The following is a 144,179-nucleotide window of genomic DNA, read 5'->3' as shown; positions in this document are numbered from 1 at the left end:
CCTATACAACCCAATAAGCAGACCAAAGATTCCATTTCATGTGCTGTAGACTGTGAGAGGGTCACTCTTGTTGGGTAGGCAGGTAGGCATACATTAAGGTATTACAGTGCTGGAAACTCTAACTGCTGTTTTAAGGTCATTTCTATTTTAAAACTGCAAGTTGCATTTTACATTAGCATCTTAGACTGACCAGCATGACCACAATAGCTGTGCGATAGCTTACACAGGACTTTGAAAGAAGGCCTTAAAGTTCACAGTTTTGTCATATTGACGTTGATAAAATTATGAGACCTTTGCCTAGGAAAAGTTCATGTTTAACCATATTTTTTTTTTCTTGCTTTATTTCCTTATTTAGCAGTCTATTGGGTTTTAAAAAAAAATTAAGTTGAAATATATATATATATATTACACACTTGTCTCTAACTAGTGTAATTGGGTTTTTGATCTTTTTTCACTTTTACTTTCAAGGTGATAAGAATTCCACTCCATTGCCATTTTTCGGGGCTATATTTTGCTACTTTGCGTTGTTTTTGGGTTATAGTATGAAGTGTGTTCCTGCCCTACTGCAATAAGCTAGTGAAATAGTTGAGCACATACATGTAGCCAGGAGTTGGCTATTAAGCCTGCAATTTAGAGATTTTTTTCTGCTGTGTTATTAATGTGGGGTCGGCTCCCTCTAGTGTTTGCTGGACTCTATTAGCCAGATTCACAGAGAGCGGTGTATCTCTGTGCCGGCATAGCGCATCTCATATGCGCTACGCCGACGTAACATAGAGAGGCAAGTACAGTATTCACAAAGCACTTGCTCCCTAAGTTATGTTGGCGTAGCGTAAATGGGCCGGCGTAAGCCCGCCTAATTCAAATTATGAAGGTAGTGGGCGTGTTGTATTTAAATTAGCCGTGACCCCTTGTAAATGAATTCCCGTTCGAACGGCGCATGCTCAGAATCACGTTGAATTTACGCCCTAAGATACATCGGCTCAATGCTTTCGACGTGAACGTAACCTACGCACAGCCCCATTCACGTACGACTTACGCAAACAATGTAAAAAACGACGGCTGTTCCGACGTCCATACCTTTGCATGGGCTGCGCCTCCTTTTTGGTGGAATAATTATACGCCGGACGTACGCCTTACGTAAACGGCGTAGCTTACTGCGACGGGCGTACGTAGGTTCGTGAATCGGCGTATCTTGCTCATTTACATATATTCGATGCGTAAATCAACGTAAGCGCCCCTAGCGGCCAGCGTAAATATGCACCCAAGATACGACGGCGTAGGAGACTTACGTCGGTCGTATCTTGGCAAAATTCAGGCGTATCTGATTTTAAGAATCAGGGTATAGATACGACGGCACACATTCAGACTTACGACGGCGTATCAGTAGATACGTCAGCGTAAGTCTCTGTTAGGTAGATTCACAAAGAGTTAGGCCGGCTTATCTACAGATAAGCCGACGTAACTCTGAATCTAAACCGACCTATGTTTAAGTGTATTCTCTAACAGAGATACACTTCAACTCCCGAACGCAAACATACGTCAGGCCTATGCCGTCGAATTACGTTGTTTCCGTAAGGGATAGGCCGCCTAAAGTTAGAGCTATGCTCTAGTGGCCTAGCCAATGTTAAGTATGGCCACCGTTCCCGCCGCAAATTTCGAAATGTTAATGTCGTTTGCGTAAGTCGTCCGCAAATCGGGAGTTACGTCGTTTACGTCCACGTCAAAATCAATAGGCCCGTATGGCCTACTTAGCCGCAATGCGCACTGGGAAATGTAGTCGCCCGGCACATGCGCAGTGTCAAAAAACGTGAGGTCAAGCCTCATTTGCATACAACACGCCCCCCTCAAAGTCATTTAAATTAGGCGCCCTTACGCCCGCTCGTTTTAGGCTACGCCGCCGAAAATAAGCAGGTAAGTGGTTTGAGAATCACTTAGGGCCAGATTCACGTAGAAGTGCGGCGGCGTAACGTATCGTAGATACGTTACACCGCCGCAAGTTTTCATCGCAAGTGCCTGATTCACAGAGCACTTGCAATGAAAACCTACGCTGGCAGCCTCCGACGTAAGGCGGGGTCATTTAAATGGGAGTGTGCCATTTAAATTAGGCGCGCTCCCGCGCCGGACCTGCTGCGCATGCTCCGTTTCAAAATTCCCGCCGTGCTTTGCGCGCCGTGACGTCATTTTTTCGAACGGCGACGTGCGTAGCGCACTTCCGTATTCCCGGACGTGTTACGCAAACGACGTTAAATTTTAAACAGCAATACGTTTGCTGAGTAAAGTTAGGGCAGGTCAAACGACGACTAACTTTGCGACGGGAAACTAGACTAGCGGCGACGTAGCGAACACGAAAATCCATCGGGAATCGCCGTAACTGCTAATTTGCATACCCGACGCTGGTTTACGACGCAAACTCCCCCCCAGCGGCGGCCGCGGTACTGCATCCTAAGATCCGACAGTGTAAAACAATTACACCTGTCGGATCTTATGGATATCTATGCGTAACTGATTCTATGAATCAGTCGCATAGATAGAAACAGAGATACGACGGCGTATCAGCAGATACGCCGTCGTATCTCTTTGGTGAATCTGGCCCCAATAGCCTAACTAATTTACGGCGGTGTAGCCTAAAAAGGCTAGGCTAGGCCGTCCTAAAGTTAGGCGCCCCTACGTGAATCTACCTATGTGAATCTGGCTATATGTGTCATTTATTTTTCTTGTGAAAAAAATTCGGAGCAAAGCATCGTGGGATGTGTAGTTCAGAATGCTAAAGTTTCAATGTCAGCAGGACTGATCTGAACTACAATTAACAGAATGCTGAGTGGACAGAACAAACTGCTGGCAAAGGATATAAAAGGGCTTGCGCGGCCTAGATCTTTCTCTTGGGATGCCGTTTGACTCTGCCAGCAGAAGGTCTGTGTGACAAAGAGCTGCTGTTGATTTGCGGCCTACACAGCGGGGAGCCGTTCAGCTATACCCAGAGGGACCTCTGTGGACGGCATCGCTTCTTTCCTGTAGCAGACCGGAGGGTGTTCCAGGTCATCCAGAGATGCCTGCACTTCAGATTTACCTTTTGTTATCCTTTTCCTCATCTGCTTTAATTTCATCAGAATTCAATTAAAGGGAGCCAGACAATTTTCTAGTCTGCATATTGGTTTCTTTATGTTGTGCAATTTTTAATGGCCTATGGATTGAGGAGACAGAAGGGAGGAGCCTGACACAAAAGATACAGTGCCAGCTCTCTACCCTCCTTTTGACCTGTCCACATAGGTTTCTGTGATTGGGTTAATATCTGTGTTTATTTACAGTTGGAGGAACTTCAGATGACTATGTTGTCTTTTTCATAAGTATAGAAAAAGTATTTGTAAGTGTGCCTTTTTATTATCTTACAGTATTGAGATATACTTATTTCTGTGTCCTCACTAATACAGTAAACAAACTTGAACTATTTCATTGATATTCAGGGTTTTATTGTAACCTGGCCTTATCCTACTTCTCAAACTGGTCTAAGAGGTTAAATCCATCCTTTGGATAAACTGCCTCATTCGGCCAGGTGGGGCTTTCAATCCTTTTTTTAGGGCTCTCTGTATTCCGCTTGTGTTTCACCCTGCGACACGTCCCCTGCTAACCAGCCTAACCTCCATGGATCCACCAACCTCTGCCCAGTCTGAGGCCCTGTACACATGATCAGTCCATCCGATGAAAACAGACTGAAGGCTGAAGTCTGATGGTCTGATGTGCCTACACACCATCAGTTCAAAATCCGATCGAGTCCAACGTGGTGACGTGAAACACAACGACGTGCTGAAAAAAACGAAGTTCAATGCTTCCAAGCATGCGTCGACTTGATTCTGAGCATGCGCGGGTTTTAAACCGATGCTTTTGCGTACTAACCATCGGTTTCGACCGATCGGTCATCAGTCCACCAGTCCGATTTTAAAGCAAGTTCTAAAACTCTGGACTGATCGACAAAAGTCTGATGGGCCATACACACGGTAGGTTTGGACTGATGAAACTGAACTTCAGTCCATTTTCATCAGTTTGGACTGATCGTGTGTACAAGGCCTGATGGTTCTGTGCCGGATATCCAACTGGTCTTTGAGGGTCTGGGGGCCCCTCCTCAGAGGGGGGGGTAATGTCATGACAAGGAGGGAGTGGTCTGACATTTGGTCTGCACTCATAGATCTTCATCTAAATAGAGTGGGCCGGATTCAGATACCTGAGCGTATCTTTCTTCCGGCGTAACGTATCTCCGATACGTTACGCCGCTGTAACTTTGGGCACAAGTTTTGTATTCAGAAAGAACTTGCGCCCTTATTTACGGCGGCATAACGTATGTGCTGCGGCGTAAGGCCGCGTAATTCAAATGGGGATGTTGGGGGTGTGTTGTATTTAAATTTGACTTGACCCCGCGTTTTTCATGTTTTTTTTTTAACGGCGCATTCGCCTGTAAAATATCCCAGTGTGCATTGCGCCAAAGTACACCGCAAGGACGTATTGGAATCGACGTGAACGTAAATTACGTACAGCCCTATTCGCGAACGACTTACGCAAACAACGTAAAATTTTCAAAATTCAACGCGGGAACGACGGCCATACTTAACATAGGATACGCCGCACATACCCCTCATATAGCAGGGGTAACTTTACGCCGGAAAAAGCCTGAAAATGCAGCCTAAGATACGACGGTGTAAGACACTTACACCTGACGGATCTTAGGGATATCTATGCGTAACTGATTCTCTGAATCAGGCGCATAGATACGACCTCCCGCACTCAGAGATACAACGGCGTATCAGGAGATACGCTGCCGTATCTTGTTTCTGAATCTTGCCCGTCTGTTTATCTTTTGTTCTGTTTATGTTGTGGATAAAACAATATATTTATGTGATGTCTCCTCATATATTTATTAGATTCACAAGCGCCTGAAGAAGCACATCTATGTGCGCAATAATTAGAGCAAACCCTTTATGTGACCTCGTATCCTGACTCAACTACTCCACGTCAATTATTCCTATTTGGATGCTACTACTGGTTACCTTTATCATTGCGCCAATTTGGTTTATGCTATATCCATTTCGAGGTGTTATTAGAGTCTCTGGGGTCATTGTACATTACAATATGTTTTAAAATGTGTGTTTGTACACAATGTTTTTAACTTTATCTGTGTGCCTACAAAGTCCATTCTTTAGTTCTAATTTCTTCCTTCGTATCTTTTGTGAGTGTTTAAAATATATATATATATATATATATATATATATATATATATATATATATATATATATATATATATATTGCAATCAGTTATATTTTTTTTTTACTGTTTTTCTGCCATCAGGATGTTTTGTCATAGAGAACCTTCTGCAAGTGGCCTGTTTATGTTCCTAAATTTTAATGCTCTTAAAAATTCAGTAAATTAGATTCAACTGTTTCATTTGACTGTGTTTGTCTCTAAGTCTCTTTAGTCGCAATAAGAATGCCTGAACCCAAGGTGTCAGGTGTCAGAGGACTGTTAAGCGGCCCTCAGTGGGGCAGCGCTACACTAGCCACACCCTTGGTTATTGATGTCTGTCTTTCATGCTTACTGCATGTTGTCTGAACCCCTTAACAGAAAAGATTTGTTGTAAAAATGCAACAATTAAACCCACTATGCACAAGAGACTTTTCAAGAGGGCAACCCCACTTTTGTGAAAAAATATAGAAAATAAAAAATAATCTAGCTTACAAATTTGCGGCACAAGCCATATTGTAATTTAAAGTTTTTAAAATAGACCTTTGATTTTCAGTTCACTGCCAATGTAATTTTAGGCACTGTTTGGCAGGTTTGGGTAGTATAGTGGTAGGTTTGGGTATTATAGTGGCAGGTTTGGGAAGTATAGGGTGGTATTGTCAGGGATCTGTTGCCCGACAACGGCGCATGCACACTGATGCTGCTGCACAAATTAGGCAGTAGCAGCTATCCTTGTCTGCGCGCCGGCGCGCGCATGCGCCAATGACGCGCGTGCACACTAATACGGGTTTGTCGCCAATTCCCCTTTAAAAACCCACGAGCAGCACTGATGCAGTGCTGTCTGATCTGCAGCTGTATACCTGTATCCTGCATTCCTGTTTACCTGTTCACCTAATACCGGCCCGGCTCTGCCTGACTACCCGAACCTCTCCAACCCTTGACCTTTGGCGTGTTTGACCTTGCTCACCTGATTTGCCTATCTGCTTCCGGACCCCTTGCCTGAACCTGTGACTATGCATCAGCCTTTCGTATCCACTACCTGATAGCCTGTTGTGACCCGGCCTGTCTGACTCCGCTACTGCCTGTTGTTCTTAACCCGGCTTGCCTCACCAGCTCCTGTTGCCGCTGTACCAGCATCGTCAGCTTCTGGTTGCTGATCCGCTGCTCCTGCTCCGACCCACCCCGGTTCCAGCCATTCCTGAAGGATCACCATCCAGCGCCTGACTTCCACCATCACTCCGGCACTCCTACCTCGCTGCGCTCCTGAGCTTGCTGTCCCCACTTCAGTAACTCACTAGCCAGGGCTGTAAGAGAGGCCTTCTCCTGCAAATAGGCTCCGATTACCAGGTACGTTCGTACATAATAGGTATAGTGGTAGGTTTGGGTAATATAGGGTGGTAAAGGCTGGTATAGTGGCAGGTTTGGGTAGTATTGTGGCAGGTTTTGGGTAGTATAGAGCAGTATATGGGCAGGTTTGGGTAGAATACTGGACTAGGAGAGGGGGGATATTTATCAATTGTCACAACTAAAGCCAAACAGGAGCAGAGAGACTGGTCATGTGATAGATTTATTAAAGGAGAAGTACAGCCAAAGCCTGTTTGGTTGTACTTCTCCTGTTGATCACAGCAGTGCAGGTTGTTTTGCACTCCTGTGACCCATTTTTAGATGACAAGGGGCTTAAATCTGCTCTTGGCTCATGTCACAGAGTTGGTCCAGGTGAGGGAAAGATCGCAACCATATGGTCCGCTCCAGCCCTCTGCACAGCCCAGAGTTTCAGTGAGCACTGGGGAGGGGGGGGGGGTTTCTACATAGGTAGGTTTTTTTTTTATAAAAACAATTCCCATACTTCTCCTTTAATTACTCAACATCTCCTCTTTCCTTCTATCTGACCCACATGACAATTAGGCCTCATTCACATGGAGCATATGCGTCCATGTCCTGTGCGATGGCCGTGTACCACGCGGGGATACTTGGTGTTCTGTGCATCCCTGTGCAGGCAGTCCAGTCAAAGTCAATTGGGATGCAGCAGCTGCATGGACATAGTTGAATGTCAAAATCTGACCTGCAGACAGGAAGGGATGCATGTATCCAAATGCACAGTGTCTACTTTCGGATCTGTGCACACACTTCTTTAGGTGAAGCTCTCTGGTGGACGCAGATGCAACAAAAAGTGGCTCAGCATACAGGACCTGTCTCAGTGCCTGTTTGAATGAACCCTTAGGCTGCGTACACACGGTCGAACATGTCTGCTGAAACTGGTCCGCGGACCAGTTTCCGCGGACATGTCCGACCGTGTGTACGGCCTAGCGGACAGGTTTCCAGCGGACAAAAGTTTCTTAGCAAGCTAAGAAACTTGTCCGCTGGAAACATGTCCGTCGGACATGTCCGATAGTTTGTACACCTAATCGGACATGTCCACTGGTTATGACGTGTAACCAGCGTCCCGAAATCCCGCGCATGCGTCGAATTGATTAGACTCATGCATGAAAGCATTGCACTTCCGTGTTTGAGAACGTCGGTGTCTTCTACGTCACCGCGTTCTCTGTCCGCGGGGATTTTGGTCTGATGGTGTGTACACACATCAGACCAAAAGCTCCCAGGAGACATGTCCGATGAAAACGGTCCGCGGACCGTTTTCATCGGACATGTCTCCTCGTGTGTATGGGGCCTTAGAGGAATTTATCAAAACTAGAGCAGACAGAAATGTGAGCAGCTGTGCATGGCAACCAATAAGCTCAAAGCTTTCATTTTTAAAGCTAAACAAGCTGAAGATAGAAACTGATTGTTTTCTATGCTTATCTGTTGCAGATTCTGATTGCACCAGTTTTGATGAATTCCCCTCACTGTGTTTTACATTTCTTACTCTTGATTACAGCATTCTAAGTACAGCACATTTGTTGTTAAAGTGGTTGTAAAGGCACAAGGGCCCAGATTCTCGTAGATGGGCGTAAAACTGCGGCGGCGTAACGTATGTCATTTACGTTACGCCCCTGCAAGTTCTACAGGCAAGTGCTTTATTCACAAAGAACTTGCCTGTAAAGTTGCGGCGGCGTAGCGTAAATCCCCCGGCGCAAGCCCGCCTAATTCAAATGAGCCGGGTAGGGGGCGTAGAGCATTTAAATTAGGCGCGTTCCCGCGCCGAACGTACTGCGCATGCGCCATCCCTAAAATTTACCGACGTGCATTGCGCTAAATTACGTCGCAAGGACGTCATTGGTTTCGACGTGAACGTAAATGGCGTCCAGCCCCATTCACGGACGACTTACGCAAACAACGAAAATTTTTAAATTTCGATGCGGGAACGACAGCCATACTTAACATTGGTTGCCCCTCATATAGCAGGGGCAACTTTACGCATCGCAAATCTAACGTAAACGTTGTAACTTCACTGCGTCGACCGCGCGTACGTTCGGGAATTCGCCTTTTGGCAGCAGCCATTGGCTCACACTGCTGTCAAAGCCAGTAAGCCAATCAGAAGATGGAGGGGTGGAGTTGAGCCATGGCTCTGTGTGTGTGAATGGACACACAGAGCCGCAGCTCGGGAGCATGCCTGCTCGAGTGCCCCCATGGCAAGCTGCTTGCTGTGGGGGCACCCAGAAAGAGGGAGGGGCCAGGGGTGCCGGAGAGGGAACAGAGTAGAGAAGGATCCAAGCTGCTCTGTGCAAAACCACTGCAGACAGCAAGTAAGTATAACAGGTTTATTATTTATAAAATAAAATAAAAAACAGGACTTTAATATCACTTAAAGGTTAGCTGTATGTAGTAAAGGATATGCAATAGAATAGTTTAATTAAAAAACTAGTATACTGAGGTTTGTACTGTCTGTTATATACTTGCTTGTGGCACAGTCATTAAAGCATATGGTCCTTTAAGCCCCTCCCACTGTTGATGCAATCTGACCACACCCACAGTTTTGGTATAGCGCCGCTATATTGCCACTTACCATTTTTGTTGGGGGGGGTTAGTTGAAAAAAAATTACCAGCCCCCGGTGCCAGATGTGCTAGCTACGCCACTGACTGTTCTTTTTGCAACACACACAAGAGGTCTCGGGTTACTGCCTGTAATGGGCCAATGCTAAAAATCTGACAGAGAGTTCTCCAAGTGAGTTCTGGAGGAAGAACTGTAGCTGTATATAGAGACTGTATATAGCAAGAGTTCAGGGCCGCCATCAGGGGGGTACAGGCAGTACACCTGTAAGGGGCCCGGAGGTCCCCAGGGGCCCGGATGGCAACCCTTTTTAAAAATATATATATATATATTTTAAGTTTTTTTTTTGGAAGGGGTCCAGAGGTCCCCAGGGGCCCGGGTGACAACCCCCCTTTTTTTTATTTATTTTTTATAAAAAAATATATATTTTTTTTAATATATATATATTTTTTTTTATTAAAGGGCTCAGAGGTCCCCAGGTCCCCAGATGACAACCCCCCCTTTTTTTATAAAAATAAATAAAACATTTGTATATATATATATATATATATATATATATCATTTATTTATTTATTTATTAAAGGGCCCAGAGGTGCCCAGGGGCCCGGAAGTCCCCAGGAACCAGATGGCAACCCCCCTTTTTTTATAAAAAAATTACATTTTTTTATATATTTTATTATTTTTTTTATTTTCTATTTTTATTTTTTTTTCTATTTTATATATATATATATATATATATATTAATATATATTTTATTAAATGGCCCAGAGGTCCCCAGGGCCCCATGTGGCAACCCCCCCTTTTTTTTTTATAAATGTTTATTTATTTTTTTATAAATATTTTTTTATTATTATAAAGGGCCCAGAGGTCCCCAGGTCCCCGGATGGCAACCCCCCTTTTTTTATAAAAAAAAATTACTTTTTTTTTCTTTTATTTTCTTTTTTTTTATATATGTATTTTTTTTATTAAAGGGCCCAGGATAGCAACCCCCCCCCCCCCTTTTTTTTATGGAAAGAAAAATAATTTTTTTTATATATATTTTTTCTTTCTTTTTTTTCTTTTTATTAAAGGGCCCAGAGGTCCCCAGGGCCCCGGATGGCTACCCCCCTTTTTTTAATTTATTTTTTATATATATATTTTTTTAATATATATATTTTGTTATATTTTTCCTTATTTATTTTTTATTGTAAAGGCCCCCCCCCCCGCTTCTCAATTAGCGGTGGAACCCCACCGCTTCTCAATTTGCGGCAGCCCCCCTGATTCTCAATTTCAGGCGGCAGCACCCCCCGCCCCATAATTCCTGATGGAGGCTCTGCAAGAGTTGTCCCTGAAGTCACATACTGTTCTCTGACTCTGGAGCAGTGTTGCCAACCGTCAGTATTTTTACTGGCAGGCAGTAAAAAATGGTCACTTTTCTCCTGCCAGTAAATGCTAGTAAGAGGAAAAGGTTGGCAGTAAAAAAATATGGCTGTGACGCTTGGCTCGGTACTGCAGATGCGGAGCTCGGGTTCGGAGGCGGCCAAAACCATCCAAGTGCCTGCTCCAGAGTGTTTGTGGGGGGGGGCGGGTCTGGCGGAGTGGTGCCTGAATGTGTCGTGTCATGTCATGGTGCAAGGGAGCCGAACGGAGCGGCCAGAGCCTCATGTGCAGGTCTGCGGTTACAGGAGCAAGGCAAGCCGGGAGAGGGACTGTCAGTGCTGTTTGGACTGGAGGGGACTGAAGAGACCACCTGGCATGGAGAGAGATTTTCACTGACTCAGGAGGGGGTGTGTTGGTGATCTGTGCTGCTGATCATGAGTGTGTGCCTGTCCATTCTAATTTCCTGCCCTTCCCACTTACTTACTATATTAAAAATAAAATAAGTAATATGCTTTTTGCTTTAATACCTACCTTAAATCACATTGCTAATTACATATTGTACTTATTTGTAGCCTATATACTGAAATTGCACTTAAAACTGTAATTTTGTAACTTTTGGAAATGCCAGTAAAAACTTGGCTGTACCAGTAAATTTTGGGTGTTGTGTCAGTAAATTTCAGTCTGGTAGGTTGGCGACACTGCTATGGAGTGCCTGTTTAAATTTGGTGTTGGCTGTGCAGGGTAGGGGATCCCATTTAATCTGTGGCCCTTAGGGGGGTACGTTACATTCAGAAGAGGGTTTGGTATGAATTTTGGGGAAAGACACTTTTTTGTTTTTGCCTAGGGTACCCCCTTAAGATCTATACCAGACCTGAATGGTTGGAGAGATGGGTACCCCTCACCATTACTTTTTTGTTTGTTTGTTTATTGTTGCTTGTTTTTTGCATGGGGTTCCCCTTAAAATCCATAACAGACCTTTTTATAACAGGATCTAGCATGAATTTTAGGGTGGACTTTGCTAGTACAGCCATGTAGAACACAGCTGATGTGGGTGCCAATATGTCCAAATGACTTTTATATACTTATTATTTTCCACATTATTGCCGCTTTTCTTTTTATTAATCATTAGCAGAGTTTATTTCCATTGTTTGTAAATTGGAACTTGTATCTTGTTGCTTGATGCCAAGTAGCAGGAGCTACCTGAGTGTGGGAGGACTTTCAACATTTGCAAGACCTAGGTATTTCCCAATGGCTTTCAAGATGAAAATCGAATAAAATCTGTAATTGTTTTTGTAAATGTGTGTATATATATAACGTCACATTTATTCGCATGAAAGCAGGAAACTGTGGTTTGCTTCAGATCACTTTACTACAAGCATTTTTAAATTTAGACTCAATCTCAGGCACAAAAACAGGAAGTGTTTGCAAAGGGATAAACCTGAAATGCACAATTGCATTTGAAAAAGAAAGTAGACTATAAAAGTGTATATTAGTACACCAATTTCTCTGCATTCATTTGCTCCAGTAAACATTAAAGGTGTATTTTATACCATATATTTTTTATGTTTTAAATGTTTTATGAACTTTTCAGGTTTACGTCAATCTAGATACACAGTAACTGCTGACCTCAACCAGTAATGGTTTATTTTTGTCTGTCCAATTCTTACCACAGCTCAGACTCTTGTAGCACACACACACACATTGATTTGTGTATTTGTTCATGTTTACCATATATAGTAATATGCTATATATAATAAAAAATCTATTTAAATAGTGTGAGCTTCATTTATGAGCCTCTAAAGCAGCGATATGGCCTTACAGCTGGTTGGAAAAAAAGAAAATGAGTGCACAATCATAATGCACACTTATTTGCTTTATAAATATGCTTAGCGCTTCGCTGTCTTTAAAACTCTGAAGATCAATTGAACTTTCAATCAGCTAAACAAATTCTAGATCCCTCAAAACAAAATGTGTTCAAAATCTTACAGAAATTCTTTAGAAAGCTATTACCTGTGCTTCTATGAATGAAACAGGATCTATGAATGAAGGGCAGGTGGATGATTGATAGGTGGGCCCAATGATTCCAAGCTGTCCTGTGTTAGGGCCTGGAGAATTAGAAAGGTAATAAGGCGAGGTTAAGGTGTTTAGGACATAATCAGAGTGCATGCAGCCAGTGATGTCACCGGCACATGTGCTCTGAAGGTCTGGCATAATGTGCCAAACCTTCAGAGCCCATGCCATAAACGCTATAAACGTCATTGTACCCCCAGCCTCTCATGTAGCCAAAGGCCGCAAACTGGAAAGGAAGACGGGGTGAAGCTGAACGCCCCCTCATCGGTGACAGCTTGATGCTGGAGGGCTTTGTTTTAAGTTAAGTCTTTCATAAAGTGCTAATATGACATTGCCACGCAGAGGATTTTTTTCCCTTTAACTGCAGTTTACCACCGCTTTTAAATGAGACCTTTAATCCACAAGCCTTTTGAAAACAGATAACCAATTACTGTATAAAATCTTTTGGCAACATGACAAAGTGAAGGCAACATCTAATGTTCAATACGGCACAGTTTCAAACGTCATATTTAACGTTTTTGTAAACGATCACCTTGTAAAACAACCCATTCAGTTTAAAAAGAAACGATAGGTAAAACATTTGTGCATAGATAGAAAAAAAAAAAAAAAACATTATAAATACTTTTTTATTTTATTTATTTTTTATAAGTGACCACATTCCCTCTGTTCTCAGCTGCATAAAAGCTTGGGGAGGATAATCAACAGCACACTGAGCTTCCCAGTGAATGGCTGTGCAGGGGGAGAGGGGGTGTGTCAGGACAAGTCTGATCATTGGAAGAGAGCAGGCTGAGTTCCTAGCATACTGTAGCTAGAGAATTGACCATGCTGAGTTCTTAGTGTGGTCAGTTGTTAATAGGAAAGCAGAGGGGCTGACAGGAATATCAGGAATTTCACACAAAGGAAGCAATACAAAGAGAACAGGACACCTTATCAGGAATATGAAATGTTGGGGTTACATACTCTTTAAAGTTGGGGATCAGATTCTCTGCAGAAAAAACAATACAAGATTCCACCTGACTCTCTCCAATATGTATGCCTCTTTTGGGTGGGGGGGGGTTGACAAGTGGCCCTCCTCAAACAGGATATTGCACTAACCATGTAGATAAATAAGAGAACTGCAACCTTCGCTATGTGGACTAGTGGGTTTGACAATAAAAGTTGGCAGTGACTCCACCCTGGACAGGGCCTCTGTGAATTTACCAGTCATTTAATAAAAGTAATTGGGAGCAGAGGAACTACTGCGCCGGCATATAACAGTACCCAATGGTATATAGATGCACAGCAGTATGCAAATAATACAAGCTTTACATAAAGACAATTTAATAACAGTGCACACAGTGCCTTGAAAAAGTATTTATACCCCTTGCAATTTTCCACATTTTGTCATGTTCCAACCAAAAACTTAAATGTATTTCATTGGGATCTTATGTGACAGGCCAACACAAAGTGGCACATAATTGTGAAGTGGAAGAAAAACGATAAATGTTTTTCAAATAAAAAAATATGTGAAAAGTATGGTATGCATTTGTATTCAGCCCCCCTGAGTCAATACTTTGTAGAATCACCTTTCACTGCAATTACAGCTGCAAGTCTTTTTGGGTATGTCTCTTCCAGCTTTGCACATCTAGAGAGTGACATGTTTGCCCATTCTTCTTTGCAAAATAGCGCAAGCTCTGTCAAATTGGATGGAGAGCAATTTTCAAGTCTTGTCACAGATTTTCAATTGCATTTAGGTTTGGACTTAGACTGGGCCGTTCTAACACATGAATATGCTTTGATCTAAAGTACCATTCCATTGTAGCTCTAGCTGTATGTTTGTTGTATGTTGAGGGTCATTGTCCTGCTGAAAGTCTCAAGTCTTTTGCAGACTCTAACAGGTTTTTTTCTAAGATTGCCCTATATTTGTCTCCATCCATCTTCCCATCAACTCTGACCAGCTTCCCTGTCCCTGCTGAAGAAAAGCATTCCCACAACATAATGCTGCTACCACCATGTTTCACGGTGGGGATGCTGTGTTCAGGGTGATGTGCAGTGTTAGTTTTCCACCACACATAGCATTTTGCTTGCAGACCAAAAAGTTAAATTGTGGTCTCATCTGACCAGACCACCTTCTTCCACATGTTTGTGAGAATCCATGTGGGGGACACAGCAAACTGCAAACGGGACTTCTTATGGCTTTCTTTCAACAATAGCTTTCTTCTTGCCACTCTTCCATAAAGGTCAGATTTGTGGAGTGCACGAGTAATAGTTGTCCTGAGGACAGATTCTCCCACCTGAGCTGTGGATCTCTGCAGATCCTCCAGAGTTAACATTGGCCTTATGGCTGCTTCTCTGATTAATACTCTCTTTGCCCGGCTTGTCTGTTTAGGTGGACAGACATGTCTTGGTAGGTTTGCAGTTGTGCCATACTCTTTCCATTTTCGAATGATGGATTGAACAGTGCTCTGTGAGATGTTCAAAGCTTTCAATATTGTTTTATAAGCTAACCCTGCTTTAAACTTCTCCATAACTTTATGCCTGACCTGTCTGATGTGTTCCTTGGCCTTTATGATGCTGTTTCTTCAGGAAGGTTCTCTAACATGGTTCTCTGAGGGCTACACAGAACAGCTGTATATATACTGAGATTTAATAACACACAGGTGGACTGTATTTACTAATTAGGTGACTTCTGAGGGCAATTGGTTCCGCTGGATTGTAGCTAGGGGTAGAAGAGTAAAGGGGGCTGTAAACAAATGCATGCCACACTTTTCAGTTATTTATTTGTAAAAAAAATTGAAAACCAACCAATTATAATTTTCCATCCACTTCACAATTATGAGAATACAGTTTTCCCCTCAGGGTGGAACTTTAAAGGCACAGATTGTTAAAAATAATATTTAAAATTTTAATTTTTAATAGTATTAAAGAGTAATAGTCACATACAAAAATATTATAAAAACATTAAATGTTGGACCAGCAGGAATTATACAACATCAAATGTGATTTGAAAGTAATGAACACACATGATGTAAGCGTGAAATACTCATTGCATTCTTTTTTTTTTTTAATTAAACCTTTTTATTTCCAACAAAAGTGTACAATTTTCAATGCACAAACATTTTCTTTGTTCAGTACAATCATTCGATTTATGACATGTATGGGTAATGCAGCATGTTCTTGACCAATTACAGTGACTGTTGTTATGCAGTAACATTTTAATTTTTGAAATATCAACATACATTTTGCACCTATATATACTTGACAAAAGAGGCATATATGATCCGAGTCTAGCCGGACGAGGCCTGTACAAGGGAGACATGTTTTACAGTGCTATACACGTGTATCAGATGCATTAAGCCAGCAGTCCTCTATTAATGTAGATTACTTTTTTATAAGGTAATGTGATGTTTACGTCAATCTTCCAGCCAGATAGTCTGGGGGGTGTCTGCCTCATCCAAAGTTTAGCGATTGTTTTTCAGGTAGAGAATAGAGTCTCATACATAAAGGTTTTGGTGTATTTGTCAGTGTCAGCATCTGGAAAAATACCCAATAGGCACGGTTTGGGGTCTAGAGTCAGCGGAGACTCCATGTTGTCGTGAAGGAACTCTACCACCTGTTTCTAGAGCTCTTGGATGTAAGTAGTATAGACTGAAGTCTGGTAGGGCCGTACCGGCCAGATCAGCGGGATTTTTGAGTAGTCATCATGCTAATTTGTGTCTATTCTTCCCCCAAACAAAGGGTTTGAGAATGGTCTTGAAATATTTCAGCGGGAGATATACAGGAGTGTGCCACAATATATATAGAATTTTATGGAGGAGTATCATTTTAATGAAGTTGATACGACCTAGTACCCCGAGAGGGAGACATGTCCATATTTGTGTTTTAGACTTAATCAGGGCGAACAGTGGTTCCACATTGAGAGATACATAGTCGATCAGTGACCTAGTTACGCTCACTCCTAGGTATTTAACACTGTTAACTCGCTGTACGTTTAATTGGGTCTGTAGTTCAGTCTGGAGAGCAAGATCAGGCGGAAGAATTTGTTATTCCTCCCAGTTGATCTTGAGTCTGGAGAATGAGCCAAAATGTTCAATTGTTCGCAAAGCCTCAGCCAGAGAGGGGCCTGATTCTGCCAGATATAACAATGTGTCAACTGCATACATGCTTATTTTTTCTTCTACTCCGCCCACGCTTCAGACCTGTATTGGTGGGTTGCATCTGATGGATATTGCTAGGGGTTCAGTGGCCAAGTAGGGGGGGATAGAGGGAAGCCCTGTCTAGTGCTTCTGGAGAGCTCAAAAGTATCTGACTGCCATCCGTTAGCTGTCACTCTGCCTACTGGGGCCTGGTATAGCAAGCAATTCCACTTAAGAAATTTAGGGCCGAAACTGTATTGAGCCAGGCATTTCCACAAGTAATTCCACACTACCAAGTCGAACGTCTGGCTGCGTCAAACGTTACCACTACTCTCTCTCCAAAATTGTCGTGATGGGCTTGTATGTTCATGAATAATTTCCTATGGTTAAATGAGGTGTAAAAGGGTGAGCTTCATTGAAGAAGCAGTTCTCCGGTCCATAAAGTTGCCAGCAGCCCCGGAATCCATATATGCAAGGGTCGATTGGGGAGAAGTGCTTACATGAAGGGACACCGGAAGAAGAAGACGGGAAGGTGATGTCTCTGGGTCCAATACTCCACCTTCTAAATGTTTTAGACCTGAGCGTTTCCCGGACGAAGCGAGCAGGAGTCACGAAAGTGGCCCTTGCCTCCACAATAGAGGCACAAGCCCAGAGTTCTGCGTCTAGCATGTTCTTCAGGGGTTAGTCTGGTCCGGCCCAACTGCTTAGGTTCCTCAGCAGGCAGTGGATGCTCCACGGGACGAAGTGAAGGGAGCTCAGACTGCCTAAGGCCTAGGGAGTGTTGGCGTTTTCTTTCTATGGACCTCTCCTGAAACGAATATCGATCTGGTTGCATAAGGAGATGACATCGTCCAGACCGACGGGGATGGTTTTTCCCGCTAATTCGTCTTTTACTCAGTCAGAGAGGCCATGTAAAAAGGTAACGACCAGGGCCTCATTGTTCCAGCTCAATTCAGCTGAGAGGATACGGAACTGGAGAGCATATTGTCCCACTGAACGGGATTCTTGGCGGAGACGTAAAAGAGCACTAGCCGCTGAAGAAACCCGAGCCGGCTCCTCGAAGATGTTACGAAGGAGCTTCAAGAAATCGGACAGGCTGGATCTACCGGATCATTCTTCCCCAAAAGGGGAGCAGCCCAGGCTAGAGCTTTACCGGAAAGGAGGGAAATAATATAGGCTTCCTTTGCCCGATCAGACCAGAAATTTTGAGGCTGAAGCTCAAGATGGATGGTGCATTGGCTAAGAAACCCCCTGCAACCCTTGGAGTCTCCAGAAAAATGGATTGGAAGTGGTTTCAGCAAATGCGACTCTGCGACTGGTGCGACAGGCGCAGCCACTGGTTGTACTTGAGGTTTGCGGATTCGGGGTTCCCAATGAGGTCTGAAGCTGTTCAAAGCGGGAAGCCAGATCCTGTAGGAATCGCATTACCTGAGTCTGATTAACTTCTTGAGTCTCGAGTCTGCGAACTATGCCCTGTAATGGATCTTCTGCGGGGAGCGTCACGTCGGCCAGGTTCAAGGCTGTTCAAACTGTCAGGCCACCTGTGGCCAGGTGACAAATGCACCCTGATGGAGACAGGGGTGCACCGCAAGGTAGTGAACCCAATAGCAGACTGCTGCGGATGGACAGGAAACGTGAACCCAAGATTCCCCAGGGTGCGGGGTCTAAGGTCCAGCAGGTGTTCACCAGAGCCTCTAGTGGTAAGGATGGCCTTCGCTGCAACTGAACCCAGGTCGCGGCCCCTGGGGTCCCCCAGGTCACGCTCCGTAGGGAGAGAGGGGAAGCAGTCACTGAGGACACAAGGGATGGTGATGGGCCCGAGGTCGGGGCAACAGGCAGACAAGGGTAACCAAGGGACAGGCCAAAAGGTCAGGGTCACAGGAAAACAGGAGTAGTCAGAGACGAGCCAAAATCGGTACAGAGAAAGATAAACGTAGCACACGGCAGACAGGAACACAAGCTAACAAACAAAGTTGAGCAGCAAAGCAGACCTGCAGTGCAACAGTTAATATAGGCTTCCTGAAATGGCCTGGGGTGGGGCCATACAGGGAGGAGAGATGATAAAAAGGCAGCCAGAATAGAGTCAGGCCTCTAATGGACATATGAGGAGAAGGTAAGCTGCCAGACATTATTGTATGTCCATGACAGAAGATCTGGGGACATGCCTATTGCAATCAGTATGTGATCTATTCGGGATAACGACTTGTGGATGGGAATAAATAGTGAATTGCCGTTTTGTGGAATTATTTTCGCGCCAAGAGTCTAATAAAGAGTACTGTTGGAGTAATTGTTGGAATGTATGTTTTCACGAATTAGAAACGACAGGTATTGGAGATTTGTCTAAGAACGGATATAGGACTTGATTCGAATCACCACAGATTAACAGCGTGCCCATTTTGTGGTTATCGATCACATGTAGCAAATGGGAAAGAAACAATGTTGGAGTTTTGTTCGGGGCATAATAACATACCACTGTGTTTGGGGAATTGGAAATAAACCCTGTTAGAATCAGGTATCTCCCTTTAGGGTCCTTGATCTCTTTTTGGAGAGAGAAAGGTGTTGTGCGATGGAATGTCAGCAACGTACACACGGTCGGACCAAACCGATGAGAATGGACCGAGGTTCAGTTTCATCGGTCCAAACCGATCGTGTGTATAGCCCATCGGTCTGTTTTCCTTCGGTCCAAAATGTTAAAACATACTTCAAAACCTGAACTGATCGGTCCAAACCGATGGTTAGTACAGAAAAGCATTGGTTCAAAACCCGCGCATGCTCAGAATCAAGTCGACGCATGCTTGGAGGCATTGAACTTCATTTTAAAACGTCGTTTTAATTGTCGTTTTAGCCTACACACGATCATTTTTTATGACACAAAAAACGACGTTTTGAAAAACGACATACAAAATTTAAGCATGTTCGAATTTTTTTTGGGCGTTTTTCAGAAGACATAAAACAACGTTTTCCCCACACACTGCCATTTTAAATGACGTTTTAAAAAATTTCGTTTTTTTTCATCACAAAAAACAACTGTGTGTACGCGGCATGACAGGTTGTCTTCTAAAATTGCCCTGTATTTGTCTCCAACCATCTTGCCATCAACGATGACCAGCTTCCCTGTCCCTGCTAAAGAAAAGCATCCCCACAACATGATGCTGCCACCATCATGTTTTATGGTGGTGTGTTCAGGGTGATGTGCAGTGTTATTTTTCTGTCACACATATCATTTTGCTTTTAAGCCAAAAAGTTAAATTCTGGTCTCATCTGACCAGAGCACCTTCTCCCACATGTTTTCTGTGTCCCCCACTGTGGCTTCTCACAAACTGCAAACAAGACATCTTATGGCTTTTTTCAGCAATGGCTTTCTTCTTGCCACTCTTCCATAAAGGCCAGATTTGTGCACGACTAATAGTTGTCCTGTAGACAGATTCTCCCACCTGAGCTGTGGCTCTCTGCAGCACCTCCAGAGTTACCATGGGCCTCTTGGCTGCTTCTCTGATTAATGCTCTCCTTGCCCGGCCTTTCAGTTTAGGTGGATGGCCCTGTCTTGGTAGGTTTGCAGTTGTGCCATAGTTGTTTCCATTTGTGGATGATGGATTAAACAGTGCTCTGCGAGATGTTCAAAACTTGGGATATTTTTTTTATAACCTAACCCTGATTTAAACTTCTCCACAATTTTATCCCTGACCTCTCTTGTGTGTTCCTTGGCCTTAATGATGCTGTTGTATCACTATGGTTCTCTAGCAAACCCCAGAGGGCTTCACAGAACAGCTGTATTTTTACTGAGATTAAATTAGGTGGACTTATTTACTAATTAGGTGACTTCTGAAGGCAATCGGTTCCACTAGATTTTAGTTAGGGGTATCAGAGTAAAGGGGACTGAATACAAATACGAGCCACACTTTTCAGATATTTCTTTGTAAAAAATGTTAAAAACCATTTGTCATTTTCCTTCCACTTCACAATTATGTGCCACTTTGTGTTGGTCTATCACATAAAGTCCCAATTAAAAAACATTTATGTTTTTGGTTGTAACATGACAAAATTTGGAAAATTTCAAGGGGTATGAATACTTTTTCAAAACACAATACCATAGTTTAAATGAGAACCTAATTAAGGGTTCTCCTTTTCACTGGATGTACTGATGATTTAGTACAACTAAATAAGGGGCAATTTAAACAGTGGTGTCGGCTCTTAGTAACAGGACTTGTTTCCCTATGTCACAACTTTATGGTGAATCAAATTTAGAGATTCAAGGGAAACTTCTAGGGGTATTTGAGAAAAAAAAATCTTTAGGAAGGTCTATCGCAGTTTTTCTCAACCTCAGTCCTCAAGTACCCCCAACAGCCCATGTTTGCAGGTTTCCCTTTATCTTGCACGGGTGCTTTAAATCCGAGTTAATGGCTTGGTATTTTGGACAGCTATTTTATCTAAGGACCAGTACACTCCAGATACAGTTCCGTACAGTTCCGTGCGCATTTTTTCTGCACTGAAAATGCATGCACAGTGTTTTCCATGTATTCCAATGGCTCTAGTTCACACCATGCAGTCAGTTTCTGGTCAGTTTCCGGTGCAGAAACTGACCTGAAACTGACTGCATGGTGTGAACTAGAGCCATTGGAATACATGGAAAACGCTGTGCATGCATTTTGTGCAGAAAAAAAGCACACGGAACTGAACGGAACTGCGTCTGGTGTGAACTGGCCCTAAGCGAATTTCCCAAACATTGCCTGTTGGGGGTACTTGAGGACTGAGGTTGAGAACCACTGATCTATTGGACCATATGTGCCTAAGGTACAAAACAACTGCCTAAATATTAGTGGGTATCCTTGTAGTGGAGGGTGCTGTTTATAAGAGACAGAATTATTTTAATTTGAAAACTGTGAGCTTGTTAATAGTTGATTGGTAAACTGTATGTAAACCCTAACAATGAACTACATGTTTGATCTTGTATAATTGTTAAATCTGCAAAGTAGAGAGTGTCCTGACACTCCTGCTTGCCCCCTCCCCCTCAAGAGGCTTTCTCCACACCAGGGAGAAAGCCTTGCATTACGGTGTGTAGTTACAGACAGAAGAGCAGAAAGTGAGGATTTCTCAGAAGAAATAAGGACATTTAAAAGCAATCGAAGAATGAGGTAAGTGAAGGTTGGACCGCACTAAGGTAAAGGAAGCTATTTAGGAAAAACATTTTTTACCTTTACAACCCCTTTAAACTACATGTGCTAAAAATCAACACCTAAAAAACATATGTTTTATAATCGCCCTAAATTCAAAAACCTGTGGGCATTAATAAGTGAAAAATAAATAAATGTATCCTGTGTATCAGACCCGAATCGGGGGAATGATGTATATCCCCAAGGAATACAAGGAATATCCACGAATAGGAAAAAAAAAAAATCACACAAAGAAAGTTGATATTGGGTAGATATAAGTTCAGCTGCAGTATCCAATATTCATATGGTAAGTAAAATGGAGAAATATAGTTTCATTAGATCTTCCAAAAAAGTAACATTTGTGATTGTCCTCGGTGTCCAGTGAAGATTTTATCCTCAAGTGTACAGGTCATGGTGACTTTTGTGCTCCCCCTTGATACCCCACTCACCAGATCCAGGTACCCCTGCAGGGGTGATAGGCGAAAGTGAGTGTGTTGGTTCCCTCTGGGTGTGGCTGCTGATCCTCCGCTTAGACTTCTGGGTTCCCGGTCCACTAGTCAGATCTTGTAGCAGTACTTCGTAGCTGCTTTCTCAGCTTGTCAGCTCCTGGTATCCTCATAAAACCAGAAAAAGACGAACTTGCATGGTGTAATTTTAATTATTTATTTGAAAGTTTAATATAGTTTAAAAGTGATCCAAGTCGCATCAGTAGTATAAATGCAGATAGAAAAACAAATAAAAAAGCGAAAAACACACTCTAACGGCTGTGAGTCTACAGCTCCATACTCAACACCGGAAGTGACTAGATTGCGTGTGAGATAGCTGCGCCTTACGTACGTTTCGTCTAGTCATCTCATCACGTTACAAGTCTTTTATAGCAAGTGGTCTACAGGTTACTCCATCACTGGGTGTGGTTGTGCTAATTACGAGGGCTGAGGCCGCGTACACACTATCGGTCAAAACCGATGGAAACGGACGGAAGGTCCATTTTCATCGGTCCAAACCGATCGTGTGTGGGCCCCATCGGTCAGTTATCCTTCGGTCAAAAAAATTAGAACTTGCTTTAAAATTGAACCGATGGACGCCTAACCGATAGGTCAAAACCGATCGTTAGTATGCAAAAGCATCGGTTAAAAACCCGCTCATGCTCAGAATCAAGTTGACACATGCTTGGAAGCATTGAACTTCGTTTTTTTCAGCACGTCGTTGTGTTTTACGTCACCGCATTCTGACAAGATCGGTTCATTAACCGATGGTGTGTAGGCACATCAGACCATCAGTCAGCTTCATCGGATGGACTGATCGTCTGTACGCGGCCTTAGTCTGACAAAGACTTTCCTTATTGTGCCATACGTATGGCCTCTAGTGGTATCTTAGTATATCGCACTCACCCACTGTCTTACTGCGTCCCTAGTGGCAAATTATGGTAATTGCTCCCTGCGAGACCGCTTACCAATACAATCCATATACTACACATTAACAGTACATATAATAAATGACATTACAATTCATAAAATATTAAACGCAGGGATAAATGGAAAGAGAAAAAACTACTCGGGCCAGGCTTGGGCCCTATTTACTAAAGATTTTATACTACATACCCTAATGCCACAAACAAATAAAAAAAATATGAAAAAAGTAAAGAATTAGGAAAGAAAGTGGGGGGTGTTATTTGAACTTTACCCTTTAAGCCTATATAAAAAAAGATGATAACTGTATACTGCTATTTCTTACCCAGTGTTATTATTCCAGTAGGTAAGTGCCTTAGTGGACTGAGTAGTGGTACCTGAGTCCCAAACTGCTATTGTAGCAATCCCCAGTATCTAATCTCCTATGAGGGAATGATCTCTCCTTTCTACTGGGTGTGCTCCTTTTTTGGTTAATATTTGCCCTAACAGGGGGAATTTTTCTTATCTCATCTATATTTCTGAATCAGTAACCTTGGAGTTGTGTATTCTGGTGTCTCCTATTAAGCTGAGCCTGTACATTCAGAACCTTTTCAGTCTACTGTTACATTATGGATTTGTTGGATTCAAAAGTTGCATATGAAACAATTAAGATCGATATCCAGGTTGAGGCCCCCAGGCGCTAGGGACCCAAACCTGTGTATCCACCTAGTTTCATTTTGAGAGACCAGGATTTGTTTGTTTCCACCTCTACAATGATCTTTTATTATGTTAATTCCATAGAAGATTAACCCTGAGGTGTCCCTCTGATGCGTTTCATCAAAATGCCTGGAGAGGCTATGTTTTGGGAAGCCCTTACATATGTTATTGATGTGTTCCCTGATCCTGACACATAAGGGTCGTGTAGTCCTGCCTACATATTGGAGCCGGCACGGGCACTCTACCACATAATTAACGTGGGTGCTATTACAGGTAATCAGCTCTTTTACCTGGTATTCTTTGTTGTTAAATCTGGACTTGAAAGTTGTTTTCTTTCAGGGTTGCTTCTTGCTTGCTCTGCATGGGAGGCATCTCTGACACTTGAAAAAAACTTTCAATTCAGGGAAGATTTTTACAAGTCTTGGGGGGGTCTTTGACATTATGAACCAAATGGTTCCTCAGTGTGGGGGCTCTTCTGTAGATGAACCTCGGTTTTTTTGGCAGGATTTTTGATAAGGTTCTATCTTCTTTCAGGATGGGCCAGTATTTTTTATTTTTTGATGATATGTTTTAATTGTTGGTATTGGTTACTGAACCCTGTAATAAATGCTATGTCCGTATAGTTGTTGTTTTTTTTTTTTTTTGTAACCATATCTCTACCCATATTACTGTCTAATTGGAGGGCAGCGCCACTTACACCAATACCACACATCCTTTATACACGTTAGATCTGTTTGATAAGTGCAACAAAAAAAACAAAAAAGAAACAAAGTAGGAAGGGCTGACACCAAATGCAATGAGAGAAATGCAGAGGCAGCCAATTGCAGAAATAATTTGATGTCTGGCTGTTAATTCTAATGCACTGACATTAACACTTCAAATGCCTGACCTGGAAGTAAGTTTGTGTTATTATTATTTATTTAATTATTTAATTGCCTAGTAATTATTTATGGGCATATTTGTTCCAAGTAAGTGAATCAAAGAAGCCTTAAAGAGCCCTAAATGATAACCATATTCTCCAAAAATAATCCATACACATCCAATACTTAATGGCCCTGCAATCTAGTTTTTATAAACTGTGCTTTTCTACCTCCTTCTAACATTCTCCATGAGCTCCTGAACCACTCCTTTCCTCCTTACTTCTGTTTATTTGGAACAAACAGTGCACACTATTTGAGAGCATGTGAACTGCTCTATGCACATTACAAATCCCATAGTCCATTTTGTGAGCGAGCAAGAGAGTATGGCTACATTCCTACATACAGTGGGACCATGGAGAACAGATGTAGCCTCCCCCTAAGGTAATTTAAAGAAATTAAGAATACATACTTGGATAGAATTTTCTTTGGTCTGTACTAAGTTAATACACAGCATAGGGTATAGAGTGCAGGGGTCAGGTCTTTATTATACACAACACAGAGAAAAGTGTGCAGTGGTTAGATCTATGGGGGATCAGATAATAGTGGTCAGATAATACACAACTATAGGACATAGCATATAGCAAGCACTGGTTATCGGTCATGGGGGGGAATGCCCTAAATTAGTTGTCCCTGGGAAAAAAAAAATGCCTTGGAATCAGTGGGAGAAAATAGATGACCAGTGTTGATGGTAAGGGGAGGAAAAAACTCCTGGGTTGATGGGATTAAAAAATGCTCTGTGTAAGGCCCCGTACACACGGTCGGACAAAACCGATGAGAATGGTCAGACGGACCGTTTTCATCGGTTCACCTCTGAAGTGGCTTGATGGTCTGATGTGTGTACACACCATCAGTTCAAAATCCGATCGGGTCAGAACGCGGTGACGTAAAACACATGACGTGCTGAATAAAACGAAGTTCAAAGCTTCCAAGCATGCGTCGACTTGATTCTGAGCATGCGCGGGTTTTGAACCGATGCTTTTCTGTACTAACCATCGGTTTGGTCCGATGGGGCAGCGGTCCATCGGTTCGGTTTTGAAGCATGTTTTAACATTTTTGACCGAAGGAAAACAGACCGATAGCCTATACACACGGTTGGTTTTGTCCGATGAAAATGAACCTCGGTTCATTCTCATCGGACCAAACCGACCGTGTGTACGGGGCCTCACTGGGAGCAAACAATTAGTGCATGCAGCACCTTAATGAGAGAGATCTCAATTGTTAAGCATAATGAAGAAGCTTGTAAAACAGCTTTTGATGGCAAACACTAACCAACCATCTAACTGTCCGACAGATGCAACAGCCGGATGAAGCCCACCTGGCCTCCTTGAAGGGACAACAGCATATGAACCTGTTTTTAGAATAGCAGATACAGGCTCTGTTAGAGAGGCAAATGGTGGCACAGGGGTGATTTCTAAATCTTAACAACTGGTAGAGAGCCCTTTTTGTAAATTGTCTGTTGAAGATGGTGTTGAAGCCTACCTTTGCATCTTTGAGAGAGTCATGGAACCTAAGAAAGAGGAGCAGTGGGTTGTGGTACTAGTGTCCTTTTTAATTGAGAAGGAGGAGCAGTGGGTTGTGGTACTATTACCCCCTAACAGGGCCTGTAAGCTTCGAAAGACTTACTTTGACTTACCTCTGGGTGCCACTGCCAAGTAGTATCCTAAACTTATGTCTCGTACACACGGCCGATTTTCCTACCAGTAAAACTGCCAAGAGAGCTTTTGGCCGTGAAAACCGGCCATGTGTATGCTTCCTCACAGTTTTCCCGACAGGAAAACTGCCGGGAATCTCGGCAGGAAAATAGAGAACTTGCTCATTATTTTCCATCCGGGATTCCCGGCGGTTTTAAACCCGGCAGTTTTCCTATGGATTTCCGGCCAAAGCTCTCCCACGCAGTTTTCCCGGCGGGAAAACCTCTCGTGTTTACACAGGGAAAGTTACCAAACAGGTTCTCGGTTTTCCCATTGGGATTCCTGGCTGACTTTATACTGCCGCAAATCCCAGTCGTGTGTACAGGGCTTTAGAGGTAAACTCCTAGCCAGGCTCAAGGTTATGAAAGAAAAATCCAGGCTCAAGGTTACCATGGCTGTCTGAGTGCAGGGTATATGACTTGGGAATATGACCCTGGAAAGCCTACAAGGTCCCAGACCTATTTTGAGTGGGATGTTGACAACTCTACATCAGTGTCATGCACTGTATTCAGCTAGACAGCAAACAAACATTGTTTTAATGCAGGTGGGGGGCTTTATACATAACATTAATGGCATAAAACTAGGTTCACACTGCTGCGACATGGGATCCAACTTGTGAGACCCCAAGTCAGATGACATGTCAAATTCAATGTTTCACTATGAGAGCTGTCTTAACTGATACTACACAGCCAGGCACATGTATTTTCCACTAACTCTGAGACAAGAAGCAGTCCTTGGATGGGGTAAGGATTCTTATGGGATGCCTATTTGATCAGCAAAGAAACTCTTCAGGGACTCAACTATATACATCCAGTATTTACACTTCTCCTCTTCCACTGTACCTCCAGCACAGATTTGCTTGTAGAACAAACATCTCCCAGGACCAGCTAGCACTGACCGTTTGATCCGAAGCAATCTCAGTTAGATTCAAGCAAATGCCCCTTTGGTTGTGTAGCAAGAATAGAGGTCTTTGGTACTAGCTGTCCTAATCCTATGGCTACTGTTCCCAGTGCCACTGCTTCAGGCACTGCCAGCCTGCCCCTCTCACTAGCCCTCCTGGCTACTTCTTCGCAGTCCTCCCAGACTGACTCTGCATTCATCCCAAACTGCTTGCACCTCAGTCATTTGACTGTCACACTCACCAGCACTTTTGGCTGTCTTCCTCATTGGAGATTTGCCGGCAGTGTCCTCCTGCTGTCCTCTCTTTGCCCCTGTGCCTCCTGGTCAGCATCCCTCCGTGTGTCATGAGAAGGGGTCCCTTCGGCACCCGAGCCCAGACCTGAGTTCCCCCCCCCCCCCCCCCACCAGATTAGTCGATTACTCTCAAAGGCCTTCGACAGCCTAACACTCCTTCCACCCGAACTTCACTGCCCCAGTTGAAATGACCCTGAGTATTTGAGAAGCCCTGCCCCCTGCCAACCCATCTGTTGGGGAATATTCCAGCCAGCTCCTCCTAGACCCCTTCCAACTGCTTCTGGAACCTTCTCCAACTTTCAAGAAAGCAGGGAGGAGTCACCAGAGATGCTGCTACTGAGTCATCCAGCCTACATGAGTCACTCAAACCCTGACTCAGAAAAACACACAGGCTCGGCTTCCAACCAACAGCAATGATGATCCAAGAAAATTAAATTCTGTGCATCCAGCATCCACTTAGAAACTTTAAACACACGTAAATGTGGCCAAACCCACTTTAAATAGGAATGTCACTGCAGAAAAAAGGGATCTGGGAGGTTATTAAAAGTGGATGTAAAGGCAGAAGTTTTTTTATCTTCAATGATTTTATGCATGAACATAAAAAAAAAACTCCTGTGTGCAGCAGCCCCCCTCAAACCCTCTAATACTTACCTGAGGTCCATCTAGATCCAGAGATGTTGCAGGAGTGTCTCGGCTGCCAGAGACTCACCTACTCATTGGCTGAGATAGCAGTGCGGTGCCATTGGCTCCTGCTGTTGTAAATCAAAGTCAGTCAGCCAATGAGGAGAGAAAGGGGCAGGGCCGCGGCTTTGTGTCTGAATGGACACAGGGAGCTCTGTCTTGGCTCAGGTGCCCCATAGCAAGCTGCTTGCTGTGGGGGCACTTAACAGGAGGGAGGGGCCAGAAGTGCCAAAGAGGGACCCGAGAAGAGGAGGATCTGTGCAAAACCATATCACAGGGCAGGTAAGTGTAACATATTTGTTATTTTCTAACAAAGACAAACCAAAAATTTAGTATCACTTTAAAACAATCCAGATCACTTCTGTGTTTACAAAAGCTAAACACAGGAGTGCCCATGGAAATATAGTCTTACCTGTTCTGGGATTGGAACACTTTGCTAATTATTTCTAAATGGGTTGATCGTATTTTCCCCACAGAATAGTAAATATCTTCTATGTAATAAAGTAGATTTTACAGTACAAGGCAAAGCCGGACTATAAGATCAAAAGGGGCATTTTTTGTACAGTAAAGAGAAAACTGGAAGCCTGTGACCTGGTGATTTAGTATTTCCTGTCTGTGGTATATACTTGTAGCATATCCAAACAGAGTACTAATAAAGCTGCGAGTGATGAGCACACAGATTACAATTCACGTTATTTTTTGCTTTGTCGTGTAAATAATTCTCTGACTTACTACATGGATCTTCCATATTATCACGGAGGCATAAGTAAGCAAACTGGGGAAAACCTTCTGCTGCATAAAGGAAATAATGGAAGTTACCTGCTGAGGGACAGTGAATCGGTCTCTGGAGCCCTATGTCTCTGCATCTTGTAAGTTTATAGTTCCATGATGGGTCAATTAAATGGGAGGTAGCATACAATAATGAAATCAGTATGATAAAACATAAACAAAATATAACTGTTACTCTTATTTAACTATGCTAGAATTAACATCTTTGCACACTGTAATATATTATAAATTGCCCATCTGTAACCTAAACAGTAAAGTGGTGTACTGCTCCAGCCATAGGAAAGTGTAAATATAGGTAATACTATGTACTGGCTTTCTAGGATAATCAGTTCTCTTCATCAGGTATAATGTCTTTACATAAAACACATAAAAAAAAAAAAATAGATGGGGCTACACAGATCAGTGAGACAAAGAAGCTATTTACAAATGCATAATCGGATTCTCAGTAATGTGGCCAGTGAGGCATATATAAAATGATGCCAGTTTATTCTCAGAAAAAAATGTTTGTGGTGTCTCAACCATATAAAGTCTTGAAAGATAAAGATGTGCATGTATGCAATTAGATCCACTACACCAAAAAGCCTGCAATAAAATGTGCACCTTACTCTCTGTACCTAATCAGAGCGTGGTGCGGGCACATAGGTAGTGGTGTACAAGTGTCTGCAGGTTTCAGGCCACCTTTGCAGGCTTAGATATATGCCATTCAGATATGTGTTTGCCTGAAAGACAGGAGGGTTGTGTTGTGAGTATATAGGTTGTTATCTTTGCATTGTACTGCACACTTCTGTATGATTATGCTTACAAAACATAAAAGGGTGGTAAATGACCACCAAAGAGACATGGTTTTCTCATTTGGGTGGCTAATATTCTGTTTAAGGGAATGGAGGCTGTTTTTTTAATCTGACACTGCGCTGCAATTACATTGTAGCCACGTTGGATACACTCCTGAGATTTAGTAGGAATTTATACCCATATCCACTTTGCATAATGTGGCACAAGCTGTTGCTGTCCCCATTTGCTTCATACAAAACAGTTGTACATTAGGATGTATTGTATGTAAAGCATGACTATTTCTGCAAAAATGTTTTGTTCCTCCAAATACATTTGGCATTTCGCTATTGCAATTTTCGTGAGAAAAGGTGGGAGCATGTAGAAGCAACCCTCCTTGGGATCCTTACGGTACTCAATACATTTGTGTTATTATTATTATAATTATACAGGATTTAGACCCCTTTCACACTGAGGCAGTTTTCAGGTGTTTTTAGCCCTAGAAATAGCACCTTTAAAGCGCCTGAAAACTGCCTCCCATTCTCTGCAATGGGTAATTTGACACTGGAGCGGTGCGCTTGCGGGATGTTAAAAAAAGTCCCGCAAGCAGCATCTCTGGGGCAGTTTGGGAGCGCTGTATAAAGCACTCTTAAAACGCCCCTGCCAATTGCAATGAATAGGCAGCGCTTTTGAAGCGCCTGAAAAGTGCTTTGAATGCGCCGCAAAATGGGAGTTTTTAACCCCTTCTTTGGGGTTAAAAGTGCCCCGCTAGCGGTGGGAAAACAGAGCAAAAATACAGTGTAAAAGCAACCTTGTATAGCGCCAATAGTTTGTACAGCATTTATTCATAGACAAAACAATAGACACTTGGTATGTGAATACAACATGGGGGAAGAAAAGCCAAACTGGTCTAGCAAAGTTTTGCTGGCCCTACACACTTACATTTTCTGCCAATTTTAACCACTTCTAGCTTTTTGGGATCGCAAACACAATCAGATAGACTCAGCCCAACACCATTTCCATATAGATTTACATTTGAATAAATATCTAACATTTAGAAGATGGACAGGCTTTGGGTGGTAAGATTCATGCTAAGTGTATTATTTAATCAGTTTTCTTCTCATGTACTGTAAGTCATCAGAAACCAATATGTTCCACTTTAACTCTGCACCTGTATAAACTGGACCATAGCAATTTTTACATTGAGCCTTTTGATTTAGAAATAACTTTGTTGTTTTTTATAATAGCAAAGTATTTTATATTCCTTTTTAGGAGATGGGGGTGAGCAGAAAATGTTTACTTTTGGCTTTATTGTCTCACAAGAACTATCCAATTTTTCAATGCAATCTACAGGGAAGAATTTTATTTTTCTAGTTTGACCAGTAATAGTTTAAAAATAACTAGTGTAAGAGCCGGTTCACACTGGGGCGACTCGTCAGGCAACTCAGCCGCCTGACAAGTCGCGTCCCATTCTATTCAATAGAACCGTTCTAATAGGAACGACGCAAGTCGCTCCAACTTAGAAAAAGGTTCTTGTACGACTTTGGGGGCGACATGGGGCGACCTGCATTGACTTCTATACAGAAGTCATTTTGCAAGTCGCCTCTGAAGTCATCTTCAGGACGCTTAGCCGAGTCGCCCCCAAAGTCGTGCCGCCCCAGTGTGAACCGGCTCTTACTGTCCCATTTATAATTATATTAAAGCACAACAAACTTATTAAAAAATATATAAAAGCATTTTTCTTAAATGTTGCACATTTTTATTTTACAAAAACTGAAGATGAAATAAAAAACAAAAATACTAATGGTTAAAAAAAAGTTTATAAAAACATCACCGAACAATGGAATGTGCAGCTGGCATCTGCTGTTAAAAGAAGACCTATTTTTTTCCTTTTTAGTCTAATGAGCAGACAGACAAATATTTTCTTTGGCAATATCTTCAATAATACTAATTTGTTATTGCAAAATAGTATTTTTTTTTTTCCCAGGCAGGCATCTATGAGTTGGAAATTAAGAAATCATTCATGTTCTCACCTTACAGTAAGATAGCAACCAAACAAATTAAATAATAAAAACATAATACTCCATGCATCTAATCACACATGATTATTAGCCTGTATGGTACAATTTTTTATTGAGAGCAAAGACTTGTGTTGGGACTGTCTGGCCAGAGAAATATGAGATAATATATGTTGTACAAGAGGCTGACAAATTAGTTAGAGCTGCTCCATACAAAACACTGTAATGAAGCGCACACACGATCGGAAAATCCGACAAGAAATCCGTGGATTTTTTTCAAACAGAATTTTGGCTCAAACTTATCTTGCATACACACATTCACCCCAATTTCCGAACGTCAAGAACGCGGTAACGTACAACACTAAGACGAGCCCAGAAAAATGAACTTCGATGCTTCCGAGCATGCGTTGACTTGATTCCGAGCATGCATGGTTTTTGGTGCGTCGTAATTGCATACAGACAATCAGAGCCTATACACGGTCAGAATTTCCGACCAAAAGCTCACATCGGACTTTTCTTGTCGGAATTTCTGATCGTGTGTGGAAAAAAGAAAAAAAGAGTTGTATAGTAAAAGAGACCATCATGTTAGAACTACATGGTATAAGGATGCTGAGTTAAGCAAGCCATACATTATACAATATTCTGTGGTTGAAGGAAAGAAAATTGCTTGATTCTCCCATCAACACATTCAGTCTTGATGGGGGAAACTCTCTGCTATTATATTCTGAAACGGAAGGTTTCTCAGCCTCAGAATACAATGATCACTGTTGGCAGCTATAGCCGTCGGCAGTGATTGCACAAGAAAAACCTGGCTGTACTGCCTATAGATGCATTGAAATCTGTCCAGTTCTTGCTAAACCAGCTGAATTTTGATCCGTCCATAATTTCAATCTATCTATGGGGCTGGCTGGTTACACTGAGGTCGATCTATCTTCAGTACAAGCCTGTTTTTCTTATGCAATCACTGGCAGCGGCTATAGTAGCCAACAGTGATCATTGTATACTGATGGTGGGGAAACCTTCTGCTGTCAATATACAATAGCGCAGGGAGAGGGATTTTCTGAGCTAATGGCCAAGGGATTATTAAAAATGTGTGCTGTGCATTGCCCCAAGGGACATGTGCTAAAGCAAAAAAAAAGCAATTTTTAAATATCATTTTGGCGAGAAGCAGCGATTGTATTAGTGCTTAAAATGGTACTTTAACCACTTAAGACCCGGACCAATATGCAGGTTAAGGACCTTGCCCCTTTTTGCGATACAGCACTGCATTGCTTTAACTGACAATTGCGCGGTCGTGCGACGTGGCTCCCAAACAAAATTGGCGCCCTTTTTTTTCCCACAAATAGAGCTTTCTTTTGGTGGTATTTGATCACCTCTGCGGTTTTTATTTTTTGCGCTATAAACAAAAATAGAGCGACAATTTTGAAAAAAATTCAATATTTTTAACTTTTTGCTATAATAAATATCCCCAAAAAAGATATAAAAACATTTTTTTATTAATATTTTTTTTTTACTACTAATGGCGGCGATCAGCGTTTTTTTTCATGACTGCGACATTATGGCGGACATATTGGACAATTTTGACACACTTTTGGGACCATTGTCATTTTCACAGCAAAAAGTGCTATAAAAATGCATTCATTACTGTGAAAATGACAATTGCAGTTTAGGCGTTAACCACTAGGGGGCACTGTAGGGGTTAAGTGTGACCTCATGTGTTTCTAACTGTAGGGGGTGGGGCCTGACGTGTGACGTCATTGATCGTCTTTCCCTATATCAGGGAACAGACGATCAATGACAGTGCCACTGTGAAGAACGGGGAAGGTGTGTTTACACACACCTCTCCCCGTTCTTCAGCTCCTGTGACTGATCGTGGGACACCGGCGGCGATCGGGGCCGTGGTCACGGAGCTTCGGACCGGGTCGCGTGCGCGCGACCCACGGCTGGGCTCCTAAAGGCGACGTGCCTGTGCCCAGCCGTGCCATTCTGCCGACGTATATGTGCAGGAGGCGGTCTTTAAGTGGTTAAAATGGCAAAATAATTGCAAAATAACGTTCCTTGGGTGTGCCCCTAGCCTTCCTGTGAAGTGGCTTGAAGTATACAACCTACTATGTAGAGCAACACTGACATTTACAAACAAGAAAGTTTGTTTAAATCGCCTGTTAATTACAACTCCCAGTGGAGTCTCTTCCTCACAAACCTGGCCCGATGATTGTGGGGGTCTGAGGGCGGGGGATTTATCAAAATCCAGAACCCGCTTTAACAATAATGCCATACACATTCACAAAAGTGTAAATAAACACATATGAACAGCTTTTGGCATGTCCTTTAATTTAAAAATATAGAATAGTTTAGAAATAGATTTATTTGGGAGAGTTACTTTATACTTGTAAGGCCTTTTTTCTCGCTCCTTTGAGATCACTTAGTTATATCTTATTTAACAATATAGAGGTCTCACTGTAAGGTTGTCCCTACCTTGTTGGCCAGTATTTCAAAGTCTGCCCTGGATGGTAATGTTTTAATCAAAGGCAATAATGCTTGCTCACCAGGTGAGGCAGGTACATCGTCTAGGCTAGGTGATGCAAGAAATGCTGTCTCACGTACTTGTCGGTGGAGCTCAAAATGTTGAGGGTGGCCTCTAGCACAATTTCCATCCAATCACCCTTGGTGGTGGAGACAGATACAGCTAGAGAAGTGTCAGGGGGCAGGTACCGAGAAGTTGGTGCAACAAGCTTGGACTTGAAGATGCTGAGGTGGAATGAGCAAAAGCGAGGAGTCAGGTCACAAGCCAGGTAACAGCTAGGCAAGATAGGCACATAGTGATATTCAGAGTCTAGGTCAGAGATAGGCAGGAGTCAGCAACATGTTGGCAGCTAGGTACAAAATCAGCAGAATGTTAGTCAGAAGTCCATGCCTGGGTTGGCAACATGAATCAGTAACAGACTTAAGCAGGCAAAGGTAATCCAAAGAAGAGTTTGACGGAGCCAGGTCAGTAGGTGGATCAAGCAGGCTTTTTTAGGAAAACAAGTCACAAGAGAAAGCTGAAGACCATCCAGCAAAGATAATAGGCAAGCCCATGGTTTAAATAGACCAACGAGCACCAGAATCTATGGCTGCATCCATGAATCCTTGTTTGCGCCATTTATACATCTATGCTCACGAGTAGGAGCACGAGAACAACAATGGTCTTGAGTTTGAGCACAGCCAGCCTTATGCCGCGTACACACGATCATTTTTCGGCATGAAAAAAACAACGTTTTTAAAAAATGTCCTTTAAAATTATGGTGTGTGGGCTTCACATAATTTTTCGGGTTCTGAAAAACGACAACATTTTTTTTCGAACATGCTGCATTTTTTAACAACGTTTTAAATGTCGTTTTTCGGGTTGTAAAAAATGATCGTGTGTGGGCTAAAACGTAGTTAAAAACCTGCGCATGCTCAGAAGCAAGTTATGAGACGGGAGCGCTCGTTCTGGTAAAACTACCATTCGTAATGGAGTAAGCACATTCATCACGCTGTAACAGACAGAAAATCAGGAATCGTCTTTTACTAACAGGAAATCAGCTAAAGCAGCCCCAAGGGTGGCGTCATCCGCATGGAACTTCCCCTTTATAGTGCCATCATATGCGTTGTACGTCACCGTTTTGCTAGAGAATTTTTTTTAAACGATGGTGTGTGGGCAACGTCGTTTTAATGATGAAGTTGGAAAAAACAAAGTTTTTTTCTAAATGCCCGAAAAACGTCTTTTTTTCATGCCGAAAAATGATCGTGTGTACGCGGCATTAGGTTCCTGACAAGCTTATCCTAGTGCCTGTGTCTGCCATCACAAAGAGAGGGGGAATCCACTGCAGGGGATCCAAACCACTGTTCTCTGTGCTGCACACTAGTGACAGAGTAGGTGGTCACTCCGCAGAGATACTGTATAGGAGGCAATTTGTTGCTTTTAGGCTCCATAGTCTGGCAGTGGAGGGAGTTCTCTGTTCTTGCTGGGGAAGGCTGCATGCACCATCTTAGCCATTACTGGTATTGAGATGCATGGTTGGAACTTCAGGAAAGGGGTCTGTAGCTGTGGGAATGCATGCTGTAAGATGCCCTTTGGTCTTATGCTTATATGTGATGTGTGTCACCGACGCAAAAAACGTAATGTGTGTCAAATCTTATGCTTATGTGGCATTCTACAATGGGAGACTGTGTGTGCCATTAAAGGGGTTGTAAAGGTAAAAAAAAAAAAAACCTAAATAGCTTCCTTTACCTTAGGTGCAGTCCTCCTTCACTTACCTCATCCTTCCATTTTTCTTTTAAATGTCCTTATTTCTTCTGAGAAAAATCCTTACTTCATGTTCTTCTCTCTGTAACTACACACAGTAATGTGAGGCTTTCTCCCTGGTGTGGAGAAAGACTCTTAAGGGGGGAGGGGGCGAGCAGGCAAGTCAGGACACTCTCTACTTTGCAGATAGAGAAAGGAGCTGTGTGTTAGTGGGCGTCCTGACACTCCTGCTCGCCCCCTCCCCCCTCAAGAGGCTTTCTCCACACCAGGGAGAAAGCCTTGCATTACTGTGACAGAAGAACAGGAAGAACAGGAAGTGAGGATTTCTCAGAAGAAATAAGGACATTTAAAAGCAAAATCGAAGGATGAGGTAAGTGAAGGAGGACTGCACTAAGGTAAAGGAAGCTATTTTTTTTTTACCTTTACAACCCCTTTAAGGCTATTATGACTGTGTTCACCCTTCCATGTCAAAACAAGAAATTGCTACAGACCTCAGATATACTTCTCTTTCCAGCATCAGAGTTTATACTACACTGCTCAGCCCACATGCAGATACAGGTGGTTTCCCTATAATTTGTCTGTTTTCCCAAAGTATACTTTGGGGAAGATGACCTCTATCAGTGTCCAGCCAAGCACTGGTTAAAGCTTGTAGGAGGAGTTTTCTGACTATCCTATAAGGCTCCATTCACACCTAGGCAGACAAATTCGCGGCGTTTTGTCGCCGCAAATCGCGGTACAAATAGCGGCGTTTTGTACCGCGATTTGCGGCGACAAAACGCCGGTATTGTCCGCCTAGATGTGCCCCAGATTGACCCCCTCTATGGAGATGGTTCCCATCTTCTAGCCGAACGCCGAAAGCCGCCTGAAAAAAAGGTCCGGGACCTTTTTTCAGGCGGCAGGCGTCCGGCGTTCAGCGTGGAGATGCGAACCATCTCCATAGAGGGACATGTGTTTTCATCCCTCTGGCGGCAGCGGCGTAGCACTACAGGCGTTAAAACGCCTATATGTGAATGGGGGCTAAGACTGCAAGACCCTGGAACCTCTGTCTGGACAATGCTGATTAGCCCTGCGCTGATCACATACACTCTCCGAAGAAAAAAGCAATACACACCAAACTGAGCATGTGCAGCCTGACACCATAGACTGTGTTATCAGGGGACAGTGGAAGGAGGGGAGGATCTGAGAAGACAGGATTGAACAGCCTCTTTACACAATGTGGAAGGTTAACCCCTTAAGTTCCACAGTGTGTATAACAAGCATGCTTTACTGCATATAGAGACTGATTTCTCTGTTGTGGATTTAGTAACACTTTAACTACTATTTCATACTGTCTGCCAGAAGGCATTGCAAGTAATGCTGGGCTATTTAGAAACACATGTTTTTTATAGCATTTGCTAAAATTATTTGTTATTTGTAAAATAACGATTCTATACAAATTCTTAGCATTGATAAAACCTTTGCCTTAGTCACTTAGAAGTCAATCAGTTCCAACATAATGAATAGAGGCAATGTGAAGCTGGGGGCCACCTGGCTTATTCAGAAATGGGCATAGTTTTCATTGAGTCCTATACATCAATTTGATATGATGCATAACCTAATAGACATGTGCGTTCCCGTTCGTAACGAATGGATTTTCGTACAAATTAGTATTCCTACATTCAGATCAATTCGAACATCTGAAAAGCTGAAAGAACCAAAATACGAAAATTACGGAATTACGAATAAGCAAAATAACAAACAAGTGAAAATACAAACGTATATACGATTGGACAACCTTACTAAAATACGAAACACCGAAAAAGAACGTAAATGACATCTATAATGAACAATTTGCATTCCGTATTTTAAATCCTTTGTCTGTTCGTATTTTTATTCGTATGTTCGTATTTTCATTTGTGTGTATTGTAAATCCGTTTCTTTGTCTTTTGTGTACTTGTATCGTTCTTTCCAATGGGCACTGGGCAGTGTAGTTAGTGAGTGATGTATCTTACTTAATATCTTAGCCAATCAGCTTATCTCTTTTGTGCTGAGTCACATTGTACAGTGTAAAGCCTTGTACACACGAATGGACTTCAAACAAACTTTTCCGTGGATTTTTGTCTGAAGGGAGTTGGCCAGACTTTTGAAACCAAAAAAGTTTGTCTGATAGAGCGTACACACGGTCGGATTTTTTGGAAAACGCTCATTTTGACGTTTGTTGGCAAAAAGTCTATAAGTATATCTTAATATTTACGAATTTACGGAACGAGACGAAACGGAACAAAAAAATACGAAAATTTTTGTTGTGCACATGTCTATAACCTAATACTAATAAATACAGAATTTCTCAAGAACATCGCCATAATGCAGAAGATTTTCAGTGCAAGAACTAACATTCTCTTCCCTATCTATTTAATACATTACGTTTTTCTCTTATTGATAGATTTGGAAGAATAATCTACACATACAGAATATTTCAAAACAGTCAAGGTCATTACATGATTGAGGTAAGGTATTCAAATAAATGTTATATTTATAGCCATAATATTAATAATATAAATATAATATGCTAATACAGTGGCAAAGCTAGACATTCTTTCACTCAGGGCAAAGACTCAGTTACACATCCCCCACCCCCATCAATACCTGAGAGAGAGGGCCTACACAATCACCACGTAGGTGAGGTTTGAATGAGGCGATTTCAAGCCTAACTTCCATCTTTGTGCTCGTCTTCCTTACCAGCAGCGCCCCTCCTAATCTGCTGTGGAGGGAGGCTTGAAACTAAAGGATTCTTCTCCACAGTGTCAGTACGGCAGTGGGTGGTGTCAGTAGGGCAGAGGTAGGTGACAGCATAGCAGTGGATGACTTCAATAGAGCAGTGGATGGTGTCAGTAGGGCAGTGGATGGCTTCAATAGAGCAGTGGATGGTGTCAGTAGGGCAGTGGATGGCTTCAATAGAGCAGTGGATGGTGTCAGTAGGGCAGTTGATGGCTTCAATAGAGCAGTGGATGGTGTCAGTAGGGCAGTGGATGGCTTCAATAGAGCAGTGGATGGTGTCAGTAGGGCAGTGGATGGCTTCAATAGAGCAGTGGATGGTGTCAGTAGGGCAGTGGATGGTATCAGCAGAACAGTGGACAATGTCAGAAGGGCAGTGGAAGGTTTCAGAAGGTTTTTATTTTTACAATTTAATTTTTTCATTATTTTTTTACAATTTTTAGGAACCCCATTGGGGGCTTTGGTGAGAGATCAGGGATCTAAACAGACTGCTGATGTCTCACTTTTAAAACAGAGAAAGGGAATAAGGACAGATTCCTCAGTCCCTTTCTCTGCAGCATCAGCTGCACTGGACAGTGAGTGAATGGGAAGTCCTCTGTGCTGGGGGCTTCCTATCCATTCACAAACTGAAGCATAGTTGTTTCCATTTTCAGTCTTGGTTCACACTATCGACTACATATGAATCGCATAGGACCCGCCCCCCATTCCTGTACAATTCACATGTGATTCAGTGATGTGCAATTTGAGCCCAATCAGTTTTTGAACTGCACTGCAACAGGGATCTGGTGCAGGTAAATGCACTGAGTTTGCTACCTGTGTTTGGGGTGTTAAGATTGCACTGACAACCGCTGCATATTGCACAGGCAGTAAGATTTAAATTTGGTGAGAAAAAACGTGCATGGATTGCAGATTTCCTGCACAGCATTCTAGTGTGAACCTAGGCTTAATGAACATGTGAGTGATCAGTACCCCCTAGCACACCTCTGTACCCCAGTCAGCACACTTCGGTAACCCCCCAGCACACCTCTTTGCCCTATACAGCACAGCTCTGTAACCCCTCTCACCCCCAGCAAACTTTTGTGGTCCCCAGAGCTCATCTGTACCCCACAACACATCTCTGTTCCCTCGGCGCACACTTCTGCACATTTCTGTACCCCCGGTACACTTCTGACCTCCAAGTATACTTTAGTACTCCCCAGGACCCTTAAACACCCAAAACACATTTTTAGCCCTCAGCACACTTCTTTATCTCCTAGTACACCTCAGTACCCACCAAGAACATTTCCATACCACTTCCTTCACCAAATGTTGCCCAATTGCCAACCACCTCTGCAGTCACTGTGCCACTTCCTACTGTATGTTGCTGCGGCTCCTTTGGTGCCAGTGGGCTAGGCAGGAATACACACTTAGGCCTCGTACACACGACGAACATGTCCGCTGAAACTGGTCCACGGACCAGTTTCCGCTGACATGTCCGACCGTGTGTACGGCCTAGCGGACAGGTTTCCAGCGGACAAAAGTTTCTTAGCATGCTAAGAAACTTGTCCGCTCGAAAGCTGTCTGTCGGACATGTCCGCTGGTTAGTACGTCTAACCAGCGGACCGAAATCCCACGCATGCGTCAAATTGATTCGACGCATGCGTGGAAGCATTGAATTCCCGTGTCAGAGAACGTCGGTGTCTTCTACGTCACCGCGTTCTCTGTCCGTGGGGATTTTAGTCTGATGGTGTGTACACACACCAAACCAAAACCTCCCAGCAGACTGTTTTCATCGGACATGTCTGGTCGTGTGTACAAGGCCTAAGAGTGGCCTGATTATAGCGGATTCCACACGGAACGTTATTTGCCCAGGAAAGATGCCCCGCCCCACCTCAATCCTGAGTCTGTGACGCGATACCTCCAAAAGTTAATTAAGAGAGAGGTTTAGGGAAACACAGCTGAAAGTGCACTGTCAATATGTCAACATCCCAGCAGTGCTGCCTCTAATGCCAGGTGCTGCAGAGGATGTTACCATAGAAGAATACCAGGCAGCAAAAGGAAGGGGAACATGAAGCAGAGGGGTGGCATTTGCTAGAACCGATGGGCTGTATTTTCTTCCAGCAACCGCTGAAAGCTGGTGGTAGGGAGAGGAGGAGAAGCTGGCTTTCAGTAAGAGCAGGAGGATTCAATACTGTTGATTGGTTCTAGCAAATGCCACCCTTCTCAATGCGGTGCCTAGGGCACAGGCCCCCCCAGTGTTGTCCCTGTGCTAATATTTAAATTGCCCCAATAGAATAGACTCAAAACATTTGCTTAAAAGGGTTTTATAAAGTAACATTGCTAGAAGAGTTCTATGGTCACAGCATACACTTTCATTTTATGACATCCGCATTGCGATAGCAATCAATACAAACAATGTTTATATTTGACAATTCAATATAAGCTTACTTGAAACATTTTCTTTTAAAGAGATGTATGGGATTAGAAGAACAAACAATCATACTCACCTAGATGGCTGTAGCACTGATGCCAGCTGCAGCACCAATGCCAGAGACGGTGACTGCCTGTGACTGAGATTTACATCTCATATAGAGTCCTCATGCCAGGATCCAAAATGGCTATGGCGAGTCCGCGCATTCACAGTAGTGTGTGTTCTGGCTCCTTCCTACGTGTTTCGCCATCAGTGTGCCCCTGATGACATCACTTATGATGAAACACATAGGGCAGGACTGAAACACATGCTACTGTGCATTTTTAGATCCTGGCATGAGGACTCTGTATAAGATGTGAAGCATTTTTGGTCACTCATTTACTGTAAGTGCATATACCATAATAAATAATTTTTGCATTGATATGAGTAGATGCGGGTTTGGCCAGTCACATAGCTGGAGTCCACGGCCCCCGGAAAGGAAGAGGGGCAAACATGGATGCAGACTGCAGCGGGGACGGTGCAGGCTTCGTTTGCAGGTAAGTGTCACATAATGTGCTAGCATGTGATGCATACTAGCACATTATGCCTTTACTTTGCAGGGAAGGGGAAAACTTTTTTTTTTTTCCTTGCAGGGTTTACTTCCTCTTTCAAGCTGAATTCCAGGTATGTTTTGCATCGTCATAATGGCCCAGCTTGGACCATTGTAAGTATACATAATTCATACTTGGTCGATCTCGGTGGAAGGGGAGAATCGCTGTGGTAGTTGCCAATATTACAGTGATCCTTGTTGTTTTCTGGGTCCTGTGCCAAGCTGCTGCCTTGCTGCAGAGTTGCTTCAGGGGTCATTAGCTCAACATGGGCACCATTAAGAGAATGCTTTGCATTTTTCTCAATGAACGGAAAACATCCTCTGACTGAACGGGATGGAAAAGTGAGTTTAATCAGAAATGTGTTGCATTTATTGAGAAAAATGCAAGGCATTTTCTGAATGAGTGTCAAGACGGTGATTCCCTGTGGTTTTTATGCAGCAGGGCAAGTGTGGATACTACACTGATTCTTCAATTTCACAGGGATTGAGCAGGTATAGAATATGTGCACTTGTTGTCCAAGCTGCATCAGTGTAACTATGCAAAATCCTTCCGCTTTAAAAAATAAATATTGCCTTTTCTATACACTATATTGTCAAAAGTATTTGGACGTCTACCTTTAGATGCACATGAAATTTAATGAAGGAGAACATTTAATGAAGGAGAAAAGTCTAGCTGTGAAAAAGAAAGGGCCCATGAGCCAGGCCACCCTGTACACCTTGAAGTCACCCAGCCTCCAGCCCTTGTTAAAGCTACGCGACAGTGACGCAATGCGTTGGGAGGAGCCGGGTGACATCACTTACGGTCATGGCAGAGACCAGAAGTTCGGATTATTTCAGAGTCCTGTTCGTGTGTGACCCCTTGGTCTCGGTTTTGTGCTGGATGTCCAAATTTTAAACTGTAAGTTGCTATATGGTTTTATAATAAATTCATCTTTGATACTACACCATAAGGAGTTTCATTGCCTTTTAATATGTGCAAACTGATCAGTGGTGTACCCATATCATTGCCTGATATTCTCCTTATTGAGGTGAGCGGCCATTGCACATATTGGTGGATTTCACTCACTTCCCTGGATTAAAACATTGGACTGCATGACCAATACAGCATCACTGGACTTGTTTTTTTTCAGAACTGTCACTTTCAATTGTGCTTTTCTTGACACCATTTTTGCACTGAACTTTTACTTATTTTGCATATTGTTAAAGTCACCTTATAATATTTGGCATTTGAATAGATGTTGAAGGTGAAACTCGAAAAATTTGAGTATCGTGCAAAGTAAATTTATTTCACTGAGGCCGCGTACACATGATCGGTCCATCCGATGAGAATGGTCCGGTCCGATTAGCCCATTGAGAACGTCTGTTAATGACGAAACGTCGTCTGGGAAGGCGCACACTGACGTCACCGCGTTCCATTTGAAGGAGGAAGGGCTCCTATTGCCGGCCGGTATACATACACGCTTTTAATCATGAGATGTTTGTAAGTACATGTCTTATGCATTTTTATTAAATATTTCGTACGGTATCACGCTATGGTCCATTTTTATTTATATACCGAGGATATGTTCAATCATCGATGTGGTGCAATTTGAGATCTGCACCCTGGATCCCTCCCCAGTCTGATGCTAACCTGATGTGGAGCCCATTGAATAGAATCTGTCTACATGCCTAATGTTTGGGTGGTTCTGGTAAGTGGCTTTCAGTTTGGTGGTGGTGTGTTCACACTGAAGTTTTGCTGACACATGGTGGTGCTGCTACAAACTTTTTATTGGACTGAATGTGCTTTTATTCATATTATCTATTATCATTGTTTTTTACCAGCCTGATATCTGGTTTCCTACTTGGCGCAGTTTACTTTTATATTGGACTTTATATGCTTATCACATTTCTTCTGCTGCCTTGACGCATATATATTTAGAACGTTTTTGACAAGCGCAGTTTTTTCTCCCTATAGTGGGGTAACAGAGCTGACGCGTTTCACATCGATAACCGATGCTTACTCAGCTATGAGTAAGCATCGGTTATCGATGTGAAACGCGTCAGCTCTGTTACTCCACTGTTTGCAGTTTTTTTGCTATTGTAGTTTTCGTTTTACTGGAATAAAAGGCACCATTTTTTACACTTTATTGGAGTGCAGCTGTCCATCATCTCCTCCCTCTTATTTATGCTTTGTGCATTGCCTGCACCCATTGGGTTTTGAACCATACTCACCGCTGAAGTGCATTTGTCTGGAGCGGTTTTCTTTCTCTAGTACATAGAACAATATTGGACCTCTGAAAAGTATAAGCATGCATATGTACTCAGTAATTGGGCCCCTTTTGCAGAAATTACTGCCTCAATACGGTATGGCATGGAAGCTATCAGCCTGTGGCACTGCTAAGGTGTTATGGAAGACCAGGATGCTTCAATAGCGGCCTTCTGCTCTTCTGCATTGTTCCGTCTCATGTCTCTCATCTTTCTCTTCGCAATGCCCCATAGATTCTCTATGGGGTTCAGGTCAGGCAAGTTTGCTGGCACAGCACAGTAATCCCATGGTCATTGAACCAGGTTTTGGTAGTGTGGGCAGCTGCCAAGTCCTGCTGGAAAATGAAGTCCGCATCCCCATAGAGCTCGTTTGCGGAAGGAAGCACAAAGTGCTCCAAAATCTCCTGGTAGACGGCTTCGTTGACCCTGGACTTAATGAAGCACAGTGGACCAACACCAGCAGATGACACGGTTCCCCAAATCAACACAGACTGTGGAAACTTCACACTTGCCTTCAAACATCTTGCAGTGTGTGCTTCTCTATTCTTCCTCCATACTCTGAATCCTTGGTTTCCAAATGAGAGGCAAAATTTGCTCTCATCAGAAAAGAGGACTTTGGACCACTGAGCAACAGACCAGGTCTGTTTTTTTAGCCCAGGTAAGACGCTTCTGACATTGTTTGTTGTTCAGGAGTGGCTTGACAAGAGGAATACGACATTTGAAGTCCATGTCCAGGATCCATCTGTGTGTGGTGAATCTTGATGCCTGAACTCTCGCCTCAGTCCACTCCTTGTGAAAGTCCCCAACACTTTTGAATGGCCTTTTCCTGACAATCCTCTCCAGGCTGCGGTCATCCCTTTTTCTTCCACACTTTTCCCTTCCACATAACTTTTTATTAATGTGCTTTGATACAGCACTTTGGGAACATCCAACTTCTTTTGCAATTACCTTTTGAGGCTTTCCTTCCTTATGGAGGGTGTCAATGATGGTTTTCTGCATAGCTGTCAGGTCAGCAGTCTTTCCGTTGATTGTGATTCCTACTGAACCAGACTGAGAGACCATTTAAAAGCTCAGGATTAGGAACCCTTTGCAGGTGTTATGGCTTAATTAGCTGATTAGAGTGGGACACTTTGAGCCTAGAATATCGCACCTTTTCACAATATTCAAATTTTCTGATTTGTGGATTTGGGGTTTTCATGAGTTGTAAGCCATAATCATCACAATTATGACAAATAACGGCTTGAACTATCTTGCTTTGCATGTAATGAGTCTATCTCATATACGGTATTAGTTTCACCTTTTAAGTTGCATTAGTGAAATAAATGAACTTTTGCACAATATTCAAATTTTTCGAGTTTCACCTGTATATACTTTTCACTGGATTGGTTTATATTTTTATGATGACTACTTATAGATGTGAATCTTTTTCACAGTTGTAATATTGGTTTCCAGTATATTATTGTCATGGATATGCAGTTATGTTTGTCTGTCAGCTTACCTCCTCCATGTGTTCACCTTAGGCCCCGTACACACGGTCGGTTTGGTCCGATGAGAATGAACCAAAGTTAATTTTCATCGGACCAAACCGACCGTGTGTATAGGCTATCGGTCTGGTTTCCTTCGGTCCAAAATTTCTAAACATGCTTCAAAACCAAACCGATGGACCGCTGCCCCATCGGACCAAACCGATGGTTAGTACAGAAAAGCATCTGTTCAAAACCTGCGCATGCTCAGAATCAAGTCGACGCTGGATCTTAGACTCTGCACCCTGGGGAATCTTAGGCTCTAGCTCCCTGTGGGATCCCTGTTAGTGCTCCAGTGGACCTGTCTTCCTTAGCCACCCAGTGTTCCGTCGGCAACAGTCAGCCGTAGGGTCCACTACCTTAGCGGTGCACTTCTGACCCCAACGGTGTGCATCTGTCACCTGACCGTAGGTGAACTGACAGTTTGATCAGCCATGGACCCAGCTGATGTGCCGCTGCCCGCTGATGATCCATTGCAGGGCATAGTCCGCAGACTTGAGATCCAGGAATCTAGTAAGATCAAGGTGATGCGATTCCTTCAGGATTTGGCCTCCCGTTTTGAACAGGTTCAGGCCTCCTTAGGACCCCCGGTTCAACAATCTCAACCGCAATCAGCGGTTGCACCTATTCCAGTTGCAGTTGCAGCCACACATTCACTACAACTGCCAGCTCCATCCCGTTTCTCTGAGGACTCCAAGGCCTGCAGGGAGTTCCTTAGCTAATGCACTATTCATTTTGAGCTCCAGCCCCAAAACTTTCTGTATGATCGGGCAAAGGTAGCCTATATCATTTCCCTCCTCTCCGGTGAAGCTTTAGCCTGGGCAGCCCCTCTGTGGGAACTGAATGATCCAGTGGTTTCTAGCCTGTCTGACTTCTTGAAACTTTTTTGGAATATCTTTGTAGAACCGGGTCGTGTCTCTCCAGAGGCCAGCGCCCTTTTACGTCTCCGCCAAGTCTCTGCTTCTGAGGGACAGTATGCTCTTCATTTCCACATACTGACGGCTGAGTTGAGCTGGAACAATGAGATTTTAGTCGTAACTTTTTTGCATGGCCTTTGTGATAGAGTGAAGGATGAATTAGCAGGATCCTTCCCCACTGATCTGGACAAAGTTATCTCCTTGTCTAACCAGATCGATATTCGATTTCAGGAAAGGACCCTAGAAAAGCGACGCCAGAATTCCTTGGTCCTTAGTCAGCCTGAGCTCCCCTTTCTTTGACCCGTGGAGCATCTCCTGCCAGCTGAGGAACCCATGCAGCTGGGTCGGACCAGGCTATCTCCCGAGGAACATGCTGGGCGCAGAACTCTAGGCCAGTGTCTCTACTGTGGGGGCAAAGGTCATTTTCGTGACACTTGCTCTCTTTGTCCGGAAAAACGTTCAGGTCCAATACATCTGGAAAGTGGAGTATTGGACCCAGAAATATCATCTTCACCATCTCATCTTCTTCTTTCTGTGTTCGTTCATGTTGGTGCTTCTTCTCATTCGATCTCGGCATATCTGGATTCCGGAGCCGTTGGCAATTTCATGGACTGGGAAATCGCATCGTTCATGAGACTTACCCTTTTGCCCCTCACCACGCCATTGGTGGTCTTGGCGATTGATGGCACTGTTCTCCCCAGGAGGTCCTATCTGCTTCCAGACACTCCCGGTTAAGATGTCGGTAGGGACACTTCACCAGGAGTGGATATTGTTCCTTATCTTACCTAAAGCCTCAACTCCTATCGTTCTGGGATTTCCTTGGTTACGGTTCTATTCTCCACACGTTGACTGGACTGCTGGACCGATCCTGGCTTGGGGTTCCTCCTGTTACTCGTCCTACCCAAGGTTGCCCCAAAAGAGAAACTTCCTGCTGCCACTATCTCCTGACCCCAAATGGTGTGCATCTGTCACCTGACCGCAGGTGACCTGACAATTATCCTTCCCGTGTATTTATATATGTGAGCATCTGATTATTTATATGGGTTTAGTGCCTTTTCGACACATTGTGATTTTTACTCATTATGTATGTGGGGAATCTACAAGGATTAGCAGCTTTATCAACATCCAATTTGTTTGCCCAACCAATCTCTGTAATGTGCATATTTACATGTTCCCAGTACTTGATTACTACCATTTATTTAACACTATGCTAAGATATACTACTGTAAAGTCACTATGCAGTAGGCCAGAAAGGGATGCGGCCTTACTTGTGAGCAAGCAAAATAGTTTACTAAGAATTCAGCTGCTCAATGTGTGCAGAGAGAGTTTTGGTCTAATCATTTCTGCAAATAACTACCAACAAGAAATTTCCTACATTTTAAGTGATTTGTTGAGGGTTGCTGTGAATGCTGACTATTTACTGGAAGGTCCAATGTTATCATAATCAAGATTCATTTATGTGATCTACAAATTTTAATTGTGGCTGATATTTTTTTCTTACTTAGGCAGCTAAAGGTGTAGAAGAAAAATACTTCCCCAACCTTAAGGACCTCATCGCCTATTATGAAAACTCTAACAAAGGGTTGATGCATTCCCTGAGCTGCCCGGTAAACAAGAATGAAGCAGAGAAAACTCAAATCCAGGTTAAAGGATCAATCAAGCGCATACTTTTATTAGGAGACACATATGCAGGTATGTCATTATGAGAGTACAAAACTGGTGCCCAGTCCAGGTTTTTGTTGCAGGCTTTTGCTGCCTTTGAGGCCTCGTACACACGGACGGACTGTCCGATGAAAACGGTCCGCCGGACCGTTTTCATCGGACATGTCCGCTGCCGCATTTTGGTCTGATGGTTGTACACACCATCAAACCAAAATCCCCGCGTACAGGATATGCGGTGACGTGGCCGCAGCGATGTGCGCGACCCTGGAAGGTCAATGCTTCCACGCATGCGTCGAATCACTTCGATGCATGCGAGGGCTTTCGGCCGAGCGGACATGTCCGGTAAGTTGTACAGACGACCGAACATGTCCGACGGACAGGCTTCCAGCGGACATGTTTCTTAGCTCGCTAAGAAACATTTGTCCGCTGGAAACCTGTCCGATCCGCCGGAAAATTGTCCGGTCGGACGTACAGACGACCGAACATGTCCGCTGAAACTGGTCTGCGGACCAGTTTCAGCAGACATGTTCGCTCGTGTGTACGAGGCCTGAGGATGCTTATAACAAACATTTGTTCACTGAAGGACTGAATGCACTGCATTATGAGTTACCCTGGGCCCTAAATAATACTCACCAACACATTTTAATGCTTTTTTTTTTAACAAACCTGTATTTTTTTATGGAGGCTTTACCTGGATGTGCTGGACATCACCTCATGGGCCTTTTGGGTAATTATTGTTATCAGGCCTAGCAATTGTATTGCACATATGCCGCGTACACACGATCATTTTTCGGGTTGTAAAAAACACAGTTTTTCAGGCTCTAGAAAAAACAACGTTTTTTTCAACTTGATCATTAAAACAGCCTTGCCTACACACGATCGTGAAAAAAAATGCTCTAGCAAAGCGCGGTGACGTACAACACGTACAACGGCACTATAAAGGGGAAGTTCCTTTCGGATGACGCCACCCTTTGGGCTGCTTTAGCCGATTTTGTGTAAAAGGCGATTTGCGCTTTTCTGTCTGTTACAGCGTGATGAATGTGCTTACTCCATTACGAACGCTAGTTTTACCAGAACGAGCGATCCCGTCTCACTTGCTTCTGAGCATGCACGGGTTTTTCATGTCGTTAAAGCCCACACACGACCGATTTTTACAAATCGAAAAACGACAACGTTAAAAACGTAGTGAAAAAATAGAGCATGTCCAAAAAAAAATTTGTCTGTTTTTCAGAACCCGAAAAATGCTCTGAAGCCCACACACGATCGTTTTTAATGACATAAAAAAAAATTTACAACCCGAAAAACGCTTGTGTGTACGCGGCATTTGTCCACTGGTTTGGTTCGCACCAGAACAGCCAAACATTGCAAAATGTTTGGACCTTAACACCGAACCCCATTGAACTTGAAAAATCTAAATCCCGATTTTGAAGGCTTACATGAAAGATATTGGCCATAAAAAGGGTATGGGGGCCAGGGTACTGCCCTGGAGGACATGTATGAATGCAAAAATGTATCGTTTTTAAAGGAGCAGTGGTTTTGATGATGCTTAAAGTGAAACAATAAAAATGAAAAATTCCTTTAAATATAGTGCCTGGGGGGTACCCTTAGTCTGCCTGTAAAATGTGCATCTGTAGCATGTATAGAGCATGCTGCACCAAAAACTAAATTTCTAAAGAGAAAAAATGGCAACGGCTCATGGCAATACAAAAAATGTTTTTAAAAATTGTGTAAGGTCTCCCCTAAAATCCATACCGGACCCTTATCTGAGCATGCAGCCTGGCAGGTCAGGAAGAGGGAGGGACAAGAGAGCAGCCCCCTCCTCCTGAACCATACCAGGCCACATGCCCTCAACATGGTGGGGGCTCTGCATTATGGGGACATGGGCATCTTCCTGACAACCCTGGGCTGTGGTTGTGGGGGCCCTCAGAACCCACCACTATGTTAATAGGTATGGCTCTGCCCTCATTGTGACATCACTGACCATTGCATGCTGGGTTGGTAACAAGGGGCGGTGCTACCAGTTGACGTCGCTAGGTAGCTCCGCCCCTTACCCATATAAGAACTGTCAAATGATGGAGCCTGCAGTAGGCAGTTAGCCTTCATTGATGGTGGAGTTATTTTGGGTCCCGATCTGATGGCTTCCAGGTTCCGATAAGCACCCTGCCCGCAGACCCCCACAACCACAGCCCAGGGTTGTCGGGAAGAGGCCCTTGTCCCCATCACCACAGGGATAAGGTGCTTTTGGGTAGGGGGTACAGAGCCCTCCTACCCCAAAGCACCAAGCCCCCCATGTTGAGGGCATGTGGCCTGGTATGGTTCAGGAGGTGGGAGCTTGTGCCCCCCTTTCCTGGCCTGTCAGGCTGCATGCTCAGATTTGCATGCTCAGATTTGCTTTATAATTGCTCAGCAATTGTTTTATAATTCAGCTGTCAGTGGGAAAGCCCGCTGACAGCTAATAACGCATTCATTTTGAAGGACGCGGCGGGCGGCCGGCCCCACTCCAGTCCTAACAACATATTTACTGTGGGCGAACATCCTGCTGAACGTACAGAAATTAGTTTACTGAGCTTTTGCTGAACTTTATTATAAGCTTACCTGTAGGTAAAAACCAAATTCAGTTTACTACCGCTTTAAGGTTCAAGATTAAATAAAGAACAATGCCAGTGGTGAGTCTTTGCAACTGCTCCTTCTTTAGTAAATTCTTAAATCAGAAGCTTTTTCTCTAACTAGGTTGCTGACTCACTAGTGCTCGAAAATGAGTCTGGGCATGGCTTTAAATGCCTACTGTATTGTTTGGGTCCACTCAGTCTATAACAAGTTTGTGGCTGATAGAATTTCCTGTGTGCTTTCTCAGCCAGCTTTTGAATAGTTAATTCTAGCCAGAAGTACACAGTTTGAATCATGTCAAGTCAAAAGATGAATGCACTCACTCATTAAGAAGGGCAATAGAAGAGATGTGATATGGGGGAGCAGGCAGAGGCTGATCTGCCAAGGGTAGCATCCACACCCAGGAAAAAAGCTTACATTTCCTTATCGGTGATCCTCCACTAATGATAATATATGCATGAACTTGATTGTTTAGTAGCACCATTTACACTGTGCACTGATGTCATTTCTTTGTTGCAGAGGTTGATGAAAGAGACTATGTGGAAGTCCTGCCTTCTTGAACTAGCGGTAGGAATAATATTTAATAGGACTTAAAAGGACCATTGAAAACCATTTATTTAAGCAAAAATCTTCCCATTAAATCATATGTACTGTACATTTTATGTAATTTAGGAATGTTATTTATTTGTACAAGCCTCCCTTGTATAGACATCCAAAATCCCTAACGCCCTGTACTCACGACCAGTTTTCCTGACATGCCAAAACCCGACGTTTTTCCTGATGTGATTCCTCTCAAGCCTGCCTTGCATACGCATGTTCAGTCAAAAAAACGCTAGACCAAAGCGCGGTGAAGTCCAACACGTACAACGACACTATAAAGGGGAAGTTCAATTCAAATGGCGCCACCCTTTGGGCTGCTTTTGCTGATCCTCCTGTTAGTAAAAGTTTGGTGAGAGACGATTTGCGCTTTTCAGCCTTCGTGCTTTTCAGTCCGTTACAGCGTGACGAATGTGCCATCTCCATTACGAACGCTAGTTTTACTAGAACGAGCGCTCTCGTCTCATACTTGATTCTGAGCATGCACGTTTTTTCCCCTCGGAAAAGCATACACACAAGCGGTTTTGGCGACGAGAAAAAGACTGACGGGAAACATGACTGGAAAAAATAGAGCAAGTTCTAATTTTTTTTTGTGGGCAGTTTTGTTTTGTGGGCAGGGAAAAGTGTATAAATGAGCATACACACGATCGGTTTTAAAAAAAACATTAAAAAAATGGCAGTTTTCTCGTCTGGAAAACCGGTCGTGTGTTCGAGGCATAAGACTGCTGCTGGGCTCCACCATCTTAAGTGTAATGCCAGGATCTCCAGTTAGTGCAGCCCTGCAGGGCCGTCTTTCTGAGCGGGCACGCCTGGGCACAGCCCAGGGGCCCCACGTCCACCTAAGGCCCTATCCAGGGCCTGCGCACCGCTACCTACAGGAGTGAGGGGAGGGAATGTATGCTGCCAGCTGGAGATCGCGCAGGGGCGGATCTATCGCAAGATGCCCAGTTCACTGACAGATCCCCCCCAGCTGCAGAGCTGTTCGGCGGCTCAGAACTCTGATTGTTGCCGAGGAGCTGGCCCGCCTCTTTCACTGTTAATGGTTGGGACTCGTGAGGGGGTGTGGCCAGGCAAGGGATGACCCCGCCTGTCACTGGGGGGGGGCGGAGCGTCCTGCCTCATTGATGATCGCATGGTCTTTCTGGGCAGAGCAGGTAAAACAAAAATACCTCTAAAAATTCTATTTTCTATTCTTTGCAGCCACTGGACTGAGAGAAATTGGGTTGAAAACTGCTCTGCTCGATTTCTTACACTCAGGACAGTGCTACATGAAAAACCAGATACCATCTTGAGCTTTGTCAACTTTATTACTTCTATTTTTAGACTTTTACATAGAAGTAAAAAAGTTCTGTTAGCTGACAAAGAGGGTATCTGGTTTTCCTATAGCACTGTCCTGAGTGTAAGTTTTCAACCCAATTTCTCCCAGTGCTCTGCCTGCTGTCACGCAGCCCCCTGCTGTCACACAGCCCTCTGCTGTCACCCAGCCCCCTGCTGTCACCCAGTCCCCTGCTGTCACCCAGCCCTCTGCCACCCAGTCCCCTGCTGTCACCCAGCCCCCTGCTGTCACCCAGCCCTCTGTCACCCATTCCCCCTGCTGTCACTCAGTCCTTTGCTGTCACCCAGGCCTCTGTCACCCAGTCCTCTGCTGTCACCCAGCCCCCTGTTGTCACCCAGTCCCCTGCTGTCACCCAGTCCCCTGCTGTCACCCAGCCCCCCGCTGTCACCCAGTCCCCTGCTGTCACCCAGCCCTCTGTCACCCAGTCCCCTGCTGTCACTTTTTAAATGTTGGCAACTATGCTCGCTGTGTATGGCAGTTCAATGAGGGGGCAACAAACATCACAGGTGGGTATAGACATGGCCTGTGCTAGACCATTTTGCGCCCTTTCTATACCGTATAGATATTATATTTTAGAGGTACAGAAGTTTTGTTTTTTGGGGGGAGCAAGTAGCTGGTCTTGCCTATGGCGCAAAATAGTCTTGCATGGGCCCTGGCCCCATCAGAGCAAGACAAATAGTACTAGCAGTGGGACAAGGGAGTCAGGCTGAGTGGGCACAGACAGTTCAGCGTGCAGCGGCATCTTTAGTTCCGCCTGCAAGCTGGGCTGTCACCACTTCTCCTGAGCCTCCCTGAGTGACTGAGCGAGCCAAGGCAGAGGGGGGCGCCGAAGCTCAAGTGCCAAAGACGAGCGGGTCTGAAGAGAAGAAACTGTGCTGCCCCTTCCCCCTCAAGCCGCCGCTGTCACAAGATGGCTCTATTTCTTGCCCATCCCCTCCTCCTGTCAGCAGTGGGGAGAGCGGCTGTGTCTCTGGATAGGAATGAGTGGCAAGGAACTGGTGGTAAGTGACACACTGAATCTGGTGACGGGATGGGTGGCACGTGACATGCTGAATCTGGTGATGGGATGGGTGGCAAGTTACACGCTGAATCTGGTGACAGGGGACAGGTGGCAAGTGACACACTGAATCTGGTGGCAGGTGACAGGTGGCAAGTAACACGCTGAATCTAGTGACAGGTGACAGTGGCAAGTGACACGCTGAATCTGGTGACAAGGAACCGGTGGCAAGTGACTCGCTGAATCTGGTGACAAGGGACCGTGGCAAGTAACACGCTGAATCTGGTGACAGGCGACAGGTGGCAAGTAACATGCTGAATCAGGTGACAGGTGGCAGTGGCAAGTGACATGCTGAATCTGGTGACAAGGGACCGGTGGCAAGTGACACGCTGAATCTGGTGGCAGGGAACAGTAGCAAGTGACACGCTGTAAAGTAGAAATATTATACTTTCATTCTTGAGAGTAGGTGTGCAAATTGGTGCAAGCTTGTAGGCGCCCCATAACATTACTTTGCCCAGGGGCCCATGTTGCTATTAAGATGGCCCTGCAGCCCTGCATTAGGGAAGGGCTTCATCCCAGCCCACTTGCTAATTTACCACTTTCTTCCTGTCTAAATAATTACACAGAAAATAGAGGGAATCTCCCTAAGGAGGGCACAGACAGAAATAAAAACCTAAGGGGGTTTCTAACCCATTCCCACTCTCACAAATAAATGCTTTATTGCTGTATAAATGCTTTCTGTGACCCTGATGGTCACAGAAAACAGGACAAATTCATATTCTAATCAAAAAATACTTTTTTGGGCTGATGTTGCATATTAAAAAAGAACCTGACAGGCTGTGAATATGGGAGCTGACTTGTTTTTAAGAGGTTAAAAGTGGAGGGACTGTGGAAAAACTATAAAATGGGGCAAGTTAGGATGTTTAGCTTGGGGGAAAGTTTTTTTGTGCATCTTCTTCATATACAAATAATGAATTATCTCTTGCTTAGGGTTGGTAGGGTACATTGAAAATGCTTTGGTGGGAAAAAAAAATTCAGTAGTCAACCACTTTGTGCAGGGCTGTCTTAATAGCATCATGGGCCCCTGGGCAAAGTATTGCTCTGGGGCCCCTACAATGGAGACCGTGCAGGTAAACAGAAATCAAGTAGGTAGGAGGTAGGGAATATCTAGGGTGTAGAGGGGTCAGAGTGCTGCGGGGATATCTGGGATGTAGAGGGGCAGTCCGGGCTTCCCCAACTTCAAGGACCAGCTGCTTTGGGGAAAGGGCAGAGTTCCCCCATGCAACTGGGGCCCCTGGGCAGTGCCCAGGTGTGCCCTCTCATTAAGACAGCCCTGACTTTGTGCAAATACTATAGATTTTACTTTGGTAGACATACAGTAAAAATGTGTGGATACGTTGCCTAAGCATCTTAATAAAAAGCAAAATATCAAATATAATCTTTCTCAACACGTCTGGTATAAGTTGGTAATGTATATAGAAGTGTATTTTGTTGCAATCAAATCTGTACTCCACGTGTTACCTACATCATATATTTATTTAATAAGTGTCAGAGCATACATTGTCCAATGGAATAATTAAGCCTGCACAATGTTAAATATGATAGGAGGAGAGACATGTACCATGACCTGTTGAAGTCATATTAAAGGTTTCTTTTCCCTCCAGAAAAACTTTGTTTTCCCCCCTTTGTAGATTAAAGTGGGGCTTTGCCTTTTTTCAAATAGGCAGCAAAGTGGAGAGCACATTTATAAATAACATCTCATTGGATGGAGGTTTTTTTTTTTTGTGTAAAGCAGTGGTCTCCAAACTGCCACCCAGGGGCCAGATGTGGCCCTTTGCTTGCTTTTATCCCACCCTTGGGACACTATTTGATCCACCGATACCAACAATAGGGCACAATACCTCCCAATGACACCAGCGATGGGGTTTAATCCCTCTTAATGACACCAACAATGGGGCACCATTTATCACAATGACAACAGTAATGGGGCACAATTACTACCAATGACACCAACAACGGGCACATTTACTCCCACTGAAACAAACGATGGGGCATTATTTTTTCTCACTGATGTTGGGACTTTTTCTACTCCCAATAGCCACAGTCCAGCCCCCCTAAAGTCTGAAGAACACTATACTGGCCCTTTGTTTATAAAGTTTGGAGACCTCTGGTGTAAAGCATTGGCCATACAGCTTCTTCATTAATCGGATTGTTGGGATACACGATCACTCACAATTATATTTATTTTTATTGCAGGAACTGTGGTAAAGAGAATATTGGAAAAAAATATAACAGAACAGTCTCAGTATAGTGGACTTATTTTAATCACCTTCCAAAAAATAGGCAGGACATTTGACAAGATACTTCCAATACAACTAATAACTATTTGCACACTGGTGGGGGCTATGGACAACAGAGTTGCAAATTGCTCTGGCTTAAAAGAGAAGTATGTTTTTTTTGCAGTTTCATACTTACCTAGATGGATGCAGCATCAGTCTGATGCTGCATCTGTCCCCGGCCGCCTCTGCACTGAGAACCGAGCGATCGAACATCACCGATGACTTGGTTCTCACGGCTCCCCGAGCATAGAGCTGCTTCCTGTCAATCAGCTCTCTGAGCGCTGAGCTGTGGAGGGGCGGGGAGGGGCCATCTCAGGCTCTCAGTGGCCCGCTGAGAGGCTGAGGTGGGTATTAGTCCAGGCACTTGGCGGATCCAGACTTTATTGTTGCAATGACACAGTGCCTGGACTGATATCCGTGATGTCGGCTAAGAAAACGGGTCACAGGAGTGCAAAACAAATTTCACTCCTGTGACCCATAGGAGAAACCCAGCCAACCGAGCTCAGGCTGGACTTCTCCTTTAAGCTAGCCATACATTATACAATTTTCTTCAATTTTTTCTTATTCAATTTAGATTTACCTTCAACTATGTAGTGCGAGGGCCTGTCTGCATACACATTAAAAGTGTTTAGGTTTGACCTCATATTACCGTATTTATCGGGGTATTGCGCGCTCCGGCGTATAGCGTGCACCCCTAATGTTGACCCGACAACCTGTAAAAAAAAAAACATTTTATTACTTACAGTTTTGGTGTCTTGCCCGGCCTCCTTGTCTGGTCCGGTGTCCATCCGCAGCCTCGGTGGTGTCCTCCCGGCTTCTCCTGCGCTGTCTCCGAGTCGAATCCCTGTTTCCCGCTCTCAGTTTGAAGCCTCCGCCGACATATACCGAGCGCAGTACACTCGGGCACGTTCGGCCACGCTCGGCTTCTCACGCATAAACATCACAGAGCGTGACCACGAGCGATGCCAAGCCTGGCCGAATGTAACCGAGTGAACTGCACTCGGTATATGTCGGCGGAGGCTTCAAACTGAGCGCGGGAAGCGGGTATCGGCGTATATCGCGCACCCACAATTTTGCCCTGATTTTCAGGTCAAAAAAGTGCGCGGTATACGCCGATAAATACGGTATATGGTTCTGGTAAATCTAAAGGAAAATTGTATAATGTATGTAATGCCTTACTTATTCAGCTGTTTATTGTCTTCTACCATTATGGTTCTATGATCTGTATGCCAACCTGTATCTATGATTTGAACATATGCTTTTTAAAGCCCTACATGTCTTTTTTGCGCACTTTCAATAAAACATGATTTGTTAAACATAAAAAAAAAAAACATATTCATGCAAATGTATAGTTAAAAATCACAATTTATTTATAAATGACTGAAAAAATGTTTTTGTGTGTGAATTGAATTTAATTGTTACATACACCGATCTTGTTGATTATGTTATGTTTGTGAATAAAATACATCTAAAATCTCTGGTAAAAAAAAAAAAAACATTTAAACTTGTGTTAAAAGTGGAAAAGTGTTTTTGTTGTTTTTAATACAGATGGTAATGGAGATGAGAAGGGTTAAAACATTGTGAAAGAGTTTGACCCTTTTATTGTGCCTGTGTGAAGCCTCGTACACACGATGAGAATATCGGACAAATTAAGCCCTGTACACACGATCAGTCCATCCGATGAGAACGGTCCGAAGGATCATCAGTCACCATCATCAGTCAGCAACGGTTCATAATCAGTCACGGACCATCAGTCAGCAACGGTTAACCGATGAAGCTGACTGATGGTCTGATGTGCCTACACACCATAGGTTAACTAACCGATCGGGTCAGAACGCGGTGACGTAAAACACAACGACGTGCAGAAAAAAATTAAGTTCAATGCTTCCAAGCATGTGTCGACTTGATTCTGAGCATGCGTGGATTTTTAACCAATGCTTTTGCGTACTAACCATCGGTTTTGACCTATCGGTTAGGCGTCCATCGGTTCAATTTTAAAGCAAGTTCTCTTTTTTTTGACCGAAGGATAACTGACCGATGGGGCCCACACACCATCGGTTTGGACCGATGAAACGGTCCTTCAGTCCGTTTCCATCGGTTTTGACCGACCGTGTGTATGCTGCCTTATTGTCTTTTTATTTTTTTTGCATGCTAGTCTCATATAGAAAATGAAGAGGTAACTCAATTTATGAAAATTCTCATATGACAGAATACAACTTCGTAAGTGATGTAATGTATTGCATTGTATTTGTATTGTATTTTTGGACGCAAACTGTACAGATTAAACAAAAATCTTACAAGAAATTTTTGTGTTTGTCCCTTCGGATAATTTCGGATGAACGGTTGTGATCGGCTCTCAAAAGCTGTGTACAATCGATCAGATTATCTATAAAATTATTGTCCGATTCAAAAGCAGTAGGTTTCGTATGATTTTCTGATCGTGTCTTCTAGCCTTTAGGGAGTTTCTTAGCACTGCCTTTCCTGAAGATTGTTGTCTACAAAGACCCACACATAAAACTAAAAAGACATCATTTTTTCCTGTGGAACTGATTTGAGGATGGCTTGTTTGTTGTAAAACACTAAATAAAAATATTATGAAACTAAAATGGTATAATTTTGGCTGGTGTTGCACCCTAAATCAACTGTTGCTTAAAGCGGAGGTCCGGCGTTTAAAAAAAATAAAAATAAAGTCAGCAGCTACAAACACTGTAGCTGCTGACTTTTAATAAGGACACTTATGTCGACAGCTGAAGCCAAGCAATCGCTTGGGTCTCGGCAGCCCCGACACCAGGAATTTAAGCATTGCGGCTTAATTTCCCAGTTCCCTACTGCGCATTCGCGAGTCGCGTGGCTCTATGTGAATGGGCGGATTTCTCCTGGGACGCACATAAGGTCCCAGAAGACACTGCTCCCCATTTTCCAGGAGGCAGAGCGAGGAGGAGAAGAAAGAAGACCACCGCGGACAAGGAAGTGGCAGATTAGGACGATCTGCCTAGTAAAAGCCACTTCTGGTAAGTATTAACCACTTAAGCCCCCAGACCATTTTGCTGGTCAAAGACCGGAGCACTTTTTGCGATTCGGCACTGCGTCGATTTAACTGACAATTGCGCGGTCGTGCGACAGGGCTCCCAAACAAAATTGATGTCCTTTTTTTTTTGCACAAATAGAGATTTCCTTTGGTGGTATTTGATCACCTCTGCGGTTTTTATTTTTTGCGCTATAAACAAAAATAGAGCGTCAATTTTGAAAAAAAATCTATACTTTTTGCTATAATAAAAATCCCCCAAAAATATATACCGTATTTATCGGCATATACCGCGTGCCGGCGTATATCGCGCACCCCAATCTGAGAAGGGAAGTTAAGGGAAAAAATTACATTTTGGATGTCTTGCCTGGCATCCATCGGCGGCCTTGTCCGGCGTCCGTCTGCGGCCTTGCACGGGGTCCGTCCAGCCTTGTCGGTGTCCGTCTGCTGTCTTGCCCGGCGGCCTTGTCCGACGTCCATCTGCGGCGTTGCGCGGGGTCCGTCGAGCCTTGTGGGTGTCCATCTGCGACTTTGGAGGTGACGTTGTGTGTTTGAATTTGGTTGCTTTCCGTTGTGTGTTTGAATTTGGCGCGCTGTGCAGAGCCGGATTTCCTGCGCACTCGGCTCCTCTCGTGTGGCTGCGGGCGGAGCCGAGCCTAGCCGAGTGTGCAGTACACTTGGCTCGGCCAATGTCGGAGACAGCAGGGATCGGCGGGGATCGGCGTATATCGTGCGCCCACGATTTTCCCCTGATTTTAAGGGGGAAAAAGTGCGCGTATATGCCGATAAATACGGTATATAAAAAAAACTTTTCCCTCAGTTTAGGCCGATACGTATTCTTCTACATATTTTTAGTAAAAAAAATAAAAAATCGCAATAAGCGTTTATTGATCGTTTTGCGCAAAAGTTATAGAGTCTACAAAATAGGGGATAGTTTTAAGGCATTTTTATTAATAATTTTTTTTTACTAGTAATGGCGGTGATCAGCGATTTTTATCGTGACTGCGACATTATGGCGGACACATCGGACACTTTTGACACATTTTTGGGACCGTTGTCATTTTTACAGCGATCAGTTCTATAAAAATGCACTAATTACTGTGAAAATTACACTTGCAGTGAAGGGGTTAACCACTAGGTGCCGCTGTAGGGGTTAAGTGTGCCCTAGTGAGTGATTCTTACTGTAGATGGGCAGTGTGTGACAAGACAGTGATCACCACTTCCGGTGATCACTGTCATTGTCACTAGGCAGAGCGGGGAGATGCTTGTTTACATCAGCATCTCCCCGTTCTTCCTCACCGTGAGACGATCGCGGGTATCCCCGCCGCGATCGAGTCCGCGGGACCCACGGAGCTTGCGGTGCACGCGCGTACACAATGCAGCGGTCTTAAAGGGGACGTATATATATATATATATATACGTCCTTTTACCTGTCCGTGCCATGCTGGTCGGCAAGCAGTTAAAAATAAAAAATAAACATTTTTTTTTTCAAAATGTTTGTAGCCTTTTTGGCTATTTATTTTTTTTGGGGTGGACCCCCACTTTAAAAATAATCCAATAAAATTATTTTTGACTACTTATCTCGCTGCTAAAAAAACCTCCATTAAATACTACAAATTGGGTTGTGCAGCATCCACAACTCACGCATATGTGTTATCCATTCTATGTTGTCTGTAATAATTCCTAAAGCAACTTTGTCACCTTAAAATAATCCACTAAAAGGTGCCTGCAAAACATTTATGTGTCTTGCAAAAAGCAAGTCAGAACTTTGCAGTCTCCTGGCACTAAAATCCTCTGCAGAATCAACAGCATTTGACAGTTCTGGGAGTCCCTTGCCATGCCCATCAATTGTCGCCACCGTGCCCATAAATAAGTGCCACTGTGCTCATAAATAAGCGCCACTGTTCCCATAAATTAGCGCCACTGTGCCCTATTAAATGCTGCCACTGTGCCCTGTAAAATGCCCCCTCCCCCCGCCCAGGACTGGGGTCAGCCATTCTGCTTCCACCGTCCCTCGATGTCTTCTCCCGCCCTCGATGACGCTTCAGCTGATCAGGTTACCGGTAACCAGAACTGATTGGCTGAAACGCCTGTCAGTGTTGGCAAGGGAACGCACCCCCCGTGCGTCCCCTGGTTAACTATTAGGAAGCCTATTAGGAAGCCAATTACAGCCCTCAGGCTGTAATCGGAAAGCCGTTGGCTCTGATAGGCACTTCCTAAGCCAACCAGCTGCCGTTATTTAGATGGCCGGCGCTCACCAGGGGAGTGGCCATCTGAATAGTGGGCGGCAGCGACAATACATGGATTCATGCAATGCATGAATCCATGTATTGTATTCAGTGGCGGTGCAGGAGCGTGAAGGGGCGGCGCTCCTGCGCCCTCTATGGACGCACCACCACTGGTTGCCAGTGGTTTAGACATTAATGGCTGTGTGTTGAGTTATTTTGAGGGGACAGCAAATTTACACTGTTATACAAGCTGTACACTCACTACTTTACATTGTAACAAAGTGTAATTTCTTCAGTGTTGTCACGTGAAAAGATATAATAAAAAATTTACAAAGATGTGAGAGGTGTACTCACTTTTGTGAGATACTGTGTATATATATATATACAGTATATACACACACACGGTATATATAAGGTCCATAAAGACATGGATGAGCGAGTTTGGAGTGGAGGAACTTGACTGACCTGCACAGAGTCCTGACCTCAACCTGATAGAATACCTTTGGGGTGAATTAGAGCGGACACGGCAAGCCAGGCCTTCTTGCCCACATCAGTGCCTGACCTCACAAATGTGCTTCTGGAAGAATGGTCAAACATTCCCATAGACACACTCCTAAAACTTGTGGACAGCCTTCAAAGAAGAGTTAAAGCTGTTATAGCTGTAAAGTTCATGTGCTTGTAAAGGCAGTCATCCCAATACTTTTGGTAATATACTGAGTGTGTTTTTATATATATATATATATAATGTGCACCCTAATTACAGTGAATATAGTGTATAAGTGCATAAAACACAAATAAATATTTCACTAAGGTCCAATCAAAATTTCAATGTTCTGAATTTCATACCAAAAACGGTGCTCTAAAATTATTGCCACTCAAGTATGTATCCACAAGCTCCACCACCTCTACATATGCAAACTCCTTACCAAAGATGGCAGACCTCTAGGTTATAGGACAGGGGTCTTCAAACTATGGCCAGGGCCGTCTTTAATATGGTTTGGGCAAACATTTTTTTTGGGCCCCCCTCCAGCTTATTTTGGGCCTGGCTGGTTCACATATATGTTTTGGCGGTCCTCATTTGTGCAGGTACAGCAGCCCATTGATTTGAATGGGCCGCCATGCCTTTGTTTCCTGCAGAAAAAAGGTGCATTCAGCATTTTAAAAATACAGTTGCCTTGAAATCCATTCTGCTTTTGCACCATGCTACTTACCTGCAGTTCTTGCACACACAAACGCACTGTGTTTTTAAAAGCGTGACCTAAACGTCTAAAAATGCAGCAAGTTTGACAGTGCGGGAACTGCAGATAAGTCACAGCAGACAGCAGAATGGACAGACAGTGCTGTATTTCAGTGCTTGATGGGCATAGGCGTGCCGTGTGCGCAGCCTATTACATGAGGCATGCGCTTTTCTTTGCAGGAAACGCAGGCATGGCGGCCCATTCAAATGAATGGGCTGCTGTGCCTGCGCAAATGTGGGCCGCCAAAACACATACATGTGAACCAGCCAGGCCCAAAATAAGCCCATCAAGCAGTTAAATACAGACAGTAATGTCATGTGCTCTGAGGCTTTACTCAGCCTGGACTGCAGGTCTGGTCTGTGATTTAAAGAGTTCCTCTATTTTACACATGGCATGGCATGGGGTCCCATGGTGCTAAAGCAGAATGGACAGACGGTGCTGTGACCCCCATGCCATGCCATGTGTAAAATAGAGGAACTTTTTAAAACACTGACCAGACCTGCAGTGAATCATCAAATATTATAAAGACTTTGGGCACACTCTACAGAAAACTTCAATTTACAATATAGATTAGCAAACAGTGACATACCTTGAGGAGCAGGACATGAAGAAGTCAGCCTCAGGAAGAGCAAACTGGGGATGTTATAAAATCACATTCTAATTCACTTTTATATGCAAGCAGCACCCAGTGGCAGGAAGGGAGAAGTGCCTGTCTAAAGGGAAGCCAGGGGTGCTGTACATTTTAAAACACTGGGAAGGGAAGCAGTACTGTCACTGGCTGCGTGCCGCTGATGATTTTCAGCCTGATTTGTGGGCAGCACAGGGGCTTAACGGAAGGCAGGGCCGCCATCAGGAATTATGGGGCCACTTACACAGCTTCAGGCATGGCCCCCTGGAGCAGAGAACCGGGATGGGGGGTGCTGCCGCCTGAAATTGAGAAGCAGGGGGGGGGGCTGCCGCAAATTTAGAAGCGGGGGGCCTTTACAAAAAAAGAAATAAAGAAAGAAAGAAAGAAAAATATATATAAAAAAGGGGTGTAGCCATCCGGGGCCCTGGGGACCTCTGGGCCCTTTAATAAAAAGAAAAAAAGAAATAAAAAATATATATATAAAAAATATATTTTAAAAAGGGGGTTGCCATCTGGGGCCCTGGGGACCTCTGGGCCCTTTAATATTTTTTTTTTAATAAAAATAAATTACAAAAAAAGGGGGGTTGCCATCCAGGACCTCTGGGCCCTTTAATAAAAAATATATATAAAGAAACATTTATTAAAAAAAAGGGGGGGTTGCCATCCAGGGCCCTGGGGACCTCTGGGCCCTTAAATAATAAAAAAAAATATATATATATAAACAAAAATAAAAAAATAAACATTTATAAAAAAGATAAAGGGTGTTTGCCACATGGGGACCTCTGAGCCCTTTAATAAGAAAAAAAAAAAATTATATATATATATATATATATATATATATATATATATATATATATATATATATGAAATAAAATATATAAAAAAATTTTTTTTTATAAAAAAAAAGGGGGGTTGCCATCCGGGGCCCTGGGGACCTCTGGGTCCTATAATAATATTTTTCATTTATATTTATATATTTTTATTTATATATATATATATATATATATATGAAATAAAATATATATAAAAAATTTTTTTTTATAAAAAAGGGGGGGTTGTCATCCGGGGCCCTGGGGAACTATGGGCCCCTGGGGACCCCCAGACCTCTAAAAAAAAAATGGCCCTTTAATAAAAAATAAAATAAAAATATATTAAAAAATTGTCCATTTAATAAAAATATATAATTTTTTTTTTTATTTAAAGATAAATAAAAAAAAGGGGGGGTTGCCATCCCTGTTATAGGAGGTCAACAAAAGGTGAATGTAATAAGCCCACAATCTCAGCAGCAACATTTTCAATAGGGTATGTATCTCACACCTCACACCACTAGATGGCTCCAAACACATCTCCAATGTTCCACTGTTTCACAAGCTTGGTCGATTAATACCGCTCTCAGAAGAAAAAACATAAAACAAGCTCAATGGCATGATATCATCCAAACAAGGAGTTTATTGTGATAAAAAGAAACTCACAAGAGCTACAGAAGAACCATGCCTGCGTTGAACCATTGTGTGCAATTCATTTAGAGACAGCACATCTATTTCCTCACAATTGGTTTTGCATATCCTGTATTTACAGATTAAGCCCCTGAGAAAATCGGGCAAGCCATCTGACGGTTTTCCTAGTTGCAGAGCAAGTCGGAACCGAGGAAGGAAATAATGGATGGAAATTCATTTTTTTTTTTTATTATTATTATTATTATTTGTTATTTATTGTTTCTGATCACGCAGAGTCTTTCGAATCTGATTTTTATCGTACGAAAATCAAACGACAACGTTACACATTAAACAAAAATCATTTGTTTTCTTCCTGTACTAGAAACATTTTGGAGCATGTCCCTTTGGAAATTTTTGGTTCGGAAGGTCGTAATTGGCTGTCAAAAGTAAAGTATGCACTATCAGAAGAACGTACAATCGCTCCTCGGACATAAATGTTTCACCCAATTTTCTTAGTGTGTACAGAGCATTAGATTATTGCTGCAGTTCTTGTTTTCATTTTACTTTTTGACACAGAGTACAGGTGGTTGGGTTATATATCTGTGTTATATACTGTAACTACAGGCCTTGAAAAAGTATTCATACCCCTTGACATTTTCCACATTTAGTCATGTTGCAACCAAAAACATAAATGTATTTTAGTGGGATTTTATGTGATAGACCAACATAAAGTGGCACATAATTGCGAAGTAGAAGTAAAGTTATAAATGGTTTTCAAAATGTTTTACAAATAAATATCTAAAAAGTGTGGCGTGCATTTGTATTTACCTCCCTTTACTCTAAGGCCTCGTACAGACGACCGGATCTATCCGCTGGGATTGATCCGCGGATCAGTTCCAGCAGATAGATACGGTCGTCTGTACGTCCGAGCGGACATTTCCCGGCAGATAAAAATCCAGCCGACGGATTCCCAGCGGATAAAAATTTTGTAGCATGCTAAGAAATCTATCCGCTGGAATCCAGTCCAGCGGACTGATCCGGTCGTCTGTACAGACTCACCGGATCAGTCCGTCCGCTCCCTCGCATGCGTCGTAATGATTCGACGCATGCGTGGAAGTATTTACCTTCCAGCGTCGCGCACGTTGCCGCGTCATCTTCGCGGCGACGGCGCGACACGTCACCGCGGATGTATTCCGCGCGGATTTCGATCTGATGGTGTGTAAAGCCATCAGATCCAAATCCGCCAGAGGATTTATCTGCTGGAAACGGTCCGGTGGACCGTTTCCAGCGGATATCCTCTCGTGTGTACGAGGCCTAATACTCCGGGCCCTAATTAAAATCTAGTGGAACCAATTGCCTTCAAAAGTCACCTAATTAGTAAATAGAGTCCACCTGTGTATAATTTAATCTCAGTATAAATACAGCGGTTCTGTGTAGCCCTCATAGGTTTGTTAGAGAAAACGTAGTGACCAAACAATATTATGAAGGCCAAGGAACACACCAGACAGGTCAAGGATAAAGCTGTGCAGAAGTTTAATGCAGGGTTAGGTTATAAAAATATCCCATGTTTTGAACATCTCACAGAGCACTGTTAAATCCATCAACCGAAAATGGAAAGAGAAAATGGCACAACTACAAACCTACCAAGACTTGGCGGTCCACCTAAACTGACAGGCCCGGCAAGGAGAGCGTTAATCAGGGAAGCAGCCAAGAAGCCCATGGTAGCTCTGGAGGTGCTCCACAGCTCAGGTGGGAGAATATGTCCACAGAACAACTATTATGCCGCGTACACACCATCACTTTATGTGATGAAAAAAACACGACATTTTCTGTGAAGTAAAAAATGACATTTTTGAAACTTCAATTTTCAAAGACGAAGTTGCCTACACACCATCGTTTTTCTCACAATGTTTTAGCAAAGCGAGGTTACGTTCCACCACTTTTTCCATTGAAGCTTGCTTCATAAGTAGCTTCTGGGCATGCGCGGGTGAAAAAACGTCGTTTTAAACGACGTTTTTTGCTACACACGGTCAATTTCTGTGAAGTAAAAAATGACGTTTTGAAAAACGACACATAAAATTGAAGCATGCTTCAATTTTTTTTGGTCGTTTTTTACAAGACATAAAATGACGTTTTTCCCCACACACGGTCAATTAAAGTGACGTTTTTAAAAACGTCGTTTTTTTTCATCACATAAAGTGATGGTGTGTACGCGGCATGAGTCATGCACTCCGCAAATCTGGCCTTTATGGAAAAGTGGCAAGAAGAAAGCCATAAGAAGCCCCATTTTGCAGTTTGCGCAAAGCCATGTGGGGGACACAGCAGACATGTGGAAGAAGGTGCTCTGGTCAGATGAGACCAAAATTGAACTTTTATGCCTAAAAGCAAAACGCTATGTGTGGTGGAAAACTAATACTGCACATCACCCTGAACACACCATCCCCACCGTGAAACATGGTGGTAGCAGCATCATGTTGTGGGAATGCTTTTCTTCAGCAGGGACAGGGAAGCTGGTTAGAGTTGATGGGAAGATGGATGGAGTCAAATACAGGGCAATCTTAGAAGAAAACCTGTTAGGCCTCATACACACGATAGGATAGCCAGAGGACAACGGTCTGAAGGACCGTTTTTATCGGTCAAATCCGATCGTGTGTGGGCCCCATAGGTTATTTTTTTTTTTCCAAAGGTTTTTATTGAAGTTTCCAAAAGTAACAAGTGCTCTTAGAGCTGACGTTTGCGGGCGCAGCCGCTGCATATTACACAGGCGAAGGAAAAATAATAATAACATAATTTACAGTACAGTAGTGCATAACGGTCAAGGGCATTATCAATGATAATAAACAGCAATAAACAACATTGAACAACAATAGCCATTAGACCATCTGAGCCAGGGGTCCGGCATAGGGCGACGATGTACGTTGCCCATGCCTACCACAGTATTCCTATATGCGAGGGGAGCTTATCCACGGGGATTGGTACGTGCTCCGGTCGTTCCCTGGGCATTCTGACCCTAAAGGTAAATAACTATAACCAGGAGGTGGCCTAACCTATTGTCTGGGGGGAAGTATAAGGGGGAAGGGTAAGGGTAATCCGCCACAGCCCTGCGGGGGGATGGGAAGCGAGGTTACAAGGGCAGGGTCGTCATGGGCACACCCTTGAACCTTGCAGGGTTGTCATTCGCTTGGTGTATTAGGTCCTCCATCTCCATTATCTTTTGGAGTCGGTGGAACCAGTCCGCGAGGGTAGGGGGGTGTGGGGAGAGCCATTTGAGCGGGATGCACATCCGGGCAGCATTTACCATGTGCATGGCCAGGGACCGGTTATACCCCCTCGGGAGCGTTTGGGCGTGATGCAGGAGAAATTGCGCGGGTGTGAATTCTAGATTGTCCGTCGTTACCTGTGCAATGTGTTTGTGAACCTCCGTCCAATAGGGTTGGAGAGAGGGACACGTCCACCAAATGTGGAGAAAGGAGCCCGTCTCCAGGTGGCATCTCCAGCAGACCTTCTGTAGTGTGGGGTCAATCCTGTGTAGTTTGAGCGGGGTCTTGTACCACCTGGAGAGGAGCTTGTACGCGTTTTCCTGCGTCTGGACGTTAACCGAGCCCTTGTGGGCGAGCCTGTAGATAGCTTCCCACTCCTCCCCCGTAAGATCGAGTGCTAGGTCACTCTCCCACTGTTGGTTGGCCCAGTGAGTTTTGGAGGAGTGCGAGTGGAACAATAGGCCGTATATTGTGGATATAAGGTGTCTCTGTGGTCCCCTACTGGAGCAGAGGTTCTCGAAGGGGGAGCAGGGCCTAGACCATTGGGAGCTCGGGGCTGTTCTGTCCAAGAAATGTCGAATTTGAAGGTACGTCCAAAATGGGAACTCGTCTTTGCCGGTCTTGGCGGCCAGTTCTGCCTGGAGCAGTAATCTGCCCGAAGCAAAGAACTGACCAGCCTGTACCGTCTCGTGTGGCCAGCCGTCAGACAGGAAGGCAGGGTGCATGCCCGGAGGAAAGTCAGGGTTCAGTCTTAGGGGGGCCCATAGGTTATTTAACCTTCGGTTAAAAAAATATGAACTTGCTTTAAAATTTAACCAATGGACGGTTAGTCCATCGTTAGTATGCAAACCATCGGTTAAAAACCCGCGCATGCTCAGAATCAAGTCGACGCATGCTTGGAAGCATTGAACTTCGTTTTTTTCAGTACGTCGTTGTGTTTTACATCACAGCATTCTGACGCGATCGGTTATTTAACCTATGGTGTGTACGCGTGACGGACCATCAGTCAGCTTCATCGGTTAACCTATGACAACGGTCCTTCAGACCGTTGTCCTCTGGTTAACCTATCGTGTGTACGAGGCTTTAGAGTCTGCAAAAGACTTGAGACTGGGGTGGAGGTTCACCTCCCAGCAGGACAACATACAGCCAGAGCTACAATGAGAATCTGTGGCAAGACTTGAAAATTGCTGTTCAGACTCTCTCCATCTAATCTGACAGAACTTGAGCTATTTTGCAAAGAAGAATGTGCAAACATTTCAGTTTCTAGATGTGCAAAGCTGATGGCAACATCCCCAAAAAGACTTGCAGCGAAAGGGGTATGAATACTTTTTCAAGGCACAGTATATAGAAGTAAACAATCAGCTGCTTAAAAACCTTAGGCCCCTTTCAGACATCCGCTCCGCCTGTCCGTTATTACAAGTCCGTTAACGGACTTGTAATACATCCCTATGGGATCACGTCCGTTAGCGGATGGAGCATCCGCTAGCGTCCGCGTCCGTCGGGATTCCGGTTTTCGGACGGAAGAAAACCCTATTTTTCTTCCGTCCGGCGGAACGGAACTGATGCAGACAGACAGACGGTCCGTCTGCATCCGGTTCCCCATAGGGCAGAGCGGAGCTGAGACAGGGCGTTCCCTGCACTGTGTGCGGGGACCGCCCTATCCGCCGACAGCTGAGCGGGGATCCCCGCTGAGCCGACAGAGACACACGGAGCGGACCCAGAAACGGTCCGCTCCGTGTGAAAGAGCCCTTAGTAAAGTAAGTACAGTGGAACCTCGAATTGCAATGTAATGTAAAATGTTGTGGGGCACATGGGTTTAGAATGGAGAGCATGGAGCCGGTAAATATGTTATATTTACCGGGTCCTTCCTTTCCTGAATGAACACAGTGAGCGATCGGTATTGACCGCTCTTGTCTTGTGTCCATTCATAACTAAAGCATTGTAAACACAGTTTACTATGCTTTTGTTTCTGAATGAACAGGAAGCCGCTCAACACAGAGCACTTCCTATCTATTCACTGTCCAGAAAGAGACTGGGCAATCTCTGTCCTCACTCCCTTCTCAGTCCTAAAAGCGAGGCATCAGGAGTTTGTTTAGAACCCTGATATTTCACCAAATTCTCCCCTGCTGATCTGATCCCTCTGTGTGCCACTCCCCTCCCCTGCACGCTGCCAGCACTCCTTTCCTCCCTAATGCCAGCTGTCTGATGTTGTGAGGCACAGGGGTTCAGGATGTAGAGCATGAAGCCGGTAAATATGTTGGCCCGGATTCAGAAAGGAGTTACGTCGGCGTATCTCCAGATACGCCGTCGTAACTCTGAGTGTGAGGCGTTGCATCTCTGCGGCTGATTCATAGAATCAGATACGCCTCACTGTTGCCTAGATACGAGCGGTGTAAGTCTCCTATGCCGTCGTATCTTGAAGTGCATATTTACGCTGGCCGCTAGGGGCGCTTCCGTAGATTTACGCATAGAATATGCAAATGAGCTAGATACGCCGATTCAGAAACGTACGTGCGCCCGGCGCATTGATTTACGTAGTTTACGTAAGGCTTTTTCCGGCGTAAAGTTACCCCTGCTATATGAGGCGTAGCCAATGTTAAGTATGGACGTCGGGACAGCGTCGAATTTTGCGTCGTTTATGTAAGTCGTACGCGAATAGGGCTGTGCGGAAGTTACGTTCACGTCTAAAGCATTGACTATTTGCGGCGTAATTTGGAGCATGCGCACTGGGATACTTTCACGGATGGAGCATTCGCCGTTCGTTAGGAGCGTCAATTACGTGGGGTCACGATTAATTAGCATACAACACGCCCCCTACCAGCCTATTTTGAATTAGGCGGGCTTACGCCGGCCCATTTACACTACGCCGACTTAACTTAGGGCGCAAGTTCTTTCAGAATACGGGACCTGCCTCACTAAGTTGCGGTGTAGTGTATCTGAGATACGCTACGCCCGCCTAAAGATAGGCGATTCTACCTGAATCTGGCCCGTTATATTTACTGGGCCCTTCCAGCACGTGTACAACCTGCCCCCCCCCCGGTACTGCCTCTGCATCTAAAGCGGTTGGCGATTGATGCACCCAGGGGGTGTCAGGTTGTCCCATCCCAGCCACCATAATTTAACCACACCCACTTTCCGCAAACCACAGGCCGCTGTCCCCCTCAATCCTCATTCTCAACTTTATAAGTTGCGAGGTATGAAACTGGATGGCGGATACATGAATGAAGCGTCACTATGTGACACTTTATTTGATACTAGCCCGCAGAGTTTATTGCACTGACTTGTGTAATCCTAACGCACAGCTCTGTTTTAATAAATTTTGCCTTGATATACAAGCGATGTCTTGATATAAGAGTAGCGTCATGTCACAACTGAGTATAAAAAAAGAAGAGAGGAGCCTAAGTGTAGCATTTAATGAAGGTACAACATTTAGCAACTTATTCCTACACTTAGAGGTGCCTCTCCTCTTTTTTATAACCTGTAAAAAAATGCTTTGATATACAAGTGCTTTGGATTACAAGCATGTTTCTGGAACGACTTATGCTCGCAAACCAAGGTTTTACTGTACTGTTCTTAAAATGCTAGCTGCCTGGAAATGTCTGAGCCACAGACCTGGAACAGCAGGCACTACATATATGTAAACTTCTGTATCTATATTTCTATGTTAGACTGGGTAATTGAGTATAGAAATATCAGGTGATACATGTACCTTCATACAACTATAGATAGCACTTTCCACACACACGTAGTAGCACCAATCTCTCGTTGGAAGAGCTCAGCTCGCACAAGTGCAATAGCTATCTGAGTAGCAGAGGGACTCACACATGCGCAGAGACTCGCACTGAAACAAGCGCACAGCGCTCCCTGCAGCCCTGTTTCCTGCTCTACGTCACATCCTGCCATGAAAAAAAAAACATGAAAGTTTAGAGCGCGAGATACAATTGTGTGTGCGGACTGCGGAGCCCGTCAGCTGGAAGTATGGACCCGGCCTCCTGTATGAAGAGCTTACTGCAGGCCATAGCGCGGTACAAGAGCAGCAAGAATGAGGCGAACGGGGCTGCCGTGCAGAGACAGCTGGAGGTAGAGGATCTCCGTATATGAGCTCTATACACGTATCAGGACTGTTTCTACAGGTCCCTTTGTGCCAGGCAGAGGTTGCGCAGTATGCACGGCCCTCTGGTTCCACATGCTGTAATCTTTTCCTGTCCTTGGGGGGCATGGAGGCTGCTGGGGAGACAATGACACTGACCTGCATCATGCATTTACACAAGGAGGACTTGTGTCTTTCCTCATCAGTGCATGCTTGTGCTGGTTCTTATTACTGAAGTCAGAGCACTAGAGGCAAGGCGTGCTTATACCACCCATTCCCCACCCCCCCTTGTCAGATGGCAAAAAAAATTAAAAATCCATGTACCATTGGGGTGATTTCCCTTCACTTCCTGTCCCATAGTCACAACAGGAAGTCTGTCCAAAGTGAGTGTCCCAACTGGAAGATTTCCCCTCTATTCATGCCCGAGTGACAACTAGGGATGTGTTGGGATGCTCTTCTGAACCCACGTGTCTAAGCCTGCCAGGAAGCTGTCACTTGTAATGGGCCAATCCTCTGTGACAGGGGCATTCCTAGACCCACAGCCACAATTATTGATTGGGGGTTATCGCTAATGGGGACACAGACAGCAATAAAAAATGCACAGGGGTTCTAATCCACCTCCACTCTATTCAAAAAGAAAAACGTTTTTAGTTATTCTTTAACCGGTTAACGACCACCCACTGTATATATACGTCCTGTTTTTAAAGATGGATATCTCGGTAACGGCAGCAGCAGCTGCTGCCACAACCGGGATATCCATCTCTTCAGTGAGCGGTCCTGTCGACGATAACGACGGTCTCCACCGCGAGATTGCCGTTATCGGTGGTGGGAGGGGGGCCCCCTCCCGCAGCTCTCCCGTGCCCTCCGCCGCTTACCGGAGCCGTCGGTAGCGGCGGAGGCGATCGGGTCCTTCACGCTGCTGTGTGGGGATGCGAGTGAGGACAAGATGGTCCCCATAGCATTGCTGGGCGGAAGTGACGTCAAAACGTCAGTCCCGCCCAGCGTCTTAAAGAGACATTTTTTTGTTGTCATTTTTTCAAATGACAAAATTTCCATTTTTTTTTTTTTTTGCATTTAAGTCTAATTATGAGATCTGAGGTCTTTTTGACCCCAGATCTCATATTTAAGAGGACCTGTCATATTTTTTTCTATTACCAAGGATGTTTACATTCCTTGTAATAGGAATAAAAGTGATAATTTTTATTTTATTTTTTATTTCAGTGTAAAAAATTATAAAATAAATAAGAAAACCCCCCAAATTTTTTTTAAAGCGCCCCGTCCCGACGAGCTCACGCGCAGAAGCGAACGCATACGTGAGTAACGCCCGCATATGAAAACGGTGTTCAAACCACACAAGTAAGGTATCGCCGCGATCGTTAGAGGGAGAGCAATAATTATAGCCCTAGACCTCCTCTGTAGCTCAAAAAATGAAACCTATAGAATTTTTTAAACGTCGCCTATGGAGATTTTTAAGGGTAAAAGTTTGACGCCATGCCACAAGCGGGCGCAATTTTTAAGCGTGACGTGTTGGGTATCATTTTACTCGACGTAACATTATCTTTCACAATATATAAAAAAATTAAGCCAAATGTATTGTCTTATTTTTTAATTAAAAAAAGTGATTTTTTTTTTCAAAAAAAGTGCGCTTGTAAGACCGCTGCGCAAATACGGTGTGACAAAAAGTATTGCAATGACCGCCATTTTATTCTCTAGGGTGTTAGAAAGAAAAATATATAATGTTTGGGGGTTTTAAGTTTTAGTCTTGTAAACACCAAATCTGAAAAACACCTTCTGTCCTTAAGTGGTTAAATACGTTGTATTCCCTTCCATATACCTGATGAAGTGACTGGCCTCAAAGATTAAATAAACCCTCCTACAGAAGTTGTATCTGTAGTCTCCTATACCCGTTTAAAGTCCAAAATATATAATGCTTGTCTGAGCTGTCAGGAAAAAGGGGGCGGCGAGCTGAAGTTACACTCTGCAGAGCTCAGTGAAGAGATGTCTAAGAGCTGATTGGATGGAAGACACACAGCACTCAGGAACCAGCTGGTGGTCCTTCCCCTGTCACCTTTTTTTTCCTCTTGGTGTCAGGATAACTTGTCAGAAGTGATTGATGCTGATGGCAGAGGAATGAAGCAGCAGACAGAAATGACACTTGGTGCTCTGGATTGAGACATATTTCATGCCTGAGGTTTACATACACTTTAACATAACTGCAAAGTAAATGGGTTGTCCGAAGGCGGTCTATGTTTCTCTCACACATTAAAGTAACTGTAAAACCTATAGATAACCACTCGCTGTAAAGAATAGTTAAAGCGGAAGTTCCAGCGTTTAAAAATAAAAAAATTAAAAGTCAGCAGCTACAAACACTGCAGCTGCTGACTTTTAATAAGGACACTTACCTGTCCAGGGTGCCCGTGATATCGGCAGCCAAAGCCGAGCAATCGCTTGGGTCTCGGCTGCCCCACCGCCATCCTCGGTGAGGGAATCGCAAAGCGTTGTGGCTTCGCTGCCCGGGTCCCTACTGCGCATGCGCGAGTCACGTGGCGCTATGTGGATAGGCGGATTTCTCCTGGGACACACACAAGGTCCCAGAAGACATGAGGAGGAGAAGAAACAAGACCACCGTGCACGAGGAAGTGGCAGATTAGGACGATCTGCCTGGCAACAGACACTTCTGGTAAGTATATATAAAAAAGAAAAATTGCCAAAGCCTTTTTGGCTATTATTTTTATTTTTTTTAGGGTGGACCTCCGCTTTAATATTTATTGTGGCTGAAGAATATCCTTTTGGATGTCACGTCTGTCCAATGGCTGCTCCATTGCTACAGGACATTAATGTACTGGTCAGCAGGTGAAGCAGCAAAGGACCACCATCCAACACACCCGATTAGCTCTTTACATGCGTTGTAAAGGCAATTTTTTTTTTTTTTTGTATCTTAATGAATTGGGATTTAAAAAAAAACTGTGTAGCACCCTAGCCTTTACAAATCACTTTTAAGTCCTCATTAAAAAATCGCATCAGATTTGTTGCATGTTTCCAGAAGGACAAAACTCCACAACAAGATTTCCATTCTCTTCTGTTTGGCCCATTCACATCTCAGTCATGCGCTGTCACACCAAAGAAAAACAGGCGCTTCATTGGGGGAGGATCTCGTGTTTTTTGACCTCATAGACTTCAGTAGGAACACCTGAAAATTGTGCACAACAGGCATTTTTCGTGCCTAATGGGCAGTTTCCTCCTAGTAGCCCGATTATGCCTAAAAATGCATGTAAAAACACCCAAAAAGGCAACCATTAAGTGTAAACCCAGTTTAAGACCCCTTTCACACTGAGGAGTTTTTCAGGCGGTACAGCGCTAAAAATAGCGCTGCTATACCGCCTGAAAAACTTCACTGCCTACTCAATGTGAAAGCCCGAGGGCTTTCACACTGAGGCGATGCGCTGGCGGGAGAGAAAAAAATCTCCTGTCAGCGGCATCTTTGGAGCGGTGAGATGAGCGGCATGTATACCGCTCCTTCCCATTGAAAACAATGGGAAACCGCGGCAATACCGCCCGCAATGCACCTCTATAGAGGCGCATTGCGGGCGGTATTAACCCTTTATCTGCCGCTAGTGGGGGTTAAAGGAGTTGTAAAGGTAAAAGTTTTTTTACCTTAATGCATCCTATGCATTAAGGTAAAAAAACATCTGACAGCACCGCCCCCCCCCCCCCCCCCCCCGAGCCCCCCGTTTTACTTACCTCACCATTCGAAAGTCCCGGGCGCGTGCTTGTCATCTTGCTCGGTTCCCAGCCTGGCCGTTGATTGGCTAGGCTGGGCGGATTGATAGCAGCGCAGCCATTGGCTGGCGCTGCTGTCAATCACAGCGGATGACGCGGCGCGCCGGGGGGCGGGGCCGAGTGATACAGTCGGCGGCTATGGCCGCTGCTGTATCACGGGAGCGCGCTCGCAAAAGCTTTCCACCATGCGAGGGAGCTCGCATGAATGTGGAAAGCTTTTGCGAGGAGGAGCCGAGACAGCCGCCGAGGGACCCCAGAAGACACAGATCCGGGTCACTCTGTGCAAAACGATCTGCACAGTGGAGGTAAGTATAACATGTATGTTATTTTTTTTTTTTTTTTTTAATTGTACCTTTAGTGTTCCTTTAATACCGCACCGCTAGCGGCCAATCCCGGCGGTATAGCGCCACTATTTTTAGCGCTGATATACCGCCACCGCCGATCCTGCTGTAATCTGAAATGGGCTTTAGGCTGGTCATACATTATACAATTTTCCTTTAGATTTACCAAAATCATATAATATGTGGTCAAACCTAAACTCGTATGCAATCAGGGAGGCCCCTGCACTACATAGTTGAAGGTAAATCTAAAGCAAATTAGATAAGAAATGTGTTTAATGTATGGCCACTGTTAATATTGCATGCAAAAAACATATGTTTTGTGAATTGTTATACTTGCGGTGCCATTTGTTCTCATCAGCACCCCAGAACACCTTGTCAATGGTTTGCATTGCAGAGCACCACAGTGAAAAGTAATGTTCTTCCCTGCCCTGTGTTACAAAAAATAGTACTTGCAACTTTTTGGCGCCTTAGGCAGCCTATTTAAATGAATGCACATTAAAGCGGAACTAAAGTTCCACTATCACAAACTACAAGCAGGGAGGTTCTTTATTTCATTGTCTCTTCTATCTGCCTGCTAACAGCATTCTCTCATGTAAACAGAGCTGCACATGTGTAGCTTGGCTTACTTCGCCGGCACAGTCCCTATGTGCCAGGATGACTGAGTCCTGCACATGCACAGGAGTGACATCATCCCACACTAGCCAATTAAGGTGGCTGAAAACTGGTATGCAGAAGAAGATGTCAGTGAGGGACGTGACTAGGGGTCAACCAATATATCGGCCGACTTTTTTTTTAAATAATGGCTTTTACGGCCGCTGTTTGCTGATTTTTTATTTTTTTTTCCTCAGTGGAGGAAGTCTGCAGCTATTTACTGGCCGCACTGCATTTTGGGGTTTGTAGTGTGGGCTCTGGAGGCAGGGTGCGCAGCACGTCGGGGGACAAATGGAGTTCCCCTTGGCCAGGCGAGGGGACGGAACAGAGCCGAGCGCTCTGCTGGTGGGCACCAATATTATTAATAACATTATTGAGCTGCACTGGTGGGCACTGATGAGCTGCACTGGTGGGCACTGATGAGCTGCACTGGTGGGCACTGATGAGCTGCACTGGTGGGCACTGATGAGCTGCACTGGTGGGCACTGATGAGCTGCACTGGTGGGCACTGATGAGCTGCACTGGTGAGCTGCACTGGTGGGCACTGATGAGCTGCACTGGTTGGCATTAGTGAGATGCACTTGTTGGCACTGGTGCGGTGGCACTGATGCACACTGATAGGCTGCACTGGTGGGCACTGATAAGGTGGCACTGTGGGCTGCACTGGTGGGCACTGATAACGTGGCACTGTGGGCTGCACTGGTGTGCACTAATGGACACTGATAGGCTCCACTGGTGGGCCCTGATGTGGAACTGACAGGCTGAACTGGTGGGCACTAATAGGTTGCACACCACCTCTCCACCCTAAACAATAACCTCCTCTCCACCCTAGGTTTGCTGAGATGAAGGGGAAAAAAATTGGCCGTAAAAATTGGCATCTTATATCGCCCGCCCCGTGTGCGGGGACCGCCCTGTCAGCTGCCGGCTCAGCGGGGATGTACGGAGCGATCCCCGCTGAGCTTACGGACACACGGAGACGGATCATTACATTTCCCCCCCCCCCCCCCCCATGTGAAAGGGCCATTACAGGGAGTGCTTATTTCAAAATGTTTCATCTAGTAAGAGCTGGGCTAAAGTGTTATCATGGTGCTTTCCTCCCCCTTTAGACCCCATTTACACCTACATAATGGCACATTATTAGTGCTTTTTCTTTCACTGCCATGTTTAATTGAATAGGTTGTCCTACACATGGTTTCTGGGTGTTTCAGCACATTTGCTGTGTGACCAAATGCACAATTCCTTGCTGCAGTTAGGGTGTCATTAAAAATGATGGTACCACAAGCCCGATGCACTTTTTCAGGAAACAAAAGTTTCTGCATGCTTTCCTGGAACATAAAGGTGTGAATGTGACCTTGATGGTTTGTATGTGTTTTCTTTATTTTGATTTATAGATGGTCAAAAGCAACACAGTAAACTTATTTTTTTTTTGTTTGTCTATAAGGTCATCTTTGGGCTGAAGTTAAGCAAGTTATTTGCATCAAACAAGATATTGCCCAGTGAATGCTTGAGCGCTCTTGTGGAACTTATTGAAGACCCCCATACTAGTCCTGCTATAACACTGAAGACTGTTAACTTGTTATCAAATTTAGGTAAGTATCTTATGTGGGAAAAGATGCTTGGTGGCCAATCAACTTCTTACTTTTGGGGGGAAAAAAATATATATAAATTTATATTTTTTGTACTTTCTAGTATAAAACATTCCCAATAAAAAATTGTTTAAAAATCCCAATAAGCATATATTGATTGGTTTGCGCAAAAGTTATAGTGTCTACAAACTATGGGATAGATTTACTTTTTACTAGTAATGGTGGCGAATGCCCATTTTTAGCGGGACTGCCACATTACGGCGGCCAAATCTGACACTAAGTGACACTTTTTGGGGACTAGTGTCACTAATTCAGTGATCAGTGCTAAAAAAAATGCACTGATCCCTGTATAAATGACACCTCCAGAGAAGGGGTTAACCACAGGGGGCAATCAAAGCGTTAAGTGTGTTCCCTTTGAGTGTTTCAAGCTGTGGGGGGAGTGGATGTACTGGTGGAAAAGAGATCAGTGTTTCAGCTTAGGTGGAATACAAGATATTTTACTGTGTCTTGTTTACATAAGCAGAGCGCGGTTCTGCCTTTCCTCCAAACGATCGGCGGGTCCTGGCGGCCACCGGACCAGCTGATTGGTTCTCGCAGTGCCCAATCACAGCAGAAGCTGCGCTCCGGGGTGCGCACATGCTCCCTTGATCATGTGCACAAAATCACGTACAGGTATGTGATTTTGCACAGCCAGGCCACCCTGCAGCAGTATATAGGCGGTCTGGAAGTGGTTAAACAAATTTCCTGCTGAAGACAAGAAAGTACCCACAGCTGTCAGAATATTCTCACAGTAACTATAGGATTTTGGCTGAAATTGGAGCCATGTACCACCAGCTTTCTTTTTTCTGATTGGTTTTGATGATGGTACCTATATCATTTTGGGTACCACCATTATCTTTGTCGAGTAATCTACAGTGGATATAAAAAGTCTTCAAAAAGCCTGTGTCAGGTTTCCGCAATGTAAACAAATGTGACAGATGAATCATTTCAGAACTTTTTTCACCTTTAATGTAGCCTATAAACTGTACAACTCAATTGAACAAACTGAAATCTTTGGTGGTTGCATAAGTGTGCACACCCTTTTATAACTGGGGATGTAGCTGTGTTCAGAATTAAGCAATCTCATTCAAATGCATGTTAAATTTAAAGTGCCTCTGATTGACCCCAAATAAAGTTCAGCTGTTCCATTAGGTCTTTCCTGACATTTTCTTGGTTGCATCTTACAGCAAAAGCCATGGTCTGCAAAGAGCTTCCAAAGCATCAGATGAGTCTCATTGGTAGGTAGAGAAGGGTACAAAATAATTGAATGTCCCCCCAAAATTGATGAAAAGACAAGAAGAAAGCTGGTCAGGGAGGCTGCCAAGAGGCCTACAGCAACATTAAAGGACTACAAAGTTAACCCCTTTATTGCCCCTTAGTGTTAACCACTTCCCTGCCAGTGACATTTACACATGATCAGTGCATTTTTATAGCACTGTTCGCTGTATAATTGTCAAGCGTCCGATATGTCCACCAAAATGGCGCAGTCCCGATAGCAATCACCGCCATTACTAGTGAAAAATATTATAATAAAACAAAATGGCATAAATCTATCCCCTATTTTGTAGAGGCTATTATTTTTGCATAAACATTCAATATATGCTTTTTGCAGTTTTTTTTATTTTTTGTTAATTTTTATTTTTTGTATTACCAAAAATATGTAGAATATAGCAAAAAGTACAAAATATTGTGGTTTTTTTTTTTGTCGCACCCCTTTTTTGTTTTATTTTGTTTATAGCGCAAAAAATAAAGACTGCAGAGATGATCAAATGCCACCAAAAGAAAGCTCTATTTGTGGGGCAAAAAAGGACGTCAATTTTGTTTGGGTACATCGTCGCATGACCGCGCAATTGTCAGTTAAAGCGACGCAGTGCCGTATCGCAAAAAATGCCTTGGTCATTGAGCAGCCATATCTTCCGGGGCTGAAGTAGTTAATTGAACAAGCTGAAGTCAGAAGCTGATTGGCTACCATGCGCAGCTGCATCCGCCAGTTTTTGTAACTCAACCCCAGTGTGTCTCATGCTGCATCTAAGATTATTGGTCATTGTCCTATACATTTGGATTGGACACATCTTATCTGTCTGTATATATGGCTGGTGCACTTTTCATATGTGTGTATATTCTAGCCTAGCACAGTTGGTCATGTCTGTTTGATGTTTTGCATTTTGTTCTCTTTTTATTTTTTTTTTTTTAATAAAAACATTTTTTTTCTGTTTGATAGCTGTAGACACCGAAACAAGAGAAACTCTTCATTCTACTTACAATCTCACCAATGTTTTGGCTGGTGTAGTTTACAGATATAGCTCCATCCTAAATGATCCAGTTTTATTACAGGTTTGTACATTTCTATTTGACTTCTCCTACAACCTCTATAAATCTTAGTATAGAACCCATGCACTGGTATAATCATGTATGTATTTGGGAAGTAGAATATTATATCCTTAATAGATAAAGGGATGTCGGACCATGTGCATGCATCAGTAGTAATTTATTGAGCAATGCCATCCAAAAAAGATACAAGCATAATGAACCCGTGACCTCCCATGGTTTCCACCTAAAAAATCGGGCCCTAACTCGCCCAGCCCGGGATGATGAATGGACCCGTTTCCACTGAGTGCAGCGCTCCACCTTAAATCCACAATGGGCAAATGAGGCACTGCCCCATAATAGAACAAGGGTGCAAACCAGGGGTATCAAACATGTCCTAAAAAAAAGTCAGTCAATAGCAATGAATGGAATCAAATGGTCATAAAATAGTACACAGGAATATCTTCCGATTTCCAGCTGGTATCAAACAATGAGTACATCAGCCATGCACATGACAGTCCAGACTAATGATGACTGGGTTAAATGTCCATAAGGGGATGTGATGAGGACAGGAGATGGAGCGGTAAGAACGGCATGGAGATAACTCCTAGATGATGGACTGACCTCATGTTTTATGCACAAGCATTAAAGACAGTGATGGACTACAGGGTGACTACCAAATAAAGTCGCTAATACCACCATATGTAGCCATCTCCCATGTGATGGTGTCGGGTGTACTCAGTCTTCTGTTTGTGTTCCCCTCCAAGTGGATGGATGTGGTAACCACTCAGCTGTGTCCCGACTCATGCAGCTCTCCTGTTTGTGTTGTAACCACCAGAGTTCACATGCTGTACGCTACTCAGCTGATCCATTCAGCCTTACTCTATCTCATGCAGCTCTCCTGTTGGTAGTTGTATTCAACAGAGTTCACATGCTGTGCGCTTCTCAGCTGATCTGACCAGGGGCTACTGATCTCTCCAATCTGGTTAGGTAGACGAGCAGTAGACTGAATGTTCCACAGTTAAAAATGGGAAGTCCCTGAAATAAGGGGTGGTTGGGCCAAGAACAAGGGGGGGGGGCGCATCCCTGTGTCTGTCTACATGTTTCGTTCCAAGCTATCAGAACTTCGTCAGGACACCAAAGATCAGCTAAGCAACACCCCCGATCAGATCAGCTGAGTAGCGCACAGCATGTGAACTCTGGTGGTTACTACACAAACAGGAGAGCTGCATGAGTCGGGACATGGCTGAGTGGTTAACACATCCACCTGCTGGGGAGGGGCATGAACGGAGGACTGTGAGTACACCTGACACCATCACACGGGAGTCTGCTTCATGTGGTGGTATTTGTGACAGGTTGAGTCTACCCGACATTGTTTGGGAATCTCCCTGTAGTCTATCACTGTCTTCAATGCTTGTGCATGGTAGTCGCATATGACATGAGGTCAGTCTGTCGTCTAGGAGTTATCTCCTTGCCATTCTTACTGCTCCATCTCCTGTCCTTCTCATCAAATCCCCTTATGGACATTTAACCCAGACATCATTGGTCTGGACTGTCATGTGCATTCAAAAGTCAGTCTGGGCAATCTGCCAAGTCTGGGCAGCCTGCCAAGTTTTGAAAACATTCTTTATCAGTGGAAAGTTAAGTCTAAACATTGTATCACTTCAAAGGAATAAACTTCTGTATGTAAATTAGGAACAGGGTGATTACCAAATAAAGCACTTAAACACCAAACATTTTTCTGACAGCTCTTTTCAAGTTAAAATCATTTTTTTTGCTAGAAAATTACTTAAAACCCCCAACCATTATATAATTCGTTTAGTAGAGACCCTAGAGAATAAAATGGCGGTTGTTGCAATATTTTATGTTGCACTGTATTTGCGCAGCAGTCTTTTTTTTAAATGCAATTTTTTTGGAAAAAATTACTTTAATGAATTAAAAAAAAAAAACTATTCAGTAAAGTTAGCCCATTTTTATTATTATTATTTTTTTTTTTTGTATAAATTTAAAAGATTTTACGCCGTGAGAATTGTGATCTTCATTCTAAGCAAAAAAATTGTGATTCTCATTTTGGCCAGAATCGTGCAGCTCTAATGTGTACTCATTTACGGCCATTTGATTCCATTCATTGCTATTGACTGACTGACCTATTTTGAGGGTATGTTTGGTAGGTTAAGAGCTAATTTGACTGATTTGTTTTGGGGTTTGCACCCTTGTTTCATTATGGGGCAGTGCCTCATTCGCCCATTGTAAATTTATGTTGGTCCAGTGGGAACAGGTCCATTCATCATCCCTGGCTGGGTGGGTTAGGGCCTGATTTTCTTTGGCGCAGTGGGCTCAGCTCCCTATTGGGACCTCATCCTGCACCCCTTGTGGTTTTGTGAGGTTAATGTCATCTGGTCCCAGATTTATATGGGGTTACTGGGGTGATTTTAGGTGGGGTCTATGGGGGGCCACAGGGTTCAGAAGGGTTAATTATGCTTGTATATTTTTTGAGGGACATTGCTCAATAAATTTGTAGTTAAAGTGGATGTAAACCCTCCATACACCCATTGAAGTGAACAGCCCCAGATGACACACAGGGATGAAACAAATCTCCCTACATAGGTTTTACATGTATACCTGCTGTCTTCACATTTATATACTGTTTAGAAAGTTCAGATTGTGTTAGCAAATTTTCTCTTCCTGTTTAACTCAGAGTGTGTAGTCTGGGCATACAGCTTAGATGGCTAACATTTCTGATTGGGGGGAAAGACACACCCCCTCTCATATGCAGAGACTCTCGGAAGTGTTTTGTAACAGGGCCAGCTGCCTGCTAATCTATAGCAACCTCCCCAGACAGAAATGTCAGGCTGCTTTTATCTGATGTGTCCAAGAATTTGTCAGGAGTTAGGATAACAGAGGAATGCTTAAAGCGGTAGTTCACCCCCCCCCCCCCCCGACACATTTTACCATCGAGACAGGCATTGTAGCGCGAGCTACAGTATGCCTGTCCCGATTTTTTTAACCCCGTACTCACCTTGTAGTCGTCCATCGTAGATTTCGGCTCCCGCGGGGAATGGGCGTGCCTATGGAGAGGGAGGATGATTGACGGCCGGCCCTGGCACGTCACTCTCCCCGAAGACAGCCGGAGTAGGTCTCGGCTCTTCACGGCGCCTGCGCACAGGCTATGCGCACGCGTCGTGAAGACCAAGCCTATTTCGGCTATTTCCGGAGAAGCGTGACGCGCCAGAGCCGGCCGTCAATCATCCTCCGTCTCCATAGGCACGCCCATTCCCCGGTATCTTCGATGGACGACTACAAGGTGAGTACGGGGGTAAAAAATTCGGGACAGGCATACTGTAGCTCGCGCTACAATGCCTGATTTTAAGGTAAAAGAAAAAAAAAATTTTTTTTTTTCCCGTCGATAGGGTGAACCCCCGCTTTAAGGAGAGAGAAGAGAGATAACAAAACACTGCAGTTATATGTGCCCAGCTCAAATTTCATGAATTGGGTTTACATTAACTCAAATTAGTCGTGTATTGTCTTGTGTTTTTTTGTTTTTCTTTGTTTATATAGCCAAGACAGGCAGGTAAAGTTTAACATACAGGGCATAAAACAGCATCTGAAAAGCAAAAGGGGGACTCGCTAGTGGAGGTTGGGAGAGCCCCTCCCCATGTGCCTTGACTCTTCCTGAAGTATTAATACTGCAAGCTTTTCTAAGTAAGAGCAACATTCAATCATATCCATATCATATAACGGCTCTTTTGGGCTGGCTTTATTTGTCTTGCTTATATTTGTCTGAATTGTGATCCTTTTATTTAGTGCCTTCAGCTGCTGCAAAGGTTGACCTACGATATAAGAGTTTTGCATGCAAGTGTCAACATTGAGGAACTAATATCCTTCTTGATGAACAGAATGTAAGTAAACTTTTAGCAATTCATTTTAGGCACCTTTTTTATGGGGAAAATATGCATCTGGCGTTCTTTGTTTCTTCCATGCTGTATTTTTGTTTTTAACCTATTGTATCTGCCTCTGTTTTAGAAGTCTGTGGTAGGGGCATGCACAGACATGGTTCCCCCCCCCCCTTTGCCCCACCTCAATCTACTGGTGATGTGAAAATGTGGGAGGTAAATACAATTAACCAGTCAGTGTGGCATACTAAAATTTGCTCAAAAGCAGCCCTGATCATTCCTAATAAGTGGATTGAAATAAAATTTGTGGGTGGCCCTGTTTGTCTTCTCCTGTACAGCATCCTTTGACTGAAAATTAGCAGTCGGGCAAAAAATGTATGGCCAATCAGCAACTCCATCTATTCAGGTGCAGCTGCTGTTCGGGTGCTCTGACAGCCACTGGTGCCTGTGTCTTGTCGGGCTGGTTCCTCCATCGATATGGTTCCTGCCTCGACGGCGCAGTAGGAGGCCACGGAAATCTCCGAGCCTCAACAGCTGATCGTCGGCTTAGACAAGCTCGCTCCCGCTACCTGAAGCCTGCTTATACACTAGTACACGCCGCTCTACACAGCAAGAGGCGGATGTGACATTGAGAAGTGCTTTTTTGATTGGTTATCCACGCCCAGAAAAAAGGGGCAGGCTCTGGGGGGGGCAGCTGCACCACAGAAGGTTTTTCACCTTAATGCATAGAATGCTTTAAGGTGAAAAACCTTGAAACTTTACAACTCCTTAGTTAGTTGGAGGCAGTTAGGTGATTTTGTGCTATGTACTCAAAGGATAAGTTCACCTTTTAAAAAAAATAAAAATAAAAAGCAGATTTTTGCAGGTAAACAAAATGTGCATTTATTTTTCTGTAGCCTGCAGAGCATTGCACCCATGATAAGGAGATCACAGGTTCAGTCTCCTGCAGACTCTCAGCATTGCTGTCTGCTCGTACCTTGTATGGGGAGACAGTTATTAGAGAGCAGGAAGAATCAATGGACTACCAGAGCATTTGCCAGTGCCCTGGTAGTCTGAGTACTACAAACCAGTGGTCCTCAACCCTGTCCTCAGGGCCCACTAACAGGCCAGGTTTGCAAGATAACTGAAATACATCACAGGTGATATAATTTGCTGCTCAGTGATTGCAATATTCTAGTCTGCATCTCCCCAAGGTAATACATAAAAGCTGGCCTGTTAGTGGGCCCTGAGGACAGAATTAATGACCACTGCTACAAATTATCAGATGCAATGGCTGACAGAACTTGTGGGCATTCATTCACAGGAAACAGAATAATGCAGCCATGTGGATAGAAGAAGAACCCCGCCCACTGTCACTGGGAGAAAGGGATGAGTGGGTAAGGCCTCATTCACACAGGTGGACTCCGTTGCTACGAAATCCGCCTGCTCCCGTCAGCTCAGCGGGAGATCAGTCCGCAGATCTCCGCTGAGCCGACGGATGACAAGCTCCTCTCTGCTCACTGAGCGGAGAGGGGCTTGTCGGGCACCGCTGTCTCCCTATGGAGCGATCTGATGAAAACGGACAGCATGTCCGTTTTCATCAGATCTTACCCGATCCGATCCGCATGGACGGGTGGGGACGTGGCCCCCGTACGTCTGTTTTTAGCGGGTCGGATGTCAGCGGACATGTCTCCGCTGACATCCGACGCTCCATAGCGATGCATGGAGCGGCCGTTCAGGTCCGTGACAGACGGATTCAAACGGCCCGAAGTGTGAATGAGGCCTAAGAGCTGCAGGGGCTAGAACATATTGTGTATTCCACCCTAAAAGCGGGTGGACCATGTAACATGTTCTGAAAGTGAATTCCTCCTTTTACATTTTTTTTCCAGCTATGGAATAGACTTTTCTATGCAGTTTGTCTCCTGCCTTTGTTTTATTTCATTTCACTCTGAGAGGTTCATATACCTGGGTAAAAACCATATCTGCAATACAGTACTCATGATTAGCCCTGTGGAAGAAAACATATATTTTTTTTTTTTTCCGGCTGTTATCCCTCCATAATCTGGTGAATATTCACTAATCCTCTCAAGTGATGGTCCAAAAGTTAATTACGAAAATCCATTGTTAAACTTACAGATAAAGTGCTCGTGCTCAAGACAACGTAGGATTCCGTACTTCTTAAGTGCTCAGACAGGGTGCCCCCACATAGATGTAAACTCACCCCTCAGAGTGGACCAACTATCGCTAGTATGGTCAAACGAGTTTGTGGGCCAGCCCCTGTAGATTTCCTGGTGTTTCCTGGGATAAATGCTCCTCATATGGATGGATGTAATAAGAAAAACTTCATTGCACAGTACCGTTTAAAAATGTATTTCATAAATAAAATCATAATATTCAACTCGCATGCAAGGGTGCCTGAATCCTGGCACCTGGTGTGAACAGGTAAAATTATCCATGAAATCTGCCCTTAAAGGATGATTGACTGCTGCCACGGTTGTGGCTCAATTTCCAGGATGGATGTCTGGGCGAAAGTGTGTCGTGATGAGGCAAATCATTTTTGACGCTTTTTCAGCCTATCGAATTGGCCCTCATCAGGAAGTTTTATTTCCGCAATTTTGGTTAAGGGCATATATACCCTTACTTTGAACCATGCGCTTGGATCTGTCCAATCATGGTACTCACAATCTACTTCTTGGCATATTTATTTTGACAAACACATTAATGTATTCAAATTTGAAGGATTAAACCCGATCTATAAAATAGTAAATCTATAAAGCATGAACTAAATCCGCGATTGGCGCTATTACATAGACTTTAATGGAGAAAGTAAGAAAGAGGTCCATGAGACCTCTAGTGGTAGAAGTCAGTGTAGACAACGTTCTTGGATAATATGAACTAAATGTCGATTTGGGGACCACCTAGTGGTCAAAAATTGGATGTTTACTAGATATATTAAACATCCCTGTGGCCCCCTAGTGGTCCAGTATATTAAACCACCCTGTGGCCCCCTAGTGGTCCAGTGTGGCAACTATACAGAGTGCAATATTAGAGAACCAGAAATAGAGGGAAAAAAGTGGGAAATGTTATACTGTATATGAAAAAAGGGAAATTGGTAATGAAACAATTGAGATCTAGCTCAATGTTTAACCCTGATGGCGTAAGAGTCTGAAACTCAAAAATACATTTTTTAGATATTTTGTTTTTAAGGGCTTCTATAGATGTGGGAGGTGTCTACCTTGTAGGAACACTCATGTAGCACCTAGAAAACTAATACATTTTAAATCCAACCAGACCAACAAACAATACTCTATTAAAAGGTTTATCACATGCAACACCAAACATGTGACCTACATCCTGGAATGTACTTGTGACGTAGGACGTACATCTCGAACACTGACTATACAAGTTGGGGAACACATTGCCAATATACACAATGGTTTCCCAAAGCACAGTGTTTCAAATCATTTCAACCTGGTTCACGGTCGTGACCCCTCTGCACTGTCCTATGCTATTGAAACCATAAATGGACATTGGAGGTGTGAGAATATGATAAAACAAATATCTCAAAATGAATCAAGGTGGATTTTTGAGCTCCAGACTTTTACGCCATCAGGGTTAAACATGGAGCTAGATCTCAATTGTTTCATCGCCAATTACTAATTTCCCTTTTTTCATATATAACATTTCCCAGTTTTTTTCCTCTATTCCTGGTTTTCTAATAATATTGCACTCTGGAAAGTTGCCACACTGGACCACTAGGGGGCCGCAGGGTGGTTTAATATACTGGACCACTAAGGGGGCCACAGGGCGGTTTAATATATCTAGTAAACAATTTTTGACCACTAGGACATTTAGTTCATATTATCCAAGAGCGTTGTCTACACTCACTTCTACCACTAAAGGTCTTGTGGACCTCTGTCTTACTTTCTCCATTTAAAGTCTATGTAATGGCGCCAATCGCGGATTTAGTTCATGCTTTATAGATTTACTATTTTATAGATCGGGTTTAATCCTTCAAATTTAAATACATTAATGTATCTGTCAAAATAAATATGCCAAGAAGTAGACTGTGAGCACTCCTGAGTATATAGCAGGTAAAGTAACATGATTGGACCGATCTAAGCACATGGTTCAAAGTAAGGGTATATATGCCCTTAACCAAAATGGCGGAAATACAACTTCCTGCTGGCCAATTTGATTGAAACGCATCAGTTAATTTGTGTCATCGCGACACACTTTCGCCCAGACATCCATCCTGGAAATCGAGCCACAACCGCGGCAGCGGTCCATCATACTTAATGGGCAGATTTCATGGATAATTTTAACTGTTCACACCGGGTGCCAGGATACAGGCACCCTTGCATGTGAGTTGAATATTATTTTATTTATGGAATACATTTTTAAACGTTACTGCGCGATAAAACTTTTCTTATTGCATCCATCCATTTAAAAGGCATTTATCCCAGGAAACGCCAGTCTAGAGAAAATCTACAGGGGCTGCCCTACAAATGCGTTTGACCATACTAGCGACAGTTGGTCCACTCTAAGGGGTGAGTTTACATCTATGTGGGGGCACCCTGTCTGAGCACTTAAGAAGTACAGAATCCTCCACCGTTTTCTTGAGCACAAGCACTTTATATGGGACTCTAAAATCTTTTAGCACAAGCAGTTTTTGGGGAATGTTTTCAGCGACCCTTTTCTTTCAGCTCGCCATAACACAATGTGGTTTATATATAACATGACATATAGCGCGGTTTTCCCATTTTTTTTTCATTTAATTGATTTACACTTTACATTCCTTATTATCATCTGTTTTTCTTTCCTTTTTGGTGCTTTGGTTTCTTTTATTTAAACTTACAGGTGGCTCTATTTCCAGGAGTCTTCTCTTTCTGTTGTATATGTTTTTGCTTTGGAATACATTACAGTTTTTAACTAAGGGACTTAAAGTGAAGTTCTGCATCTAAAAAAAAACTATTTTCAAGCTACACTTAATTTGTGTGTTTAATGCGTGTGTGTGTTTTTTTTTTTTTTATATATATCTTCTAGTCAGTCACCGGAAGATGAGCTAACCATGCCTTGTCTTGGCCTTTTGGCAAACCTTTGTCGGCACAATCTTTCTGTGCAGTCGTACATAAAATCTTTGGTAAGAGGATCTTCATTTTCAGACCTTTAGTGACTAAATTCTGTTGCATTGCAGTTTGCTTGCAGATATAGGAACGTGTGGGTCATATATACCTTTAAAAAAAAAAATATATATATATATATATATAGCCTATCCTACCCACTTGACCGTCCCTTCTAGATTGTAAGCTCTAACGAGCAGGGCCCTCTGATCCCTCCTGTATTGAATTGTATTGTAACTGTACTGTCTTCCCTGATGTTGTAAAGCACTGCACAAACTGTTGGCGCTATATAAATCCTGTATTATAATAATAATATATATAATCCTATTAATATATAGGGGTTATTTGATTTAATCATTGGTGTGATCTGAATACCGAGGTACTTAAAAGACTGTGTGTTAGGTATCTGGCATGACACATACTGAGAAGGATCCTCGTCTAGTAACTTTAAGGTTGATTTGAACCAGTTTATAAGTAGTCTTGCGTATTTCTTAAATTCTGCTATGGTGGCCATGGCTGCATCTAAGAAGGTGGTGGTACCTCCTAGCAATAGCATAGTATCATTAGTGTCAAGCATAATTTTATCTTGTATCTCGCCATATTGAAAGCCATGTATATTCGGGGCAGATTTTATTGTGGCAGCCAATGGTTCAATGCCTAGGTCAAACAATAACAGGGACTGGGGGCATCCCTGATGGGTCCCCCTACTCGGCAAAGGGTGAAAAAAAAAAGTGTCTCGGCCTCTCTGATAACTGCCTGTGAGCTATGATATAGAAGTTTTAGCCAGGACATGAATGTCTCTCCAAAAACACATTTAGCTAGTGTTGCTCATAAGTATTGCCATTCAATGCTATTGAAAACCTTGGCAGCATCAACTGACAGCAGGGCCCTATGCCCCATGTTGTTCGCTGGGGATCGGATATTAAGAAACGATCTTTGCAAGTTAATTGCTGTAGTCCTTTTATGGGGCATAAATTATGATTGGTTCAGATAAACAGTCATATCTTATAACCTTATTAAGCCTATTGGAAAGGGCTTTAGCCAAAAATGTTATGTCCCGTTGTAGAAGCGAGATGGGCCTATATCAACCTGGATTTAGATGGTCTTTTCCCGGATTTAACAGGAGAATTATTATAGCCTTAGTCATAGAAGGAAGTAAATGGCTTTTGTCCAGGGAGCTATTAAATACTTGCAATAAATAATGGCAAGTTACAGTCTGCATATTGTCTGTATAATCAGGAGGCCGCCTGCACCTGGAACCTTGCAGTTAAAAGAGCTGGTTGCCAACTGGCGTTCCTCCAACTTGAGTAGGGCATATAAGGCCCCTTTCACACTGGGGCGGGAAGTTTGTGGCGTTAAAGCACGCTATTTTTTTTAGCTGCGCTTTTCCGCTAATTTTGTGGCCCATTTGGCCGAGAAAGGGTTAAAAACTCTGCAGAGGCGCATTGCTGGCGGTATAGCCGTGCTGTCCCATTGATTTCAATGGGCGGGAGCGGTGAACGAGCGGTATACACAAACCGCTCCTTCTCCGATCCAAAGATGCGGCTAGCAGTGTGAAAGCCCTATTGAAGTCACAGAGCTATGGCAACTTGATACTGTTCAAGTACTCATGAAGGGAGTGAAGCATTTAGTGCTAATTGGATTGGTAGAAGTCAGAGTAAAAAGCTGCCAAGTCTGCCATGATTAAATCGGGGGAGTTGACCTGGTTATCCCCAGAGATGCGCAAGTCACCTATGGTGGTGGAGGAATAATAAGTTTGAACAATCTTGGCTAAAAGGCGAACCGTTCTTTCACCCTCCTAGTATTGCAGTTTGGAAAATAATCTCTTCTGGTCTGCCAAAGAGTCATTGAGCTTTATTACAGTATCTTGAACGGACAGCCTGAGCCTCTCAGACAGAATCGTAAGGATGTACAATAAAATCGCCTTCCCTCTGACGCACCATCTGTGTCTCAATTCATCAAGAGATTTTTGAAATGAACACCCCGTGTAGACATTCTTTTAAAGGCATCCCAACCCATTTCAATATCAGGATAGTTTTCATGAAGGTGCCAAAATTCCGATATTTTGTCTTCAATACTTTCATGGGATCTAAATCAGTGCAACAAAAATCCGTTGATCATTTAACCACTTCCTTACTGGGCACTTAAACCCCTTCCTGACCAGAGGACTTTTTGCGATTCGGCACTGCGTCGCTTTAACTGACAATTGCGCGGTCGTGCGACGTGGCTCCCAAACAAAATTAACGTCCTTTTTTCCCCACAAATAGAGCTTTCTTTTGGTGGTATTTGATCACCTCTGCGGTTTTTATTTTTTGCGCTATAAACAAAAATAGAGCGACAATTTTGAAAAAAAATATTTTTACTTTGTTGCTATAATAAATAGCTCAATTTTTTTTTTTTACGTTTTTTTTTTTATCCTCAGTCTAGGCCGATACGTATTCTACATATTTTTAGTAAAAAAAAAAAAAATCGCAATAAGCGACTGGTTTGCGCAAAAGTTATAGCGCCTACAAAATAAGGGACAGAATTATTATTATTTTTTTTTTTTTTTTTTACTAGAAATGGCGGCGATCTGCGATTTTTATTGGGACTGCGACGTTATGGCGGACACATCGGACACTTTTGACACATTTTTGGCGCCATTCACATTTATACTGCAATCAGTGCTATAAATATGCACTAATTACTGTATAAATTTTTTTTTTTACTAGAAATGGCGGCGATCTGCGATTTTTATTGGGACTGCGCCGTTATGGCGGACACATCGGACACTTTTGACACATTTTTGGCGCCATTCACATTTATACTGCAATCAGTGCTATAAATATGCACTAATTACTGTATAAAAGCTTTTTTTTTACTAGAAATGGCGGCGATCTGCGATTTTTATTGGGACTGCGCCGTTATGGCGGACACATCGGACACTTTTGACACATTTTTGGCGCCCTTCACATTTATACTGCAATCAGTGCTATAAATATGCACTAATTACTGTATAAATGTGACTGGCAGGGAAGGGTTAACACTAGGGGGTGAGGAAGGGGTTAAATGTGTACCCTAATTAGTGTTCTAACTGTGGGGGAGGGGGGGTGACTGGGGGGGTGACCGATCTATGTCTCTATGTACAAGAGACACAGATCCGTCTCCTCTCTCCCCTGACAGCACCGCTGTCTGCGAGAGCCGGGAATGAGAGATGATCTCATATGTAAACATATGAGATCATCTCTCATTGGCCGCACAGATCGCCTAGGAAACGGCCGCTCCGATTGGCCGTTCACGGCGATCTGTGACTGGCTGTGTCCAAGGGACACGGCCAGTACAGAAGTTCCCCGCCGCGCGCTCGGGAGCGCGCGCGGGGAACGTGTATTAAGGAGAGGCCGTAAAAACACGGCCTGTTAGAAATTGGGAGCCGCGCTGAGGCCGTACAAAGTCGTACGGCCGTCAGCAAGTGGTTAAGGGGCCCTATTTAGAGTAGTGTAAAGTCTTGGTATGCCTTGAATAAATAAAGATGAATGGTTTAAGATGCCTTGAGGGGTATATTGTATGTCGTGTTACTCCAGTTTTGTAAATCGGTCCCATAATGTTAGTAAGTGATTGCTGTAAAGAAAATGCAGATTGTAGAAATGTACAAAGCTTATTTTCCTGTAAATTCAAATATCTGCACTGCTGAAAGTCTCTGGCTCATTTTAAAAGGCACAGTGCTGTAAATCGTTACATTTTTGTTTCTGCAGACTGCTCCTAGACTTTGTACACTTTTATCTCTGGAAAGCATTTTTACCAGTTGCTTGTATGTCTGTTTTTCATACATTTTAAGGTTTTATTATTGTTGAAATGCAAATTGAGCATCCTTATAATGAATTTGTTTACCCCCCTACAGAATAATATCAAGGCCTTCTATCGTAAATTAATCAGCTTCTTGGCCCACAGTAGTCTTACTGTGGTCGTATTCGCGCTTTCAGTACTGGCAAGTTTAACGCTAAATGAAGAAGTTGGCGAAAAGGTGAGGTGCTCCCATCCTTGAGACTCTGCTCTTCTGTGTTTTTTTTTTTTGTATTCCTTGTAAATAGGTCAAATGCCTCCTAATTGGAATAGTCATAAAGGGGTATATGTAAATACAAAAGGAAAGATGCAAAATATTTTATTGTCTTATTGTCATAATAAAAAAGGAACACTGTTAAGTGTTAACCCTGCCACAAAGTCCCAGCACGGCAAGGTAATCCATACATAACTGTTCATACATGGAAATGGTGCTACAGGTTAACGTGATTGTAAACCTTGGATATGAAATATGAACAAAGCATATTTCTCTATAGTGTGTACTTGTCTCAATTAAGAGCACTAAAGCCCCGAACACACGGGCCGAATGTTGGGAGACATTGGCCTTTTTTTTATTGAACCGGAATTCGGCATGTGTGTGTGTGTGTGCGCCAGCCGGTCCAACAGAAGCATGCTGGAAAACAAGCAGAAGATTGACTCCCAGAGTGTTCTGGCGGGGAGACGTCCCCCTGTCAGAATACAACAGCTCAGCAGGGGAGATTGTTGTACCGATTTTGCTTATTTCAGTGATCAAAAAAAAGTTTTTTGGGGCATAATTATAAGTATGTCCATGCAGTGTGTGAGAAATAACTTTGTGGAAAAATGACATTATTTTAATTTTTTTCCCATTTTTCAAAAAAATTACAACTTCAAAAAACTCGCTCTCAGTAAATACCTTGGACTGTCTACTTTCGAAAAAGGTGTAATTTAGACCCCTTTCACACTGAGGAGTTTTCAGGCATTTTAGCACTAAAAATAGAGCTTAAATACCACCTGGAAAAACTCCTGCCCTGCAGTCTCGGTGTGAAAGCCCGAGGGCTTGTGCGCTAGCGGGACCGCTCAAAGTCCTGCTAGCAGCATCTTTTGGAGCGGTGAAGGAGCGATGTGTTTACCGCTCCTTCCCATTGAAAGCAATGGGAAACCGCAGCAATGGTCCTCTGCCGAGGTACGTTGCAGGCTGTATTAACCCTTTTTGACCGCTAGCGGGGGTTAAAACAGCAGTGCTAGCGGCCGAATACCGCCGCTATACCGTCAGTGCACCTCCCGCCCTAGTGTGAAAGGGGCCTGAGGGGATATTTGTACTGTCCTTGTATTTTCGGGCCTCAAGAAATAGGCAGTCAGTACATCGGGAATAATCGATTTTCATATATGTGTATATATGTATGTGTGTGTGTGTGTGTGTAATATATATATATATATATATATATATATATATATATATATATATATATATATATATATATATATATATATATATATATATATATATATATATATATATATATATATATATATATATATATATATATCTCATGTGTGTGTGTGTGTATATATGTATACCTCTGATTGTTGACTATAACTTTCACACAGATTAAATGTACAGTGATTTGGGTTACTTTTTACCAAAGAAATTGGCATAATACCTTTTGGGGTTTTATACCTATTCTGAAGTCTTCAGGATAGTCAATTGACACTGCAGGGTCCTCTCCTCCTTTCCGAGCTGGCCAGTCCTTACTGATGCAGAGGGAAAAGCTAACATGATGACTTCACCTTTTTTCTGCGCCAGTACATTGTGAAGGGAACTCTACTGATTCTCTCTCAGGGGGTGGGGCCAGGGCAGCTTGTAGACCAGAAGTACTACATGATGGTTTTGGAGAAAGGGGTGAGTTTTTTTTTTTTTTTATAATATATATTTTTTTCTTTAGGCACCTTTTATAAGAAAACTACTGTTTTCTGATTTTGTAGTGCAGGACACAGGCTTCTTTAAATTATGACAACTGGGTTATATGTAGCTACCTAGAGGTGATTGGACAATGGCAAATAAAGAAAAAGGTTGCTGGAACATCCTCGTATAACCCCCTATATAACTTCCACTCCCAGCTAGCTAGTACCATCTCGTATGGAGGTTTTTCTTTCTCTGGATAATTCTATTCCAAGGTGATTATTTTATCACTTGGTTTTACTGTAGCTTCTTCTTTTAGCTTTTGGATCAGTGGCCTTCCCCCGGCAGAGTTTTGGGGGACCAGACCCAGACCCCTCTTTGTAGAAAATGCAGAGCTAGCCTGTAATGCTGCTTTGTACTGGATCTCCCTGTGGGTGCTCACTTTGGCATTTAATGCCATGTGGAGTTGTTCACAGGTCCAGATCCATGTTTCCTTTTTTTTTTTTGGTCCATGCATGTAACAAATCGTAATGATTTAAAGAAGCCAGAGTTTTATACTATACTCCAGGGAGCAGATTTTACTGCCAAGTCAAAAATCCAATATTGGACCAGGGCTGGATTTAAATGTGCTTGATGCTTTTCTGTTTTATAAGGAAACCTTACAGTGGATTTTCACCCAAAAGGGGATGTTCCACTTTTCTGCCCCCATCTTCTGGCACTGTTTGATATACCGCATTTCCCCGAAAATAAGCCCGGGTCTTATATTAATTATGCCAACAAAAGACACAGTAGGGCTTATTTTCGGGGTAGGTCTTACCATGTAATGTGCAGTCTTCTCTCCCCCTCTCCCTCCCTGCCTGACAGGAATCCCCAGTGTGAACTGAGTTAAAATGCTTATAAAATCGTATAATCCACTCTATTACAGTATTATATAATGTACAATGTGTGCTTTTCTGTAATATAATTGTGCCAAATACATTTGTTATAGCGCCGCTCTGCACTTCTGTTACCCACCGGAGCTCTCTTCCCCGCATTTATATTACAGAAACACACACATTGTACATTATAAACTACTGTAATGGAGTGGATTGTAGGATTTTACAAGCATTTTTAACTAGGTCTTATTTTCAGGGTAGGTCTTATTTTTGGGGAAACGGTATACTTTTTTGGGGGGGGGCGGGGGGCATTTACCTAGTTTTGATAGGTGTTCGCTGTGATCAGGCGTTCCAAGTAAAAATTTGGCCCCCCTCTCTTTGCCTGCAGCCTTCTGGGACACATCCCAGGAGGCTGCAAGGATACTCAAAAGCACAGCCCGGCTCACGAATGCGTAGTGGGAAGCAGTCGTGATGCTGCAAGGGGTCACAGTTGGCTTGCGAAGTAAACGTGCCTGTGCTGAGAACCCGAGGATGAGGATGATGCTGGATACCTGAACAGGTAAGTGTCCTTTTAATAAAAGGCAGCAGCTACATTTTGTAGCTGGTGGCTTCCATGTTTTTTTTTTACATTTTATAGCCTAATTATGATAAACTTGTACGAATTTATATACTGCATTTATACGTTTTTGAAAATACAAGGATTTTGTTCTAAGTTATCAAACCAACGTTCTTGACCCATAAATGGTTAGGTTTAAGTATGTATGTAATGTACATATTCTGCTTTCCATGCAGCAACTGTTCTGTAAATTGTCATCCAAATGATTTACAGATTAGCTGCTGCTGATTGCAGAAGAGCATGTCAGTTTTTATGCTCTTGAACTTCAATCACTGCTGTGAAGTGAGTGCTGCTAAGTATGTGCTCATTGCAGACAGCTGTCGTAGCAAGGTCAGGCACCTTTTCCATGTTTTAGGTTTGAGCTACTAATGTTTAATTTATACCTTTTTTATAAGCAAATGTACAGATAGAGTACTTTCCCTATACAAACATAGAGCATCTTAAACAGATTTGTAGATGAGATGAAAGCTAGTATGTACTTATTATGGAAATGTGTTTTATAGCTTTTTCATTCCAGGAATATACATCAGACATTTCAGTTAATTTTTAACATTCTTGTGAATGGTGATGGGACGCTAACAAGGGTGTATTCTGCCGACCTTCTTATGGATCTGTTGAAGAACCCCAAAATTTCTGATTATCTGACAAGGTAGTGCACTTTTGCAATATGATATTGTTGAAATGTTGTTGTGTGGCGTCGGGCCGGCGCTATAAGCTGCAGTGCATATGCAGCTCAGTTTACATGATGCAAAAAACTGAGCAGGCAGGTAGATGTATTTTATGAGAGGAGACATTGCATGTCTCTTCTGCGATAACCTGCCTGTTGTCATTGACCTCTGCTGTCACCTTGGAGCAAGCCATCTTCAAAGTTGATAGAAACCCTCCGCTAAGGCTCCATTCACACTAATGCGGCTTTTGATGCATTTTGCAGAAATGCAGGGACATTTTTTAACATGGTTTCCATGGAACATGTTCACATCAATGCTTTTTTGTGCCTTCGCTTTTTTGATAAGGGTCCGGGACTTTTTTTCCCACAAAAAGCAGCGTTTTGCATGTAATAGAATTCAATAGACCCGCATCCAAAATAAAACGCAATTACCGCGATTTTGCCGCAATTTTTTTTGCCGGCTAAAAAAGAAAATGTGTCGAAAAACGCAGCAAGCACTGCTAAAAAGCAACATGCATAGGTGTGAATCGAGCCCAACGCAGCCTTCTCATTTATATTTTAAACACAGAACAGGTGCTCTGGTTGGGAAGGTGGGGGGGAGCCTGAACTAGGCTGCCAAGAATTATTTTAGTACTTCGAGGAACTGCACTGCATCTGAGCACCTCAAACCAAAAACGCTATTTTAAATCATTTTTATTAATTAAAGAAAACTCCCCTATTAATCCATGTCTCCATGCATTATTTTGCTTAGAAATCACTTTTGAGAAACGCCCCCTAGCATTTCTGTCCATGGCCATCTTGCGTAAGGGCAGGCTATTCATGTAGAATTTACTTCCTGGAGTCCATTTGCCCTTAGCTCAGGCAAGCAGGCAGGAGGGTGTACTGGGATGCATGACATCCTTTGCTTGGGCCAGAAACCAGGAAGTAACTGAAGAAATGTGTAAAAAAATTATAAAACATGCATATTTACTAATGCTAGCAGAATGAGGAATAACGATAGTCCAATGTTGACTAAGAAAGTCAAGTTCTGCCTTAAAGTGGAGGTTCACCCAAAATATCAATTTTTAACAGTAGATTGGACCAAATTACGGGAAGCAGAATCGGGTGTTTTGATTAAAATCAATGCAGTACTTACCTTTTTTGAGATAGATGTTCTCCCGCCGCTTCCGGGTATGGGCTGCGGGACTGGGCGTTCCTATTTGATTGACAGCCTTCAATCAAGCAGACCGGCACAGGGCCCGCTTACACTCCTGTAGCAGATAATGAAAGTCTGAAAAGGAGGATCGCACACTGCTGGTACTATCCACAAGAAACTTTATTGGAGACTGCCATGGTGTTTTGAGTAGTCTCCAATAAAGTTTCTTATGGATTATGAATTATACCATTGGTGTGCATCCCTCCTTTTCAACTGGCATAGAATTGTATTATGCTCATAATTATAAGCAGAAGTCCAGAGCACCGTACCCCACACCCTTTCATCAAATATCAAGAGCCCCCCCCCCATCCATCAGAAGTCAAGAAGCCTCCACCCTCTCTTACATCACAGTGCACACCCTTTGTGCTACTGCTGTGAGAAGCTGGGGGCAGGGCTGGGATGCAGAAACTTCCCTTTTGTTCGAAGGGCGTTTGCCAGGAACTTGTTTTGCATACAAACGGAACACAATTGTTGGCCAACACACACGAACATAGTGACGTAGTACTACGTGTTTTTTCAGCTCTTTAGCGCCACCCTTTGGGCACCTTCTGCTAATATTGTGTTTGAGCATTGCTTCCAATCATGCGTGTTTGTACTTTTGTCTTACGGACTTGTGTACACACGGTTGGAAAATCTGACAACAGACTGTCTGCTGAAAATTTATAAGCCTGCCTTCCAACATTTGTCCAGGGAAAATCTGACAACAATTGTCTGATGGAGCGTACAAACGGTTGGATTTTCGGCCAACAGGCTGTCATCGCATAATTCCCGTCTGAAAATTCAATCATGTGTACAAGGCTTAAGGGAGGCAGGGACAAGGGGGTGCTATGGCTGCACAGAGAAGCGCAGGATCTGGTGAAGGAGTTCTGTCCTTTTTCTACTGCTAAGACAAGTTGGGGGCAGAGATGAGGCAGTGCCTGAGCTGCAGGAGAGGTGCAAGGGCCACATGAAATGACCTGGAGGCCCTGATTTGGCCCACGGGCATTGTTTAGCATATGTGGGTTAGCGGCTACACATGGGCACTTGCAATTATATTCACGTTTGGTTTCCATGCAGACATTAACTGCTTCTGTCTGTACAGTCGTTGGCAAACTTGCTCTTTTGAAAATCTTTACATCTCTGGCCAGTCTGTTGAAGTCTCCGTAGAAATCTGAGGATGGCTCACTCACACCCGATGATGGTAGCAAGGCTTTCAGCCAAACTTTCAACCTGTCCCTGCCATGAAGATCTTGCATCTTTTGCATACCCGAATCCTGGACTACAATGAAAATGCTCTTCTCTGCCCAAAAAGATGTGTGTGTGTGTGTGTGTGTGTTTATTTATTTTTTTCTCAAGTTGCTATACTATACATCTTTACACACATTTTTTATCTTTTTCCCTTCATTAGATATGAGCATTTTAATTCATGTCTTAATCAAATTCTGGGACTTCTACATGGAAAGGATCCAGACTCTGCTTTCAAGGTAATTATTTAGCTCCCCTATGCACCTCTTTGTGTGCCAGAATGCCTATAGGCATGTATCGTGGATTTGCAATTTCTAGTATAGCAGGCTGTGTTTTATATGAATGAAAGGAACAAGATCAATAAGGTTTTATGAATCTATAGCAGTGTTTCCAACCTTTTTTTCCCCCCAGTTAAGGCACCCTTTTAAAACATGAGCACCCGATTCTAAAATGTGGGAAAAAAAAAAAAGTTTTTATATAACGCAGCAACATGCATACAGGTAGGACACCCAATGTTAGAGGTGATTTTATTCTTCCAAAGCAAATATACTTTTAATCAGTAAATTATACACTGCGCTTTGGTATATCTCACAATAAATGCGCTCTGAAGATTAAAACAAACACATGTAGTGTTAATGTGATGTAAGTGACATATGTGATATGACCAAAATAAAAACAATGTGCATCCAAGTGCTTTGTAACACAGATATCCGGTGGTATATAGGGAACAATCCTAGTCTCGGGAATAAAAAGCCTCAATAGTGTGATATCGCTTTAAATGTTTTATTAAACAAATAAGAACAACCCCCCCATGGGGTACTCGCATGTACCAGGTGCGTCAGTGCACCACCTGACCAGGACAACACGACAGGCAGTCTACCTGCTTAGGAGGAAGCACATAATGTTCCAAAACCAGTCGCTGTAATATTTCATGCCATACACAGAGTGGTGCACTAACGCACCTGGGACATGTGAGTTCCCCACTAGGGGGTTGTTCTTATTTGTTTTAATAAAACGTTTAAAGCGATATCGCACTATCGAGGCTTTTTATTCTCCATTATTCCCGACCTACTGCGTGGGAAGCCCAGGATCCTGTTACCATTATAGAACCCAGGGGTGGTTCACAAGCGTGTACTGACTGAGCATAATCGCGAAGTCGCACGCTCCAAGGTGAGCATTTAATAACTAGGGGGTCACTGGAATGAGAGCACCAATGCATGATCTGCAACACCTGTCAATCATTTTCAGACGCACGGCTTTATAAGCATGTCAGCAGTGCTATTACTGGATACCATGCATATGCACTTTTTTTAACAGGACTGTTGCAGCATTGTTTTATAAAAAGACTTGTTTTTGCACAATAGCATTTTTTGCTTTTTAAAGTGGGACTAGTGTTGTTCCCTATATACCACCGGACACTTATCTGTGTTACAAAGCACTTGGAATGCACACGAGCACTTTATTGTTAATGTTTTAATTGACATAATTATTGTTTTTATTTTGGTCATGTCACTTGCGTCACATTAACACTACATGTTTGAAAATGGAAGTTAGAGGGCGCTCAACCACACAATAGTGATTGTGAAATGTGGGATACCACACAACAACGTGCAACAATTAATAAATATTAAAAACTAATAAAATACGTTTCCAAAAGCATATGTGAACAGTGATTGCTGAAACAATATAAATCAATATACAGCAGAAATGTCCCACACAGATGTGCATGAATACGCAGATTCCTCTGCAGTGTAAGCAAAAAACACTGAAGTTCACTGTTAAACACCAAAAAAATATAAAAATAGAGTCCCAAATAGCATGCATAGAAAGCCAAACAAATCTTGACAATTGCTGTGATCTTCCTAGTGGAGAAAAGTAGAAAATGCCACCACCATACTTTTCAAATTTCACTTGTTTCCACCCAAGGTGCTTTGTATATAAAGTGCTCTTACCAGAGCCTGTTGACCACTTTACTTAAAAAGATGGTCATACGGGCTAGTGCAGGATTGTGCCTACACACATATGGATATGGACTATTGAATCTCGTTTCCAGGCATTCCAGATAAGGATGATATGCAAAAAAAGAGAACCGGTAGACGCCGATAGCGTAATAACGTTTTAATAATAAAAACAACTAAAAACAACGGAAAGCCAAATGGCCTCTTACTTTAAAAGTGCCTACCCGGCACTGGGACTGCAGGCCTGTCACCGCCAATCTGCGGTTCAAAACTTGGGTTATCAGGATCGGATACCACCGCCGTAGTTCCACCATAAACTCCTTCCTGTCAGCTTCACCAGAGTGGGGGGGCGTCTCGTGACCAGGACTGCCTCCAGCGTCCGTTTCGATTACTCGTCTTGACGCCCCCCTGAAGACGAGTAATCGAAACGGACGTTGGAGGCCGTCCTTGTCACGAGACGCCCCCCCCCCCCGCTCTGGAACGGGGATAAGCCGCGTGTAAACACGGCTCCCCCGTTCTTCAGTGTGGCGGTAGCATCGATCGTGTCATCCCTTTTTATAGGGGGACACAATCGATGACGTCACACCCACAGCCACACCCCCCTACAATTGTAAACACACTTCAGGTCACACATAACCCCATCAGCGCCCCCTGTGGTTAACTCCCAAACTGCAATTGTCATTTTCACAATAAACAATGCATTTTTTGCTGTGAAAATGACAATGGTCCCAAAAATGTGTCAAAATTGTCCGAAGTGTCCCCCATAATGTCGCAGTCATGAAAAAAATTAACTTCTAATTGCAAGAATGTTTTCGGCCCTCAATTCCTAACGTGTATGTTTTTTTAATGATCTCAGCATTGCTGTTTTAGGAAAAGGAAAACTCTGTTACCAATTAAACTGACTTGTAATTCTGTATTGTAATAGGTAAAATTCTATTTTATACTGCCCTTAACTGTCATTTTTCAGGTCTTGGAATTGCTGCTGGCTTTCTGCTCTGTCACAAACCTAAGGCACCTTCTCAGACAAGCTATTTTAGAGCCGCCTGGTCCAAGTGGAGGCAGTGGGAGACTGGGACCACGCACAAAATCTCCAGAGCCTGCTGTAGCTCTTGTTCATTGGTCAAGTCATTCACTGGAAGCTCCTCAGAGCTGTGCAGCATTGGCTTTGGCGCTCTTCAAAGAAGTGTTTGCAGTATGTTGTTTTTTTGTGTTTTGTTTTTGTTTTTTTTCTATTTATAGATTTTGCATAGAAAACAAGATACAAAGACATCTAGCTTCGCAGGGCCAGAACAAAAAATGCACTTGCAGTAACCTAATCCCCCTATTACAAGCAACCCAAACACGTGAGGAACTCCACCCTGCAGGATGCTAGCAACCACAAAAGGGTTTAATAAGATTAACATATGACACAATGGGGGTTATTTACAAATGGCAAAGTGCACTTGGAAGTGCAGTCGCTGTAGATCTGAAATGAGGGGAAGCTCTGCTGATTTTATAATCCAATCATGTGTAAGCTAAAATGCTGTTTTTTATTTTCCTTGCATATCCCCCTCAGATCTACAGTGACTGCAATTTCAAGTGCACTTTCGGTGCATTTGCCTTTAGTAAATAACCCCTAATATTCCCCAAAATACATGGCTGAAACCCTTGACAGTTTTACATCGTTTAGCAGGCTTGTAAGTGGTTGTTTGCTTTTGGTTACCCCTCGGTTGGACTGTGTCTGGACATTCTGACAATATAAGACTTTCTGTTTCCTTAATGGACGAGAATAAAATGGAATTTTTGTACTCTTCAAAAAATCTTGTAGTGCCAAGTGGTTTTGCCTTTAGTAAATCAATCCCATTGTGAGTTTTAATGTGGCAAATCCCTGTGCAAAGGCCTCGGTGGGTTTCTATAAATTTACTTTGTGCACAAATGTTTACTTATAAGAGAAGTATTTCTTTATCGTACATCACGGGACACAGAGCGGCATTCATTACTATATGGGTTATATGGAGTACCTTCAGGTGTAGACACTGGCAATCTCAAACAGGAAATGCCCCTCCCTATATAACCCCCTCCCATAGGAGGAGTACCTCAGTTTTTCCGCCAGTGTCTTAGGTGTTAGTCATGGTTTAGCTTGCCTCCACATCCTTGGGATTAGGTGAGCTAACCGGTTCTGTCCAAAAAAGCCTCAGCGCTAAAGTGGTCAGTAACCGGACCCCAAACCCTTGGGGTATAGCCCATAATGCTTTTCTTTTTAGAGAGCTGGACCCTGGGCCCAGAACTTAGAAACCTTTGGGTGCCTAATGTTTCTGTTGCCAGAGTGCTATATGGGCCCAGGACAGTGGATCCTTCATAGGAACCCAGGGCCTGAAGGTCTAGACATCCCCACCGAGATGGGGGAAGATTGGGCCTCTTGCTTGGCAAAGTCCTGCGGCATGGAGCAGGTAAGTGAGGGGAAAACTTGCGGAACTTGGTTCTTAGCAGGTTTTTTCTGGGGGGTCACAGGGGACATGCCTAAAGTTATGCACTGCATCTGGCAAACTAGTCACATATCATAAAGATAGGATGGCTCTATATGTATTATTCCCCATAAGATGTGACCTCCCTTGTAGTGTTGGAAAAGCATTGAGTGGGGCCTGTGTTATATAAAAATATATGTGTGTGTCAGAGAGCTGTGCTTACCTGCAAGCCTCCAGGCGATGCTCCATTCAGTCTTCCTCCTCACGGCCTGCAAAGCAGGCAAAACGCTGACCTCCTCATGGCTGCAGTTTGCTGGAGCAGAGAGGTCCCTTCCTCCCAACCCCACCCCCCCCCTGTCGGGAGGGGCATTTCCTGTTTGAGATTGCTGGGGGGGAAGGGCGGGTCAGTGGCTTAAGGAAGGGGCGTTCCTTCCTTGTTTGTTCCATATAGCTCATTCAATACTTTGGAACTGAGGAGGAAAGACCAGAACGGCAAGCACGGGGCGCCGAGGACACACAGTGGCCAGAAAGAATATTGCAGTCTTCAGAAAGACTGTTTTCAAGCCTAGGAATAGGCTGTTTCTTTTCCATCTCATAGTTTTTCTTGCAATACTACTCAGGGGGACAGAATGTTTTTTCTTTCCTAGATTTGAAAAAAAAAAAAAAGATTTTTTTTTGAAAAAAAAAAAGAGAAGTGTCATCTAGGGGAGAGGAAGCATTTTTTATCCCCCAAACAGGTGTTTGGGCATTTAACTATTTATAAGTCCCAGGTACCAATAAGTAGCAGGTGTACCTCGGTATTGTACCATGGCATCAAAAAACAAGGGTACAAGAGGTGGGGATTCCCCCAGAGAGTCTGAGGTCTCGGACAATGCTATGCCGCTGCTTTCCCCACAGGGAGCCTTGGGGCCATCGGGATCTGGGGCTGGAGCTGACGCGGGTCAGTCCAACCCTAAGATGGTCACGGAGGAGGTATTACTCACCTCTTTAAAAGAGATGCAGAAAAGCATGGGTAAAATGATAGCCGCAGCTATGCGGGGCAGTAAGCGGAATAGATCTCCGTCGCCCGAGCGCGGACCCTCAGAAGAGGAGGTCCTTTCCTCAGGGGAATTGGACGACCTCTTGGACAAGGACCAAGTAGGTTCAGGGATCGAAGATCCGGATACAGAGGAGTCTGGGGCAGTCTCCCTGAGGGAGAGCTGGTGGATTCAAGGATTGTCGGACTTGGTCCATAGGGCATTCAACTTGCCAGTACCAGATCTCCAGGTCGCCTTTGAGGGCGCCTCAAAGCAATGCTGTGTTTCCGATCCATCCTCTATTAGAGGGAGTTTTGTTCCAAGATTGGAACAAGCCAGATAAGATCTTCTTACCACCTAAGAAGTTCTCTGTCCTATATCCTATGGAAGAAAAATTTTCCAAAAGATGGGCTACTCCTGCAGTGGACGCAGCCATCTCATGTGTTAACAAATCGTTAACATGCCCTGTAGAAAACATACAGGTGTTCAAGGATCCAGTTGATAAGCGCTTGGAAGCACTACTTAAGAACTCCTTCACTACTGCAGGGGCAGTAGTACAGCCAGCTGTGGCTGCGATTGGGGTCGCTCAAGCATTATCGGATCAATTTAAGCAGATGCTTAAACTTATTCCTGCCCAGCAGGCAGAAGAATTTTCGGATGTCCCTAAGGCCATATGTTTTACGGTAGACGCAATCAAGGATTCTATCCAGCAAGCGTCACGTTTATCGTTATCCCTTATCCATATGAGAAGACTCTTATGGTTAAAAAGCTGGGAGGCTGAGCCCCCATGCAAGAAGCTCCTGGTAGGGTTCCCCTTCCATGGAGGACGACTCTTCGGAGAAGACCTAGATAAATACATTCAGACCATTTCAAAACGGCAAGAGTACTCTCTTGCCAACTAAGAAGAAGGTTCAGGGGCCTGCGTTTAAACGACAGTATTCCCCTGGGCAGGGGCCCTCTAATGCCAAGCAGTATCGACGGCCTCCTGCAAAAGCAAACTTCGGCTTCAACAGCAAATCACAAGGACAGGCTGTTAGAGGCAAAAGGCAGTGGTTTCGCAAACCAGCAAAACCAGCCCCCAAGCCAACCTTATGAAGGGGCGCCCCCACCCACGAAGGTGGGGGGAAGGCTGCGACTCTTTTCAGAGATTTGGGAAGCCAGCATTCCCGACGAGTGGGTACGGTCTTCCGTGGCCACAGGCTACAAATTAGATTTCCTAAGGTTTCCTCCTCCTCATTTCCAGGAGTCGAGGATTCCAAACGATCCGCCTCGGATTCCGGCCAGCCTGGAACAGGGGCTGGGTTTCTACTCCAACCTATTCATCATCCCCAATGGAGATGTCAGGCCAATTTTGGACCTAAAGATGGTAAATGCATATCTAAAGATCCGCTCATTTCGGATGGAATCCGTGCGGTCAGCAGCTGCCACACTCCAGTAGGACGACTTCATGGCGTCCATAGACATAAAGGATGCCTACCTTCATGTTCCAATTTATCAGCCACATCAAAGATATCTACGCTTCATGGTGGCTTCGCGTCACTTCCAATTCGTGGCGCTTCCCTTCGGGTTGGCTACGGCCCCCCGGGTGTTCACGAAGGTCCTAGCTCCGATCCTAGCCAAGCTAAGGATCCAAGGGGTCACGATCCTAGCATACCTGGACGACCTCCTAGTCATAGACCACTCGTCTCCCGGCTTGGAGCGAGCAGTGGCCCTCACGGTCCAATACCTCGAGAGGTTCGGCTGGGTCCTAAATCGAGAAAAGTCAGCTTTCCAGCCCACAAGGCAGTTGGAATATCTCGGCATGAGATTAGACACAGAACAACAAGGAGTGTTCCTACCTCTGAGGAAGGTAAAAGCCATCAAGGAATTAATCCTACTGGTTCTAAGCAAGAAAGAACCGACTATTCGCCTATGTATGAGGTTACTAGGCAAGATGGTGGCCACATTCGAGGCGGTACCATACGCCCAGAGCCACACTCGCATCCTACAGGCAGCCATCCTGTCAGCATGGAGCAGAAGGCCACAGGCCTTGGATATCCCGTTGCCGCTCTCATCAAGAGTCCGACAAAGTCTGTGTTGGTGGTTAGACCCTCAGAATCTACTGAAAGGGAAGTCTTTCAGCCCAGTGGCTTGGAAGATAGTGACCACAGACGCCAGCCTGACGGGCTGGGGAGCAATTTTGGATGGTTGCACTCGCCAAGGTACTTGGGCAAAGCCAGAGAAGCAGTTGCCCATCAACATCTTGGAGCTCAGAGCTGCTCGACTAGCCCTCAGGGCTTGGACGTCAAAATTGCAGGGGTTCCCGGTGAGAATTCAATCAGACAATGCCACGGCCGTGGCATACATAAATCACCAAGGGGGAACCAGGAGTCAAGCCGCTCAGAGAGAGGTGAGCTTGATTCTCCTATGGGCAGAGGCTCATGTGCCCTGCATATCGGCAATATTCATTCCAGGAGTGGACAACTTTCAGGCGGACTTCTTAAGCCGCCAGACTCTATGGCCGGGGGAATGGTCTCTGCATCCACAAGTCTTTCAAGCACTCTGCCAAAGATGGGGAGTGCCGGACGTGGATATCATGGCATCGAGACTCAACAAGAAACTAGACAGGTTCATATCCCGCTCAAGGGATCCGATGGCCTGCGGAACCGATGCGTTGGTTTGCCCTTGGCATCAGTTCAAACTTCTTTATGCGTTTCCCCCGCTCCAGTTACTACCCCGCCTGCTGCGCAGGATCCGGGTGGAGCACATACCAGTCATCCTGGTAGCTCCAGCATGGCCCAGAAGGGCATGGTACTCACTAATCTTAGGGATGGTAGTGGGAGACCCTTGGACTCTTCCTCTACGGCCAGACCTGCTATCGCAAGGTCCGATCCTCCACCCTGCCTTACGGCATCTAAATTTGACGGCCTGGAAGCTGAATCCCTGATTCTCAGGGGTAGAGGTCTGTCTCAGAAAGTAATCTCTACCCTAATCAGAGCCAGGAAACCGGTCTCTAGGGTGATTTATTACAGGGTCTGGAAGGCCTATGTAGGCTGGTGTGAGTCCAAGCGATGGCTTTCTCGCAAATTTACCATCGATAGAGTATTAAGTTTTCTCCAGCTAGGAGTGGATAAAGGATTGGCATTAAGCACAATCAAAGGACAGATTTCTGCTCTGTCAGTGTGGTTTCAGCGGCCGCTGGCCACCCACTCGCTGGTTAAGACCTTCCTTCAAGGGGTCTTACGTATTAGACCTCCAGTTAAATCCCCGCTTTGTCCGTGGGATTTAAATCTTGTTCTGTCAAGTTTACAGAAACAACCGTTTGAGCCGTTGGCTGATATTCCTTTGGTTCTACTGACAAGGAAGTTAGTATTTTTGGTTGCCATAGTTTCCGCAAGAAGAGTTTCGGAGCTGGCGGCCTTATCCTGTAAGGAACCATATCTTGTTTTTCATAAGGACAGGGTCGTTCTCCGCCCTCATCCTTCCTTCCTACCGAAGGTCATATCCAGTTTTCATTTGAACCAGGATTTGGTATTACCATCCTTCTTCCCTAAACCTACTTCCAGAAAGGAAGGGTTGCTGCATACCTTGGATATTGTCAGGGCCATGAAGGCCTATCTTAAAGCTACAAAGAAGATCCGGAAAACAGATGTGCTGTTCATTCTACCGGATGGGCCCAAGAAGGGGCAGGCAGCTGCAAAGTCCACCATTTCTAGGTGGATTAAGCAATTAATCACTCAGGCCTACGGCTTGAAAGGGTTGCCTCCTCCAGTATCATTAAAGGCTCATTCTACTAGAGCCATGGGCGCCTCCTGGGCAGCACACCACCAGATCTCTATGGCTCAAGTTTGCAAGGCGGCAACCTGGTCTTCTGTCCACACGTTTACAAAATTCTACAAGTTGGACGTAAGAAGGAATACTGATACTGCCTTCGGGCAGGCAGTGCTGCAGGCTGCAGTTTGAGACCCTCGGATTCCGGGGGCTCCTCTTTTTTGAGTTAAATTTAAAATTTAAAATTATTTTTCTCAACTAAGTTGGATTTATTATGATTTGAGTATATCTCTAAATTAAATCCTTTTGTCTTGGAGATGTTCTCCCTCCCCTCATTGTAAGCATTGCTTTGGGACATCCCATATAGTAATGAATGCCGCTCTGTGTCCCGTGATGTACGATAAAGAAAAAGAGATTTTTAATACAGCTTACCTGTAAAATCTTTTTCTTGGAGTACATCACGGGACACAGAGCTCCCACCCCTCTTTTTTGAGGACCATTTTGGGAGGCATACTGCTTGCTACAAAACTGAGGTACTCCTCCTATGGGAGGGGGTTATATAGGGAGGGGCATTTCCTGTTTGAGATTGCCAGTGTCTACACCTGAAGGTACTCCATATAACCCATATAGTAATGAATGCCGCTCTGTGTCCCGTGATGTACTCCAAGAAAAAGATTTTACAGGTAAGCTGTATTAAAAATCTCTTTTTCATCAAGTGATATTTTATTAAATTCGGTGTCTTTAGATCTTACCTGGCCTATTCCTGTGTTGTGTTTTGAGGGGGTATATAGAAATATATACAGGCAGTGGGAGTTTATCGTATACGGGATCTTCATGCTTGATCGGCTCCCTTCCACCTGTTGTGATGAATGATGTGTCTGTTTTTTTTTTAACAATAGCTTTTTATTGAAAGTATTAACTTAACAGTACAGATGTGTCTGTTGACAGACGAGAGCTGTCTCTCTCACATCTGTCTCCTTTTGATCCATGTTATCAGACAGTTTGGTAGAGGGTAATGGGCAAGCTGTCTGGACCACACTGCTCAGCAAGATGAGCACAGGTTCGAGTGTGGTATGCGCTGGATTCCCTGTGCATTCAAATACAGTAAAACTTTGGATTGCGAGAATAATTTGTTCTAGAAACATGCTTGTAATCCAAAGCACTTGTATATCAAAGCAAATTATCCTCATAAAAAAAATAATGGAAACAAATTATTTGTTCCACAACCATTTATTCATAGGTCCTTCAGTTTGTAGTCCATATAAAAAGTTTTTAGCAATGCAATAGGTTGTGTAACCATAAAATGTCCATCCACAAGTGGATTAAAAGCAAAATCCAGCAGGAGCTACAGAGTATAAAAGAGGAGAGGCGCCTCTAAGTGTAGCAATATGGTGTCATTTAATGAAGGTACAAGATTTAGCAACTCACATGGTTGATGATTAAAAGAGGCAAATCTAAGTATGCATGGACCCGGGGTAATACTGTCTGCAATCGTGACCGGGAAGACTACCCTGCAGTAGAGCAATCTGAAAGCAAGGCTTCAACCGCTTGTGGAGCGCAGCATGGAAGGAACAACGTCAATGGCGGTGCGGAGGACGGTCTATGTGGACAGCTTTACCCCGGGTGCCTGCATACTTGGATGTGCCTGTTTTAATCATCAACCACGTGAGTTATTAAATGTTGTATTTTCATTAAATGTAACCATATTGCGCCTCTCTTCTCTTTAGCTACTTGTATATCGAGTCCAAAAAAAATGTAGCTTGTCTTGCAAAACATTCTCTAATCAAGGTTTTACTGTATTTGTAATTACGTTGCTTTAACCACTTTCCGACCGCCGCATGTAGATATACGTCGGCAGAATGGCACGTACAGGCACATTGGCGTACCTGTACGTCCCTGCCTTTCCGCGGGTCGGGGGTCCGATCGGGGACCCCCCCCCCACCGCTACATGCGGCGGTCGGATTCCCGCGGGGAGCGATCCGGGACGACGGCGCGGCTATTCCCGGAGCTGAAGAACGGGGAGAGCCGTATGTAAACACGGCTTCCCAGTGCTTCACTGTGGTGGCTGCATCGATCGAGTGATCCCTTTTATAGGGAGACTCGATCGATTACGTCAGTCCTACAGCCACACCCCCCTACAGTTGTAAACACACACTAGGTGAACCCTAACTACTACAGCGCCCCCTGTGGTTAACTCCCAAACTGCAACTGTCATTTTCACAATAAACAATGCAATTTAAATGCATTTTTTGCTGTGAAAATGACAATGGTCCCAAAAATGTGTCAAAATTGTCCGAAGTGTCCGCCATAATGTCGCAGTCACAAAAAAAATCACTGATCGCCGCCATTAGTAGTAAAAAAAATAATAATAATAATAAAACTATCCCCTATTTTGTAAATGCTATAAATTTTGCACAAACCAATCAAACGCTTATTGTTTTTTACCAAAAATAGGTAGAAGAATACGTATCGGCCTAAACGGAGGAAAATTTTTTTTTTATGTTTTTGGGGGATATTTATTATAGCAAAAAGTAAAAAATATTGCATTTTTTTTTCAAAATTGTCGCTCTATTTTTGTTTATAGCGCAAAAAAATAAAAACCGCAGAGGTGATCAAATACCACCAAAAGAAAGCTCTATTTGTGGGGAAAAAAGGACGCCAATTTTGTTTGGGAGCCACGTCGCACGACCGCGTAATTGTCTGTTAAAGCGACGCAGTGCCGAATTGTAAAAACCCCTTGGGTCAATTAGCAGCATATTGGTCCGGTCCTTAAGTTGTGAGCAGGGTAGATCACTTCATGTGCTGAAAGGGAATTTACAATTGACCCTGGAAGGATTTAACAGTAATGCCTTTTTTTTTCTCCTTTTAGGATGCCATTGATAAAGGTGCCAGCCAGCTGGCTGAACGGTTTTTAGACCTTCTGCTTCCAGTCATTCTTGATCAGCTTCTTGTTCCTGATCAAACTGTGGATGAAGTATTAATTAAGAAGAAATGTGAAAGAACGGGGAAAGCAATAGATGTTTTGATCAATATCCTTTTTAATACAGTTCATTTTAAATGCATTTTCATCATTTACAAAGATAATGGGGGGAAAAACATCCACATTATTCCTAATATGCACTGGTGAGGCTTCCACATCATGGCTGGTGCAAACAGATTTACTACAATTTCAGCATTGAAAGAAAATGATATGAAGTGCTGTTCTTCCGCAGAAGGCATTAAAAAAAATGGCAGTTATACAATACAGTATTTCCTCCGCCATATACATAATTAGTTTTGTACCTTCTATGTTGCCTTTCTCTGCACCACACCAGTTTATAACCAGTTTCTCTTCTGCAACCTGTTATAATAAAACAGTCACCTGTCACTCTCCTATACATCCCTCAAACTCTGTCATGTGCTACCTCATTCACCTCCCACTTTCTGCATGTTCCTGCTCCATGATCATATTCTTTCTGACATCTTTTGCTTTCCTCATGTAAATGTCAGCAGACACTGACTCTCTGAATTTCTCTCCCCTGGTACTTTATCAGTTTATACCTCTTCTAATGTTGCATGGTAAAACTGTCCCTCTCTTCCACCTTCTTTGTGATCGGCTTGAATTTTACCTTATGTGATTCTTAACTAATCTGGTCCTGCTTCACCCTGTGGTGTATGATCGGCCCCCTCTACTCCCATTACCTCCTGCTCTGTGACAGGGTTACACTGCATTTTCTCTAATAATGGCACACTTAACCAAATATATTAGTGTTCTGAATCATTTAAAGACCAACCTAAAATAACCCAAGCAATCAATAGGCACATATTTGGTCTTTACCAGTTTAGCTCAAGTACATATACTAGGGTACAATTTACTAATATTGGTAAATATATTATACCTTGATGTGCCTGCTAATCCAGGGCAGTATTCTGGAATGTCAAACTTGTAAGGCTGCAGCGAAGCATACAATATTTCTGATTTGTATGTGTGTAACTGGATCTGCATGGTGGAACATCATATATTTTAAAGCAAACCTCTAAATACACATGAGGGAGCAGACTTGCATTTCTATTTATTTGGTACTTCGATGTACACAGCTCTACCAGACAGCACAGCCAGAAGGGCAACACCACTTCTTTTGATACAGTTATTGCATTTACTGCTGATACCCTGCCCACAGGCTGCGAATTGGATACTGAAAGAGCAGCAAGTAGGACTGATGAGGCCATCTCTCTGCTCTCTTCTCCTAATCAGCACATTTGCATACAAGAGGCTGATATGAAGTTTTAAGTTGAGACTCTGGTCATAGGGTTCTGTGTTGTGTACTCTATGACCCGATTTCTTGTGGGAGAGCATTGGCAATACTTAACTTGCAAACTCAAGGCTCAGGAGATTAGGTTTATAGAACACCAGAATAACAGCAATATGGAGATTTTGGCAGCAGGATGAAATGGATGTTAACCATGAAGAAACCAGCTTTGTCCCTGTGTCGCTTTTTTGTATTCCGTTCTTTACGTGTGTGTTTTATTTTTTTCAAATGTTGTTTTTTTTTTTTTGTTTTTTTTTTTAACTTCTGTTCCTTTTCTTAACCTTTTCTCACCTCTTTGTGGTGATGATGTATTAAAATCTCGACTTGCTAGGACATTGGCTGTCAGCAGATGTGTTACTCTGGTAGACTATGAGTTCACGTTCATTGGTGTGGATTCCAGCTTTGGTGCTAAAATGGTCGACTCTGAGCTTTTGTAAGTTGTGTTTTATTTTTTATTCAGTCGAGACCCATAAACCTATATTAAAGTTCATTCATATGTGTTCAATGTAATCCCAGAATAAAAATCGCATCCTCAAATGTTAAAATTTAAGTTGGAAGAGCATATCTGGATCCCAGCACAGGTTAATAAGTGAAACACAGTCACTGTTGTTCTATTGAAGTATGATGGGAATAGGGAGGACTGTCGCTAGGCTGGGCACGTATACAATGTCAAGATCCAGTAGCCCCAGCTATATTCAATATTCTCTGCATTGCATGATATGTCCCCAAGTATTCGTTGGATGTTATATTTTTAATGCATACTATGAGATACACAATATAGACACAAAATTCCAACTAAATGTGAAAAATGGAAAAACTTCTTTATCATACATTGAGGGACTTTTAGGTACATTTTGGGTTAAACTGCTGCCTGTAGGATGTTGGGACACTGGTGAATAAAAAAAGTATGACAGCTCTCTTATAACTCCTTCTGTACCCAGCATGTGTCACATTTATGCTAATATCTTAGGAGGTTGGACGCATGGTCTTCAAGTCCGCTGAAAGCAGTCATAACTATTTTCTACACTTCACACTTTATTTTTTCCTCTGTGATTTCAGCTTTTTTGAACCAGTTTTTATATAGCGGCTATCCATTTTCACATTTCTTTAACACTATTTGGAGCCCGCTGAACAGAACATGACCTTTGGGCATTTAATCTCTGCATTGTGGATCTTTTTGACTATTTTGTATGGTTGGCCACAGAGTGCTTTCTGGATCCAGAGCTTTGAAACAGCCCCAGGTATGACCCTGTCCCCAAAGACTCAGTAAGGCTTGTCAGGCTGACATACTGGAAGCTACCTCATGCTTGCACGGTTAGGCGCTGTTTCAAATTTCCTGCCACCATCTGTTTCACTACAGTAAAGGTTAAGGCTGGGGAATTTGGTGCTGATGTAATCTGCTGCGTGGAGTGTGTGTACTCCACTGCTCTGAAACACCACGAGGATCTCTATTCTGTTTCCATTGTCCTCGTAAAGTGACGGTCATCTCTGGACCAGTGAAATCCTGATCGGAAACCAGTTGAGTACTTGAGGCCATGCCTCACATTGGACCGAGTTGCGTTACTGTGGTGCAAATGCAACATGTCTTTGCTAAGAAACACATAGAACAGGCCTGCTGTTATGGGTGGTGCCCTAGGCCCATACTCCACTAGTGGTTTTGGGGGAGTTTAATTGGTATTTTCAGAAGGAACTGGCATCGGTAATTTGGGCATCTGGGACCCCTTTTGTCATAGGATCCCCCAGAGGAGTGTTCTGATCCTCCTGAGCCCCTAAATCAATCTGGACCTGTGGCAACTTTTAACATTTGATTAAGTCTGAACTGTTTTTGAGGCACCACAGTCTCCTGCAGTTGTCTCAGATTTAAAGGAGGGCTTTCAAACCTTATCATTGCAGTGTGTATCCTGTATCTGGAGGATTAACATGCTGTTACAGGCCTTGGGTCTTTTAGAGCTCCTACAGCTGCAAAGACCTTCACGCTACAGCCAGTGTTTAAGTCACTCCTCTGAGATATGAATATATCCTGAAGGTTCCGTAATCCTGCCTGAGGGTGTATTGGAACATTTTCCCTTTTGAGAGAGAATTTATAAATTGGTGATCTGTTCTAGCCATTCATGTGCCAGTGATCCATTTTAACAGGTAGACCACCATAAGGTTTGAATAAGGGCTCACCTGTTGGGATTTCAGTGACTGAGAGAATGCCAGATCCAGTTTGAATAAACAGGTGTGGCTCTCCGCCCCATGTTGGCGGTAAATTTAATCTGTCAGACCGTGTCAGAATGGGTAGAAGCCCCCATATCATTTACCAGCTGGAGAAAATGTCTGGTGCTTTTTGCTTTAGCTGTGAGGGCTTGTTGCAAGCATTGAATCTTGTGTCTTGCTTTGAACTGATGACTATATAAAATTGTAGGGCACCATAGCTGTGTGCTTGGGATGCTAATGATGCATCTGATTTGGGTATTCTTCATGGTATATCTTCTTCTCCGATTTGCTTCTTACATATGTAACATCATGGGTGGCTGGAGTAGGCTTCTGCCTCAACGCAGGCAGTCTCTGTAGGGATCAGAGGAATCTCACCCTTCTCCCTAATGTACTTAAAGGTGGGCATGGATGGATCGATATTTGAACAGCTCAACAGGAACTGGACAAATTTAGTCTGCATACCCCTTCTTGTTTGATTGACCATACTGGAAAATGTAAATCATTCAACCCCTGCAGCCAATCGGCTGCAGTCACTGATTAGTGTATTCTGGCAGCAGAGAGTCCCCGCTGTCAGAATATGTCTTAGAGGGAAGGATTCCTCTACCCACGTCACTTGTGTGGATGGGGGAATCCGTTAATTTTTATTTTTTCATTCAGCCTGCTGGCTAAACAAAAAAAAATAACTAACCATGTGTGCCTAGCTTTAGCAGTGCCTGATTTATACCCAGCTTGTGGGGTTCAAAGGCTGAGACAGAAGCATGAAGCCTCTTGCTCACCCTCCTGCCGTCAGTCTGACTTCAAAGTTTAACCTTGGGTTTTTCTACCATTCTTAAGGTTTATTTGGAGATCTGTTGGGATATAATGTTGGGATATAATGTTGGGCTCTCGTGTCGCATCGAAATCTGTGAGATTAGTTGTCTGACCAGACAACCTCTTTTCTCATCTTTGAAACTCCTTTCTTTGAACCCTCAAGTTTAGGATTCTAATGTTGGCCAGCCTGGTCTTTTCTGAATCTGTTTTAAATGTCCACCTTGTTCCACCTGTTTTTTGGTGGATTGCTGATTGGTTCTCTGAAAACTTTTTTTGTTGGCTCTGTGTCGCTTTTCTTTAGGTAATGGCAGCGATATCTCTATCCTGGTCTGGAGCACCATATTGATCCTCTTGTGGCCTCCCCTTGGTTGTGGCATTTTCCCTGTCTTGATGGGGCTTTATCTAGCTCAGATTTGGGGATGAGCTCCGGCGTGTTCGCACAGTCCATGTGCAGAGCCCGCCAGGAAATCTGCACTGCGCTGCGCTAACCAGAGGCAGGGAGACCTTTCCCGATCTCTGCAGCCGAGCATCGGGACGATGTCTCCCTGCTGTGCAGACTTCCTGTCGGGCTCTGTACGTGGACTGTGCGAACACGCCGGAGCTCATCCTAAGTTTTAGACCTTTCCCAGAATTGTTGTGTCTTTTAGGCGATGTTGCCAACCTCTCCATTGGACTGCTTTAGGATGTCCCAACTGTATCTGAATTCCTGTGGCGATAAATGATGGAGAAAATAATATTTTTGTACTTGAATCTGAGTAGGAAAGGGGTTTTAGAGGGGCTGGCTGGCTTTTTTTTGTCAGTGTCCCAACCTCCTCGGGACAGCAGTATAACCCAACTGTATCTGAATACCTGTGTCAATATACTCCCAATAAATATTTTATGGCAAGTACAAAAATTACTTTAAATTGGGAGCAGACATTTTTTGTATTTTGGTATGTATATGATTCCAACAATTGCTGTATAAAAATGACTGTAGTGATGCTCTAGTGAATAATTGTTTGTTCTCTCTCTCTTCCTCCTTTTTTATTTCTTACTTTTCTTTTGTTTATTGCTCAAAGCAATGTTTCCACGGATGTCATTTTGAAAACTCTTAAACTTATGAGCAAGCTAAAAGGGATGGTAACCAATATGGAAGCTGCTTTTTATAAGATTTTGCAGGTATACTATGTTGTAATATTACATAATCATGAAGTACATTGTTTTACTAATACCACTTGAATTATTTTACAAAAGTTTTATTAATAAACAATCCAACATATACGGACAGCATTGGGATGGTTACAGTTAGTAATAAACAGACATAAGGTCAAAAAACAAAAGAAAAACCAGGATAAATTATAATAAAGAAAAAAAAAGAGGGGGAGAACATAGACAATAACCTTACACAAGTCACAAACATAATGGCCCAGGTAAATAAGGATGTAAGGATGAGTCCAAAAGATGCCTTTTGGGGTATAATGGATATCATTTCATGCCTACAGACCCAAATGACCAGATGTTGAATCCGAGATTCCACTGCCTGAACGAGGGCATGCATAGTCCAGTGCCCCCCCCCCCCCCCACCAATGGGAGAGGGTAAAACAAAAAGGGGGGGATTCAAAGGTATCATAAAGAGCAATATTATCAAAATAACCATCCGAACCAGGGCAATCCCTGTTGGTCCGATATCCACATCAACTGAATGCATTAAGCATATTGAACGAAAAAGGTGAAAAAGAAGAGATTAGAAGAAACTGAAGGATGAAAAGAGAAGCAAGAAAAGGGGAGAGAAGGGTCCATGAGGAATGTCAGGGGAGTGCTAAATTGAGAGGAGCGTACTGTCGAAAACCGCTTGAGTTTTATTAAAGTTGGCCATACACTGGCCCAGAATGACTCATTATACATGCTTCTGTGGCAGAGTTGCATAGTCATTTTGCCATGTGTGTAAAGCAAACAATTGTGTCTGCTTACTAGAGACAACCAATATCTTAAGCCATTTTGCTTGTTAGAATCAGTTTTTTTTTTTTTTGGAGTTGTCTGTTCTTGTTAGAAAAGCAGGGGTGAATGCAGGTAATGTATTCTACTTGATAGTGGATGCGCATGTCAGATAAGAGGTTACTCATCCAAGGGTCTTGCCAATCTATTTTCAATGGAATCCCAGGGTTCTTGCAGCATTTGCTAGGGTAGGTAATGAAAAAACAGGGAGGGGGAGGCACCAACCTTTGACAAGCATGCATCTATCATCGTGTAAGTGTTTTTAATCTTATCCTATTAAAATCATAATTTTAATACTACGCTCGGGTCGGCTCCTTCCCCCTGTTTTTTCCCTGCATGTCTTGCAGAGTTCTGGACACATTCTGACGGATGGCCAACTTTCTTTTTAACTCTTAATACCCCTTTCTTCTCCAATTGCCCAACCTATGGATACATCACCATCCAGCTATTACAGCCACAGACTATACCCCTAAGGATTACGCCATTTGGAGCGTCAGATAAACACTATTTTGCTACTGTAGGGGTTCCTTATGCTATGGCTGATTGACCTACGCCTGCCAGTACCTGCATAGGTTCGGGTCCAAGGCCACAGTGATAATTTTAGGAATCTGTAAGATTGGCATTCTGATCACCACTGTAGGGGGGAACACTTCTACCCACTGACCAACAATATCGGGGCATACTTCCCACTGACCCTTAAGACATTTAATCTGGGGTGCCCCAAGACCTGACAACTATTTCCAGGGTTCCTGTGGGATAAAAAGGTTGAGAAAGGCTGGTCTAATCTTTTGTTTCTGAACATGTACATAGGTCTGTATAAAAAATAGGCTTTGACTAGCTGTTTACATTAAAAGGTATCTGCTGTTGTAATAAAGGGGTTAACTTCCAGGTTCCTATGTGTTTAACCTTTCAGATATGTGGATGTGGTGCAATAATTGAAACAACTCAAAAGTAGTATAATTAAACAAATTTACTTAGCTTGGTTTAAAGATGTATTACAGATGATAAAATATATACAGCATCGTTCAATTCTAGGGGAGCCCGTCATTTTCATTTTAAATTCCTGGAAGCAAGGGTCCTCTTTTCCCACGCACTGTTTCCTCTTTCCTGGATGAGCTCACCTTTTAGTCTTTGTTTTACACACAATAAATTTACTGATCTTATTGCAAGGTCCTTGACTAGTTAAAATCACTGAACAATGTTGAAAACCGAAAGAAATGTGATGATGCTTATGGTAAGGTCAAAGGGTCACAGCTAACAGAAATAGCCATGGAAAGATGGATTTGGAGATGGATGTAGGCGATTACCTATAAACCTCCATAATTAATACTATAAAAACTATTCCTAACTTGTAAATCAAGAATAAAAAACAACCTATATTACAGCTGTCCGCCTATGCTATATTCTCATGTTTTCTTGTATAATTTATGCGTTTACTTGCAATTATTAATTTTTTTTATTTATTTAGGACCAGCGGTTGATTACACCGCTCTCTTTTGCCCTAACTTCTGACAACAGAGAGAGAGTTCAAGTTGGCCTTCAGCTGCTTTTTGAAGCTGCACCATTACCAGACTTCCCCGCAGTTATGTGAGTAAATTTCCTGGTTTGTTTGCTTTTGGGTCTGAAAATGATAGAATCGCTTATACAAATGAGAATAAATACCATGTAAATTTAACTTCAACACCTTCATTTACAGATTTTTGGTTTTACCAAAACCAAGTTCTGCAGCTAAATGCAAAAAATTACACAGATTGTCAGCATGGCATACTTTGTATTGGCTTTAAAGGAGAACTGTAGTTGCACATGTTTAAATGCTTTGTTGAATAATATATTTTTTAGTTCAGGGTTCCAGCCCATGAAAACATTGTGCACTACCAAGTTTATTTATATCTGGCACATTTTCTTATTCTCAATATCAGTGAGGTGCTCAAAATGTATGTTCATGCTTCTGAGTTTCCTTCAATGGTCTTATTTAATCACTCATTTGTAAGCAGGCTGAAGCAGTTAGTGGGTGCTGTCCTGGGAGGGAGGGCTGGGGTTAATATTTTGGATGGTCCTTTAGGCTTTTTGGTGGGTTCCTGTCTGGGTCCTGGCCCACTTGTCCCGTGTGATTAAAAAAAAAAAAAGGGACAGTGGTCCGGTTGAGGCAGAGCCATCATTGGTCCTCTAGGAGAGAGCTGAGAGAAAAGCCAACGGAGCTCTAGTGAAGCTGTGGGTTGTGAGACCCATAAGGGATGGAGACAGAAGAAGAGACTCTCGGGAGTAGAATTTCGCTTGTCGTGGCTTGTAACAGTGACTTTTAACTTGGGCTTCACCCTGAAGATACCAATGCTAGAGAAATGTCTCTGAAGTACTTGTACTTGCTGGACTTCATAAATTTAGATATGCCAGGGCAGCACACAAGCCTGTAACTATAGTTTGGAAAGTATTCTGTATTGCCTCTTGGACTGTGAAATGTCAAATTTGCACCTTTGCAATTTTGTTAAAGTATTTAAACATTGTCCATGCCTGGTCTGAAGTTACTAAAGAAGTGTACTGGTGCGCACACACAGTTGATTAGTGGGTCTTAACACATTGGGGTATGAAGATATCGGTGTGGAATGGAGTAATGTGAAGATACAAGTGGTTACCTAGAGTAATAGACATTTAACAAGCAGCCTGTCGATATCGTGGCACGGCCTCTAGCAGAAAGGGAGCAAGCCTTTCATGTGACTCAGTACTTGGCTTCCAGCGAGTTACTGGGGAAACATGGCAGATGTGACACAACCACACTACTGCCCCACTTGCCCACACATTAGTCTCCTGAACATCATCAACAGATGGAGTGAGCAGCACATCCAGAATAAACTATTGAGAATTTTTCATTCACATTTCTGAACTGCATAGTTTAGTAGCTGTTCTTTAAATATACAGTTTCTTTGTAACATAAATATTGGCTTTGTATATCCATTTGATATCAGAACACAGTGAATATATGAAGTCTGTGTTAAAAAAAAATATATACATTTTTGGTTTGCATTACTAAGGGATGTTGGTCATGAGCTTCATCAAGATAAGTCCGCACATATACTTACCCAAGCACTTAGAAAGGTGATGGATAGCTGTCACTTCAGAAATTCAAAAAACTAGCCCCTGGTGCACTGTGTCATGCCTTTAGTATACATAGGAATTCTATATGTTTGAGAATACAACTTACAATATGTGCTATATTGTGGTTTCTTGTGGTTGTACAGTCTGTGCGATTAACAATATCAACGGTAATAATATGGTCTGCTAATTTTAGACTTGGGGAAAGCATTGCAGCTAACAATGCCTACATACAGCAAGAAAATGAGCATCCAGCAAAGAAATTTGGAATGCAAGCCGTTACAAACAACTGTAGATCCTCACAGATGTCAAATTTGAACAGTGTTGACATATCTTCCGCCAATATCCAGGATCTCATACAGAAGCTGCAAACGGGAATGGAGGTAAATTATAAATATGTATGCCTTACAAACAATATGGCTTTTAATATGTATTAACTATTTTACATTGGATTTACACACCGATGAATGAGTAATGGCAATGTCATCTGTTTCCCAGGGCGAAAATGTAAAACTCCCCCTTTCGTGCACCATTTAGTTCAATGGAACCGTTCTAATCGGAGAAACTCCGATTTTAGAAAACGGTTCTTGCACTGCTTGGTATTGACTTCTATTAAATAAGTTGTTTGCAAGCTGCGCTGAAGTGACGCTGTGCGGGGTGGCTTCAAAGTCTGGTGACACTGACTGGGAAAGGGGTTAACATCTAGGGGCAATCAAGGGCTTAAAGGAACACTAAAGGTTCCTTTTTTATTAGATCAATTGATTGTTGTAAGCTAGAGCATTTAAATATCACTTACCTCGTTTTTCCTTTTGACCTCCAAAGTACAGTAATCCAAGTTTGAAAATGCCATTTCCTGTCACTCCTCTTCTTGCTTTCCACCAGCATCTGAGCCGTTTTGCATGGTGGAAAGCAGAATGTGCGCACCCCCTCCCTATGACTACAGCCCTGTGTGAAGATGCTCTCTTATCCCTCACAGGCATGGAGGCTAAGCCTAATGGGAACTGTAGTTCCCATTAGGCCGTGATGTAGCAAGAATGAATGCGCACCGCAAACCAGGAAGTCAGTGAGAATAATGATTCAGGAGTGCTGGAGGTGAATAAAACAGCTCGATTTCAACAGGTATCAAACTAGTTATAATGCAAAACATTACTTTTTACTTTATCAGCCACTGTCAGACTTTAATTTAAGAGGAAAATATTTTTGTCTTTACAACCCCTTTAACTGTGTGTCTAACAATGTGTAATGTGTGCTGCTTTTTACTACTGATTGATTTGTTTATTTTCTATGCTTTGCATGGAAAAGGTAAAATAAAAATTGTTCCACCTGTCCAGAGCCCTGTGCTGATTGTCAACACAGAGCTCTGGACTGTGATTGGATACAGCCCATCAGAAGGTCCCAGCCATGAATCATTGGGTGGGATATGCTGACAGACTCTCGCTGTGTACAATCACTGGGGAGTAGGCGGGAGCAGCATGCGCCCCAATCAGGCAGCGATGTGTGGGTACGTGCCTGTAGATACCATCTGTGGTGGGTTTGCAAGTGGTTAATTAGCAATATTATTTGTAATATGCAGCAGGAAAGGGGGTTAATGTACTGTAACTGATGTATTGGTGACCAGTGGCAGTTAATTAACCTCCTTTGTGCTGCATTAGTGGCACCAGTTCCAGTGTTAATTAACCCACTGACGCCACTAAGGGGTTAATTGCCACTGGTCACTAATGCATTAACCCCCTTTCCTGCTGCATATCGCAAATAACATTGCTAATTAACCGCTTAACGACCGCCGCATGTATATGTACGTCCACAGAATGGCACGTACAGCAGATGAGCGTACATGTACGTCCCTGCCTTTCCGTGGGTCGGGGGTCTGATCGGACCCCCCCCCCCCGTACATGCGGCAGTCGGAAATCGTCGGGGAGCGACCAGGGATGAGGGCGCGGCTATTTGTTTCTAGCCGCCCCCTCGCGATCGCTCCCCGGAGCTGAAGAACGGGGAGAGCTGTATGTAAACACGGCTTCCCCGTGCTTCACTGTTGCGGCTGCATCGATTGTGTCATCCCTTTTATAGGGAGACTCTATCGATGACGTCAGACCTACAGCCACACCCCCCTACAGTTGTAGCCCCCATTCACATTGTAACGCCGCGTACGCGGCGTATTTTGCCGCGATTAGGTTACTTTTTTTTTCACAAAGAATTGCCATTGATGTCTATGGCCGAACGCCAATGACGCCTGGAAAAAAGGGTCCGGGACTTGTTTTCAGGCGGCAGGCGTACGGCGTTTATGAGATGTGAACCATCTCATAGACATCAATGGCAATTCTCCCCTCCAGCGGCACGAGCGTCGGGCGTTTTGTCGCCAAGGTGTGAATGGAGCCGTAAACACACACTAGGTGAAACATAAATCCTTCAGCGCCCCCTGTGGTTAACTCCCAAACTGCAACTGTCATTTTCACAATAAACCATGCAATTTAAATGTATTTTTTGCTGTGAAAATGACAATGGTCCCAAAAATGTGTCAAAATTGTCCGGAGTGTCCGCCATAATGTCGCAGTCACGAAAAAAAATCGCTGATCGCCGCCATTAGTAGTAAAAAAATAAATAAATAAATGCAATAAAACTATATTTTTTAATTGATATCACATGAATTTTGTAATTGCTATCACCTATCGATTAGAATCATTGTTTAACACTATTTTTGTCATTTAGCCAAGACACAAATTTGTTATACTAGCGCCCCCTACCTATCACTCATTCACTAAAATTTAATGAGGTATTGTCCTCTTATATTTTTAGGGGAGCAGCTTTATATTATATATTTTTTATTTAATGCAAGAAGTTGAGTTTATATGTTCCACACTTTTTTGGCGCGAAAATCCATCCTCAAATAAAACTATCCCCTATTTTGTAAACGCTATAAATTTTGCGTAAACCGATAAACGCTTATTGTAATTTTTTTTTTTTTTTTACCAAAAATAGGTAGAATACGTATCGGCCTAAACTGAGGAACAAAAAAATGTTTTATATGTTTTTGGGGGATATTTATTATAGCAAAAAGTAAAAAATATTGAATTTTTTTCAAAATTGTCGCTCTATTTTTGTTTTTAGCGCAAAAAATATAAAACCGCAGAGGTGATCAAATGCCACCAAAAGAAAGCTCTATTTGTGGGAAAAAAAGGACGCCAATTTTGTTTGGGAGCCAAGTCGCACAACCGCGCAATTGTCTGTTAAAGCGACGCAGTGCCGAATCACAAAACCTGGCCTGGGCATTTAGCTGCCTAAAGGTCCGGGGCTTAAGTGGTTAAACTCCCCTCTGACACTCCCCCTCCCCTTTTTCAAAGTTAATCGTGTCATCTGCAGATGGCAACTTGCAGGTTGCAGCTCCGGTGGGCGGTACTGGCAGCACTCTGTGCTGCTTTCCAATCCCATGTCCTGGCTGGCCTCTCGATGATGGTGTCACGCCGACTGATACAAGGAAGCTCCTGTGGGGTGGAGATTACTCCACCTGACAGGGAAGTGAAGGGGGCGGGGCTGGTCTTGGGCTTGTGCCTAAGCACATATTTCAGGCTATTTATGTAGCGCGGCTAGCACACTGCACATTTTTCCAATGCCCCCCCTTCCTCCAGTAAATAGTGCCGCCCAGGGCATCTTCCCTTTCTGAAACCCCCCCTTGCCTACCTGCCAGTTTAGATGGCATTCTGGAGTTTTCAGTCATGGCCCTTTCTCACAGATGTTCAGTCTGTCAGTTTTTCAGCTGGATCCAGACTGAATTACAATGTAGGCCTATGAGCAGCTGGATGTAAACAAATAATCAATTAACCTTTGTGTCTGTTAAGGCCATTTTTTTAAACAGAACAAGGTTGTGCCGTTTTCAGTTTCGATGAATCTGAACAAATGTAAATGGATGCCGTCCATTCCATTTATGTCTGTTTTTAGGCAAGACCCAAAACTACCTGAATCCAGAATTGTGTGAATTTTGCTTCAATGTTGAGTTCATCTCTTATTACTGATGCATGTTACTAACTTCCTTTTACATTTTTTACTAGATGAAGGAGCACGGGAATGATTTGAGGATTTCTGATATCATGGATGTTTATGAACAAAAAATTTCTGCATTAGCAGTAAGTATTGCACTTGACATTCTTGTTTTTTTTTTTTTTTTAGAAATATACAGCAATTAATATAATGGTGTTTTCTTTGTGCAGTCTAAGGAAAGCAGGTTGCAAGACTTGCTGGAAGCCAAAGCACTAGCCCTTGCACAAGCAGACAGACTGATTGCACAGTACCAGTGTCAAAGAGCACAAGCTGAAGCAGAGGTGAGAGGAAAACTGTACAGAGTTGTCTGTCAGCTCAGATGGACTTGGCAGCTGAGTTTATGACCTAAGTTGATAAGAGTTCCCAGTTTGAATTTGCCCTTCATCTTTCCCAGGAATTATTATACTAAAGCATTATATGTAGCAGTACTCCCTTTGAGCTAGTTGTGTCAGAACATGCTGCATATTATATTTATTTATATAGATATAACTTGCAGCAGCATTCAGGCATGATGGCATTCTACAAGACCGATCATATCGTATGAATATTTTAACTTCATAAAACGGATGTTCCGTCATAGTCTACTAGCAGGAGCACACCGGTTTTCCCAGTATTGTCATAAAATGATGCCAGACCTTGATGAAGGTTAAAGCAGAAACTGCCAGCTGTCAGTTATAAAATAAGCAGCTCCTGTGCTTGAATTACTGCTAGAGAGGTCTTGATAAAAAGCTCCCTGTATCACAGTACAATACAAACAGAATATTGTTGCATTGTGCTTTAAGAGACTGATATGACATTTGCAACAATCACCGTAGTACCTGTGCTAAATAGCTTTGCTATAAGGGATTTGTTGTTCCTAGGTGAATTGAGAGGGAAATGGACTGAGTCTCCCTGACCTGTCTTAGACCTTTTATTAAGAAAAATTAAATGGGTCAATTTTCAAACTGGTAAAATAAACTCCTTTCTATCCATTAGTCCCCAGATACCAACAAATATTTGCATGTGCTAAATGACATGCTCATAAACATACACAATATCATTCAGACTGTAAATTATGTTTATGTTTTTCATTTCTTCATCCAGGCTTGTCAGTTATATTTTAGGTAGATGGGTCTGGGCAAATTGATATCTAAAGTTGTGTTTGATAAAAATCAGTAAGGAGGACTTAAAAAAAAAAAAAAAATCCTAGCAAATTCAAACAAATGTATCCACATAAAAAAAAATACTCCTGACTAACAAAATACATCTTTTATAAGGGTAAATTACAAAAGCCTATTTACACAGCTGCCCTTTTCTTCCTGATGTGCTTTTCATTAGAAAATAATGGGAATGCATTACAGTTTAACATTGCAAAGCATTTTGCACTGTGATGAATTGACACTCATCCTAACGCACTTGTTGATATGCGTTTCCATATATATATATATATATATATATATATATATATATATATATATATATATATATATATATATATATATATATATATATATATATATATATATATATATATATATATATATATATATATATATATATAATATATATATATAATAAAATAACATGTCGTACCTCCCTGGGACTGAAGTTATTATCCTTAAGGTAGTTGAAATAGTTTTTTAAATCGTAAAAGACAATTTGACAAGCTTCCATATACTGTTAATACATGAGATAATGGTGCGAAGAAGGACAGTTAAGACTTGTGCTGGGATTAATCTTTAAATGGAAATCACCAAACCACCATCCTCCAGATGCGTCAGCATGTGTGGAAATCGTCCCCTTTGGGGATGCACTCATCACATATGCAGATATAATACGCCTTGTATAAAACACTGGTTCTCCACTAGAACTTTCACCAAAATGTTGTCACGCTATGCAAGTCTCCAGTATATTCATGTGAAAAAAAAACGAATTGTCCACATAGTGAGATACTGTATATAAGTTTAATATAGCCCATAAACCCCTTTACAAGTTATACATACTAAAAACAAGTTAATCAGAAGCAATGACGAAGTGCTTGTGCAAGCGTGGTCACCGTTAATAGTAGGGAGAGACGTCACTTCCGGTTAGTCACAGAGATCACTTCCTGACTTTGTCTGAGGGCGTGATCTAAACAACCGGCATTTATGCAAGACAATGTCTCCGCCCCACGAACTGTTAAACAATGGCATTACATCTACTATGCCCGCTCGTGTGCCACGCATTGAATGCACTAGCAGGCAGACGAACACAGCCCAAAGCTGCTGCAGGGACAAGTTCAGGGACTAATAGTAACATTAAAAAACAGTAATATGCTGATCTAAAACCATCATTAAAAACAATTTCTGAACATTAATTAAAATTATTTCATAAAAAATAGACTGAGAAGTTAAAATCAATGATTAAATACAGCAAGATACCAGCAAGAAATTAGCAAAGTGTGCTAATATACCCACAGATGTAAAACTTGGATAATAAAATTAGGGCAATGCATATATAATATCGGGACTGGCAACATAATCTTTCATGCAATATTATACAATATCGAGGCCACGGAAATTAATATGGAAAGATGAATAAATTCAAAATGATTCTACCCAAATAACAAACCTCTTAGGGAGTGGTTTAAATGTCATTAAAGGGATTGTAAAGGTAAAAAAAAAAAATCCAAAATGGCTTCCTTTACCTTAGTGCAGTCCTCCTTCACTTACCTCATCCTTCGATTTTGCTTTTAAATGTCCTTATTTCTTCTGAGAAATCCTCACTTCCTGTTATTCTGTCTGTAACTCACCACCGTAATGCGAGGCTTTCTCCCTGGTGAGGAGAAAGCCTCTTAAAGGGGGGGGAGCAGGAGTGTCAGGACGCCCACTAACACACAGCTCCTTTCTCTATCTGCAAAGTAGAGTGTCCTGACTTGTCTGCTCGCCCCCTCAAGAGGCTTTCTCCACACCAGGGAGAAAGCCTTGCATTACTGTGTGTAGTTAAAGACAGAAGAACAGGAAGTGAGGATTTCTCAGAAGAAATAAGGACATTTAAAAGGAAAATCGAAGGATGAGGTAAGTGAAGGAGGACTGCACTAAGGTAAACAAAGCTATTTAGGAAAATCATTTTTTACATTTACAACCCATTTAAAAAACATAAAAATAAAAGCAGGATCAGGTACTATGATGATATCGGCCTATTGGACCTTTACATAGACATCAGATGTAAAGCCATCCACATGACTAAACTGTGGAAAACAACTGAGTCTATGTTGAAATGAATCGTGCTATGTGTCGCTAATAAAACAGTTGATATCTAGTTCTATGTTCAATCATTTAGGGAAGAGAACATCTGTTAAAAAAATCCACTAAGTCTCACGTTTTGACTAATCTCAAACTAGAATAGTCCCCCTCCAATGTGGTTCGAGGGGGTTCGACTCCCGAGAATTCTAAACTTGATGCATCCTGTCTATTTTCAATTTAAAGTGTAATGACACATTGTGGTCCTTGAACCCTATCTTTATGTTATGTATATGTTTGGCTATCATCACCGTCAACATCCGTTTGGCAAGTCCTATATAGATGAGGCCGCATGGGCATTTCAAAGCGTAAACGACGTATGTACTGTTGCAAGTAATGAGTTGTTTAATGTCGAAGCTTCTATTATTGGCAGTGGATATGAAATTGTCCAGACCTCTAATGGGTCTCGATACCTCCCTACATGCCTTGCACCTCCTACAGGCGAATAAACCCTTCCTGTCCCAAAATGATAAAGGTCATGTTGGAGGATCTAAGACCTTTTTTATCACACAATCTCCAAAACTGGGTGCTTTTCTGTATATAAACTGTGGTACAGATGGGAGTGCAGTATTTAGTTTCTTATCCATAAGTAGGATATGCCAATGTTGTCTGAAGATCAACTCTTCTTCTTTGTACTGGGCATGGAATCCTGAATCCATTCCTTGTTAGATTTAGGGGGGGGATCAGTGGCTTCTTCTCTTGTAAACATATATCTCTTGAAAGGGATCCAACTTTTCCAAAAATGTGTGGTTTGTAACCCCTGGCTTCGAACCTATCAGTTAAGGTTTTAGACTGCAAAATAAAGTTTTCAGCTATAGAGCAATTTCTCTTTGGCATCCATGATTTGCCCTTTCGGGATATTTTGAAGCCAGAGGGCATAGTGGCCACTGGAAGTAGGAAGATAGGAACAGCTATCTGTTGGTTTGAAATAGACTTGTGTATCTAATTTATCATTCCGACAATGGACATTTACATCCAGGAAGTTGATTTCTTTACTGTGCCATTGAGCGGTCAACTATGTTGTTGTTGTTAGTGTTTAATTCCTGTAAAAAGAGGCGTAGAGACTCAGTTGACCCTGCAAAGATCAAAGGTCATCTATAAAACGTTTATAAAAAATCAACTCCACTCGCTTATCTTTAAAAACGACTTTGTCTTCCCATTTTGCCATGAATAAATTCGCAATACTGGGTGCGAATTTCGCACCCATAGTAACTCCTCTTTGTTGCAAATAATTGTTTCCGTACCAGAAATAGTTATGGGATAAACAAAAGTCAAGTGCGTGTCTGAGAAATATTGTTTATGAGCAAGGTCATCTCTTTGGCCAAGAGCCAAATTTAATGCCAGAAGAGCATCATCATGTTGTATTATAGAGTACAGAGATGCCACATCTGCTGTTACCAAAAGGACATTTTATTTTTCTACCAAATCCGCGTTCCATAGACCATTTAAGATGTTTTTTGGATCTCTCAAAGAGGATTGAGTCTTGACAATGCTTTTTTGCAAAAATTCGTCTAGAGGAAACCGAGTCTATGCTATTGACAATGGGTTGGGCATTGTCCTAATTTTATGATCCAAGATCCACATCTGTGGTTATATTGGCACACTTTGCTAATATCTTGCTGTATTTTATCGTTGATTTTAACTTCTGTCTATTTTTATGAAATCATTTTTATTAATGTTCAGAAATGGTTTTTAATATGGTTTTTATATCAGCATATAACTGTTTTTTAATGTGACTATTAGTCACTGAACTTTGTCACTTTGTGTTCGTCTGCCTGCTAGTGCATTCAGTGCGCGACGGGCGGGCATAATAGATGTCATACTATTGGTTAACAGTTCATGGAGACATTGCCTTACATAAATGCCGGTTGTTTACGTTGAGATCACACCCTCAGATGAAGTCAGGAAGTGACGAAACGCGTCTGGGTCGTGATCTCCGTGACTAACCGGAAGTAACGCATGCATGTCACGGGCTGCCGAGCATCCAGGAAGTAGCACAAACGGCTGATGTACACAGACTTATCTCCCTACTATTGCCGGTGACCGGGTGATTACGCTTGCACAAGCACTTCATCATTGCTTCTGATTAACTTGTTTTTAGTACATCTAACTTGTAACAGGGTTTATGGGCTATATTAAACTTGTATACAGTATCGCACCATGTGGACAGCTCGTTTTTTTTCACAAGAACATAATGGAGCCTTGCATAGTGTGACTAAAGTTTGGTAGAAGTTCTAGTGGAGCGGTGGAGAACAAGGGTATGATACAAGGCATATTTTATCCGCATATGTGATGAGTGCATCTCCAAAGGGGACGATTTCCACACGTGGTGAAGCATCTGGTGGATGGCGGTTTGGTGATTTCCAAGATTGATAACGGCACAAGTCTTAACTGTCCTTCGCACCATTATTTCATATATGAACAGTATATGGAAGCTTGTCAAATATTTTTCATCTGACGAGCGCTGCTACAATATTATAAAGGACTCTCTTAGATTGGAGTGTTTTTAGTATTGTCTTTTTTCTAGAAGCTGTTTTTAGAACCTGATTATGCGAATAATATTGTATTTTCTTATATGGGTGACACTTTTACTGCATAGAGACCTGAATTGCTTAGATCCCAAGCGCTGAGTGGTGCTTTCTTAGGTGGGCCATTTTAAGCATCCTTTACACAGTTTTTAACCACTTAAGGCCCGGACCAATATGCAAGTAAAGGACTAGGCCCCTTTTTGCGATTCGGCACTGCGTCGCTTTAACTGACAATTGCGCGGTCGTGCGACGTGGCTCCCAAAAAACATTGGCGTCCTTTTTTTCCCACAAATAGAGCTTTCTTTTGGTGGTATTTGATCACCTCTGCGGTTATTTGTTTTTGCGCTATAAACAAAAATAATGCAATATTTTTTACTTTTTGCTATAATAAATATCCCCTAAAAATATATAAATATTTTTTTCTCAGTTTAGGCCGATACGTATTCTTCTACCTATTTTTGGTAAAAAAAAATCGCAATAAGCAGTTATCGATTGGTTTGCGCAAAATTTATAACGTTTACAAAATAGGGGATAGTTTAATTGCATTCGTGACTGTGACATTATGGCGGACACATCGGACAATTTTGACACATTTTTGGGACCATTGTCATTTTCACAGGAAAAAGTGCTATAAAAATGCATTGTTTACTGTGAAAATTACAATTGCAGTTTGGGAGTTAACCACTAGGCTGGGCACTTCAAAGAGGACGTAAGTGATTGTTCCCAGCCGTGCCATTCTGCCGATGTATATCGGCGTTAGGCGGTCCTTAAATGGCTAAATTGTGTTAATTTTATTTACCATGAACAGCTGTGGTAATTTTCGCTGGCTTCAAAGTAACCTTAACCGCTTCAGCCCGGACCATTTTGGTGGTCAAAGACCAGGCCACTTTTTGGGTTCGCCATTGTTTTGCTTTAACTGACAATTGCGCGGTTGTGCCACGTGGCTCCCAAACAAAATTGGCGTCCTTTTTTTCCCCACAAATAGAGCTTTCTATTGGTGGTATTTGATCACCTCTGCGGTTTTTAGTTTTTGCGCTATAAACAAAAATAGAGCGACAATTTTGAAAAAAAAAAATATTTTTTGCTATAATAAATATCCCCCCAAAAATATATAAAAAAAATGTTTTTTTCCTCAGTTTAGGCCGATACGTATTCTTCTACCTATTTTTCGTAAAAAAAAATCGCAATAAGCGTTTATTGATTTGCACAGATGTTATAGCGTTTACAAAATAAGGGGTATGTTTATGGCATTTTTATTAAAAAAATGTTTTGGTAGTAATGGCGGCGATCAGCATTTTTTTTTTTCGGTACTGCGACATCATGGCGGACACTTTTGACACATTTTTGGGACCGTTGGCATTTTTATAGCGATCAGTGCTATAAAAACGCCACTGGCAGTAAAGGGGTTAACACTAGGGGGCGGGGAAGGGGTTAAGTATGTTCCCTGGGTGTGTTCTAACTGTAGGGGGGGTGGCCTCAATAGGGGAAATGACTGATCTTCTGTTCATACATTGTATGAATAGAAGATCAGCATTTCCCTCCCTGACAGGACCGGGACCCGGTCCCCACTCTGTAACGAGCAATCGCGGGTGCCAGGTACGATCGCGCCCGTCGGGCACGCGCACGGAAGTCAGGGGCAAGCGGGGGGCGCGCGCCCCTAGTGGCCTACGCGAGAGCCGACGTAGAGCTACGGGCTCTCGCGCAGGAGACCGACTTGCTGCCGTAATATGACGGTCGGCAAGCAGTTAGAGGATTTCTAGCCGGGGGGGGGGGGGAATGAAGTCCGCAGCTACAAATACTGTAGCTGCTGACTTTTAATATAAGGACATTTACCTGTCCAGGGAGCCCACAATGTCGGCATCCCAAGCTGATCCGTCCATCGGCTCCGGGTGCAGGGGTCAACATCTTCACCAAGGGAAACCTTGCAGCTTAACAGCCTGTTTCCTTCTGCGCACACTACTACTGCGAGTCACGCTGTGCTTTCTGAATTATCACTGTCTTCTGGGACCTGTCTCTCCCAGAAGGCAGCGGGGGAGGAGGGGCCGGGAGTTTTGTAGATTGCTGCGCAACGATTACGGATATGTTACCCAGAAGTGGGAGCCGGTACCTCCCCTCCAAAAGGTGCCAAATGTGGCAGCGGGGGGAAGCACATGCACAGAGCTTCCCCTTTTGGGTTGAGCTTTGTTAACCCTGTTTTATGAAAAAGAAAAAAGTAACCAAAGGTTTTTTTATTTCAATATGGCAGGCAAGAAAGCTCGCTACTATGCTAAAAGAGGCAGAGCGGAAGAATGAGGAGCGGAGTTTGCTTTTAAAGTCTCAGCAGCTGGAGTCAGAACGAGCCAATAGTGACATTGAGCAGTTGTTCCAGCACAGCAAGAAGCTGCAAGCAGTGGCCGAAGAGCATGAAACGCTGAAAGTCTCCTATGCTGACCATATCATGAAGTAAGCAATTTAATTTTAAAATCATTGAAGATGAAATGTATTTATTTTTTGCTCCTCTTAAAGTGGTTCTGAGGGCAGAAGGTTTTTTTACCCTAATGCATTCTCTAAGGTAAAAAAAAAAAAAAACCTGTGTGCAACACTCCAGCCCCCTTATCTGAGCCTGATCTCCATCCAGTGCTGTGCCCGAACACAGTGGCTCTTTTTCACCTTACTGGCCATGGAGACAGCATTGGGAACGATTTACTTTTGCTGCTATTAATCATAGCCTGTGATGAAAGAGCAGGGGGCAGGCCGAGCCACGCTCTGTTTAAACGGACACATACAGTGCAGCTTGGGAGCAAGACTGCATGAGTATCCCCCATAGCAAGTGGTGTGCTATGGGCACTTGGAAGGGGGGCGGAAAGCTGGCAGGGCTCCAGAGAAGAGGAGGATTAGGGTTGATCTGTTCAAAACTGTTGCACAGAGCGAGTAAGTATAACATGTTTGTTTGTTTTTTTAAATAAGAGTATTGAGATGTTTACCAAACAGCCTTATACTAAATGGAACATCTCACTCAATGCAGAATAGATGTACAGTACAAGGCCCACGACCATACAGAATACAGGGCACTTTTTTTGCAGATCTTCTGATATAGTGTATCTGATCTTGTGTTCAAAATGCCCTACAGATGAATAAAAATAATCCTAAATAAATAAAAATGCGCTATAGTTTGAGATGTAGCAAACTCTCCGCCAACAAATAAACCTTTATAGATTCAAAATTGACAACAAAACAGATGTTCCTGTAGTGGCCCATTTCTCACAGCATATTTGATCCCAAGATTACAGTACTGATTTAGAACAGCAGATCACAGAAAAAGAGGCTGGAATAATTTTGAAATGCAAAATTCTCTAGACTGATAGACAGAGACAAGAATGTCTACATGCCACTATGAATGATTACTTTTTTGACCCATAGTAGTGTCTACCACATGTAGACCTGTTTTAAGAAGATGGTAAACTTAGCAGTGTGGTCTTGTCCCATGGAAGGAGTATGCAAACTCCAGGTAGTATACTGGTAGCTGTTCTAGCTGCTGTTTCACCATGCTGCTAGAATTAGATAGAAATGGAAAATGTCTAGTGTTTTGTGGCTTTTGCTTTATGTGACTCTCTAAATTCAATCAGAGGTACATAAAATGTGAATTGTAATCGCTTGTTTTCTTAATAGGTATGAACTCTGTGAAAAGCAGTTAAAAGACTTGCAGGTATCATACAACACCCTAACTAAGCAAGCTGAAACAATGAAGAAACTAAATGATTCTCTCAAGAGTCAAAATGAAAAGTAAGTATTTTTATTTTATTTTTATTTTTTGGAGCACATTTTTAGAGCACTTCATAAGAAAGTAAAGCTACTTCTAAATATGAGATTACTTTTGCTACTGATGACCTTTTCATGTGTATGGGTCATTTCTAATAGTGTTGCCTTTTAGGGAAATCCTGTTCTGATAGCTGATGTTTTGTCTGAGATCAGGGCTGTGTCTTCCTGCTCATCCTCCCTTGTCCATACCACTTAACTTTCAGGTTAACACAGCCAGCAGGTCTGCAACTGTCCATGGATTTGTTTTAAGGGCAATTGGATTATATCATTATATACATCTGCACCATATTGCACAGGGGAAGACAAAATGTTGTATCTAATGCTATTTAATCTGTGATTTTGCAGTAGATATTCAGTTGCTGCCAGCAAGAGTGAATATATTTTTTCGAATTAAAATCACACTTAACAATATTCATATTCTCTAAAAATTATCCATACACTACTTGCTGCAGAACTAAGCCCCTTGATTTATCAGTTTCCAAAAACTATTAGGCACACCATGTGCAAAGACATCAGCTTTTCTGCACATGTTCTGAGAGGGTGCAAAAAAAATGGTTGTTTGTGACCTGGTCACACCACAACACTGGTATTGCATGTCGAATTTTTCTGAGCAGGAATCTGCAACATGTTTAAAACTCACTGAAACACACATGAAAACTCATGTAAACTCGTGTCTCTGCAAGTGAAATCTGCGCATCTGTTTCAGTTTTTTTTTTCTTTTTTCTGCATGTATCGTGTGAATTAGGTCTTGTATTCAAGGCATGTGCTGAATAATTGTCACATTTGCTTGTGCTCTAAACCAAATGGTCAAAATATCAAGTATATATACTTTGGTAAACAAAACATATTTATATATAAAAATTGTAAAGCAGTTGTAAACCTTTTCTGAAAGTACTAACGATAACGATCACACACAGGACAATGGCCCAGCTAGAAGACACCGAAAACCAAAGAAAAGATTTGGCTAAGCAACTGCAAGACCGAGAAAGTAAAATTTTAAGTAGGTGGCGTCGTCCTTGTGGATATGTGTTCAGTTTGTTTTAGAATAGAAAAGCTTTTTCAACCTGTATTTTTGTTTTATTACATATAAACCAAACTTTGGTCATCTACTTCCCAGCTTATGTATCTTTCATATAAAATTTGACAGATTTTCAACAAAAGGTAAAAGGTCTAGAGGACAAGGTTAAATTAAAGCAAAAGGAGAAAGAAGATATGGAAGAAACTATTGACATACTTCGTAAAGAGCTGAGCAAAACGGAACAAGCAAAGAAGGAGCTGAGCATAAGGGTATGTGTATATTTTTTTATTAATATTAGAGAGGCTTCTGTTCTATATAGGTGCATTGTATAAATATTGCATTATTGACATTTTTACATTATACAGTGACTAAGTCAAGTAAAGGCAAAACGTAAGGGGGAAAACTGGGAAAGGACAGAAAAAGCTGATGATTAGAGTATGGATAATGGGAGAGAAGGGGCACAGGGAAAGCAAGAGAATGTGGACATATTGGAAAATCGTGTCTTCCACAGTTCATATTTGCTTTAGAAAGAAACAAGTACTGTGTATGGAGAAGGTTCTGAGAAAGAGTTCAGTTGACCTAAAATATGGAAAATGAAAAAAGATGGATATCGTATTGTAGGATAGGGCACAGAAAAAAATCTAACTATATATGGGCTCACCAGCATGTCTATAGAGTACAGGTCTTTTCAGGGTCATTACTATCTTTTAGCTACCAGGGTCTCCATTGCCATAATTCCATTATTTTTATGGACCCACCCACATGTGTGGTGGAGACCGATTTTCCGTGGCTACACGCACAGGCAGTAGACTATCCAAAATCCCTTTTTTTGGGTTCAGAAATGGGCCCAGGGATCACAAATGGGAGAGCCACCATGGGGGAAGCCATAATATCAGAAATGCACAAGGTGTTGGGTCGCCCGTAGACTAATCACATTTCTTTCCTGCAACCACTGTGTTGACAGGGGAATCCTATCCGTCAAGCCATTGTGTTCTCCTGGAGGGGGAAGCTGTCTATGCTGGGAGAAGACTATGATTATTGCAAGAGGCTATAATAGCTACTTGCAATTAGGGGTGTAACGGATCGTCACCGATCCGTGATCCGAACGGGCCACCCCGTTCGGATCGGCACACCCCGCGATCCGCGGAGCGCTCCGGAGCCTAGGCCTAGGAAAGTCCCCGGCTTCGGCCTAGCTCCGGAGCGGCGGCCAGTCTGCTTGCCAGAGCCCAGCGTGACACGCCTCCCCGCCTCCCCGGGGAGGCGTGTCACGCTGTGCACTGGGCTCTAGCAAGCTGAATGGGAATGTTAGCAGTGAAGCACTGGTGTGAGAGGAGGGGGGGGGGAAAAAGAGCACAATAGCAATTAAAAGGGGTGGATTAAAGAGGAAGCAGGTGAGGCTGTTTGGGACTTAAAGTACAATCTTGATGTTTTTACAGCAAAAAAAAAAAAAATTATATATATATATATATATATAATTTTTTTTTTTTTTTTTTTTTTGTTGTAAAAACATCAAGATTGTACTTTAAGTCCCAAACAGCCTCACCTGCTTCCTCTTTAATCCACCCCTGTGAATTGCTATTGTGCTCTTTTTTCGGATCAGCAAAAAAAAAAAAAGGTTCCTTTTTTTAATTGGTCCAAAAAAAATATATATTATTTTATTATATATATATATATATATATATATATATATATATATATATATATATATATATATATATATTTTTTTTTTTGCTGATCCGAAAATGATCCGATCCGTGACTCCTGATCCGAGGATCGATCCGATCCGTGAGTTTTTTGATCCGTTGCACCCCTACTTGCAATAATCGCATGTAAAATCTGGCAGGCTGGTTGTACTCAAGTTGATTGATCATACATGGTTCAGCAGGAACCAGCCGAATCCAAACAGTCTGTGGCCGGCTTAATATATATTGACGACAGCTCCAGCAGCACTAGATATGTAGGTAGGAACCTTCCCTTCCTACCCAACTCCAGCAGGAGCATGGAGTAGGGGAAATATACCGTCGACTCTACAGGAATCCAAGATTGTAGCACTTTTCCTGAAAATTAGAAGGCAGAGGCAATTTCTGCATGAAAAGAATGAGAGGGGGAACGATCGGTTGCCCATCATATGGGAATGAGACAGAATGAGGGATAGATTTAAAATTAAACGATCGGTTACTTACCTATATGGACGAGCCCTCTGTCAGTTGGATCCTGGAATACCTATAAATAGGACTGGATAAGTCCGTTATTCAGCAGAGCAGCGGTGGCGATTGAGAAGACGCACCCTCCCACCCTTTTGCCGCAGCCCGATGGTGTGTAGTTTGGTTATGTCCCTTCGTCTGAAGGGGACAGTTTGTTGTTATATTATAGTTGATTAGTTTGAGCTGTGATGACTGGACTGTTTTATGTATAAATACTGTTCCAAAAGTATCACAATTAAAGATATGGAGGTATGTCTCTAGATACCAGTCAGTCAAGAGAAGGGTCAATGATGGACAGTATGGATAAGGCATATCTTAATGGTTTGTGTTTAAAATGTTGTATGGGGAATAATTTAAGAAATAGATTATGTAGTGCCGCTGTATCTCCTTTTATAATGTGCCACTCAGATGTACTTATGAAAAGCCCAAAAACAAATCTATTTTGTGACGTTATCTATGCACAGAATTTTATTGCAACTTCTTAACCACTTAACGACCGCCCCACTGTACATATACGTCGGTACTTTAAAGATGGATATCTCGGTAACGACAGCAGCTGCTGCCACAACCGAGATATCCATCTCTTCAGTAAGCGGTCCTGTAAACGATAATGGCGGTCTCCGCGGCGGATTCGCCGCAAGATTGCCGTTATCGGTGGCGGGAGAAGGCCCCTCTCACCGCTCTCCCGCGCCCTCCGCCGCTTACCGGAGCCGTCGGTAGCGGCGGAGGCGATCAGGTCCTGCTGCCTGCTGTGTGGGGATGCGAGTGAGGGCAAGATCGTCCCCATAGCATTGCTGGGCGGAAGTGACGTCAAAACGTCAGTCCCGCCCATGTGTCTTAAAGAGACATTTTTTTGTTGTCATTTGAAAAAATGACAATTTCCTTTTTTTTTTTTTTTTTTTGCATTTAGTCTAAATGTGAGATGTGAGGTCTTTTTGACCCCAGATCTCATATTTAAGAGGACCTGTCATGCTTTTTTCTATTACAAGGGATGTTTACATTCCTTGTAATAGGAATAAAAGTGATGATTTTTTTTTTTTTTTTTTAATTTCCGTGTAAAAAATTATAAAATAAAAATAAATAAGAAAACAAACAAAAAAATGTTTAAAGCTCCCTGTCCCGACGAGCTCGCGCGCAGAAGCGAACGCATACGCGAGTAGCGCCCGCATATGAAAACGGTGTTCAAAACCACACAAGTGAGGTATCACCGCGATCGTTGGAGCGAGAGCAATAATTCTAGCCCTATACCTCCTCTGTAGCTTAAAAAATGCAACCTATAGAATGTTTTAAACATCGCCTATCAAAATTTTTAAGGGTAAAAGTTTGACGCCATGCCACAAACGGGAGCAATTTTTAAGCGTGACATGTGGGGTATCATTTTACCTTTCACAATATCTTTCACAATATATAAAAAAATTGGGCCAAATTTGTCTTATTTTTTAATTAAAAAAAGTGATTTTTTTCCAAAAAAAAGTGCGCTTGTAACAGCGCTGCGCAAATACGGTGTGACAAAAAGTATTGCGATGACCGCCATTTCATTCTCTAGGGTGTTAGAAAAAAATATATATAATGTTTGGGGGTTTTAAGTAATTTTCTAGCAAAAAAAATGTTTTAGTCTTGTAAACGCCGAATCTGAAAAACACCTTCTGTCCTTAAGTGGTTAAATTAACATTTACCTATGGGCTTTCAACATTCATAACCAGCCCCAAAGATTGTAAAGAATATACTGCTTATATGCTTGCACTACTACCTATTTAGCACATTTCCCTGATAATCTCAAGAGCTCTGTTAAGCAAACGGTCACCAGATCTTTTGTTGTTGTGCCCTCTTTGCCAGGTGTTGGGTAAGTTGCTCTCCTTTGCTTCCCGATGTGCCAGGTCTCGGGCCTGCAACATTCCTTGTATCGCCACCTTTTATTGGCTGATGCAAAACCTCCTAACAAGATACTTTTTGATTTAAAAAAAAAGTTATTGAAGGACTTTGCCTGTGCTTTTTGTAAATACAAGAATTCAAAGATTTACACAAACGAATATTTAAGATATCGCACAAGTTTTACCATTTGACCTGTAAAATACATTATTCACTTGACCGCTAGAATGGTGACCAGGGCAATTTTTTGCTATGCTATACTTTAACTGGCATTGCTTGGTCATGCAACACTGTACACAAATTACATTTTATAGCATTTTTTGTTTTTCACACAAAGGTTTTCTTTTGGTGGTATTTAATCGCCACTAGGTTTTTATTTTGTTTCTCTATAAATGTAAAAAATACTGCAAATTGTGAAGCAAAAACATGTTTTTCTTGGTTAAATATAACCTTTTCATATTTGCCCTTTTATTTTTGGAATACTGATATATTTCCCCTTTTGGACTGATGGAGCTCTGTTGCTCCCATTCCCCTGGGACTGACGGCACTTTGTGGGGCTTTGAGGTTTTCAGTTTCTAAAAATATCCCTGCTTGAGGGCTATAATTCAATAAAAAAAAATTTGAACAGGTTTTGTATTTTTCTACACTACAGGTATCTTCGTTGGAAGTTCAGAAAACACAGTTGGAAACGCGTCTGGAGGAAAAAGAGGGAATTGTGAAAAGCCAAGCGGAAGAGCTAAACAAGCATTCACACATGATTGCTATGATACACAGCCTTAGTAGTGGCAAACTCGGTACAGGCAATGTGAACCTCAGCCTATAGGACTGTGAACAAGCAACTGAAAAATAACTTTTGTACTGTAATCTTTTGGTTGCGCCAGTGATACTGAAACTGTAGCATGATCACAACCTTTTTTATTATAAACTGCTGAAATATCAATTTTCTAAATATATTTTAAACAATTTTATGAGGTGATGCAGTTCCTAATCCCCAGTATATCCAGAATGCATTCCAGTAACTGGCAGCATGTTGTAATTTTTGCTAAACTCTACTACACTAGTGTGGTATATTTTCAGAATCTATGCCAAGCGTACAGGGGTTGCAGTTTCTCTCTTTATATAGGTCCTGAAAGCACTTTTATCAGGTTCAGAAATTGCATTTTATCCTTATTTATTTTATTTGTGTATAGTATGTCTAAAGGATGTCTCCTTAGTTGCAGTAGTATGACTGTTTCTTATGCGAGTTTTAGTACATCTTAACAAGTTGGGCCAGTGGGCTGAATGGTTGTCCACACCTGTGCTTTTTGAAACTGCTGGTATACTCAGTAAATTAAAACCTTTAACTTGCAGCAAAAAAAGAGGGGTGAAAAAAGCATTTAATCTGACTCCAAAAAGATGCTAACAATGACCATTTAACCTGTCTACGTACACTTATTACAAAGCTGTGCTACTGTCTTTCTATCTGAAATTGTGTGTCTTTTTTTGAACAGCACCAGGCATAGTACTTACCATGAATGAAATGTGTGCTGGTGGCTGCTCTGTTCATTTGAAATCCTTGGTCCTCTGCTCCAGATTCCACTTGCAGCAGTGAATTTCTGGTCCTACTGGGTTAATTTGAGTGGTTGCACTAGTCAAGTGCCAACTATGCCCACTTTTTCTGCCTCTGCTCTGTTCAAAGAAACCACATTGTCTGTTCCCACATTGAAAAGCATTCTGTGAGTGGATGAGGCAGCCGTTTTTTTATTTTTTATTATTATTATTGTGGGAACCAAGCTTCTTTGAATAGGGTATGGGGGCAAAAAGGGGCAGTCGTATTCAGCACTTGACGAGAGCCTGTCAAAGGTGCATCTGCTCATATTAACTCCTGCAGCACCAGAAGATCACTGCTGTGGGGAGTAACCAGGAGCAGAGGACTGAGGATTTCAACCAAACGCACTAGCACACTGGACAAATGTTGTTCATTGTATGTCCCTGGTGCACTTTAAGGCCCCTTTCATACTTGTGCGACCGTAAAGTTGTGTGATCTTGATGCGACTTTAAGCAATGCCTGTGTAATCTTGAGGTCTATGGACCTCAAGTCGCATCAAAGTCAGACCAAAGTAGTGCAGGGTCTACTTTGAAGTCACACAGATAGGAATGGTACTCATTGAAAATCATGCGTACTACTTGTCATGCTTCTTTGTAGTCCCAAGTTGCAGGACAAGTCACACAAGTGTAAAAGAGGCTTACAAAAAAAAAAACGAAACTTCAGCTTTAGGGTTGAATTATCTTAATATATATGTTGGCTTTTAGTTGTGTCTAAACAGTGCTTATAGTAACTCTATTGCCACTGGGAAAAAAATAAATAAAATCATGATAGCAAAAACACCCTGTCAAAATAGACATTACATTTACTTAACCTGACCAGGAGGTTGGGGCGAGTGAGTAAATGCTTTGCTCAACAAATGCTGTGGGGGCCACTGCTTTCTGACAGCTGCAGGTGTGATGGACAATATGTTCTTCGCTGGGTACTGGGGTTTGCTACACTGACCCTCTATGCCACTATAAAGAGACTGCAGTCGCTTTAAAGTACACCAGGCCCGACAACCCTACTTGCTGTCCTCATTCGAAATAAACACTTTATACACTCGGGTCGAAGCTGCTGTAGGTATATATTTAACATAACGTTTGCATATGTTTTTTAAAATATTATCTTTAAAATAAACTAGAAAGGTGATTCATTTTCATTTTCTTTTTAAATATTAAAATACTAGCTATTTGTAAACAACATGGTTTTGTTATCATATTGGTTTGTACAAGATACTTTTAATATGAGACAAGATTTTGTAAGAGTCGGTTCACACTAGGGCGACACGACTTCCAGAGGCGACTCCGACACGACTTGAACATAAACCACAGGGCGATCTGGGGCGATTTACAACACAACTTGAAGTCGCCTCCAGGACAGGAGACTTTCCAGTGGCCAATAAAACAACAATCAGCTCTGGGAGAGGGAGGGGGGCAGGAGAGGTTTGCCTGAGAAATGTATGTTCTCTTCCTGGAAAGTCGCTTCAGTTAACAGTGATCAGACTTGGAGGCGACTTCCATTGAAATCAATGGGTACAAATCGCCTACAAGTCGGATTGAAGTAGTACAGGAACTTTTTCTGAAGTCAGATCGCCTTGAGTCGTGTGTATTAACACCGCTCCCATTCACTTCCATTGTTTTTCTCTACAGCGCGACTTGGGACGACTTGAGGCGACATGAAGTCGCCCCAGTGTGAACCGGCTCTAACTGCATTACTGACAAACATGTAGCCAATAGTATCACATTTTATTTTAAGTATTTTTGCTGTAGGTGCAGAACACTTAGTAGTACATCTACAGCAATTAATTGTTCGCTGCAGGCTAAACTGAAAATGTAGGTTTTGATGTCCATACAGGCAGAACATCCTACATTCTCTATGCTTAAGTTTTCCATTTACACATTGTTGTAGCTCCACAGTCAAAGCTAGTTCTTTTTGTTTATATCTTGTAAACCCCTGTCCATAGTGTGCCTCACTTAAAGGAAGCCAAAACAAAAAAAAAAAAAAAAAAAAGTAAGTGCTAAAGTTTCCTAGACCACCGATCTGACTTTGCTCAGCATTAGGATATATACTCCCAGTGACTCTGCAATGAGTTCTCTGGTTTCTTTGAGCAGAGGATTACAGGTATTGTATCCAATTTCTAATTGTAGAACAGCGTTACTGTTTGCTAGATAGCATTAGTAGTTCATTGATCGGTTTCATTTGCTGCCTTTGAACAACTAGGCAGCTATGTAATTCTGTGC

General features: G+C 42.9%; 2 protein-coding genes across 2 annotated transcripts; both read left to right on the top strand.

Annotated features, from left to right (window-relative positions):
* The first annotated feature begins 29,010 nt into the window (after positions 1–29,010).
* Positions 29,011–56,681, top strand: SH2D1B (SH2 domain containing 1B). Its single transcript, XM_040339639.1, has 5 exons — positions 29,011–29,309; positions 38,705–38,768; positions 48,225–48,411; positions 51,508–51,555; positions 56,175–56,681. The coding sequence occupies exons 1-4, from the start codon at positions 29,176–29,178 to the stop codon at positions 51,546–51,548; spliced, it is 426 nt and encodes a 141-aa protein (XP_040195573.1). The 5' UTR covers positions 29,011–29,175; the 3' UTR covers positions 51,549–51,555; positions 56,175–56,681.
* Positions 56,682–72,008: 15,327 nt separating this feature from the next.
* On the top strand, positions 72,009–142,739 carry CIP2A (cellular inhibitor of PP2A). The gene is made up of 21 exons (XM_040336647.1): positions 72,009–72,152; positions 78,376–78,523; positions 80,781–80,893; positions 84,671–84,765; positions 89,785–89,881; positions 93,739–93,861; positions 97,554–97,699; positions 100,300–100,375; positions 103,062–103,286; positions 112,174–112,333; positions 113,885–114,026; positions 117,661–117,760; positions 120,045–120,163; positions 121,860–122,046; positions 125,707–125,781; positions 125,866–125,976; positions 133,729–133,925; positions 135,132–135,245; positions 136,199–136,281; positions 136,429–136,568; positions 141,025–142,739. The coding sequence occupies exons 1-21, from the start codon at positions 72,051–72,053 to the stop codon at positions 141,193–141,195; spliced, it is 2,724 nt and encodes a 907-aa protein (XP_040192581.1). The 5' UTR covers positions 72,009–72,050; the 3' UTR covers positions 141,196–142,739.
* The last annotated feature ends 1,440 nt before the right edge of the window (positions 142,740–144,179 follow it).

The sequence above is a fragment of the Rana temporaria genome, chromosome 2, assembly GCF_905171775.1.
Source record: "Rana temporaria chromosome 2, aRanTem1.1, whole genome shotgun sequence".
Classification (NCBI taxonomy): Eukaryota; Metazoa; Chordata; class Amphibia; order Anura; family Ranidae; genus Rana; species Rana temporaria.
This window is presented reverse-complemented; position numbering and strand designations above follow the sequence as displayed.

Excerpts from the sequence above, each read along its gene's own strand:
- CIP2A (XM_040336647.1), top strand. The coding sequence starts at position 72,051 with ATGGACCCGGCCTCCTGTATGAAGAGCTTACTGCAGGCCATAGCGCGG. Across the intron at positions 100,376-103,061 it reads ATCCAGACTCTGCTTTCAAG|GTCTTGGAATTGCTGCTGGC; the intron begins GTAATTATTTAG and ends GTCATTTTTCAG. Across the intron at positions 122,047-125,706 it reads AGCTGCAAACGGGAATGGAG|ATGAAGGAGCACGGGAATGA; the intron begins GTAAATTATAAA and ends ATTTTTTACTAG.
- SH2D1B (XM_040339639.1), top strand. The coding sequence starts at position 29,176 with ATGGATCTTCCATATTATCACGGAGGCATAAGTAAGCAAACTGGGGAA. Across the intron at positions 29,310-38,704 it reads GCCCTATGTCTCTGCATCTT|ATTTGGAAGAATAATCTACA; the intron begins GTAAGTTTATAG and ends TCTTATTGATAG. Across the intron at positions 48,412-51,507 it reads ATTAGGAGACACATATGCAG|AGGTTGATGAAAGAGACTAT; the intron begins GTATGTCATTAT and ends TCTTTGTTGCAG.